The 133554-nt window shown below is 45.5% G+C and overlaps 1 protein-coding gene across 1 annotated transcript; it reads right to left on the bottom strand.

Annotated features, from left to right (window-relative positions):
- Nucleotides 1-40621: 40621 nt before the first annotated feature.
- On the bottom strand, nt 40622-76936 carry LOC138649503 (vomeronasal type-2 receptor 26-like). Its single transcript, XM_069739977.1, has 7 exons — nt 76920-76936; nt 75886-76036; nt 75530-75682; nt 59600-60391; nt 41927-42148; nt 41714-41837; nt 40622-41620 (listed from the first exon to the last, which is right to left on the bottom strand). The coding sequence occupies exons 1-7, from the start codon at nt 76934-76936 to the stop codon at nt 40716-40718; spliced, it is 2364 nt and encodes a 787-aa protein (XP_069596078.1). The 3' UTR covers nt 40622-40715.
- Nucleotides 76937-133554: the final 56618 nt, after the last annotated feature.

The following is a 133554-nucleotide window of genomic DNA, read 5'->3' on the forward strand; positions in this document are numbered from 1 at the left end:
GCCCTCAGGTAATTAGTGTGAGGAGCCCTCAGGTAATTAGTGGTGACACAGTGTGAGAGGAGCCCTCAGGTAATTAGTGGTGACACAGTGTGAGAGGAGCCCTCAGGTAATTAGTGGTGACACAGTGTGAGAGGAGCCCTCAGGTAATTAGTGGTGACACAGTGTGAGAGGAGCCCTCAGGTAATTAGTGGTGACACAGTGTGAGAGGAGCCCTCAGGTAATTAGTGGTGACACAGTGTGAGAGGAGCCCTCAGGTAATTAGTGGTGACACAGTGTGAGAGGAGCCCTCAGGTAATTAGTGGTGACACAGTGTGAGAGGAGCCCTCAGGTAATTAGTGGTGACACAGTGTGAGAGGAGCCCTCAGGTAATTAGTGGTGACACAGTGTGAGAGGAGCCCTCAGGTAATTAGTGGTGACACAGTGTGAGAGGAGCCCTCAGGTAATTAGTGGTGACACAGTGTGAGAGGAGCCCTCAGGTAATTAGTGGTGACAGTGTGAGAGGAGCCCTCAGGTAATTAGTGGTGACACAGTGTGAGAGGAGCCCTCAGGTAATTAGTGGTGACAGTGTGAGAGGAGCCCTCAGGTAATTAGTGGTGACACAGTGTGAGAGGGGCCCTCAGGTAATTAGTGGTGACACAGTGTGAGAGGAGCCCTCAGGTAATTAGTGGTGACACAGTGTGAGAGGAGCCCTCAGGTAATTAGTGGTGACACAGTGTGAGAGGAGCCCTCAGGTAATTAGTGGTGACAGTGTGAGAGGAGCCCTCAGGTAATTAGTGGTGACACAGTGTGAGAGGAGCCCTCAAGTAATTAGTGGTGACACAGTGTGAGAGGGGCCCTCAGGTAATTAGTGGTGACACAGTGTGAGAGGAGCCCTCAGGTAATTAGTGGTGACACAGTGTGAGAGGAGCCCTCAGGTAATTAGTGGTGACATAGTGTGAGAGGGGCTCTCAGGTAATTAGTGGTGACACAGTGTGAGAGGAGCCCTCAGGTAATTAGTGGTGACACAGTGTGAGAGGAGCCCTCAGGTAATTAGTGGTGACACAGTGTGAGAGGAGCCCTCAGGTAATTAGTGGTGACACAGTGTGAGAGGAGCCCTCAGGTAATTAGTGGTGACACAGTGTGAGAGGGGCTCTCAGGTAATTAGTGGTGACAGTGTGAGAGGAGCCCTCAGGTAATTAGTGGTGACACAGTGTGAGAGGAGCCCTCAAGTAATTAGTGGTGACACAGTGTGAGAGGAGCCCTCAGGTAATTAGTGGTGACACAGTGTGAGAGGGGCCCTCAGGTAATTAGTGGTGACACAGTGTGAGAGGAGCCCTCAGGTAATTAGTGGTGACACAGTGTGAGAGGGGCCCTCAGGTAATTAGTGGTGACACAGTGTGAGAGGAGCCCTCAGGTAATTAGTGGTGACACAGTGTGAGAGGAGCCCTCAGGTAATTAGTGGTGACACAGTGTGAGAGGAGCCCTCAGGTAATTAGTGGTGACACAGTGTGAGAGGAGCCCTCAGGTAATTAGTGGTGACACAGTGTGAGAGGAGCCCACAGGTAATTAGTGGTGACAGTGTGAGAGGGGCCCTCAGGTAATTAGTGGTGACACAGTGTGAGAGGGGCCCTCAGGTAATTAGTGGTGACACAGTGTGAGAGGAGCCCTCAGGTAATTAGTGGTGACACAGTGTGAGAGGAGCCCTCAGGTAATTAGTGGTGACAGTGTGAGAGGAGCCCTCAGGTAATTAGTGGTGACACAGTGTGAGAGGGGCCCTCAGGTAATTAGTGGTGACACAGTGTGAGAGGAGCCCTCAGGTAATTAGTGGTGACACAGTGTGAGAGGAGCCCTCAGGTAATTAGTGGTGACACAGTGTGAGAGGGGCCCTCAGGTAATTAGTGGTGACACAGTGTGAGAGGAGCCCTCAGGTAATTAGTGGTGACACAGTGTGAGAGGAGCCCTCAGGTAATTAGTGGTGACAGTGTGAGAGGAGCCCTCAGGTAATTAGTGGTGACACAGTGTGAGAGGGGCCCTCAGGTAATTAGTGGTGACAGTGTGAGAGGAGCCCTCAGGTAATTAGTGGTGACACAGTGTGAGAGGAGCCCTCAGGTAATTAGTGGTGACACAGTGTGAGAGGAGCCCTCAGGTAATTAGAGGTGACACAGTGTGAGAGGAGCCCTCAGGTAATTAGTGGTGACAGTGTGAGAGGAGCCCTCAGGTAATTAGTGGTGACAGTGTGAGAGGGGCCCTCAGGTAATTAGTGGTGACACAGTGTGAGAGGAGCCCTCAGGTAATTAGTGGTGACACAGTGTGAGAGGGGCCCTCAGGTAATTAGTGGTGACACAGTGTGAGAGGAGCCCTCAGGTAATTAGTGGTGACACAGTGTGAGAGGAGCCCTCAGGTAATTAGTGGTGACAGTGTGAGAGGAGCCCTCAGGTAATTAGTGGTGACAGTGTGAGAGGGGCCCTCAGGTAATTAGTGGTGACACAGTGTGAGAGGAGCCCTCAGGTAATTAGTGGTGACACAGTGTGAGAGGGGCCCTCAGGTAATTAGTGGTGACACAGTGTGAGAGGAGCCCTCAGGTAATTAGTGGTGACACAGTGTGAGAGGAGCCCTCAGGTAATTAGTGGTGACACAGTGTGAGAGGGGCCCTCAGGTAATTAGTGGTGACACAGTGTGAGAGGAGCCCTCAGGTAATTAGTGGTGACACAGTGTGAGAGGAGCCCTCAGGTAATTAGTGGTGACACAGTGTGAGAGGGGCCCTCAGGTAATTAGTGGTGACACAGTGTGAGAGGGGCTCTCAGGTAATTAGTGGTGACACAGTGTGAGAGGGGCTCTCAGGTAATTAGTGGTGACACAGTGTGAGAGGGGCCCTCAGGTAATTAGTGGTTACACAGTGTGAGAGGGGCCCTCAGGTAATTAGTGGTGACACAGTGTGAGAGGGGCCCTCAGGTAATTAGTGGTGACACAGTGTGAGAGGAGCCCTCAGGTAATTAGTGGTGACACAGTGTGAGAGGGGCCCTCAGGTAATTAGTGGTGACAGTGTGAGAGGAGCCCTCAGGTAATTAGTGGTGACAGTGTGAGAGGAGCCCTCAGGTAATTAGTGGTGACACAGTGTGAGAGGAGCTCTCAGGTAATTAGTGGTGACACAGTGTGAGAGGAGCCCTCAGGTAATTAGTGGTGACACAGTGTGAGAGGAGCCCTCAGGTAATTAGTGGTGACACAGTGTGAGAGGAGCCCTCAGGTAATTAGTGGTGACACAGTGTGAGAGGAGCCCTCAGGTAATTAGTGGTGACACAGTGTGAGAGGGGCCCTCAGGTAATTAGTGGCGACACAGTGTGAGAGGGGCTCTCAGGTAATTAGTGGTGACACAGTGTGAGAGGAGCCCTCAGGTAATTAGTGGTGACACAGTGTGAGAGGAGCTCTCAGGTAATTAGTGGCGACACAGTGTGAGAGGAGCTCTCAGGTAATTAGTGGTGACACAGTGTGAGAGGAGCTCTCAGGTAATTAGTGGTGACACAGTGTGAGAGGAGCCCTCAGGTAATTAGTGGTGACACAGTGTGAGAGGGGCTCTCAGGTAATTAGTGGTGACACAGTGTGAGAGGGGCCCTCAGGTAATTAGTGGTGACACAGTGTGAGAGGAGCTCTCAGGTAATTAGTGGCGACACAGTGTGAGAGGGGCCCTCAGGTAATTAGTGGTGACACAGTGTGAGAGGAGCCCTCAGGTAATTAGTGGTGACACAGTGTGAGAGGGGCTCTCAGGTAATTAGTGGTGACAGTGTGAGAGGGGCCCTCAGGTAATTAGTGGTGACACAGTGTGAGAGGGGCTCTCAGGTAATTAGTGGTGACACAGTGTGAGAGGGGCTCTCAGGTAATTAGTGGTGACAGTGTGAGAGGGGCCCTCAGGTAATTAGAGGTGACACAGTGTGAGAGGAGCTCTCAGGTAATTAGTGGCGACACAGTGTGAGAGGGGCCCTCAGGTAATTAGTGGTGACACAGTGTGAGAGGAGCCCTCAGGTAATTAGTGGTGACACAGTGTGAGAGGAGCCCTCAGGTAATTAGTGGTGACACAGTGTGAGAGGAGCCCTCAGGTAATTAGTGGTGACACAGTGTGAGAGGAGCCCTCAGGTAATTAGTGGTGACACAGTGTGAGAGGAGCCCTCAGGTAATTAGTGGTGACACAGTGTGAGAGGAGCTCTCAGGTAATTAGTGGTGACACAGTGTGAGAGGGGCCCTCAGGTAATTAGTGGTGACACAGTGTGAGAGGAGCCCTCAGGTAATTAGTGGTGACACAGTGTGAGAGGAGCCCTCAGGTAATTAGTGGTGACACAGTGTGAGAGGGGCCCTCAGGTAATTAGTGGTGACACAGTGTGAGAGGAGCCCTCAGGTAATTAGTGGTGACACAGTGTGAGAGGGGCCCTCAGGTAATTAGTGGTGACACAGTGTGAGAGGAGCTCTCAGGTAATTAGTGGTGACACAGTGTGAGAGGGGCCCTCAGGTAATTAGTGGTGACACAGTGTGAGAGGAGCCCTCAGGTAATTAGTGGTGACACAGTGTGAGAGGGGCCCTCAGGTAATTAGTGGTGACACAGTGTGAGAGGAGCCCTCAGGTAATTAGTGGTGACACAGTGTGAGAGGGGCCCTCGGGTAATTAGTGGTGACACAGTGTGAGAGGAGCCCTCAGGTAATTAGTGGTGACACAGTGAGAGAGGAGCCCTCAGTTAATTAGTGGTGACACAGTGTGAGAGGAGCCCTCAGGTAATTAGTGGTGACACAGTGTGAGAGGAGCTCTCAGGTAATTAGTGGTGACACAGTGTGAGAGGGGCCCTCAGGTAATTAGTGGTGACACAGTGTGAGAGGGGCCCTCAGGTAATTAGTGGTGACACAGTGTGAGAGGGGCCCTCAGGTAATTAGTGGTGACACAGTGTGAGAGGGGCCCTCAGGTAATTAGTGGTGACACAGTGTGAGAGGAGCCCTCAGGTAATTAGTGGTGACACAGTGTGAGAGGAGCCCTCAGGTAATTAGTGGTGACAGTGTGAGAGGAGCCCTCAGGTAATTAGTGGTGACACAGTGTGAGAGGGGCCCTCAGGTAATTAGTGGTGACAGTGTGAGAGGGGCCCTCAGGTAATTAGTGGTGACACAGTGTGAGAGGAGCCCTCAGGTAATTAGTGGTGACACAGTGTGAGAGGAGCCCTCAGGTAATTAGTGGTGACAGTGTGAGAGGAGCCCTCAGGTAATTAGTGGTGACACAGTGTGAGAGGAGCCCTCAGGTAATTAGTGGTGACAGTGTGAGAGGAGCCCTCAGGTAATTAGTGGTGACACAGTGTGAGAGGAGCCCTCAGGTAATTAGTGGTGACACAGTGTGAGAGGAGCCCTCAGGTAATTAGTGGTGACAGTGTGAGAGGAGCCCTCAGGTAATTAGTGGTGACACAGTGTGAGAGGAGCTCTCAGGTAATTAGTGGTGACACAGTGTGAGAGGGGCTCTCAGGTAATTAGTGGTGACACAGTGTGAGAGGGGCCCTCAGGTAATTAGTGGTGACACAGTGTGAGAGGAGCTCTCAGGTAATTAGTGGCGACACAGTGTGAGAGGGGCTCTCAGGTAATTAGTGGTGACAGTGTGAGAGGGGCCCTCAGGTAATTAGAGGTGACACAGTGTGAGAGGAGCTCTCAGGTAATTAGTGGCGACACAGTGTGAGAGGAGCCCTCAGGTAATTAGTGGTGACACAGTGTGAGAGGAGCCCTCAGGTAATTAGTGGTGACACAGTGTGAGAGGAGCCCTCAGGTAATTAGTGGTGACACAGTGTGAGAGGGGCCCTCAGGTAATTAGTGGTGACACAGTGTGAGAGGGGCCCTCAGGTAATTAGTGGTGACACAGTGTGAGAGGAGCTCTCAGGTAATTAGTGGTGACACAGTGTGAGAGGAGCCCTCAGGTAATTAGTGGTGACACAGTGTGAGAGGAGCCCTCAGGTAATTAGTGGTGACACAGTGTGAGAGGGGCCCTCAGGTAATTAGTGGTGACACAGTGTGAGAGGAGCCCTCAGGTAATTAGTGGTGACACAGTGTGAGAGGGGCCCTCGGGTAATTAGTGGTGACACAGTGTGAGAGGAGCCCTCAGGTAATTAGTGGTGACACAGTGAGAGAGGAGCCCTCAGTTAATTAGTGGTGACACAGTGTGAGAGGAGCCCTCAGGTAATTAGTGGTGACACAGTGTGAGAGGAGCTCTCAGGTAATTAGTGGTGACACAGTGTGAGAGGGGCCCTCAGGTAATTAGTGGTGACACAGTGAGAGAGGAGCCCTCAGTTAATTAGTGGTGACACAGTGTGAGAGGAGCCCTCAGGTAATTAGTGGTGACACAGTGTGAGAGGAGCCCTCAGGTAATTAGTGGTGACACAGTGTGAGAGGAGCCCTCAGGTAATTAGTGGTGACACAGTGTGAGAGGAGCTCTCAGGTAATTAGTGGTGACACAGTGTGAGAGGGGCCCTCAGGTAATTACATAGTAACATAGTAACATAGTTAGTAAGGCCGAAAAAAGACATTTGTCCATCCAGTTCAGCCTATATTCCATCATAATAAATCCCCAGATCTACGTCCTTCTACAGAACCTAATAATTGTATGATACAATATTGTTCTGCTCCAGGAAGACATCCAGGCCTCTCTTGAACCCCTCGACTGAGTTCGCCATCACCACCTCCTCAGGCAAGCAATTCCTGATTCTCACTGCCCTAACAGTAAAGAATCCTCTTCTATGTTGGTGGAAAAACCTTCTCTCCTCCAGACGCAAAGAATGCCCCCTTGTGCCCGTCACCTTCCTTGGTATAAACAGATCCTCAGCGAGATATTTGTATTGTCCCCTTATATACTTATACATGGTTATTAGATCGCCCCTCAGTCGTCTTTTTTCTAGACTAAATAATCCTAATTTCGCTAATCTATCTGGGTATTGTAGTTCTCCCATCCCCTTTATTAATTTTGTTGCCCTCCTTTGTACTCTCTCTAGTTCCATTATATCCTTCCTGAGCACCGGTGCCCAAAACTGGACACAGTACTCCATGTGCGGTCTAACTAGGGATTTGTACAGAGGCAGTATAATGCTCTCATCATGTGTATCCAGACCTCTTTTAATGCACCCCATGATCCTGTTTGCCTTGGCAACTGCTGCCTGGCACTGGCTGCTCCAGGTAAGTTTATCATTAACTAGGATCCCCAAGTCCTTCTCCCTGTCAGATTTACCCAGTGGTTTCCCGTTCAGTGTGTAATGGTGATATTGATTCCTTCTTCCCATGTGTATAACCTTACATTTATCATTGTTAAACCTCATCTGCCACCTTTCAGCCCAAGTTTCCAACTTATCCAGATCCATCTGTAGCAGAATACTATCTTCTCTTGTATTAACTGCTTTACATAGTTTTGTATCATCTGCAAATATCGATATTTTACTGTGTAAACCTTCTACCAGATCATTAATGAATATGTTGAAGAGAACAGGTCCCAATACTGACCCCTGCGGTACCCCACTGGTCACAGCGACCCAGTTAGAGACTATACCATTTATAACCACCCTCTGCTTTCTATCACTAAGCCAGTTACTAACCCATTTACACACATTTTCCCCCAGACCAAGCATTCTCATTTTGTGTACCAACCTCTTGTGCGGCACGGTATCAAACGCTTTGGAAAAATCGAGATATACCACGTCCAATGACTCACCGTGGTCCAGCCTATAGCTTACCTCTTCATAAAAACTGATTAGATTGGTTTGACAGGAGCGATTTCTCATAAACCCATGCTGATATGGAGTTAAACAGTTATTCTCATTGAGATAATCCAGAATAACATCCCTCAGAAACCCTTCAAATATTTTACCAACAATAGAGGTTAGACTTACTGGCCTATAATTTCCAGGTTCACTTTTAGAGCCCTTTTTGAATATTGGCACTACATTTGCTATGCGCCAGTCCTGCGGAACAGATCCTGTCGCTATAGAGTCCCTAAAAATAAGAAATAATGGTTTATCTATTACATTACTTAGTTCTCTTAGTACTCGTGGGTGTATGCCATCCGGACCCGGAGATTTATCTATTTTAATCTTATTTAGCCGGTTTCGCACCTCTTCTTGGGTTAGATTGGTGACCCTTAATATAGGGTTTTCATTGTTTCTTGGGAATTCACCTAGCATTTCATTTTCCACCGTGAATAACGTGGAGAAGAAGGTGTTTAATATGTTAGCTTTTTCCTCGTCATCTACAACCATTCTTTCCTCACTATTTTTTAAGGGGCCTACATTTTCAGTTTTTATTCTTTTACTATTGATATAGTTGAAGAACAGTTTGGGATTAGTTTTACTCTCCTTAGCAATGTGCTTCTCTGTTTCCTTTTTGGCAGCTTTAATTAGTTTTTTAGATAAAGTATTTTTCTCCCTATAGTTTTTTAGAGCTTCAATGGTGCCATCCTGCTTTAGTAGTGCAAATGCTTTCTTTTTACTGTTAATTGCCTGTCTTACTTCTTTGTTTAGCCACATTGGGTTTTTCCTATTTCTAGTCCTTTTATTCCCACAAGGTATAAACCGCTTACACTGCCTATTTAGGATGTTCTTAAACATTTCCCATTTATTATCTGTATTCTTATTTCTGAGGATATTGTCCCAGTCTACCAGATTAAGGGCATCTCTAAGCTGGTCAAACTTTGCCTTCCTAAAGTTCAGTGTTTTTGTGACTCCCTGACAAGTGCCCCTAGTGAAAGACAGGTGAAACTGTACAATATTGTGGTCGCTATTTCCTAGATGCCCAACCACCTGCAGATTTGTTATTCTGTCAGGTCTATTAGATAGTATTAGGTCTAAAAGTGCTGCTCCTCTGGTTGGATTCTGCACCAATTGTGAAAGATAATTTTTCTTGGTTATTAGCAGAAACCTGTTGCCTTTATGGGTTTCACAGGTTTCTGTTTCCCAGTTAATATCCGGGTAGTTAAAGTCCCCCATAACCAGGACCTCATTATGGGTTGCAGCTTCATCTATCTGCTTTAGAAGTAGACTTTCCATGGTTTCTGTTATATTTGGGGGTTTGTAACAGACCCCAATGAGAATTTTGTTACCATTTTTCCCTCCATGAATTTCGACCCATATGGACTCGACATCCTCATTTCCTTCGCTAATATCCTCCCTTAAAGTGGACTTTAGACAAGACTTTACATAGAGACAAACCCCTCCTCCTCTCCGATTTCTACGATCCTTTCTAAACAGACTGTAACCCTGTAAGTTAACTGCCCAGTCATAGCTTTCATCTAACCATGTCTCGGTTATTCCCACTATGTCAAAGTTACCTGTAGATATTTCTGCTTCTAGTTCTTCCATCTTGTTTGTCAGGCTTCTGGCGTTTGCGAGCATGCAGTTTAGAGGATTTTGTTTTGTTCCAATCTCCTCGCTGTGGATTGCTTTAGAAATGTTCTTACCTCCCATCTGAGTATGTTTTCCTGGGTCTTCTTTGTTCAAGTCTAATGTTTTTCTTCCCGTCCCCTCTTCTTCTAGTTTAACGCCCTCCTGATAAGTGTAGCGAGTCTTCTGGCGAATGTGTGTTTCCCAGGTTTGTTGAGGTGTAGTCCATCTCTGGCGAGGAGTCCATCGTACCAGTAATTCACACCGTGGTCCAGGAATCCGAATCCTTGTTGTCTGCACCATCGTCTTAGCCAGTTGTTTGCATCAAGGATCCTGTTCCATCAATTAGTGGTGACACAGTGTGAGAGGAGCCCTCAGGTAATTAGTGGTGACACAGTGTGAGAGGGGCCCTCAGGTAATTAGTGGTGACACAGTGTGAGAGGAGCCCTCAGGTAATTAGTGGTGACACAGTGTGAGAGGGGCCCTCAGGTAATTAGTGGTGACACAGTGTGAGAGGGGCCCTCAGGTAATTAGTGGTGACACAGTGTGAGAGGAGCCCTCAGGTAATTAGTGGTGACACAGTGTGAGAGGAGCCCTCAGGTAATTAGTGGTGACACAGTGTGAGAGGAGCTCTCAGGTAATTAGTGGTGACACAGTGTGAGAGGGGCTCTCAGGTAATTAGTGGTGACACAGTGTGAGAGGAGCCCTCAGGTAATTAGTGGTGACACAGTGTGAGAGGGGCCCTCAGGTAATTAGTGGTGACACAGTGTGAGAGGGGCCCTCAGGTAATTAGTGGTGACAGTGTGAGAGGGGCCCTGTGAAGGATTACCCCTTCCTCCCACGTCACCAATCCGTGACGTCACTACACAGGTCCAGCTCTCCGGCGCCCCCTTTGTCTCTCAGGTCAGTAAAGGGACTGCACCTAGAGCAAATGGCCGCCGGGGAGACTGCCCTGTTACCCACCCTGGGTATTCTAAGATTCGCAATCAGAGTAAAAGGATCAGCCCAAAATTAATTTATGATTTAATTGCCTTAAGGGCGCACTAGATAATTACAAGAAATATACAATCACAATATATCAAGAGTTACAGTCAGAGTACAATATAACAACAATAATACAAGGCTTAAAGGTATAAAGCTGGAGGTCAATTTACCAGGTCGAAGGTCGCTTGTGGAAGCCGGGGGGCATAGCATTCCGCAGGTCCAAAAACTTAGTTGCCGGGCAGCCCCCAGAAAACATGTGCTTGCTCCCCTCTGGCTGGCATACCCTGTTCCTTAAGATGTCATCATCATCATCTTCTTCTGTGGAGTGAGACCCTCCCAGTGACCTCAGCTTCTTCTTATACCTGGCTGAGCCCCCCTGCCTGCAGCTGGGGGGCTTAGCAATCTCCACCCCCTCTGTCTCCCTGCAAGATTTATTCCAATATCTAATAAATGGGATAACTTCTCTCAGGATGATCGGATCAGCACACGGGCAGTACCAGCGCCTGTGGTTTGTTCTGCCGGTCGTACTGGGATCAAACCTGGACCCATTCGGTCCCTGTGGGAGGCTGATCCCTATATCTCGGGTTTCAGACCTTCCACCGTCACGGGAGTCACACTGTTGGATGCACAATTTCTTTAGGGTAAGGAGAATATTTTTTATGAGCCTGTACCTCGGACGATGCGTCCATAATTCACAATTCCATGTTGGAGACGGTTTGGCTGGGCTGCCATAATAGATGTGTATCCAGTGGCCACTTGGCATGCGTGTTTTAATTAAGCCCCCAAGCATTTCCAAGCCCCCTGGTGGCGTGGTTTCCTCATGGGGCTTTGAACTACCATCTACAGTTTACACTGAGCTCAGCCCGTTAGCATACTAATAGGAACTCTATTCATTAGCAAAGGTGGGGGCCAGGAGCACTCCTGTGTCCAGGAGACAAAATGGAGTCACGCCAATCTGATAGCATGCCTGTTCCAAGATGGCGGCTGTTCCCTCATCACACCTCCCTGCTTTAGAGGGTGCTAGGGGGCATCACATTCCTGTGTTCCCCCATGCGCCCTTCCACACCTTCTCCGTGCCGGGGCAACCCATCAGCATTACTAGGGTCTCGGCCTCTCTCTCCCTGAGCCTGTCCCTGCCTCCTCCTCTCTGAGGCTGACTCTGTCCCTCCTCTCTCTCTCTCTGAGGCTGTCTCTGCCTCTCCCCTCTTTCTGAGGCTGTCTCTGCCTCCTTCCCTGTCTCTCTCTGAGGCTGTCTCTGCCCCCTCCTCTCTCTGAGGCTGACTCTGTCTCCCCCCCTGTCTCTCTCTGAGGCTGTCTCGGCCTCCTCTCTCTCTCTGAGGCTGTCCCTGCCTCCCCTCTGTCTCTCTCCGAGGCTGTCTCCGCCCCCTCCTCTCTCTCTCTGAGGCTGTCTCTGCCCCCTCCTCCTTCTTTCTCTGAGGCTGTCTCTGCCCCCTCCTCTCTCTCTCTGAGGCTGTCTCTGCCCCCTCCTCCTTCTCTCTCTGAGGCTGTCCCTGCCTCCTCCTTTCTCTCTCTGAGGCTGTCTCTGCCCCCTCCTCCGTCTTTCTCTGAGGCTGTCTCTGCCCCCTCCTCTCTCTCTCTGAGGCTGCCTCCGCCTCCTCCGCTGTCTCTCTCTGAGGCTGTCTCGGCCTCCTCCTCTCTCTCTCTGAGGCTGTCTCTGCCCCCTCCTCCTTCTTTCTCTGAGGCTGTCTCTGCCCCCTCCTCTCTCTCTCTGAGGCTGCCTCCGCCTCCTCCGCTGTCTCTCTCTGAGGCTGTCTCGGCCTCCACCTCTCTCTCTCTGAGGCTGTTCCTGCCTCCCCCTCTGTCTCTCTCCGAGGCTGTCTCCGCCCCCTCCTCTCTCTCTCTGAGGCTGTCTCTGCCCCCTCCTCCTTCTTTCTCTGAGGCTGTCTCTGCCCCCTCCTCTCTCTCTCTGAGGCTGTCTCTGCCCCCTCCTCCTTCTCTCTCTGAGGCTGTCCCTGCCTCCTCCTTTCTCTCTCTGAGGCTGTCTCCTCCCCTGTCTCTCTCTGAGGCTGGCTCTGCCTCCTCCCCTCTCTTCCTGAGGCTGTCTCCGCCTCCTCCTCTCTCTCTCTCTGAGGCTGTCTCTGCTTCATCCTTTCTCTCTCTGAGGCTGTCTCTGCCCCCTCCTCCTTCTCTCTCTGAGGCTGTCCCTGCCTCCTCCTTTCTCTCTCTGAGGCTGTCTCCTCCCCTGTCTCTCTCTGAGGCTGTCTCTGCCTCATCCTTTCTCTCTCTGAGGCTGTCTCTGCCCCCTCCTCCTCTCTCTGAGGCTGTCTCTGCCTCCTCCTCTCTCTCTCTGAGGCTGTCTCTGCCCCCTCCTCCTCTTCCTGAGGCTGTCTCTGCCTCCTCCCCTCTCTTCCTGAGGCTGTCTCCTCCTCCTCCTCTGTCTCTCTCTGAGGCTGTCTCCGCCCCCTCCTCTCTCTCTCTGAGGCTGTCTCTGCCCCCTCCTCCTTCTTTCTCTGAGGCTGTTTCTGCCCCTCCTCTCTCTCTCTGAGGCTGTCTCTGCCTCCTCCTCCCTCTCTCTCTGAGGCTGTCTCTGCCCCCTCCCCTCTCTCTCTGAGGCTGCCTCTGCCCCCTCCTCCTTCTCTCTCTCTCTCAGAGGCTGCCTCTAACTGTCGGTCCCTGGGCCACGCCTCCGGTGAACCCTGCTGGACCGTTACCCGGTACAGCCGTCCCTGGTCCCAGACCACCTGCTCGCGGTCTGACTCCCCGGGAGGCTGTGCCGCCTGCTCCTTAAGAGCTTTCAGGCTAGCGTCAGCTTCCAGCGCTTCCTGACATCCCTGACTCGATGTGGCGAGAATGGACAACACCGCCACATCCACCGTCAGCTCCCCGGGATCTGTCTCCTGGCCGCTGTCTGACTCGGCAGCCACTTGGTCAGAGAGGGGGAAGCCGTCGGACCTCTGCAAGGCTCCTTGGGCTCCGGCGCTCCCATTCCTGGTGACAGCGGCCACGACCACTGTGTCCATGGGTAGCGCCTGCTTCCCCCCGGCTCCTGACCAAGTCGCCGGGTCAGGCAGACTTCCCGGCCCTCCTGACATCCCGGGTGTGGGGAACTCCCGCCCTGGGGTCTTACCTGGTGGCTCCTCTCCCGGGACGCCTCCTCTCCCCATGGCCTGTTCCTCTTCCTGCAGGGGCCCTAGACTCAGCAGGCTGGATTCACCTAGGGGCCCAACACTGCCCATAGCAGCCCCTCCCTCCACCTCTGAGCTCTCCCCTACAGTCTCCTCACCTGTCCTCCCCGTGAGCCCCGTGTGTGTGGTGTCAGTGCATGGAGTACCCTCAGGTTTCACTCCCTCCCCCACTGTTGGAGGCACATTCAACACATCAACATTCACAGTAGAGACATGACATTCTTGGGGAGCCGAACTTGGGGGTTCAGTGGCCACATACTGAGACACTAGCCTCCCCAAATCGGTCCCAAGTAATACATTAGCAGGAATATTCGACGTTACTCCCACCTCCCGCATTCCCCTCCCGGCACCCCAGTCCAAAACCACCTTTGCGACAGGCAGCGCCGGTTCCACGCCTCCAATTCCGGAGACGGAAAGGGTTTTCCCCGGTACCAAGTCTTGAGGGGACACCACCTCAGGACGTACCAGGGTTCGTTCAGCACCTGTGTCCCGCAGTCCCATGACCGTGGAGCGGCCGATAGTGACGGGTTGGTAATTGTCCAGGGACCTCCCACCACCCCCTCCCACACATAAAACAGTGGACGGTTTCGGGGACATGGATGGGGCCTTAAGACGCTGGGGACATGCTGTCTTGAAGTGCCCCAGCTGGTTGCAGTGATGACAACGTCTGGGTTCTGCGCCTGGCCTGGAGAGGGCAGCAGGGGGGTACACCCCTTGCACTCTGGGGGCTGGGGAAACAGGGGCAGGATTGGGCTTACCCCCTCTCCAGGTGCTGCTGGCAGGCTTCTTCGGCTCAGGCGCCCTGTTATTGGCATACTCATCTGCCAGGGCTGCTGTAGCAGAAGCCCCCTTCGGTTTCCGGTCACGGAGGAACTGCTGGAGGTCCTCTGGGCAGTTCCACAAGAACTGCTCCATGACGAACAGTTCCTGGACCTCCTGGCGGGTGGTGAGCGCTAGACCCGAGGTCCAGTGCTCTGCAGCTCTCAGCAACGCCCGCATGTGGTCGGTCCAGGTGTCCTTTGGGCCCCGCTGCAGGCTCCGGAACTTCTTGCGGTAGGACTCTGGGGTGAGGTTGTAGTGCTGGATCAGCGCCCGCTTGATGCTGCTGTAGTCCTGCTCCGCCCCGGCAGGTAAGTCCCCCAAAACTTCCAGGGACTTACCCCTCAAACGGGGGGTCAGGTATCTTGCCCACTGATCCGGGGCCAGATGGTGTTGAAGGCAGGTCCTTTCAAAGGCCAGCAAGAAGGAATCCAGGTCTCCATCCTTCTCAAGCAGAGGGAAGTCCTCGGCCCGGACTTTGGAAACCCTGGACTCTGGCGGTGCTGGGGCGTCCAGCGGGAGCCCGCGTTGAGCCATCTCCAGTCGGTGCTGGCGCTCCGCTGCTCTCTCTGCCGCTGCTTGCTCCGCTGCCCGCTCAGCAGCTCTCTCTGCCAGCTCCGCTGCCTCACGGCGTTCTGCACGCTCGGCCTCCGCTGCTTTCTCTGCAGCTGCCATGAGTCTCATATAGGCGTCTTCATTACCCGCCTCGAGACGTGCTACTGCCGCTGCAACAAGGGCCTCTGAGGTGGACAGGCTGGGGCGGGTAGGTGGTGGGTAGTCCCTTGCCGGACTAAGCACGGGTGGCTGGCTCCTTGGGGAGTCTGGGCTGAGCTCCCCCTCGCCTGGAACAGTACCGTCCACCACCACCTCCTCATAGGCCATAGCACTGGCCTGCGCCCTCACTGCACTCCTGGTGCCCTCCGCCATCTTTGGAACCTCTGGTTACTGACACAGCTGTACCCCTGACCTTGCACACAACTTATTATATCTACACTCTGACCGTCTAGTGCTGGGCTGACCTTAAGACCCCAGCAGTGAAAGTTACCACTGGTAGTCTTTAGTGTCTGGGAGTAGGGGTCCCACGCACACTATTACTCTGATCCCACGTACGCTGCTACCACTGTGAAGGATTACCCCTTCCTCCCACGTCACCAATCCGTGACGTCACTACACAGGTCCAGCTCTCCGGCGCCCCCTTTGTCTCTCAGGTCAGTAAAGGGACTGCACCTAGAGCAAATGGCCGCCGGGGAGACTGCCCTGTTACCCACCCTGGGTATTCTAAGATTCGCAATCAGAGTAAAAGGATCAGCCCAAAATTAATTTATGATTTAATTGCCTTAAGGGCGCACTAGATAATTACAAGAAATATACAATCACAATATATCAAGAGTTACAGTCAGAGTACAATATAACAACAATAATACAAGGCTTAAAGGTATAAAGCTGGAGGTCAATTTACCAGGTCGAAGGTCGCTTGTGGAAGCCGGGGGGCATAGCATTCCGCAGGTCCAAAAACTTAGTTGCCGGGCAGCCCCCAGAAAGCATGTGCTTGCTCCCCTCTGGCTGGCATACCCTGTTCCTTAAGATGTCATCATCATCATCTTCTTCTGTGGAGTGAGACCCTCCCAGTGACCTCAGCTTCTTCTTATACCTGGCTGAGCCCCCCTGCCTGCAGCTGGGTGGGCTTAGCAATCTCCACCCCCTCTGTCTCCCTGCAAGATTTATTCCAATATCTAATAAATGGGATAACTTCTCTCAGGATGATCGGATCAGCACACGGGCAGTACCAGCGCCTGTGGTTTGTTCTGCCGGTCGTACTGGGATCAAACCTGGACCCATTCGGTCCCTGTGGGAGGCTGATCCCTATATCTCGGGTTTCAGACCTTCCACCGTCACGGGAGTCACACTGTTGGATGCACAATTTCTTTAGGGTAAGGAGAATATTTTTTATGAGCCTGTACCTCGGACGATGCGTCCATAATTCACAATTCCATGTTGGAGACGATTTGGCTGGGCTGCCATAATAGATGTGTATCCAGTGGCCACTTGGCATGCGTGTTTTAATTAAGCCCCCAAGCATTTCCAAGCCCCCTGGTGGCGTGGTTTCCTCATGGGGCTTTGAACTACCATCTACAGTTTACACTGAGCTCAGCCCGTTAGCATACTAATAGGAACTCTATTCATTAGCAAAGGTGGGGGCCAGGAGCACTCCTGTGTCCAGGAGACAAAATGGAGTCACGCCAATCTGATAGCATGCCTGTTCCAAGATGGCGGCTGTTCCCTCATCACAGGCCCTCAGGTAATTAGTGGTGACACAGTGTGAGAGGAGCCCTCAGGTAATTAGTGGTGACACAGTGTGAGAGGGGCCCTCAGGTAATTAGTGGTGACACAGTGTGAGAGGGGCTCTCAGGTAATTAGTGGTGACACAGTGTGAGAGGGGCCCTCAGGTAATTAGTGGTGACAGTGTGAGAGGAGCCCTCAGGTAATTAGTGGTGACACAGTGTGAGAGGAGCCCTCAGGTAATTAGTGGTGACACAGTGTGAGAGGGGCTCTCAGGTAATTAGTGGTGACACAGTGTGAGAGGGGCCCTCAGGTAATTAGTGGTGACACAGTGTGAGAGAAGCCCTCAGGTAATTAGTGGTGACACAGTGTGAGAGGAGCCCTCAGGTAATTAGTGGTGACACAGTGTGAGAGGAGCCCTCAGGTAATTAGTTGTGACACAGTGTGAGAGGAGCCCTCAGGTAATTAGTGGTGACACAGTGTGAGAGGGGCTCTCAGGTAATTAGTGGTGACACAGTGTGAGAGGAGCCCTCAGGTAATTAGTGGTGACACAGTGTGAGAGGGGCCCTCAGGTAATTAGTGGTGACACAGTGTGAGAGGGGCCCTCAGGTAATTAGTGGTGACACAGTGTGAGAGGAGCCCTCAGGTAATTAGTAGTGACACAGTGTGAGAGGGGCCCTCAGGTAATTAGTGGTGACACAGTGTGAGAGGAGCCCTCAGGTAATTAGTGGTGACACAGTGTGAGAGGAGCCCTCAGGTAATTAGTGGTGACACAGTGTGAGAGGAGCCCTCAGGTAATTAGTGGTGACACAGTGTGAGAGGAGCCCTCAGGTAATTAGTGGTGACACAGTGTGAGAGGGGCCCTCAGGTAATTAGTGGTGACACAGTGTGAGAGGGGCTCTCAGGTAATTAGTGGTGACACAGTGTGAGAGGGGCCCTCAGGTAATTAGTGGTGACACAGTGTGAGAGGAGCCCTCAGGTAATTAGTGGTGACACAGTGTGAGAGGGGCCCTCAGGTAATTAGTGGTGACTCAGTGTGAGAGGGGCCCTCAGGTAATTAGTGGTGACACAGTGTGAGAGGGGCCCTCAGGTAATTAGAGGTGACACAGTGTGAGAGGGGCCCTCAGGTAATTAGTGGTGACACAGTGTGAGAGGGGCCCTCAGGTAATTAGTGGTGACACAGTGTGAGAGGGGCCCTCAGGTAATTAGAGGTGACACAGTGTGAGAGGGGCCCTCAGGTAATTAGTGGTGACACAGTGTGAGAGGAGCCCTCAGGTAATTAGAGGTGACACAGTGTGAGAGGGGCCCTCAGGTAATTAGAGGTGACACAGTGTGAGAGGGGCCCTCAGGTAATTAGTGGTGACACAGTGTGAGAGGAGCCCTCAGGTAATTAGAGGTGACACAGTGTGAGAGGAGCTCTCAGGTAATTAGTGGTGACACAGTGTGAGAGGAGCCCTCAGGTAATTAGTGGTGATACAGTGTGAGAGGAGCCCTCAGGTAATTAGTGGTGACACAGTGTGAGAGGGGCCCTCAGGTAATTAGAGGTGACACAGTGTGAGAGGAGCTCTCAGGTAATTAGTGGTGACACAGTGTGAGAGGAGCCCTCAGGTAATTAGTGGTGACACAGTGTGAGAGGGGCCCTCAGGTAATTAGTGGTGACACAGTGTGAGAGGAGCCCTCAGGTAATTAGTGGTGACACAGTGTGAGAGGGGCCCTCAGGTAATTAGTGGTGACACAGTGTGAGAGGAGCCCTCAGGTAATTAGTGGTGACACAGTGTGAGAGGGGCCCTCAGGTAATTAGTGGTGACACAGTGTGAGAGGAGCCCTCAGGTAATTAGTGGTGACACAGTGTGAGAGGAGCTCTCAGGTAATTAGTGGTGACACAGTGTGAGAGGAGCCCTCAGGTAATTAGTGGTGACACAGTGTGAGAGGAGCCCTCAGGTAATTAGAGGTGACACAGTGTGAGAGGAGCCCTCAGGTAATTAGTGGTGACACAGTGTGAGAGGAGCTCTCAGGTAATTAGTGGTGACACAGTGTGAGAGGGGCCCTCAGGTAATTAGTGGTGACACAGTGTGAGAGGAGCCCTCAGGTAATTAGTGGTGACACAGTGTGAGAGGAGCCCTCAGGTAATTAGTGGTGACACAGTGTGAGAGGAGCCCTCAGGTAATTAGTGGTGACACAGTGTGAGAGGAGCCCTCAGGTAATTAGAGGTGACACAGTGTGAGAGGAGCCCTCAGGTAATTAGTGGTGACACAGTGTGAGAGGAGCCCTCAGGTAATTAGTGGTGACACAGTGTGAGAGGAGCCCTCAGGTAATTAGTGGTGACACAGTGTGAGAGGGGCCCTCAGGTAATTAGTGGTGACACAGTGTGAGAGGAGCCCTCAGGTAATTAGTGGTGACACAGTGTGAGAGGAGCCCTCAGGTAATTAGTGGTGACACAGTGTGAGAGGAGCCCTCAGGTAATTAGTGGTGACACAGTGTGAGAGGAGCCCTCAGGTAATTAGAGGTGACACAGTGTGAGAGGAGCCCTCAGGTAATTAGTGGTGACACAGTGTGAGAGGAGCCCTCAGGTAATTAGTGGTGACACAGTGTGAGAGGAGCCCTCAGGTAATTAGTGGTGACACAGTGTGAGAGGGGCCCTCAGGTAATTAGTGGTGACACAGTGTGAGAGGAGCCCTCAGGTAATTAGTGGTGACACAGTGTGAGAGGGGCCCTCAGGTAATTAGTGGTGACACAGTGTGAGAGGAGCCCTCAGGTAATTAGTGGTGACACAGTGTGAGAGGAGCTCTCAGGTAATTAGTGGTGACACAGTGTGAGAGGAGCCCTCAGGTAATTAGTGGTGACACAGTGTGAGAGGGGCCCTCAGGTAATTAGTGGTGACACAGTGTGAGAGGGGCCCTCAGGTAATTAGTGGTGACACAGTGTGAGAGGAGCCCTCAGGTAATTAGTGGTGACAGTGTGAGAGGAGCCCTCAGGTAATTAGTGGTGACACAGTGTGAGAGGAGCCCTCAGGTAATTAGTGGTGACACAGTGTGAGAGGGGCCCTCAGGTAATTAGTGGTGACACAGTGTGAGAGGAGCCCTCAGGTAATTAGTGGTGACACAGTGTGAGAGGAGCCCTCAGGTAATTAGAGGTGACACAGTGTGAGAGGAGCCCTCAGGTAATTAGTGGTGACAGTGTGAGAGGGGCCCTCAGGTAATTAGTGGTGACACAGTGTGAGAGGAGCCCTCAGGTAATTAGTGGTAACACAGTGTGAGAGGGGCTCTCAGGTAATTAGTGGTGACACAGTGTGAGAGGGGCCCTCAGGTAATTAGAGGTGACACAGTGTGAGAGGAGCCCTCAGGTAATTAGTGGTGACAGTGTGAGAGGGGCCCTCAGGTAATTAGTGGTGACACAGTGTGAGAGGAGCCCTCAGGTAATTAGTGGTAACACAGTGTGAGAGGGGCCCTCAGGTGATTAGTGGTGACACAGTGTGAGAGGGGCCCTCAGGTAATTAGAGGTGACACAGTGTGAGAGGAGCCCTCAGGTAATTAGTGGTGACACAGTGTGAGAGGAGCCCTCAGGTAATTAGTGGTGACACAGTGTGAGAGGGGCCCTCAGGTGATTAGTGGTGACACAGTGTGAGAGGAGCCCTCAGGTAATTAGTGGTGACACAGTGTGAGAGGAGCCCTCAGGTAATTAGTGGCGACACAGTGTGAGAGGAGCCCTCAGGTAATTAGTGGTGACACAGTGTGAGAGGAGCCCTCAGGTAATTAGTGGTGACACAGTGTGAGAGGAGCCCTCAGGTAATTAGTGGTGACAGTGTGAGAGGAGCCCTCAGGTAATTAGTGGTGACACAGTGTGAGAGGAGCCCTCAGGTAATTAGTGGTGACACAGTGTGAGAGGAGCCCTCAGGTAATTAGTGGTGACACAGTGTGAGAGGGGCCCTCAGGTGATTAGTGGTGACACAGTGTGAGAGGAGCCCTCAGGTGATTAGTGGTGACACAGTGTGAGAGGAGCCCTCAGGTAATTAGTGGTGACACAGTGTGAGAGGGGCTCTCAGGTAATTAGTGGTGACAGTGTGAGAGGGGCCCTCAGGTAATTAGTGGCGACACAGTGTGAGAGGAGCCCTCAGGTAATTAGTGGTGACACAGTGTGAGAGGAGCCCTCAGGTAATTAGTGGTGACACAGTGTGAGAGGGGCCCTCAGGTAATTAGTGGTGACACAGTGTGAGAGGAGCCCTCAGGTAATTAGTGGTGACAGTGTGAGAGGAGCCCTCAGGTAATTATTGGTGACAGTGTGAGAGGAGCCCTCAGGTAATTAGTGGTGACAGTGTGAGAGGAGCCCTCAGGTAATTAGTGGTGACACAGTGTGAGAGGGGCTCTCAGGTAATTAGTGGTGACACAGTGTGAGAGGAGCCCTCAGGTAATTAGTGGTGACAGTGTGAGAGGAGCCCTCAGGTAATTAGAGGTGACACAGTGTGAGAGGAGCCCTCAGGTAATTAGTGGTGACACAGTGTGAGAGGAGCCCTCAGGTAATTAGTGGTGACACAGTGTGAGAGGGGCCCTCAGGTAATTAGTGGTGACACAGTGTGAGAGGAGCCCTCAGGTAATTAGTGGTGACAGTGTGAGAGGGGCCCTCAGGTAATTAGTGGTGACACAGTGTGAGAGGAGCCCTCAGGTAATTAGTGGTGACACAGTGTGAGAGGGGCCCTCAGGTAATTAGTGGTGACACAGTGTGAGAGGAGCCCTCAGGTAATTAGTGGTGACACAGTGTGAGAGGGGCCCTCAGGTAATTAGTGGTGACAGTGTGAGAGGGGCCCTCAGGTAATTAGTGGTGACAGTGTGAGAGGAGCTCTCAGGTAATTAGTGGTGACACAGTGTGAGAGGAGCCCTCAGGTAATTAGTGGTGACACAGTGTGAGAGGGGCCCTCAGGTAATTAGTGGTGACACAGTGTGAGAGGAGCCCTCAGGTAATTAGAGGTGACACAGTGTGAGAGGAGCCCTCAGGTAATTAGTGGTGACAGTGTGAGAGGAGCCCTCAGGTAATTAGAGGTGACACAGTGTGAGAGGAGCCCTCAGGTAATTAGTGGTGACAGTGTGAGAGGAGCCCTCAGGTAATTAGAGGTGACACAGTGTGAGAGGAGCCCTCAGGTAATTAGTGGTGACACAGTGTGAGAGGAGCTCTCAGGTAATTAGTGGTGACAGTGTGAGAGGGGCCCTCAGGTAATTAGAGGTGACACATTGTGAGAGGAGCCCTCAGGTAATTAGTGGTGACACAGTGTGAGAGGAGCCCTCAGGTAATTAGTGGTGACACAGTGTGAGAGGGGCCCTCAGGTAATTAGTGGTGACACAGTGTGAGAGGAGCCCTCAGGTAATTAGTGGTGACACAGTGTGAGAGGAGCCCTCAGGTAATTAGAGGTGACACAGTGTGAGAGGAGCCCTCAGGTAATTAGTGGTGACACAGTGTGAGAGGGGCCCTCAGGTAATTAGTGGTGACACAGTGTGAGAGGAGCCCTCAGGTAATTAGTGGTGACACAGTGTGAGAGGAGCCCTCAGGTAATTAGAGGTGACAGTGTGAGAGGAGCCCTCAGGTAATTAGTGGTGACAGTGTGAGAGGAGCCCTCAGGTAATTAGTGGTGACACAGTGTGAGAGGAGCCCTCAGGTAATTAGTGGTGACACAGTGTGAGAGGGGCCCTCAGGTAATTAGTGGTGACACAGTGTGAGAGGGGCCCTCAGGTAATTAGTGGTGACACAGTGTGAGAGGAGCCCTCAGGTAATTAGTGGTGACACAGTGTGAGAGGAGCCCTCAGGTAATTAGAGGTGACACAGTGTGAGAGGAGCCCTCAGGTAATTAGTGGTGACACAGTGTGAGAGGAGCCCTCAGGTAATTAGTGGTGACAGTGTGAGAGGAGCCCTCAGGTAATTAGTGGTGACACAGTGTGAGAGGAGCCCTCAGGTAATTAGTGGTGACACAGTGTGAGAGGAGCTCTCAGGTAATTAGTGGTGACACAGTGTGAGAGGGGCCCTCAGGTAATTAGTCGTGACACAGTGTGAGAGGAGCTCTCAGGTAATTAGTGGTGACACAGTGTGAGAGGGGCCCTCAGGTAATTAGTGGTGACACAGTGTGAGAGGAGCCCTCAGGTAATTAGTGGTGACAGTGTGAGAGGAGCTCTCAGGTGATTAGTGGTGACACAGTGTGAGAGGAGCCCTCAGGTAATTAGTGGTGACACAGTGTGAGAGGAGCCCTCAGGTAATTAGTGGTGACACAGTGTGAGAGGAGCCCTCAGGTAATTAGTGGTGACAGTGTGAGAGGAGCCCTCAGGTGATTAGTGGTGACAGTGTGAGAGGAGCCCTCAGGTAATTAGTGGTGACACAGTGTGAGAGGAGCCCTCAGGTAATTAGTGGTGACACAGTGTGAGAGGAGCCCTCAGGTAATTAGTGGTGACACAGTGTGAGAGGAGCCCTCAGGTAATTAGTGGTGACACAGTGTGAGAGGAGCCCTCAGGTAATTAGTGGTGACACAGTGTGAGAGGAGCCCTCAGGTAATTAGTGGTGACACAGTGTGAGAGGGGCCCTCAGGTAATTAGTGGTGACACAGTGTGAGAGGAGCCCTCAGGTAATTAGTGGTGACACAGTGTGAGAGGGGCCCTCAGGTAATTAGTGGTGACACAGTGTGAGAGGAGCCCTCAGGTAATTAGTGGTGACACAGTGTGAGAGGAGCCCTCAGGTAATTAGTGGTGACACAGTGTGAGAGGAGCCCTCAGGTAATTAGTGGTGACACAGTGTGAGAGGAGCCCTCAGGTAATTAGTGGTGACACAGTGTGAGAGGAGCCCTCAGGTAATTAGTGGTGACACAGTGTGAGAGGAGCCCTCAGGTAATTAGTGGTGACACAGTGTGAGAGGGGCCCTCAGGTAATTAGTGGTGACACAGTGTGAGAGGGGCCCTCAGGTAATTAGTGGTGACACAGTGTGAGAGGAGCCCTCAGGTAATTAGTGGTGACACAGTGTGAGAGGAGCCCTCAGGTAATTAGTGGTGACACAGTGTGAGAGGAGCCCTCAGGTAATTAGTGGTGACACAGTGTGAGAGGAGCCCTCAGGTAATTAGTGGTGACACAGTGTGAGAGGAGCCCTCAGGTAATTAGTGGTGACACAGTGTGAGAGGAGCCCTCAGGTAATTAGTGGTGACAGTGTGAGAGGAGCCCTCAGGTGATTAGTGGTGACAGTGTGAGAGGAGCCCTCAGGTAATTAGTGGTGACACAGTGTGAGAGGAGCCCTCAGGTAATTAGTGGTGACACAGTGTGAGAGGAGCCCTCAGGTAATTAGTGGTGACACAGTGTGAGAGGAGCCCTCAGGTAATTAGTGGTGACACAGTGTGAGAGGAGCCCTCAGGTAATTAGTGGTGACACAGTGTGAGAGGAGCCCTCAGGTAATTAGTGGTGACACAGTGTGAGAGGAGCCCTCAGGTAATTAGTGGTGACACAGTGTGAGAGGGGCCCTCAGGTAATTAGAGGTGACACAGTGTGAGAGGAGCCCACAGGTAATTAGTGGTGACACAGTGTGAGAGGAGCCCTCAGGTAATTAGTGGTGACACAGTGTGAGAGGAGCCCTCAGGTAATTAGTGGTGACACAGTGTGAGAGGAGCCCTCAGGTAATTAGTGGTGACAGTGTGAGAGGAGCCCTCAGGTAATTAGTGGTGACACAGTGTGAGAGGAGCCCTCAGGTAATTAGTGGTGACACAGTGTGAGAGGGGCCCTCAGGTAATTAGAGGTGACACAGTGTGAGAGGAGCTCTCAGGTAATTAGAGGTGACACAGTGTGAGAGGAGCCCTCAGGTAATTAGTGGTGACACAGGGTGAGAGGAGCCCTCAGGTAATTAGTGGTGACAGTGTGAGAGGAGCACTCAGGTAATTAGAGGTGACACAGTGTGAGAGGAGCCCTCAGGTAATTAGTGGTGACACAGTGTGAGAGGGGCCCTCAGGTAATTAGTGGTGACACAGTGTGAGAGGAGCCCACAGGTAATTAGTGGTGACAGTGTGAGAGGAGCCCTCAGGTAATTAGTGGTGACACAGTGTGAGAGGGGCCCTCAGGTAATTAGTGGTGACACAGTGTGAGAGGAGCCCTCAGGTAATTAGAGGTGACACAGTGTGAGAGGGGCCCTCAGGTAATTAGTGGTGACACAGTGTGAGAGGGGCTCTCAGGTAATTAGTGGTGACACAGTGTGAGAGGGGCCCTCAGGTAATTAGTGGTGACACAGTGTGAGAGGAGCCCTCAGGTAATTAGTGGTGACAGTGTGAGAGGAGCCCTCAGGTAATTAGTGGTGACACAGTGTGAGAGGAGCCCTCAGGTAATTAGTGGTGACACAGTGTGAGAGGAGCCCTCAGGTAATTAGTGGTGACACAGTGTGAGAGGGGCCCTCGGGTAATTAGTGGTGACACATTGTGAGAGGAGCCCTCAGGTAATTAGTGGTGACAGTGTGAGAGGGGCCCTCAGGTAATTAGAGGTGACACATTGTGAGAGGAGCCCTCAGGTAATTAGTGGTGACACAGTGTGAGAGGAGCCCTCAGGTAATTAGAGGTGACACAGGGTGAGAGGAGCCCTCAGGTAATTAGTGGTGACACAGTGTGAGAGGAGCCCTCAGGTAATTAGTGGTGACACAGTGTGAGAGGAGCCCTCAGGTAATTAGTGGTGACACAGTGTGAGAGGAGCCCTCAGGTAATTAGAGGTGACACAGTGTGAGAGGAGCCCTCAGGTAATTAGTGGTGACACAGTGTGAGAGGAGCCCTCAGGTAATTAGAGGTGACACAGTGTGAGAGGAGCCCTCAGGTAATTAGTGGTGACACAGTGTGAGAGGAGCCCTCAGGTAATTAGTGGTGACACAGTGTGAGAGGGGCCCTCAGGTAATTAGTGGTGACACAGTGTGAGAGGAGCCCTCAGGTAATTAGAGGTGACACATTGTGAGAGGAGCCCTCAGGTAATTAGTGGTGACACAGTGTGAGAGGGGCCCTCAGGTAATTAGTGGTGACAGTGTGAGAGGAGCTCTCAGGTAATTAGTGGTGACACAGTGTGAGAGGGGCCCTCAGGTAATTAGTGGTGACACAGTGTGAGAGGGGCCCTCAGGTAATTAGTGGTGACACAGTGTGAGAGGAGCCCTCAGGTAATTAGAGGTGACACAGTGTGAGAGGAGCCCTCAGGTAATTAGTGGTGACACAGTGTGAGAGGAGCCCTCAGGTAATTAGAGGTGACACAGTGTGAGAGGAGCCCTCAGGTAATTAGTGGTGACACAGTGTGAGAGGAGCCCTCAGGTAATTAGTGGTGACACAGTGTGAGAGGGGCCCTCAGGTAATTAGTGGTGACACAGTGTGAGAGGAGCCCTCAGGTAATTAGAGGTGACACATTGTGAGAGGGGCCCTCAGGTAATTAGTGGTGACAGTGTGAGAGGGGCCCTCAGGTAATTAGTGGTGACACAGTGTGAGAGGGGCCCTCAGGTAATTAGAGGTGACACAGTGTGAGAGGAGCCCTCAGGTAATTAGTGGTGACACAGTGTGAGAGGAGCCCTCAGGTAATTAGTGGTGACACAGTGTGAGAGGAGCCCTCAGGTAATTAGTGGTGACAGTGTGAGAGGGGCCCTCAGGTAATTAGTGGTGACACAGTGTGAGAGGGGCCCTCAGGTAATTAGAGGTGACACAGTGTGAGAGGGGCCCTCAGGTAATTAGTGGTGACACAGTGTGAGAGGAGCCCTCAGGTAATTAGTGGTGACACAGTGTGAGAGGAGCCCTCAGGTAATTAGTAGTGACACAGTGTGAGAGGGGCCCTCAGGTAATTAGTGGTGACACAGTGTGAGAGGAGCCCTCAGGTAATTAGTGGTGACACAGTGTGAGAGGAGCCCTCAGGTAATTAGTGGTGACACAGTGTGAGAGGAGCCCTCAGGTAATTAGTGGTGACACAGTGTGAGAGGAGCCCTCAGGTAATTAGTGGTGACACATTGTGAGAGGAGCCCTCAGGTAATTAGTGGTGACACAGTGTGAGAGGAGCCCTCAGGTAATTAGTAGTGACACAGTGTGAGAGGGGCCCTCAGGTAATTAGTGGTGACACAGTGTGAGAGGAGCCCTCAGGTAATTAGTGGTGACACAGTGTGAGAGGAGTTCTCAGGTAATTAGTGGTGACACAGTGTGAGAGGAGCCCTCAGGTAATTAGTGGTGACACAGTGTGAGAGGAGCCCTCAGGTAATTAGTGGTGACACAGTGTGAGAGGAGCTCTCAGGTAATTAGTGGTGACACAGTGTGAGAGGAGCCCTCAGGTAATTAGTGGTGACACAGTGTGAGAGGAGCTCTCAGGTAATTAGTGGTGACACAGTGTGAGAGGAGCCCTCAGGTAATTAGTGGTGACACAGTGTGACAGCGGCTCTCAGGTAATTAGTGGTGACACAGTGTGAGAGGAGCCCTCAGGTAATTAGTGGTGACACAGTGTGAGAGGAGCCCTCAGGTAATTAGAGGTGACACAGTGTGAGAGGAGCTCTCAGGTAATTAGTGGTGACACAGTGTGAGAGGAGCCCTCAGGTAATTAGTGGTGACACAGTGTGAGAGGAGCCCTCAGGTAATTAGTGGTGACAGTGTGAGAGGAGCCCTCAGGTAATTAGTGGTGACAGTGTGAGAGGAGCCCTCAGGTAATTAGTGGTGACACAGTGTGAGAGGGGCCCTCAGGTAATTAGTGGTGACACAGTGTGAGAGGGGCCCTCAGGTAATTAGTGGTGACACAGTGTGAGAGGGGCCCTCAGGTAATTAGTGGTGACACAGTGTGAGAGGGGCCCTCAGGTAATTAGTGGTGACACAGTGTGAGAGGGGCCCTCAGGTAATTAATGGTGACACAGGGTGAGAGGGGCCCTCAGGTAATTAGTGGTGACACAGTGTGAGAGGGGCCCTCAGGTAATTAATGGTGACACAGGGTGAGAGGGGCCCTCAGGTAATTAGTGGTGACACAGTGTGAGAGGAGCCCTCAGGTAATTAATGGTGACACAGGGTGAGAGGGGCCCTCAGGTAATTAGTGGTGACACAGTGTGAGAGGAGCCCTCAGGTAATTAACCCCTTAGTGACAGAGCCAATTTGGTACTTAATGACCGAGCCAATTTTTGCAATTCTGACCACTGTCACTTTATGAGGTTATAACTCTGGAATGCTTCAACGGATCCCGCTGATTCTGAGATTTTTTTTTCGTGACATATTGTACTTCATGTTAGTGGTAACATTTCTTCGATATTACTTGCGATTATTTATGAAAAAAACGGAAATATGGCGAAAATTTTTAAAATTTTGCAATTTTCAAACTTTGTATTTTTATGCCCTTAAATCAGAGAGATATGTCACGAAAAATAGTTAATAAATAACATTTCCCACATGTCTACTTTACATCAGCACAATTTTGGAAACAAAATTTTTTTTTGTTAGGGACTTATAAGGGTTAAAAGTTGACCAGCAATTTCTCATTTTTACAACACCATTTTTTTTTAGGGACCACATCACATTTGAAGTCATTTTGAGGGGTCTATATGATAGAAAATAATGAAGTGTGACACCATTCTAAAAACTACACCCCTCAAGGTGCTCAAAACCACATTCAAGAAGTTTATTAACCCTTTACGTGCTTCACAGGAACTGAAACAATGTGGAAGGAAAAAATGAACATTTAACTTTTTTTTGCAAACATCTTAATTCAGAACCATTTTTTTTATTTTCACAAGTGTAAAAACAGAAATGTAACCATAAATTTTGTTATGCAATTTCTCCTGAATACGCCAATACCCCATATGTGGGGGTAAACCACTGTTAGGGCGCACCGCAGAACTTAGAAGTGAAGGAGCGCCGTTTGACTTTTTCAATGCAGAATTGGCTGGAATTGAGATCGGACGCCATGTCACGTTTAGAGAGCCCCTGATGTGCCTAAACAGTGGAAACCCCCCACAAGTGACACCATTTTGGAAACTAGACCCCTTAAGGAACTTATCTAGATGTGTGGCGAGCACTTTGAACCCCCAAGTGCTTCACAGAAGTTTATAACGTAGAGCCGTGAAAATAAAAAAATCGCTTTTGTTTACACAAAAATGATCTTTTTGCCCACAAATTCTTATTTTCACAAGGGTAACAGAAGAAATTAGACCACAAAAGTTGTTGTGCGATTTCTCCTGAATACGTCGATACCCCATATGTGGGGGTAAACCACTGTTTGGGCGCACCGCAGAGCTTGGAAGTGAAGGAGCGCCGTTTTACTTTTTCAATGTAGAATTGGCTGGAATTGAGATTGGACGCCATGTCGCGTTTGGAGAGCCCCTGATGTGCCTAAACAGTGGAAACCCCCCACAAGTGACACCATTTTGGAAACTAGACCCCTTAAGGAACTTATCTAGATGTGTGGCGAGCACTTTGAACCCCCATGTGCTTCACAGAAGTTTATAACGTAGAGCCGTGAAAAAAAAAAAATCGCATTTTTTCTACAAAAATGATCTTTTTGCCCACAAATTTTTATTTTCACAAGGGTAACAGGAGAAATTAGACCACAAAAGTTGTTGTGCAATTTCTCCTGAGTACGCTGATACCCAATATGTGGGGGTAAACCACTGCTAGGGCGCACCGCAGAGCTTGGAAGAGAAGGAGTGCCGTTTTACTTTTTCAATGTAGAATTGGCTGGAATTGAGATCGGACGCCATGTCGCGTTTGGAGAGCCCCTGATGTGCCTAAACAGTAGAAATCCCCCACAAGTGACCCCATTTTGGAAACTAGACCCCCCATGGAACTTATCTAGATGTGTGATGAGAACCTTGAATGCCCAAGTGCTTCACAGAAGTTTATAATGCAGAGCCGTGAAAATAAAAAATATTTTTTTTTTCCACAAAAAAGATATTGTAGCCCCCAAGTTTTTATTTTTACAAGGGTAACAAGAGAAATTGGACCCCAAAAGTTGTTGTCCAATTTGTCTTGAGTATGCTGGTACCCCATATGTGGGGGTAAACCACTGTTTGGGTGCACGGCAGAGCTCGGAAGGAAGGAGCGCCGTTTTGGAATGCAGACTTTGATAGAATGGTCTGCGGGTATTATGTTGCATTTGCAGAGCCCCTGATGTACCTAACCAGTAGAAACCCTCCACAAGTGACCCCATTTTGGAAACTAGACCCCCCAAGGAACTTATCTAGATGTGTGGTGAGAACTTTGAATGCCCAAGTGCTTCACAGAAGTTTAGAATGCAGAGTCGTGAAAATAAAAAATATTTTTTTTTTCACAAAAAAGATTTTGTAGCCCCCAAGTTTTTATTTTCACAAGGGTAACAGGAGAAATTGGACTGCAATAGTTGTTGTCCAATTTATCCCGAGTACGCTGATGTGCCATATGTGGGGGTAAACCACTGTTTGGGCGCACGGCAGAGCTCGGAAGGGAAGGAGCGCCTTTTTGGAATGCAGACTTTGATAGAATGGTCTGTGGGCATTATGTTGCGATTGCAGAGCCCCTGATATACCTAAACTGTAGTAACCCCCCACAAGTGAACCCATTTTGGAAACTAGACCCCCCAAGGAACTTATCTAGATGTGTGGTGAGAACTTTGAATGCCCAAGTGCTTCACAGAAGTTTAGAATGCAGAGTCGTGAAAATAAAAAATATTTTTTTTTTTCACAAAAAAGATTTTGTAGCCCCCAAGTTTTTATTTTCACAAGGGTAACAAGAGAAATTGGACCCCAGAAGTTGTTGTCCAATTTATCCCGAGTACGCTGATGCCCCATATGTGGGGGTAACCCACTGTTTGGGCGCACGGCAGAGCTCAGAAGGGAGGGAGCACCATTTGACTTTTTGAGCGCAAAATTGGCTGTCGTGTTTGGAGACCCCCTGATGTACCTAAACAGTGGAAACCCCCCAATTCTAGCTCCAACCCCTAACCCTAATCCCAACCTGATCCATAATCCTAATCACTAACCCTAACCATAATCACAACCCTTACCCCAAAACAACCCTAATGTCAACCCTAACCATAACCCTAATCAAAACCCTAAATCCAACACACCCCTAATCCTAATCTCAACCCTAACCCTAATCCCAATACACCCCTAATCACAACCCTAACCTTAACCCTAATCCCAAACCTAACCCTAATCCCAAGCGTAACCCTAATGCCAACCCTAACCCTAATACCAACCCTAATCCAAACCCTAAACCTAATCCCAGCTCTAACCCTAACTTTAGCCCCAACCCTAGCCCTAACTTTAGCCCCAACCCTAACCCTAGCCCTAAGGCTACTTTCACACTTGCGTTGTTTGGCATTCCGTCGCAATCCGTCGTTTTGGACAAGAAACGGATCCTGCAAATGTGCCCGCAGGATGCGTTTTTTGCCCATAGTATTGCCGACGGATCGTGACGGATGGCCACACGTCGCGTCTGTCGTGCACTGGATCAGTTGTGTTTTGGCGGAGCGTCGGCACAAAAAAACGTTCAATGAAACGTTTTTTTGTACGTCGCATCCGCCATTTCTGACCGCGCATGCGTGGCCGTAACTCCGCCCCCTCCTCCCCAGGACATAGATTGGGCAGCGGATGCGTTGAAAAACTACAGCTGCTGCCCACGTTGTGCACAATTTTCACAACGTGCGTCGGTATGTCGGGCCGACGCATTGCGACGGCCCCGTACCGACGTAAGTGTGAAAGAAGCCTAACCCTAAATTTAGCCCCAACCCTAACCCTAAATTTAGCCCCAACCCTAACCCTAAATTTAGCCCCAACCCTACCCCTAACCTAACCCTACCCCTAACCCTACCCCTAACCTAACCCTAGCCGTAACCCTACCCCTAACCCTAACCTAACCCTACCCCTAACCTAACCCTAGCCGTAACTCTACCCCTAACCTAACCCTAGCCCTAACCCTACCCCTACCCTAACCCTACCCCTACCCCTAACCCTACCCCTAACCCTACCCCTAACCTAACCCTAACCCTACCCCTAACCCTACCCCTAACCCTAACCCTAACCCTACCCCTAACCCTACCTCTAACCTAACCCTAACCCTAACCCTACCCCTAACCCTACCCCTAACCCTACCCCTAACCCTAACCCTAATTTTAGCCCTAACTGCTGTTCTCCTGCCGGCCGGCAGATGGAGACAGATGGCGGGCGCACTGGGCATGCGTCCGCCATGTTCTTCTGCCGGCGGCCAGGAGGAGCAGCAAGAGGATCCTGGGACCTAGGTGAGTATGCTAGGGTCCCCGAATCCCCCTATTTCTCTGTCCTCTGATGTGCGATCACATCAGAGGACAGAGAATTACACTTTACTTTTTTTTTTTTTTTTTTTGCGGTCGCCGGTAAACAGTTAATTACCGGCGATCGCAAAACAGGGGTCGCTAAAACCGACCCCCGATCATGCTCTTTGGGGTCTCGGCTACCCCAGGCAGCCGAGACCCCAAAGATTCTCCCGGTGCCGGCCGGCGGGCGCATGCGCATGCGCCCGCCATTTTGAAGATGGCGGCGCCCACCGGGAGACACGAGGAGCATCGGGGGAGCTAGGTGAGTATTGGGGGGCCACCTGGGACCCCTTTTCTCTGTCCTCCGATGTGCGATCACATCGGAGGACAGAGAAATTAAAAAGAGATCGCTTTTTTTTTTTTTTGCGATCACCGGTAAACGGTTAATTACCGGCGATCGCAAATGCGGGGAGGGTTAAAAACCCCCCGAATCATGTTCTCTGGGGTCTCGGCTACCCTCGGCAGCCGAGACCCCGGAGAAAATCGGCCTGTGGGGGGCGCTATACACTTTTTCCACAGCGCCGTTAATTAACGGCGCTGTGGTTTAAGTACCCTTAGCGGCCGCCGTTAAAAGGCGTATCGGCGGTCGCTAAGGGGTTAATGGTGACACAGGGTGAGAGGGGCCCTCAGGTAATTAGTGGTGACACAGTGTGAGAGGGGCCCTCAGGTAATTAGTGGTGACAGTGTGAGAGGAGCCCTCAATTAATGGTGACACAGTGTGAGAGGAGCCCTCAGGTAATTAGTGGTGACACAGTGTGAGAGGAGCCCTCAGGTAATTAGTGGTGACACAGTGTGAGAGGAGCCCTCAGGTAATTAGTGGTGACACAGTGTGAGAGGGGCCCTCAGGTAATTAGTGGTGACACAGTGTGAGAGGAGCCCTCAGGTAATTAGTGGTGACACAGTGTGAGAGGGGCTCTCAGGTAATTAGTGGTGACACAGTGTGAGAGGGGCCCTCAGGTAATTAGTGGTGACACAGTGTGAGAGGAGCCCTCAGGTAATTAGTGGTGACACAGTGTGAGAGGAGCCCTCAGGTAATTAGTGGTGACAGTGTGAGAGGGGCCCTCAGGTAATTAGAGGTGACACAGTGTGAGAGGAGCCCTCAGGTAATTAGTGGTGACACAGTGTGAGAGGGGCCCTCAGGTAATTAGTGGTGACACAGTGTGAGAGGAGCCCTCAGGTAATTAGTGGTGACACAGTGTGAGAGGAGCCCTCAGGTAATTAGTGGTGACACAGTGTGAGAGGGGCTCTCAGGTAATTAGTGGTGACACAGTGTGAGAGGGGCCCTCAGGTAATTAGTGGTGACACAGTGTGAGAGGAGCCCTCAGGTAATTAGTGGTGACACAGTGTGAGAGGAGCCCTCAGGTAATTAGTGGTGACAGTGTGAGAGGGGCCCTCAGGTAATTAGAGGTGACACAGTGTGAGAGGAGCCCTCAGGTAATTAGTGGTGACACAGTGTGAGAGGGGCCCTCAGGTAATTAGTGGTGACACAGTGTGAGAGGAGCCCTCAGGTAATTAGTGGTGACACAGTGTGAGAGGAGCCCTCAGGTAATTAGTGGTGACACAGTGTGAGAGGGGCCCTCAGGTAATTAGTGGTGACACAGTGTGAGAGGGGCCCTCAGGTAATTAGTGGTGACACAGTGTGAGAGGAGCCCTCAGGTAATTAGTGGTGACACAGTGTGAGAGGAGCTCTCAGGTAATTAGTGGTGACACAGTGTGAGAGGAGCCCTCAGGTAATTAGTGGTGACACAGTGTGAGAGGAGCCCTCAGGTAATTAGTGGTGACACAGTGTGAGAGGAGCTCTCAGGTAATTAGTGGTGACAGTGTGAGAGGAGCCCTCAGGTAATTAGTGGTGACACAGTGTGAGAGGGGCCCTCAGGTAATTAGTGGTGACACAGTGTGAGAGGAGCCCTCAGGTAATTAGTGGTGACACAGTGTGAGAGGAGCCCTCAGGTAATTAGTGGTGACACAGTGTGAGAGGGGCCCTCAGGTAATTAGTGGTGACACAGTGTGAGAGGAGCCCTCAGGTAATTAGTGGTGACACAGTGTGAGAGGAGCCCTCAGGTAATTAGTGGTGACACAGTGTGAGAGGAGCCCTCAGGTAATTAGTGGTGACAGTGTGAGAGGAGCCCTCAGGTAATTAGTGGTGACACAGTGTGAGAGGAGCCCTCAGGTAATTAGTGGTGACACAGTGTGAGAGGAGCCCTCAGGTAATTAGTGGTGACACAGTGTGAGAGGAGCCCTCAGGTAATTAGTGGTGACACAGTGTGAGAGGGGCCCTCAGGTAATTAGTGGTGACACAGTGTGAGAGGGGCCCTCAGGTAATTAGTGGTGACACAGTGTGAGAGGAGCCCTCCGGTAATTAGTGGTGACACAGTGTGAGAGGAGCTCTCAGGTAATTAGAGGTGACACAGTGTGAGAGGAGCCCTCAGGTAATTAGTGGTGACACAGTGTGAGAGGAGCCCTCAGGTAATTAGTGGTGACACAGTGTGAGAGGGGCCCTCAGGTAATTAGTGGTGACACAGTGTGAGAGGAGCCCTCAGGTAATTAGTGGTGACACAGTGTGAGAGGGTCCCTCAGGTAATTAGTGGTGACACAGTGTGAGAGGAGCTCTCAGGTAATTAGTGGTGACACAGTGTGAGAGGAGCCCTCAGGTAATTAGTGGTGACACAGTGTGAGAGGAGCCCTCAGGTAATTAGTGGTGACACAGTGTGAGAGGGGCCCTCAGGTAATTAGTGGTGACACAGTGTGAGAGGAGCCCTCAGGTAATTAGTGGTGACACAGTGTGAGAGGAGCCCTCAGGTAATTAGTGGTGACACAGTGTGAGAGGGGCCCTCAGGTAATTAGTGGTGACACAGTGTGAGAGGAGCCCTCAGGTAATTAGTGGTGACACAGTGTGAGAGGAGCCCTCAGGTAATTAGTGGTGACACAGTGTGAGAGGAGCTCTCAGGTAATTAGAGGTGACACAGTGTGAGAGGAGCCCTCAGGTAATTAGTGGTGACACAGTGTGAGAGGAGCCCTCAGGTAATTAGTGGTGACACAGTGTGAGAGGGGCCCTCAGGTAATTAGTGGTGACACAGTGTGAGAGGAGCCCTCAGGTAATTAGTGGTGACACAGTGTGAGAGGAGCCCTCAGGTAATTAGTGGTGACAGTGTGAGAGGAGCCCTCAGGTAATTAGTGGTGACACAGTGTGAGAGGAGCTCTCAGGTAATTAGTGGTGACACAGTGTGAGAGGAGCCCTCAGGTAATTAGTGGTGACACAGTGTGAGAGGAGCCCTCAGGTAATTAGTGGTGACACAGTGTGAGAGGGGCCCTCAGGTAATTAGTGGTGACACAGTGTGAGAGGGGCCCTCAGGTAATTAGTGGTGACAGTGTGAGAGGAGCCCTCAGGTAATTAGTGGTGACACAGTGTGAGAGGGGCCCTCAGGTAATTAGTGGTGACACAGTGTGAGAGGGGCCCTCAGGTAATTAGTGGTGACACAGGGTGAGAGGAGCCCTCAGGTAATTAGTGGTGACACAGTGTGAGAGGAGCCCTCAGGTAATTAGTGGTGACACAGTGTGAGAGGAACTCTCAGGTAATTAGTGGTGACAGTGTGAGAGGGGCCCTCAGGTAATTAGTGGTGACACAGTGTGAGAGGAGCCCTCAGGTAATTAGTGGTGACACAGTGTGAGAGGAGCCCTCAGGTAATTAGTGGTGACACAGTGTCAGAGGAGCCCTCAGGTAATTAGTGGTGACACAGTGTGAGAGGGGCCCTCAGGTAATTAGTGGTGACACAGTGTGAGAGGAGCCCTCAGGTAATTAGTGGTGACACAGTGTGAGAGGAGCTCTCAGGTAATTAGTGGTGACACAGTGTGAGAGGAGCCCTCAGGTAATTAGTGGTGACACAGTGTGAGAGGGGCCCTCAGTTAATTAGTGGTGACAGTGTGAGAGGGGCCCTCAGGTAATTAGTGGTGACACAGTGTGAGGAGGGCCCTCAGGTAATTAGTGGTGACACAGTGTGAGAGGGGCCCTCAGGTAATTAGTGGTGACACAGTGTGAGAGGAGCCCTCAGGTAATTAGTGGTGACACAGTGTGAGGAGGGCCCTCAGGTAATTAGTGGTGACACAGTGTTAGGCTGCTGTCACACTATCAGTATTTGTTCAGTATTTTACATCAGTATTTGTAGCCAAAACCAGGAGTGGAACAAATAGAGGAGAAGTATAATAGAAACATCTGCACCACTTCTGTATTTATCACCCATTCCTGGTTTTGGCTACAAATACTGATGTAAAATACTGACCAAATACTGAGCGTCTGACGGCAGCCTGAGAGGGTAATTAGGGGTCATTTCCGCTCACAGATGTCTTTTAATTTAATTTTCGCTGTAAACCTCTGACAGTGGCATATAAATGGCGTGATCCTCATTGCATGCGTGACGGTTGCACTTTCTCCCATCAAGCTCCCATGACATGATCACAGACAACGGATGGGTTATCATGGAAGCTGGGGGTCTGTTGTAGACCCCTGTGCCCATCATTATGAAGCTGTTTTGAATCTCCTGCTGTATGAAGCAATACTGCGGTATTATAGAATATAGCATGAGAGGATCGCAGCTTCAGCTCCCCAGGGGGGGACTAATTAATATAGTGAAAATTTAAAAAAATTGTTTTAAAAATACACTAAACGTAACACTTCAAATCATCTCCCCATTAAAAATGAAGATGTAAAAATATTCACGTGTTTTTACCGAGTTCAGAAAAGTCCAATCTTTGAAAATATATCATAGTTAACACTATTCGTAAACACCGTAAGCAGAAAAAAATTCAAAAACGCCCAAATTATGTTTTTTGATTGTTGCAATTAAAAATAAAATTTTGTATGATCACAATATCTTATCTGTCCCAAATCGGTATCAATAATAATGTCGTCTTGCCCCACAGAAATAAATCATCATGTGGCTCCAATTATATTTACCTAAAAAAGAAAATGTTAAGGGTCTCGGAAAATGACAGCACAACCTAAAAATTGTGTTTTTTTCAGACTTTTAATTTTTTTTCAGTACTAAAATAATTTAAAAAAGCTGCTCATGTTTAGCATCCTCGTAATTGTAGTGATGGGTAGAATCATATTGTGAGATCAAGTTCACCACAAAATACACACTGTAAAAACAATTCCCAAAAAACAAAGTCAGAATTGTGTTTTTTTTCCTGTTTTCCAGTACATTATGTAGTAATATAAATGGAGTCATTCAAAAGTACAACTCCTACTGCAAAATGGCAAACTGTCATACGTCTATGTTGTCAGAAAAATAAAGGAATTTTATGGCTCTGGGAAGAAGAGGAGGACAAAAAGGTGAGCTCAGAGCTGGAAAATGTCCCCACCATGGAAGATTTAATTTACACAAATTAACTTTTTCTTATTCTTAATTGACCCTGTACAGACATATTATGAGATCCGTGACTATGACGTAAGACTATGGACGCCATGCAAATCTATAGGAATCTTCTGTCATTCTCTTATTTTGTTTTTTTCCTTGCAATAGGGAGCAAACACCAGACAATCCGAAGAGCGACTTTATTGTGAGGCCTCAGAAGCAGAAATGTGAGCAGTTTCCTGATTTCATTATTACTAAAGTTATTTCATGTTTATTATATAAGGGACACCGTTGTGTTTTGCAACTAAACTAAACAAAATATATAAAATGAAATTGCCGACAATTGTAACATATTATATTACATCATCAATTTATATCACATCATATATATTAGATATAATCTTGCTCTTTTTATTTGTCAATGACTACTCCCTATTTTATTAAGTGGTGATATACAGGTACTTGTCGCCTGATGTCATACGAAGTGGATGTGCAGCGCCCCAGGGTCCTGGTCATTGCAGTAATATCATTCTCCTCTAGGGGGGAGTGATGTTACGTTTGGAGGCAATAAAGGAGTTCTCTTTACCAGGTACCACAAACATACAACACATTTCATACTCCAGTCCACCAGAGGGAGCTATGCTCCTATTTATTAGGGCACTCTTCACACTTAGGTAAAACTGGTGGCCTGAAGAGGAAGTTAGGCAGTTGCTGGCTGAGCTCCGCTCAGGTAGTTGGTCCCTGACAGGGGTGGGATCCTGTCAGAGGCCTAGACAGAAGGTCACAGAGCTGCGCCAGCCCCTCGTGCGGCAGTTCCTAAGAAAGGACACGAACAGAGAACTGTATTGTAGAGAGTGAGAAGAAGTCATAGCAAAAGGAATGGAAACCAGAAGGAGTTCTGCCATGCACAGGCTGTCTCCTTCTGATGCGCAGGATCCGGTAGCCGGAACACCGAGGGAGCAACAGTCCTTTATGCCTTGCTCCAGAGACCGGCAGGACAGCTAATTTCACGTTACTGATCCACCCCATACCCAGGAGGCAAGGTGGCACCCACAAGAGGCCGGGGCGTGCTAGAGTCCCTGTAAAATGCCTCAGGCCACCGGTCATACGGGTTTGTCCTATCCATCAGGGTGACAGAGAAAGAGACATAACATCTAGAACATCTACAACAGTTGTGAGGACCTTATGGGAGGCTCAGCAATAAGGTACTACAACACCCAGGCGCTAGAGGAAGACTACTGATTTCCACCTGGATAAGGGGACTCTGGATTTGCCTCCAAACCGGCCACACTCTGCCTGCCCTGTGATCTGGTGCTCTGGACTGTGGATGCTGAAGCCTTCAGTAAAGGTAAAGAGACTGCAACCTTGTGTCCTCGTTCTTCACTGCGCCTCACACCATCCACCATCTACACACTGGGAAGCCCTGGGGACATATTTCACCTGTGGGAAGGTATACCATCTAGCTGCCATAACATCACCCCAGCGGGACCCCTAAGCAGCGTCGACCACCCTGACCGAATACCACAGGTGGCATCACAAACATATCCCTTTAAAGGCCTTTTCCCCCTTTTAGAACGGACCTCCCGAGGGCCGTGGACAGGGTCAGCCACCATGACATTCCCCTTGCGAGAGATTTGAGAGGTCATGTGCAGCCTGAACAACTTTTGTTCGCCCAAAGCAAGTTGGCTAAGGCTACTTTCACACTTCCGTTTTCTGGTGTCCGTCGTGCTGCAGCAAAATGATGTATCGACGGACATCATGAAAATAGGGAAAAACGTGTGCGACGGATCCAGTGTAATGACGAATCCGTTGTACACAAATTCTGGGAATTAAATGTCTGGGGACGATAGAGAGAGAGAGAGGGAAAGAGAGAGAGAGAGACAGAGAGAGAGACTTTTTCCTGTACTTGAAAATCCTTCTGTGCATGCTCAGAAGGGAAAAACTGGAGTCGTCGCTGGATTCCAGTGTGGGACGGTCAGCGACGGATCCTGCATCCATACATAGTAACATAGTAACATATACATAGTAACATAGTAACATAGTTAGTAAGGCCGAAAAAAGACATTTGTCCATCCAGTTCAGCCTATATTCCATCATAATAAATACCCAGATCTACGTCCTTCTACAGAACCTAATAATTGTATGATACAATATTGTTCTGCTCCAGGAAGACATCCAGGCCTCTCTTGAACCCCTCGACTGAGTTCGCCATCACCACCTCCTCAGGCAAGCAATTCCAGATTCTCACTGCCCTAACAGTAAAGAATCCTCTTCTATGTTGGTGGAAAAACCTTCTCTCCTCCAGACGCAAAGAATGCCCCCTTGTGCCCGTCACCTTCCTTGGTATAAACAGATCCTCAGCGAGATATTTGTATTGTCCCCTTATATACTTATACATGGTTATTAGATCGCCCCTCAGTCGTCTTTTTTCTAGACTAAATAATCCTGCGTCCATAGGCTTCCATTGTAGCCAACGCTGGGCAGCGCAGGATGCTGATTCTCCGACGTGCACAAAAATGTTACAATGAACGTTTTCTCTGCACGACGGATCGCTATTTTACGACGGATCCAGTGCACGACGGATAAAACGGACGGCCATCCATCACAATCCGTCGCTAATACAAGTCTATGGGAAAATGCAGGATCCTGCATTCTCAAAAATCGACGGATTGTGACAGCTCTGAAAAGACGGAAGTGTGAAAGAGGCCTAAGGCTACTTTCACACTTCCATCGGTACGGGGCCGTCGCAAACCGTCGGCCCGATGTAGAGACGGACGTTGTGCTAAATTTATCACAACGTGGGCAGCGGATGCAGTTTTACAACGCATCCGCTGTCCATTGTGATGAGCGGGGAGGAGGGGGCGGAGTTTCAGCCACACATGCGCGGTCGAAAATGGCAAACACGTTGCACAAAAAAAACATTACATTCAACTTTTTTTGTGCCGATGGTCCGCCAAAAGACGACGCATCCGTCGCACGAAGGATGCGACGTGTGGCCATACGTCGCAATGCGTCGCTAATGCAAGTCTATGGAGAAAAAACACATCCTGCGGGCAACTTTGCAGGATGCGTTTTTTCTCCAAAACGATGCATTGTGACGTCCGTCAGAAGACGCAAGTGTGAATGGTCTTGAAGCTGCTGTTTCTTTGGGAATCAGAGATTGGTTCTCAGAATCACTAAGAACACCCAGTGATCAATAAGCCATTCCCTTTCTTCAGGAGAAAACCCCTTTGTCTTAAAGCTTCCCTGTACAATATTTTACCTTATCCTGCATTTTAATATCACTGCCTGATCTGCAGCTATTGCCTGAAACTGCTCCTTACAGACGTCTTGCTCTGCCCCTGCGTAATATCTACATCACGATAATACTCTTCCTACAAAGGTCGGCTGTCATAAATATTTCACTCAGTAATTAACAATGTGATTAGATTAGATCTTATTTAGATTTTACTTCAATAATCTACATCTACATTTAATGAAATATATGCATTGTAATAAAATGAGACATAAATCTACAAGGATCGAATAATGTCCAGTCTCACGCAGTCCGGCTCATTATATAGGACTTTGTATTTTGCTCAGGTCTGCAGAGAATTATGTAACATTTAGGGAAAAATATACAGCCTAAAAGTCCAGCGTTAGAGGTCAGGATGGCAAATATCTCCACCGCCACCGTGTATTTGCCTCTAGTGCTGAGATAAGCTGGGATCATGGCTATCCAGACACTGCAGAACACCAACATGCTGAAGGTGATGTACTTGGCCTCATTAAAACTGTCCGGTAATGTCCGGGCTAAGAAAGCTGTAATAAAACTAACAGCAGCCAGAATCCCCATATATCCCAGGACAGAGTAGAACCAAAGATCGGAGCCTTCATTACATTGAACTATGATCTTCTCTGTATAAGAGTGTGTGTCCAGCTCCTGGAAGGGGGGACAGAGGGTCACCCAACTCATACAGATGACCACCTGGACAGAGGTGCAGATCAGGAGCACGCAATTCGGGAGTTTTACTCCAGTCCATGTTCTCCACACACTTCCAGGCTTGGTGGCTTCAAACGCCATGTAAACCATTATGGTCTTTGCCAACAATGAAGAGATGGATACTGAGAGTAGTAGTCCAGTACAGATCTGACGTAATATGCAGGTACTATCCACTGGACGACCCAGGAACAAGAAGACACAGAGGAAGCTGAGCATGATGGAGATGAGGAGAACAAAGCTCATGTTTTTGTTATTTGCTCTCACAATCGGTGTACCTTGATATCTAATAAAAATCCCCAGTATTACTGCTGTCACTGTAAGAAGTGAAATGGATCCCAATAGAGCAATCAGTGATATCACATGATCAGAGTATGAGAGAAATTCTAGCAATTTGGGGACACATTGAGTCTTGTTGTCATTGGGCCTCTCGTGGTCAGGACATCTCCTGCAGTTTTCATTGTCTATAGGAAATAAAAAAACAATAATTATCACATAATATGGCTAAATTTGTGACCAAGGCTTGGATGTAGGTGAAGTCTAGAGTGAGTACCTACCAGAGGTGTTTGATATTTCTCCTTCAGAACAAGGAATACACCCATAACAACAAAAGTAGATTGTATTTCCTGGGACTTTTCTACTTCCTGGTAGACAACTTTTTGTACATTGGGACTTTGGTTTCTAAATTCAAGACACAAAGTTTTTCTTAATTAGAAAATGTATCAAATATAAAGCCTGAACCCCAAAGTATCTCCAGGGTAAAGCATTACCTCATTGTTAATGGTTTTCCACTGAATTAAACTGTCGTTGATGAAGAAGACTGGCAGATTGAGGTTATCTAAAATTTCAGGTGAAATGTGACCAACAACATTCGAGTGCCATCTTTGATTGACTATAAAGTGATTATTAATTTGGTAATCCTCTAAGAGATCTCCAAACATCGAGAAAACCCTTTTACCAGAAAGGCTCAAATATTTCAAATTAAGCAATGCCTATGGATTAAAATAAAAAATTATATAACCACACGTTGAGAAATATAACCACCAGCAGCCACGGAAAGCCTAAAAAGCGACCTACCTACACATAAATAGATATGTCCTTCCTCTTAGCTCATCATTTCCCAAGATTAACGGCAGAAGACGAGCAGCTTTGAACAAAACATGATTTTGTGATACTATCAGGAGATATTTAAAAGCTCTGTGTGTCAATATGTGGGTTTCAGAAAGGCAATGGTTTTGTCCCAATGATGAATTGAATGTGTGTCATGAGAAATGAAAGTCCTTAAGAAAAGTTTGCAGGAAATTGAGGAAGGACACGTCTAAATGGTGAATTGCGATTGTCACAAAGTCTGCCATGGCCAGTTTATAGATAGAATATGTGGGCATGTTCTTTAATGCTATAGCAAAAAAAAGGGAATCTTTAAAACCTAACTTTTAATATGCTGGTTAAAGGATTAAAAAGAAGACACACACAACATCTAACATAAACGTCCTTGGTCCAGTAACACACACTAGTCGCCACTACATGACAATGAGAGGAAAGGACCTATAATAGTATCCCTCACCTTCTGATTTCACGTGATCTATGAAATATGAGGTATAGTGAGAATATATGTACCACTTCCCTTCGCCAAGTATTACCACAGTCAGAGGTCTCTCAGCCCCTGCTATGCTGTAATTACAGCTCAAAAAGGAAACTTACTGGATTTTTCCCCAACAACGTGTATTGGAGACCCAGAAATTCACATACCGGTAAGTGGTATATGACTAATAATTAAGCATAGATGAGTATTACATTATTCAAAAAAGACACAGATCAATCTCACCCATGTTTTGACTGAAGTCCTGTTTCAAAATATACCAGCCCTTATTAACAGCCCATCAGGGTGCAAACGCCCGCAAATATCCATTCTTATGCATTAATTCTTAAGGGCAGTATAGGGGTAAATTCTTTTTAGCAGGACGAGCGACCACCTCCCAACACGTTTCTTCCAATTTAAGGATTCATCAGTGGATTTTGTAGCCTCATGGAGGGGTTCATACCCTCACTTCGAGGGTATGTTCGTCTTCAACTTGTAATTCTCGGTTTGTCCTGACAGCAGAGGTGGTGCTAGAGAGCAGGACTGAGAGAATTTGTTTTTGTAGACAGTGGAGATGGAGTCAGTGTGGTGGATGCTGAGTTTGCTAGAACTCATAGTTACATAGTTACATAGTTATTAAGGTTGAAGGAAGACTATAAGTCCATCTAGTTCAACCCATAGCCTAACCTAACATGCCCTAACATGTTGATCCAGAGGAAGGCAAAAAAAACCCATGTGGCAAAGAGTAAGCTCCACATTGGGGAAAAAAATTCCTTCCCGACTCCACATACGGCAATCAGACTAGTTCCCTGGATCAACGCCCTATCAAGGAATCTAGTGTATATACCCTGTAACATTATACTTTTCCAGAAAGGTATCCAGTCCCCTCTTAAATTTAAGTAATGAATCACTCATTACAACATCATACGGCAGAGAGTTCCATAGTCTCACTGCTCTTACAGTAAAGAATCCGCGTCTGTTATTATGCTTAAACCTTTTTTCCTCCAAACGCAGAGGATGCCCCTTTGTCCCGGTTTCAGGTCTATGATTAAAAAGATCATCAGAAAGGTCTTTGTACTATTCTGCCACCGATATACGTGGATGATGTATCTGAGGGATGTGATCACAAATCGCTATATAAACAATGGCAGGTAGCGTTGCTCGCCAACCTGTGCCACCAGTCTCTATCAGCTATGCGTGGTGATCCGGAAGGATGATGCAGTGATACATTCAACAGGTTTTATTTACAGTACCTTGGTGAGAGTGAGGACTGTAGGTTAGAGCTGTTACAGAATCACCAGATAGAGATAATAGAAGCTTCAGGTTAGAGGTAACAAGAGAATCCTTTCTCCAGCTCTGCAGCACATGTGTATTCCAACATGGCACGGAGTACAAAAACAGGAAGAGAAGGAAAAAGATAGGAGGAGCTAAAGACAGAAAGGTGTTGTGGGAAAATTCCATAACAAATATTACAGTGATATAGCAACGGCCAGTAGATGGCAGCAAAGTATAACAAATGCAACAAATTATAGAACCAGACATATTAGCACTACATAAATGTCCATGTATGACTGAAAGTCTATCAGAATAAACTGAACAGCACACTCCCCGTCTGAAATCCTCGGATTTCACTATACCATAAGTCTCGAATTGGAAGTATTACCTGAAGTACATGGAGGGATACCTCAACCTGTAAGATAAAAACAACGCATGCAATGCAACAATAACATATTGAATAACAAGATAGACGAATGTCTATAACGAGTTCCTGAAGTAATCCAACGGATAACCCATCTTCGGATTGGAGAAGCCGCGCTAGGCCAAACTGTCTCCAACCCATTTGTAATCCAAAGGTTGAAGTTCCTTGAAAGAGTTCCTACTGATTGGATGGATAATCAATCCTCAACCGGTATGAGTAAAATAATCTCTGATATAGGCCTAATGAAAGATTTGGGGTCACCTTGTTTAGTAACTGTCACTTCTACCTTGCGTACCTTGCCATCGTCACTTGGAAAGGTTTTAGATATAAGTCCCATAGGCCATGTGCTTCTTTCCTCCTTCTGGTCTTTCATGAGGATAATATCTCCTACTTGTAAATTTGGCTTTACTTGTTGCCATTTTCTTCGTTTTTGGAGAAGTGTCATGTACTCCCTCTTCCATCTATTCCAGAAACAATTAGCCAGATGTTGCACATATTTCCACCGTCTCTGATATTTGTTACCGGACACAGAGTCTTCAGGCGGGTTAGGAACAGTTCCAAGTTTCTGGGTGAGGAGAATTGCTGGAGTGAGAATTGTAGGAGATTCTGGATCCACGGCATTCTTTAAGCGGGTGAGGCCTTTTGTGGATAGGGCACATACGGTTACTGTCCATGACTTTAGGAGCAACATTATTTGTCTTAGTGAAGGCAGGTTTAGTAAGTGGAACGTCAGTCTTTCTCACAGATACTGTGTTCCTTGAATCTCTACGTTTGGCAATGTTATCATACCTTGTAGATGATGATGATGCTGGTGGAGTAGGCTCAGTGAAGTCGAAGCTGGGATCATTCTTCTTCCGAGCTTGGTCACAGATGAACCTGGAAAAATATGAAAAGGGGGGAAAGGACACATCATGCTGCCTTTTATACCGTGAGCCGTGGTCTGCCCATTTATCCTGCATGCCGTGTGGCAACTTGGACACTATTGGATTAACGCCATGAGCAGTATCTAGGTAGCTCAGTCCTGAGAGACGTGGGTCTAATTTTGCCAATTCTATTTCCTTTAGCAGGTCGCTCAGATCTTGAAGTTTTCTATTGTCCTTGTTAGTTATCTTTGGGAAGGTTTGCAGTCTTTTAAATAAGGCACATTCTATAGCTTCTGAGCTGCCGTAGGTTTGTTCCAGTCTCTCCAAGGCTGCAATAAGACCTGCATCTGAATAGTCCACATGAACTGCCCTTATTGTCTTTATGCGCTCTGCTGATTCAGTGCCTAACCAGTTAACAAGCAAATCCAGTTGTTCCTTGCCGGTGAGATTAAGGTCTTGGATCACTGCTTGAAAGGTGGATTTCCAGGCTCTATAATTCTCAGCACGATCATCAAACTTTGAGAGACTAATGTTTATTAACTCCCGGCGAATCATGTATCTGGCAAAGTCAGACATGTCTGATCTCCCGGTCATTGTTGCAGGATGAACTTGTGGTATCCGTAGGGAATGTAAGTTCTCTGGCTTATATGACTGCGACAAATCAGGACGAAATGATGCGGCATAAGGGTTAAACTGCGGTTTAGTCTCTATAGGGTCCGCTGGCTGTGGCCTAAATTGTGAGTTAGTGCTGGAAGTTACCTTGTCGGCAGTAGGTGGCGACATTTCTTGACTTGCGGGCGCATCCGTGTTAGAAACTGGAGGTGGTGCTGGTGCAGATGTTAGATGTCTTAGCACGTAGTCAGAGGTGCGATCAGCTGAGTCCTCCATTTCTTCTGGAATAAGACAGTCCGAGTTGTCTTCTTGTCCCAATGCTTGTTCAAGGACCTTCAGTTTAGCAAGGGCTGTTGCTTCTTCCTTTTCTGCTTGGAGTATTTTTAATTTCCTTTGAGCTTCCATTTTGTTTCTTTGAGCCTCCATCTCATTTCTTTGAGCTTCCATTTGGGCTTCTACTTCGACTTCAGCCTCCTTCTTAGCAAAGGAGCTTTTTACTCTAGCTTCCTCTGCAGCGGCATGGTTACCAGCGTTAAAGTTAAAAAAACAAACACTACATACTTACCTTCCGATGTCTGTCCTCCGGCGCTGTGCTTCTCTGCTCTGGCTGTGAGCACAGCGGCCGCTCTGCTTTCCGGCTGCACGGCGCTCACAGCCAGAGCAGAGAAGCACAGCGCCGGAGGACAGACATCGGAAGGTAAGTATGTAGTGTTTGTTTTTTTAACTTTAACGCTGGTAACCAGGGTAAACATCGGGTTACTAAGCGCGGCCCTGCTCTTAGTAACCCGATGTTTACCCTGGTTACCAGCGAAGACATCGCTGAATCGGCGTCACACACGCCGATTCAGCGATGTCAGCCAGCGACCAAATAAAGTTCTGGCCTTCTAGCCCCGACCAGTGACATCACAGCAGGATCCTGATCGCTGCTGCGTGTCACACTGAACGATATCGCTAGCCAGGACGCTGCAACGTCACGGATCGCTAGCGATATCGTTTAGTGTGAAGGTACCTTAACTGTCACCCAGCTTTCTACTTCCTTGTTATGTCCTGGAAGGTCTCCCCACTCCAATTGTTCTGGGTTTGCCCTGGTTGGTGAAACATAATCTGATTGTGAATTTGCAATCCAGAGAAATTGTGGAGTGGGGAGATTACTGCCATGATAACTGCCTAAACATTTGCCTTTCTGCAGTATCTACGAGGATCTTACCTGCGTTTTTGTCTGGCCTTGAGGATGTACTGTATGTTTTGAGAAGGGGTGTCAGGATTCCCCCCCCCCCCATCGTGTATATGACTGTCCTATTGACCTGACTCCAAGAGCTAAACTACCAAAGTCCAGACTGTCCAATCTCTCCGGTCCTGAGAAAAAAGCTGTAGTGAAATATGTATAGGTATTGTGTGACTAACTGTAATTTAACATCTGTCCTGAAGGCTGCAGGTCTCACCAAGGTGATAATATGTGTTATCCAGAGAAAAGGCAGTTTTCCTGTTCTCAGACCACAGGGGAGCCTTCCTGGAAAGACAGAATTGGAAACATTTAACACCTCTATGAGGCCTCAACGGCAGATGCCAAATAGAACCCAGTACAGCCTGACAATTTGTATTTATTATCTATCTGAGAACTTACACAAGAATGTTCAGAGGAAAATAATATATTCATTGGTGGAGTGGCCATGGGCCAGTCAAAAGCAAGCAATTATAATATCAACCTGAGAGGCTGGTCTAGAAATCTGACCTCCAGGATGACTCTATAAATTTAGGCATACACACAAAAGAACAGGGTTCACAGACTGAGGGACAGCCAAGCTGATGTGATCCAGTCCATATTCATCCCCCCTCAGGGAGCAGAAAGCAGACTACAAAGTTAGATATTTCTGTAAGTTTTCTCCCTTTTATTTTTATAACGGTTTTGCATATTTGTATGTCACTTTTATTACCATTTTTTTTATAACCTTTTTATTGTAAGCACTGTACCTTTTCTATTAAAGCATAAAACTTTAATAAGCTGAACCTTGCATGTTATAAAGAATCCATAGCCTTAAAGTGTTTGAGCCTTATGATTGGCAGACAGTAGTAGTAATATTTCCGGGACTCATCACTCGTGTGTTTGGTGAGTGGTGGCAGCGTGTATGAACGGGTGTGTGGCCTGGATCGGTGTGTGATTTATGCTCTCATTACAGCATAAGACAGAGATTGAATGCTGGACTGAGAGAGGGGAGATAGATTAACCCTTGCAGGCGCAACCCCAAGTCGCGTGCTGTGAAGTGGGTACGTGACACAAGCCATGAAAGATTTTATTACTGAGAGACTTGAGAAGGGACATATCAGACCTTCATCTTCGCCTGTGGTGGCAGAGTTTTTTTTCATGAAAAAGAAAGATGGCGGTCTCCATCCGTCTAGATATCCGAGAAGTGAATCTAATTAATATCGGAGATCCAGTAATTCCAAAGCCAGATAAACCAGTTGAGGAGTGTGGTTCTTATCACCCCATATCCATACTTAATACGGATCACAAAACACTTACGAAGGGGGGCGTGGATGGCGAAGGACAGGAGCAGACGTGTTTTTACGTAGGTCCTAATATTCCCCTATTTCAGCTACCTAACGCATATTAAATTGTGGAATACCTGGTTATAAAACCTACTAAAACATGCCTGGACTGGGTTATAAGAAGAAAAAAGAACTTTCAACCAAGAAAATCCCTTTATTAAAAGGAGGGACACCTGGAGAAGATCTAATGAAAGCCTGCTCTCATCTGAGGTAAAGGTGACAAAGCCTTTGCCTCACAAAATGGATCCCTGCAAAAAACCAAAGTCACAGCTTCACAACAGTCATATGGCCTGTAAGACATCTATTATAAAACATCCTGCACTCTCCGAGACATCAGCTGATGCTGTCCTGCAAAGAAACCGGAGGAGCGCGGGAGATTCTGAGGCAATGAAGAAGCAGCAGAGAGGAGAAAATGGCGACGCGGCAACAACTCCCGCCCTTTCCGGAGCTCCAGCTGACAGATATCCAAAGATGCGCCGAGGGATCGCGATGGCTGCCGGAGCTGTGACACAGCGGAAGGAGGAAGCAGGAGAGGACGTGGAGACGATGGAGATCTAATGCAAGCTGCCAGACATAAGAAGAGGAGCGGGGGAGCCGTGGAGTTCTCACAAGGTATGACGCAGCAAAGAGAAAAGGATGGTGATTCACCATCTTCAGCGTTGCGCAGACATGGAGACTTCTTCTGTCCAAAGAAGTAATCACAGACATGACGCTGCGACGATGCAGAGGAGAATCACCGGCATTAACACCACACGGTGGGGGGATCTCTTCAGCTCCCATCGATCAAAGAAGTAATTAGAGACATGATGCACCGGCGCTGAGGGAGGCAGAACATATAATGTGACAAAGGAAAAGGAAGGAAGCGTTATACAACTGCGGGGCTTGTCAGAAACACCCCATGTTGGCTGGTCAGAGACAAAACCCTTTTCTATAAAAAAAGAAAGAAAAAATCAAAGAGGCGGCATTATCAGACATTCATATGGAGCAGTTAGAAAAATACTGATATTAAAAAATAAAAATCATCAACCATCACTTAATGTAAAGAATGGTGCCACTTCTACTTCTTTACATAATAGCCATAAAACACAGAGTATTTAAAGGGGAACCCTACACATACAAAACAATTGTATAACCAGGTAATCACAGGAGACGGATCTTTCAAAGAATCATCTAATCTAAAGACAGATGAGGCCAACATTTTTTATCTGATGATGGGGGTGTTGATCTGCATCTGATTTCTCTACCTGAAAAAAATCCCCTTCTAAATCCTCATACAATACTAGAGATTACAATTTAGGGAAAATTAAAGGGAAGTTTCCTAATATAGCTCCTAATTCTGCTAAATCTGTTAAAGAAACAGCAAATATCTCCAACACAGACAAATTTGTTTCCTACCAATCAGATGAATCCATTAACTCATCAGGACAGATGGAAAATGGTCATTTTGGGGAGTTTTTTAGCGATGTAGATTCATCTGATTATAGAGGTGACTTTTTTCAGATGATATGGCCCTTGATGACATCTATTCTTCAGAGTCATATTCCTCCTGAGAATACAAATCTAGTAGTAAAAACTCTGAATTTAAAAAAAAAATGTAAGCAAAAAAACTAAACCAAATCAAATTAAACCAAATCAGAAAAAATTACAAGAGCATTCTAACAACAACAACAACTCATTGATAAACGATATCCAAGCAACAGATGATAATCCAACAGAAAAATATATTATTAGCATATGTAAAGCCCTCCTAGTTTCAGGGAAAAATACTACTAGTGATGATGACTCAAAAATATCTGAAACCGATTTGGAATCTGAAGACTCTATACACTTAAACAATACCAAAGCGTCCGAGAGTTTCATTAAAGAGCTCTTTAAAGATATGTTATCATACATAGCTGTTAACACACACTCAAATTCTTATGGAGTTTCTGAAAACTCCTTCTATAACTCAAAAAAAAATCTCTTCAGTCAAAAATCAAAGGTCCTCATATCCGAATGAGGACCAAAATCTTGCTACACTCTCTGATTCATAGAAAAATATCCAACATGATATCAACTCTGTTAGAAAAAATCTAAACAATCTTGAAGACTTTAAAAAGAAAAATAATGTAAAAATTAGAGTGATTCCAAAGTCGGTCCAGAACTCCCAACTAAAAGATTACATCTCTTCATTAATATCTTATCTACTTCCTAACACCAAAGAAGAAAATGTAATTGAAAAGGCCTTTAGAGTACGCAAACCATCTGCTCTTCCACCTGATGTCGAAACAGATGTCATTGTCTCCTTCTACCCCAATTGGGTTAGAAATGCTTTACTAAATATAACAAAGGAGCCGAAATTCCTTTCTTCTCCATATAACCACTTGGTCTTTTTCAAAGACCTATCTAAAGAAACATTACAAAAGCGAAAATTATTTCAGTCCACTACCTGTGAACACTGAAAAGCTGGAATACCTTACAATTGGTCTCAGATCTCAACACTAAAAATTAATTTTGCATCCAAATTGATCGATATTTCATCTCCGGCGGAGGGAGCTGACTTCCTGATAGGTGCAGGCATAATATCCTCCATGGACTCCCACGGATTCCTCTCCAAGTCCAAATCTGATCTTCGTCCCAAATGAAGAAATACTACAAACAAACAACACCTTATTGAACATAGTGACTCTATTATTTGAACACCCAGAAAGACTTTTCTTCATTTATTCCTCAATTGTAGCCTGTTTTTGAACCGTACTTTGCCCCCACAAGGTCATAGGTACACCTAAAGGTGACTCCAGACACCCCAGGACGTATTTATTTTTCCTTTTGAACCATATTTGACTTTTGAGTAAGCGACAGTTGTCCTGGTTCTATTTGAGTAAGCTACAGTATGTTAAAGTATGGAAGTCCTGTATTTTCTTTCCCCTTTCTTTCCCTATTATCCCATGTATCCTATTTTTCCCGCACCCTTTACCCTTACCTTTGTTAAATTTGTAAAACCAATAAAAATTTGTTGGAAAACAAAACACTTACAAAACTTATAGCTAACAGGTTGAAAACAGTAATATTGAATATTATACATGAGGATCAATCTGGCTTCATGCCAGGAAGGTCCACATCATATAATATTAGAAGAGTTCAGGTGCTAACAAAGATAGGTCACAAGTATGGGGAGCCTTGGGCTATAGCTTCTTTAGACACGGCAAACGCTTTTGATTCCTAGAAGTGGCGATTATTGCAATATGCCCTCATTCCTCCTGGTATCTGTTTTGAACTGTGATCTCTGTTATGCTGTAATGTCTATTGTCTGTACAAGTCCCCTCTATAAGTTGTAAAGCGCTGCGGAATATGTTGGCGCTATATAAATAAAAATTATTATTATTATTATGTGGTTCTGAAATTTGGTTTCTATGACAAATTTCGTAATTAGATTAAGTTACTTTACTGTATGCCAAGAGCTAATATCCTTGTAAATGGAATACTGTTGGAATACTTTGACCTAGGTAGCGGAACCAGACAAGGCTGCCCTCTGTCCCCGATGCTCTTCGCTCTAGGGATAGAACCTATTGCTCTTAAGATCAGACAGGACCCTTTGGTGGAGGGCATCAGTATAAATTCCAGAATAGATAAGGTGGGGTTATATGTGAATGACCTGGTACTCTGCCTAAATAAAGTGGAGCAATCTCTCCCGAGAGCAATTGACCTCGTTAACTATTTTGGGGAATTGTCGGGTCTCAAAATTAATTGGAGCAAATCTGTGGTCATGCCACTTGTGGAAAATATGGCTGAACCTGTGATGTTTGGATTGCAAGTAGTACAAAAGTTCAAATACTTAGGCATTATAATTAATCATAACCCAATTAAGGACGTATACTCCTTTTATGATATGATGAAGAAAAGGTTCGAGTGCTGGTCTCAGCTTTCCCTCTCTGTGGCAGGCAGAATTGGCTTAAGGTACCTTCACACATAACGAATTCGTTAACGATATCGTTGCAACGTCACGCTTTTTGTGACTTAGCAATGATCCCGCTAACGATATCTTTATGTGTGACAGCGACCAACGATCAGGCCCCTGCTGGGAGATCGTTGGTCGTGGGGAATGAATCAGGACCTTTTTTTGGCCGCTGACCACCCCGCTGTCATCGCTAGATCGGCATGTGTGACGCCGATCTAGCGATGTGTTCACCTGTAACCAGGGTAAATATTGGGTTACTAAGCGCAGGGCCGCGCTTAGTAACCCGATATTTACCCTGGTTACCATTGTAAAAGTAAAAAAAAAACAAACTACATACTCACATTCTGATGTCTGTCACGTCCCCCGGCGTCAGCTTCCTTTCACTGTGTCAGCGCCGGCCGTAAAGCAGAGCACAGCGGTGACATCACCGCTCTGCTTTACGGCCGGCGCTTACACAGTGCAGGGAAGCTGACGGCGGGGGACGTGACAGACATCAGAATGTGAGTATGTAGTGTTTTTTTTTTTTTTACTTTTACAATGGTAACCAAGGTAAATATCGGGTTACAAAGCGCGGCCCTGCGCTTAGTAACCCGATGTTTACCCTGGTTACCCGGGGACTTCGGCATCTTTGAAGACAGTTTCAACGATGCCGAAGTTGTTCCCCTGATCGTTGGTCACTGGAGAGAGCTGTCTGTGTGACAGCTCCCCAGCGACCACACAACGACTTACCAACGATCATGGCCAGGTCATATCGCTGGTCGTGATCGTTTGTAAATCGTTTAGTGTAATGGTACCTTTAATCCAAATGATAATTCTAAAAAAATGTTTGTACGTGTTGGGACATTCATCAACTAAATCCCCCAAAGGGTTTTTTAGGAAAATGCATGGCATGATGGCGACATTGATATGGAGATCATCAAGGTCCAAATTAAGTATTGGATGTCTGCAGAGAACCAAAAACCAGGGTGGATACGCAGTACCTGACCTACTTTTGTGTTATCTGGCCGGTCAGATACGTTACTTGAAGCAGTGGATAGTTGGGGGCAGACTTGTTAATGCAGAAGCTCAGCTTATACACTTCTTAGATTGGAATACCTCACTGGCAATATTAGAAGGATCATATAGACGCCACAAGGTTTATTATTTGCACACAGCTTGGCAATACAGGTGTGGCAAGAAAGTAAGCGTAACATGAAATTCAGTGACCAAATGGGAGAGACTCAGATATGGGATAATCCCGAGTTTTCACACCTCAAAAACTTACAGGACCCAATTTTCTGGAAACAATATGGAATAACAGCACTTAATCAGTTTTTTTAAAATGAAATTTTATTATCATTTGAAAAAATTCATATAAAGTTTGGGATTCCTCATAGGGATTTTTATAAATATTTGCAAATGGGACATGCCATAACGCACCAGTTTCCATTTCCTAGGATGCAAATATCCAGATAGCCATTGATAGGAGTGCTGACAACTCAAGGGGCCACGGGCGTAATATCCTCCGTATATACCTTTCTACTAAACTCCAGGATTGCTTCTACTCAACTTGCTGTGGAGAGTAAATGGCCGCAATTTATCTCTTCTGTCACTGATGATCAGTGGAATGATGCTCTAGAGGCTCATACGATGGTGTCGCCAGACGCAAATATTAAGTTAATTCACTATATATCCTACATCAATCTTACCCGACCCCGAGTAGACTACATAGATTCTGCAGACTGGTAACTGATGAATGTCATAGGTGTGGGGGATCGGGAGCGCACTTCTGGCATCTTATTGGGAGTTGTGGGATAATACAAAGATACTGGAGCGAAGTGATAACTACATTAGAACGGATGCTTGGGATACCAATCGAATATGGTCCAGAGTTATGTATCTTGGGTATTGTGGATGAAGAACTGTGGTTGCACTATGATAAAATATTTCTCCGGAGGTTTTATTTATTGCTAGGAAAGCAAAGCACTAAGGTGGATGGGGGGAAGCCTCCTACTATTAATCAGTGGGAAAAACAGTGAATGATATAATACCATATGAGAAGATATTATACAGAAATAGAAGATGCCCTCAGAAATTCCTTAAGATACGGGAGAGATGGTGTGATTCACCCTTAACACATCTATCCCCTAATGCCATGACTTCATCTAGCTCACAATATGAACACTGATGTTGTTCCTGTCAACATATGGAAGGTGATGATGTGTGTAAACTGCAAGAGTGTACTTTTATTATCACCCAAATTGGTACGTGATCTGAATTTTGATAGAGAACCTGTTAAGTCAATTGAGTGTGCAATGCTTCACAATGGAAATTATCCTAATATGCTATGTTCTATAATGTTTGCTCATTTTTTGTTATTTGTTTACTCTATTATTGAGAGTGTAATGTTACCTACATGTTATTGTAAAGAGTGACTGTTTGATCATTCTGACCATATACTGTGATATTATATGTTTGTAACTTTATCCTGTGGAATCTTTTAATAAAAAGTTTTTTTTTAAAATATCCGAAATCCAGATCCTTTTCCTGGTATTCCAGATTTATTCAACCATCTGGTGGGAGCCAATGTTTTCTCCAAGTTGGATTTAAGGGGGGGCCTATAACCTGGCTACAATCAGACAAGGGGATGAATGGAAAACGGCATTCAGTACCCCTGAGAGACATTTTGAGAGTCCGATTATGCCTTTCAGTCTAACCAATGCACTAGTGGTGTTCCAGCATTTCATAAATGATATTCTCCATCATTAGGTGGGCAGGTTTGTGGTGGTCTATCTGGATGACATTTTGGTTTATTCACCTGATTTGGAGACACATCATGGGCATGTGAGACAGGTGCTTCAGATATTAAAGTGAACCTGTCACCAGTTTTGTGAAATAGCAGCTAAAAATATCACCTTACTCAGCATCTGCACTGATTCCCTAAATCCTTATATAACCCCCTGACTCCGCTTGTAAACTCCCCAAAACTTTTTTAAATTTCTCCCGCGCTGTATGGTAATTGTCTCCGTCCAGTCCAATGTAATTAGGGAACATCATAACTCTGTACTTGCTGGTCATTCAGGGGGTAAGTCAACCGTGGACCTTCTTTCTCGTCGTTTTTGGTTGCCAGGGTTGTATCTGAATGTGGTTGTACAGGTGTCTGCTTGAGGTGTTAGCATACATTCTAAAGGATCGCATACCTGTCCGTCAGTCCTTCCACTACCCATTCCTAGCAGACCATGGACACATTTGTCCATGAATTTTATTACCGACCTACTGGTATCGGCAGGCAAGACTGTGGTTCTATTGGTTATGGATAGGGTCAGTAAAATGGTGCATTTCATCGCTTTACCGATACTTCCAAATGCCAAGACTCTTGCGCAGGTTTTTGTTAATGACATTGTGAAGCTTCACGGGGTTCCCTCCGACGTGGCGTCAGATCAGGGGACCCAACTTGTTTCTAAGTTCTAGAAAGCATTATGTACTCGACTGGAGGTGCATCTGTCCCTTTCCTTTGCTTTCCATCCTCAGTTGAATGGACAGACTGAGTGCACTTATCAGAATTTCGAGACTTACCTCAGGTGTTTTGTCTCCAAAAATCAGGAGGATTGGGCATCTTACCGTTGGCCTAGTTTGCTATTAATAATCATCGCCAAGAGTCTAACGGCAGGACACCGTTCTTTGTTGCATACGATTTCCATCCACCGTTTGGTACTTTTAGTGGGGGAGAAGCTTCAGGAGTTCCTGAGGAGGAACATTTTGCTTCGTCCCTCTCTTCTGTGTGGCTGGGGGTTCAGAATAATTTGAAGATCATGGGAGACAGGTACAAACGTATGGCTGACAGGAAACGCTCGCCAGGTCGGACCTAAGTGTTATTGACTTTATGTAGAACGTAAGTCCGCAAGGACAGGGTCCTCTCCCCACTGTAAAAGTCTGTCATTGTAAATATGTTTACTGTTAACGATATCTATAATCCTGTATGTAACAACTTTTCTCATGTACAGCACCATGGAATTAATGGTGCTATATAAATAAATAATAATAATAATGTGGTTGTTTGCCAGGAATATCAAGTTGAGGATCCCTTACTGGAAACCGGGACCTAGGTTTATTGACCCTTATAAAATAACCGCGGTCATTAACCCTGCAGCTTTTCGTCTTGAGTTACCCCAGGCTCTTAAAATTCACAATGTGTTCCACAGGTCTCTGCTCAAGAATAGTGATGAGCGAGTATACTCTTGCTCGGGTGGTCTCCGAGTATTTGTGAGTGCTCGGAGATTTAAGGTACCTTCACACTGAACGATATCGCTAGCGATCCGTGACGTTGCAGCGTCCTGGCTAGCGATATCGTTCAGTTTGACAGGCAGCAGCGATCAGGATCCTGCTGTGACATCGTGGTCGCTGCAGAAAGTCCAGAACTTTATTTTGTCACTGGACTCCCTGCAAACATCGCTGAATCGGCGTGTGTTACGACGATTCAGCGATGTCTTCACTGGTAACCAGGGTAAACATCGGGTTACTAAGCGCAGGGCCGCGCTTAGTAACCCGATGTTTACCCTGGTTAACAGCGTAAAAGTAAAAAAAACCAAACACTACATACTTACCTTCCGCTGTCTGTCCTCCGGCGCTGTGCTTCTCTGCACTGTGTAAGCACAGCGGCCGGAAAGCAGAGCGGTGACGTCACCGCTGTAATCTGCTTTCCGGCTGGCCGGCGCTCACAGTGCAGAGAAGCACAGCGCCGGAGGACAGACAGCGGAAGGTAAGTATGTAGTGTTTTTTTTTTTTTACTTTTAGGCTGGTAACCAGGGTAAACATCGGGTTACTAAGCGCGGCCCAGCGCTTAGTAACCCGATGTTTACCCTGGTTACCAGGGAACCGGCATCGTTGGTCGCTGGAGAGCTGTCTGTGTGACAGCTCTCCAGCGACCAAACAGCGACGCTGCAGCGATCGGGATCGTTGTCTGGATCGCTGCAGCGTCGCTAAATGTGAAGGTACCTTTAGTTTTTGTCGATGTAGCTGCATGATTTACAGCTGCTAGCCAGCATGAGTACATGTGGGGGTTGCCTGGTTGCTAGGCAATTCAAGCATCATGCAGCTGCGCCTACAAAAACTAAATCTCCAAGCACTCACAAATATTCAGAGACCACCCGAGCAACGAGTATACTCACTCATCACTACTCAAGAAGTATGTTGAACCTCTTGAGTCCTCCCCCTGCCACCACCCCCAATCATTGTTGATGGTAATTTGGAGTTCCAGATTTTGAGGATTGTTGATTCTCATCTTCAGCATCGTTCCCTGCAGTCCTTGGTGCACTGGAGGGGTTATGGTCCAGAAGAGAGGATGTAGTTTTCAGCATCAGAGGTTAATGCCCTTAGACTAGTTAGTTTGTTCCATGCCTCCCATCCTGATAAACTGGGTCCTGAGTGTCCTGAGGCCACTAGTACAAGGGGGTACTGTCACGGGTATGTCTGGTGTGACAGATAGTCATCCTGGATCAGACTGTAGAAGGTCTTTGCGATTAGCGCCACAAGCACCTGCTTGATTTTTGCATCTTTGTTAAGGAGTGATCCTTCTCCATCTTGGACCCAACAGTTACCTCCACTTTCTGCTGTTAATTAACTCACCTCTTGTTGAAGGTTTAAATACATTCAGCTTCCTCAGCAGGGTGCAGGCGTTAGCTCAATTTTCCTCTGTTTGGTTGAAGTACTAGCAGTTGGCTAGTGTCTTCTTGGAGTACCAATGGAGGATTGCTGGCATGATATATTGGTGGTGTTCTCAAGCTAAGTGTATCACCTTGTTCGTCCACCCTCTCTGTCTTTAGTTGCAGTGGGGGCTGACTAGTGCATACCCCATTCCCTCCCTATCCATGGCCTATCGCTAGGGTCAGGCAGGGATTGGGTTCCTGCTTGGCGATAGGGGCGGAACCTATTTAGGGACATTTAGGGCAGACAGGGTGTTGTTAGATTTGCCTAGGGGGTCTCGACTCCCCCCTTCCCTAGTGTTTGGGCTTCCTTCTCCCTTTCCCCATTGTTGTGCACCTTATTTCTCCCTTACCCAGCATGACACAATCTGTAAGCTACACCTTCATCTATTGAGTGTTACTCACACCTGACTCTGTGAAAACAAGTTCTACTGTTTCCATGTGATTCCTCACTCCTAGCTCTGCTGCATCTGGTGCTTCCGGCTCCTGTATACACCCGGTCCTGGTCCTCGCTAATCCTCATACCCGACCTCAAGCCCTGCTTTGCAGCGCCATCGTCTCTGTTCCGTCCTGCTAACCCTGACCTGCAACGTAAATAGTAATTGTCATTTTAATTTTATATTATAAATCAATAAATAGCACATGGAAAATAAGCAATTTTGCAATATATCTTAGCACAAGAATCAGCTTCTTTCTCCTCCTGGATGAATCATTTGTTTTCATAATTCTCAATTCACGGGTAAAATCTGTATTCAGTGAAGACAAATTATTACATTACTGAGATTGGAGATGGCAGTGGTTACTGATAAGATTCTTTATAGACGTGGTGAGAAAAGGCGGGATGAGTGCTGCCTCTAGCTCCTCCTCCACCCTCTCATCTACATAGAATGTGATCAGTAACCACTGCCATCTCCGCTATCAGTAATGGAACCATCTTTCTTCACTGAATACAGATTTTACCTGTGAATTGAGAAATATCAATGATCTATCCAGAAGGAGAAAGAAGCAGATTTATCTGATAAGATATATTACCAATCTGCTTATTTTCATATGTACTATTGAGTCGCCCTCCAGGGCCGTGGGGTACTCAATACCGGGTCCGGTCATCATTAAAGGGGATGTCACGGTGGCTGCGACCCAGTCCGTGGCCCTGGGCACCCAAGTAAAAGGTAAAAGTCGATCAGCAGCTAATGTTTGGCAGCAGTGGTCCTGTGACACCTCCTCCATTAGAGGCTATCTGGGAACACAATACATAGCTCTGCTGCAGGAGGGGGTATAGGTGTCTGATTTATTATATCACCTTGAGCCCATCAGGGATAGCTATTAAGTGGAAAACCCCTTAATCAGTCAGTAGCAACAGCTATGAGCGCCCCCACATGATGGGTGCTGGTAATAACAGGATGTCCTTCACCCAAAGAAAAGATATAGATATATATATGTATACCCAGTCAAGGCAAAGTCAGATAAGGGAACCCCTGTTCTCCTATATGAGTAAAGCTGGATAAGGTGGACTTCTTCCATTTACCTGGAATCGATAGGATGCGTCTGTTCTTGACCAGTTGTTTTTGGAATAATGTACTAGACGTAGGACATTGGCCATAATGCTCACCGCATGAGATACTGGATCATAAACGTCATCCTGCAAGTAATTCCAGGAATCCTTTAGACGTTCCCGTCCTGTGCAATTCCGAAAGGAAATTTCATAAGTCTTTTCATACAATTGATCCTTCTCTTTTTTCCCTGATGCACAACGGCATAATATCATCCATAAATCCTCAAGTAACATGTCTTCTGGATAATTTGCAGGACAGAAGCCATCAATGAAATGCTTCAGTTCTGCATTACGTTTTGAGTCTGGATCCAGGGACAAGCTTCCATTGAAAATCTCTGGATACTTCTCAATGAGAACGATGTTCGGTCCCCAGGAAGGTGTTAAGATTATTGTCACATTATTGAGCCATTTAGAGGCAGAGGATTCCAAGATCAGATCATGATAGCTGCCACAAAGTATAACAACCCTCACAGCAAAATTTTTCGCAATTTCATGATTTGTTCTTGTAGAATCATCTATTCTCACTGAATTTCTGAATATAAATGCGACACAAACGTGAAAGTGCGTTAGAAATCGATAGAGTAAATTGGACTCTTGTTCTCCACTGTCATCATTGGACGTGATAATTCCAACCCAAGTCCATCCGAAGTGTTTGATAAGTTTTGCTAAATTGTAACTTATGTAATATTCAGTTTGGATTGTCCGGAAAAAGTGTGGGAAATGTAGTCTATCGCCCAAGAGATTGTCAACAGCTCCATAACTGATCTATGACATCAAAAAGAGTGGACAAGTATTAAAAGAAGAAGAATCAGTTGAAGTATAAGGGTACGGGAACATAGGGTTTTTGAGGAGCCTTTAAGCATATTTTTAAGTGTAACAGTCATTTTAATTCTTAGTCCATACATCAAGAATACAGAGGTGTATCTAGGTTTTCTGGCACCCGGGGCAAGAATTCAGTTTGGCGCCCGCCGCTCCCTAATGCTCTCAATGTTCAGTGAAAACTGAGAGAAGCAGAAGAGAAGCTCGTTGTCACAGGACCACAAGTATGAAAATCGCATGTGAGTGAAGTGTCCATGTATGACTACTACATTGCAGGCTTCTGAATTCTCACAACTTGGTGAGATTGGAGAACGTTTTGTGAACAATTTCGCTCATCTCTAGTTAGCTGTTATAAATTAGTCAATAATGCCAAGGATCTAAGGGTTAATGTTTCTCCTTGTGGAGAGCCATCAAATAAAGGGATATTTGTGGGTGGCTTCCGCACTACTAGATGAGCTTCAGACATACTGCATACTCCGGTATAATAACTGAAAAGGTAGTGGTTTATTCGACGCGTTTCGAAGTACAAAATTACTTCTTCCTCAGCATTGAACGCATGTATACAGAGAATGCAGAGGTAATGTTTAAATAGGTTAGTTTTTTTTAATGTGGGCACCAACTGAACCACATGACAGAAGTGTCAGAGCTCAGTCTGGTGCCACATGATACAGCACATGACATATATAAATGAAAAAAACATAAACTAAATGTGATAAGATAATTATTGGTTACTAGATGGTGGCCCGATTCTAACGCATCGGGTATTCTACAATATGCATGTCCTCGTAGTATATTGCCCATCCATGTAGTATATTGCCCAGCCACATAGTATATTGCCCAGCGACGTAGTATATTGCCCAGTCACGTAGTATACTGCCCAGCGACGTAGTATACAGCGCAGAGCATATTGCCCAGCCACGTAGTATATTGCCCAGTTACGTAGTATATTGCCCAGCGACGTAATATATTGCCCAGCGACGTAGTATACAGCACAGAGCCACGTGGTATATTACCCAATCACGTAGTATATTGCCCAGTCACGTAGTATATTGCACAGCCCACGTAGTATATTGCCCAGTCACGTACTATATTGTACAGCCACATAGTATATTGCCCAGCGACGTAGTATACAGCACAGAGCATATTGCCCAGCCACGTAGTATATTGCCCAGTTACGTAGTATATTGCCCAGTTACGTAGTATATTGCCCAGTGACGTCACGGTCACATGACTGTAACGTCATGGAAGGTCCTTGTCGCATACCATCCTTAGCACCGGAACCTGCCGCTTGCATGGAGCGGTCACCGGAGCGTCCCGAGGAGCGGGAAAGGCACTGGAGGGTGTGTATATGATGATTTTTTATTTTTTTAAATTATTTTTAACATTAGGACTTTTTACTATTGACGCTGCATAGGCAGCATCAATAGTAAAAATTTGGTCACACAGGGTTAATAGCAGCGGTAACGGAGTGAGTTACCCACGGCATAACGCGGTCCGTTACCACTGGCATTAACCCTGTGTGAGCGGTGACTGCGGGGAGTATGGAGCGGGCACCGGGCACTGACTTCAGGGGAGGGACTAATCGGACTGTGTCCGTCGCTGATTGGTCGCGGCAGCCATGACAGGCAGCTAACGAGACCAATCAGCAACTTGGATTCCATGACAGACAGAGGCCGCGACCAATGAATATCTGTGACAGACAGGCAGACAGACAGAAAGACAGACAGACGGAAGTGACCCTTAGACAATTATATAGTAGATTGCAATAGGATTCTGCATGGGAAAACATTAAGGACATTTAAAGGAAAAAAGAAAATGTGAAAAAGTAAGAAAAAAAGAACCGACGTGCCTGCTAGCGGAGCAAGCATGAGAACCTGTGCGAAAAAAAGCATCTAAGATCAAGATGTAAGTGTCAAGATGTCCTTCGACCTGATGAGCTACTTCATCTGAAGGATTGATAGTGAGAAAAATGTGAATAAATTATTACTAACCCCTTTCTGACATCAGACGTACTATCCCGTTCATGTGCCCTGGGCCCGTCTGACCATGGACAGGATAGTATGTCGTAGCCGGTCGGCCGCGTACATGGGTGGTGTTCGGCTGCTCCCGGCACTTTAACCCATTGCAGTGTTCCGGAGCGGCACAGGGGCTGACAGCCCATCTGCTTTTGGATCGGAGACCCCGCCGCACGCCGTGGGGTCCCGATCGCTGCCATGGAGACCCGATGTCATCATGATGACATCCGGGTCTCCAGAGCTGAGAGACTTCCTGTCATGCGCAGTGATGACCAGGAAGTCTCTCAGGTCAGTGTACTAGAAGCTGCAGCGCTGACAGCTTCTATAGCATGCAGATGTGCATGCTACGGAAGCGATCAGCCTGCAAAAAATGATTGTCCCATAGAGGGACACAGTGTAGCAGTAAGAATGAAATAATAAAAAAATAATAATTGTAAAAATATTTAAAATATAATAAAAAATAATAATAAAAAAATCAATATTTATTCTATCAATCTACTATATAATTGTCTAAGGGTCACTTCTGTCTGTCTGTCCTTCTGTCTGTCACGGATATTGATTCGCTGATTGGTCTCGCCAGCTGCCTGTCATGGCTGCCGCGACCAATCAGCGACGGGCACAGTCTGGAAGAAAATGGCCGCTCCTTCCTCCCCGCAGTCAGTGCCCGGCGCCTGCATACTCCCCTCCCGTCATCGCTAACACAGGGTTAATGCCGACGGTAACGGACCGTTATGCCGCGGGTAACGCACTCTGTTACCGCCGCTATTAACCCTGTGTGTCCCCAACATTTTACTATTGACGCTGCCTATGCGGCATCAGTAGTAAAAAATGTAATGTTAAAAATAATAATAATAAAAAAAACCTGCTATACTCACCCTCCGTAGTCCGCTGAGCCGCTCGCGCCGGCCGCCATCTTCCGTTGCAGGTTCCGGTGGCAATGATGGTATGGGAGAAGGACCTGCCATGATGTCACGGTCATGTGACAGCGACGTCATCACAGGTCCTGCGCTCATACAACCCTAGGACCGGAAGCTGCCGTGGACTACAAGGGGTCCTCTGAAAGGTGAGTATATGTTTATTTTTTATTTTCTAACCTGTGACAAACGTGGTTGGGCAATATACTACGTAGCTGGGCAATATACTACGTGACTGGCCAACTTTACTACGTGGCTCTGTGATGTATACTATGTGGCTCTGTGCTGTATACTACGTAACTGGGCAATATACTACGTAACTGGGCAATATACTACGTGGCTGGGCAATATACTACGTGGCTGGGCAATATACTATGTAACTGGGCAATGTACTACGTGTCTGGGCAATGTACTACGTGACTGGGCAATATACTACGTCACTGGGAAATATACTACATGTCTGGGCAATATACTACGTGGCTGGACAATATACTACGTGGTTGCAATATACTATGTCACTGGACAATATAATACGTGGCTGTGCAATATACTACGTGGCTGGGCAATATACTACGTAACTGGGCAATATACTATGTGGCTGCGCAATATACTACGTCACTGGGCAATATACTACGTAACTGGGCAATATACTACGTAACTGGGCAATATACTACGTGGCTGGGCAATATACTACGTCACTGGGCAATATACTACGTCACTGGGCAATATACTACGTGTCTGGGCAATATACTACTTGGCTGGACAATATACTACGTGTTTGGGCAATATACTACGTCACTGGACAATATACTACGTAACTGGGCAATATACTACGTGACTGGGCAATATACTACGTGGCTGTGCAATATACTACGTGGCTGGGCAATATACTACGTAACTGGGCAATATACTATGTGGCTGGGCAATATACTACGTCACTGGGCAATATACTACATGGCTGGGCAATATACTACGTAACTGGGCAATATACTATGTGGCTGGGCAATATACTACGTCACTGGGCAATATACTACGTCACTGGGCAATATACTACGTGGCTGGGCAATATACAACGTGGCTGGGCAATATACTACGTAACTGGGCAATATACTACATGGCTGGGCAATATACTAAGTCACTGGGCAATATACTACGTAACTGGGCAATATACTACGTGTCTGGGCAATATACTACGTGGCTGGACAATATACTACGTGTTTGGGCAATATACTACGTCACTGGACAATATACTACGTGGCTGTGCAATATACTACGTGGCTGGGCAATATACTACGTGACTGTGCAATATACTACGTGACTGTGCAATATACTACGTGACTGGGCAATATACTACGTGGGCTGTGCGTGGACATGCATATTCTAGAATACCCAATGCGTTAGAATCGGACCACCATCTAGTAAATAAATATTTAAATGAAAAAAAAAAATCTAAACAATAAAAGTACACATATTTGGTATTGACCCGGCCTATAAAACTGTCCCACTAGATAACTTCTTGAGTGAACACCATAAGAAAACAAGGCAAAAAGCAATGCTTTATTATCATACCACCGAAGAAAAAGTGTAATAATACGCGATCAAAAAGACGAATATAAATAAACATGGTACCGCTGAAAACATCATCTTGTCCTGCAAAAAAGAGCCCCCATACAGCTCCATCAGTGGAAAAATAAAAATGTTATAGCTCTTAGAATAAAGTCATGCAAAAATAATTATTTTTTTATATAAAATAGTTTTTATTGTATAAAGGCGCCACAACATAAAAAAAATTACATAAATGAGGTATTGCTGTAATCGTACTGACCCGAAGAATAAAACTGCTTTATCAATTTTACCACACGCAGAATGGTATAAGCGCCGAAACGAATAAAAAGCAATCAAAAAATGTCATGTGCCCGAAAATGGAACCAATAAAAACGTCAACTCGTCCCTCAAAAAACAAGACCTCACATGACTCTGTGGGACAAAATATGGAAAAATTATAGCTCTCAAAATGTGGTGATGCAAAAACTATTTTTTGAAATAAAAAGCATCTTTTAGCTTGTGATAGCTGCCAAACATAAAAACCCGCTATAAAGACCCGCTATAACGCCTCTTTCACACGTCCTGATATTTGCGGTACCGGAGATGTCAGTGTCCTTGTGTGTAATACTTACGGCACACGTGTGGCATCCGTGTGCCGCATCAGTACCACAAGGACGGGTGTCAGGGAAGAAGCGTTACAGTAAGCGCTGTTCCCCGGCGCCGGGTGCTGAACATGGCTCTCATCATTCTCCCCTGCTCTGCCGGTGAATGGCACAAGCAGAGTAGAATGACGGCAGAGAACCACTGAGAAATGAGCTGCTGTGAGCTCAGCATCAGTGATCACTGATGACTCATCAAGGTTACTGCTGGTCACTGAGGCTGTGTTCCCAGCTACGCCCCTGAACTGCAGTGACCTCTAATCAGATCACCGCTAGCACAGTGAGAAAAAGTCTAATAGATGCACCTTTTCTGGGAGACTGCGGGCTGCTATTTTTAGGCTGGGGGTCAATATCCATGGCTCCTTACCAGAATGAGAACACCAGACCCCAGCTGTGTGCTTTAGCTTGGCTGGTTGTCAAAAATGCCAATTTTAATTATTTAAATAATTTAAAAAAAAAAACGCGTAGGGACCCCTCTATTCTTGATAACCTGCCTTGCTAAAGCTGACAGCTGAGGGTTGCAGCCCGCAGCTATCGGTTTTGCTTGGCTGGTTATCAAAAATACAGGGGAACCCACGCTGTTTTTATTTTAAATTATTTATTTAGAACCCAAGCACAGGCTGATGAATACTCCCATCAGCCTACCTTTGCTGTTATTATTGGCATCAGGCTTAGGCTGATGAGAGCAGTAGTCCCATCAACTGACGCCAGTGACCAGAGCTAAACTTTTTTACCTCTGATCACAGCTGCTGTCTCTCACAGTCATTGACAGCTGGGAACCTCAGCTGTCTGACTAGCGATAATGATTTTACTGCCAATCAGAGGCAGTGTTTGCTGCAGTGTCATGCACATGACAGCGTGGCAAACACTGGATGATCGGTCTCCCCATTCAAGTGAATGGGGTTCGGGTACAGGTTCAGGTACTGCTCTGGAAATTAAGTTCCTTATAATTTTTGAAGTAGATACATTTTTACTCTATCCTACACTAGTTTTTGCCTGCTCTTATAGCATTGCAGAGGTTGTTGCATTGAGGTTATTATCCTCACTTTTAAGCTATATCATCTATAACTATATATAGTCTCCTTTGCACACTATTCTGCTAAATAAAAATGGAGAAGGGTACCAATAAATAATAATAATAATCTTTATTTATATAGCGCCAACATATTCCGCAGAGCTTTACAGTTTAACAGCTTCAAACACAACAGTCATAAGTAACAACGTTAACAATACAATAATTAAAGCAACACAAGCCGCCCCTGCTGGTGAGAGCTTACAATCTACAATGAGGTGGGGGAGATACAAAGTACAGGTGTGTATTTACAGTGATGTATTTACAATGAGGGTCCAGCCATCTTCAGGGAGTGGGGGATAGATGGAAGTAGTGAATGGGCTACACACAAACAAAATAACTGATTAGGGAACATAATAGGCCTCTCTGATCAAATGTGTTTTGAGCGAGCGCCTAAAACTATGCAAATTGTGGATGGTCCTAATTTCTTGAGGTAGAGCATTCCAGAGGACTGGCGCAGCATGGGAAAAGTCTTGTAGTCGGGAGTGGGAGGTACGGATTAGTGCAGAGGTTAGTCGAAAGTCATTTGCAGAGTGCAGAGGTCGGTTAGGCCGATAGACAGAAATGAGGGAGGAAATGTAAGGGGGCTGCGCTGTGAAGAGCTTTGTCGGTGAGAACAAGTACTTTGAATTGTATCCTGTAATGAATGGGCAGCCGGTGTAATGACTGGCGAAGAGCAGACGCGTCCGAGTAATGATTAGCCAGATAGACGACCCTGGCTGCTGCATTAAGGATGGACAGGAGAGGGGAAAGTCGAGTGAGGGGGAGGCCAATTAGTAGAGCGTTGCAGTAGTCCAGGCAGGAGTGGATCTGGGCGACAGTGAGGGCTTTTGTTATTTCTATGGTGAGAAAAGGGCGGATTCTAGAGATGTTCTTTATGTGTAAGCGGCATGAGCGGGCAAGAGATTGTATATGGGATGTGAAGGAGAGATCAGAGTCAGACATAACACCCAGACAGCGCGCCTGCTGCCGGGGTGTTATTATGGTGCCACCCACGGAGAGGGAAACGTCAGGTTTAGTGAGGTTAGTAGATGGTGGGAGCAGAAGAAGTTCAGTTTTGGAGAGGTTGAGTTTCAGATAGAGAGCGGACATGATGTTGGAGACTGCGGACAGACAGTCAGTGGCGTTCTGTAGTATAGCGGGAGTAAGGCCAGTGGATGACGTATATAGTTGTGTGTCGTCGGCATAAAGATGGTACTGAAAGCCAAATCTGCTGATGGTCTGTCCAATTGGGGCCGTGTAGAGAGAGAAGAAAAGTGGGCCAAAGACTGAGCCCTGAGGTACCCCGACAGTGAGAGGAAGAGGAGATGAAGTGGAGCCAGAGAACAGAACACTGAAGGAGCGGTCGGAAAGATAGGAGGAGAACCAGGAGAGAGCAGTGCCCTTAATGCCAAGTGACTGGAGCCTAGAGAGTAGGAGAGGGTGGTCAACAGTGTCGAAAGCTGCAGAAAGATCGAGAAGAATGAGCAGAGAGTGGTCACCATTACATTTTGCTGTCAGGAGGTCGTTGGTCAATAGTCAATAAATCTAAACCCACAGTCTCACAACCCAACAAACCTCTAGCTTCGGGGATTAAAGCGAAACATCAGAGAGAAAAATATGGCCAATCTTCTCCCTCTCAATTTTCTATAATTAATCCTAATGACTCAATTAAATGTATTAGCTCTCCCAAATCCCCTGTGGACAAGGGGGACAGGAAAGCGGTAGAGTCTGAACTGAAATTTCCAACTTCTTACAGCGGTATTGTGAAAAAAGCCATCTTCTCTACAGCAACAACTGGTGAACCAACTACTGCCTCCATTACCCCTACTACAGTCCTTAATAAAAAAAAATCCATTCTAATACAAATCATGTAGAAGATATGGATACATACCGTATATACTTGAGTATAAGCCGAGATTTTCAGCCCCAAATTTTGGGCTGAAAGTGCCCCTCTCGGCTTATACTCGAGTCACGGTAGCGGTGGGGTCGGCAGGTGAGGGGGTGAGGGCGCTGAGGGATACTTACCTAGTCCCGGCGATCCTGGCGCTCCCCCCTGCCGTCCCATGGTCTTCGGTGCTGCAGCTCTTCCCCTCTTCAGCGGTCACGTGGGACCGCTCATTAGAAAAATGAATATGCGGCTCCACCTCCCATAGGGGTGGAGCCGCATATTCATTTCTCTAATCAACGGTGTCGGTGACCGCTGATAGAGGAAGAGGCTGCGGCACCGAAGACCGTGTGATGGCAGGGGGAGCGGGACGCCGGGAGCAGGTAAGTATGTCATATTTACCTGTCCCCGTTCCACACGCCGGGCGCCGCTCTGTCTTCGCATCCTCTTGCTCTGACTGTTCAGGTCAGAAGGCGCGATGACACATATAGTGTGCGCGCCGCCCTCTGCCTGATCAGTCAGTGCGGAGAGACGCCGGGACCGGACGCCGGGAGCTGCAAGCAAGAGAGGTGAGTATGGCTTTTTTTTTTTATTGCAGCAGCAATGGCACAGCTTTATATGGCACAGCTATGGGGCAATAATGAACAGTGCAGAGCACTATATGGCAGCTATGGGGCAATAATGAACGGCGCAGAGCATTATATGGCAGCTATGGGGCAATAATGAACGGCGCAGAGCACTATATGGCAGCTATGGGGCAATAATGAACGGCGCAGAGCACTATATGGCACAGCTATGGGGCAGGAATGAACGGTGCAGAGCACTATATGGCAGCTATGAGGCAATAATAAATGGTGCAGAGCACTATATGGCAGCTATGGGGCAATAATGAACGGTGCAGAGCACTATATGGCAGCTATGAGGCAATAATAAATGGTGCAGAGCACTATATGGCAGCTATGGGGCAATAATGAACGGTGCAGAGCACTATATGGCAGCTATGAGGCAATAATAAATGGTGCAGAGCACTATATGGCAGCTATGGGGCAATAATGAACGGCGCAGAGCACTATATGGCAGCTATGGGGCAATAATGAACGGCGCAGAGCACTATATGGCACAGCTATGGGGCAATAATGAATGGCGCAGAGCACTATATGGCACATCTATGGGGCAATAATGAACGGCGCAGAGCACTATATGGCACAGCTATGGGGCAATAATGAATGGTGCAGAGCACTATATGGCACAGCTATGGGGCAATAATGAACGGCGCAGAGCATTATATGGCAGCTATGGGGCAATAATGAACGGCGCAGAGCACTATATGGCAGCTATGGGGCAATAATGAACGGCGCAGAGCACTATATGGCAGCTATGGGGCAATAATGAATGGCGCAGAGCACTATATGGCAGCTATGGGGCAATAATGAACGGCGCAGAGCACTATATGGCACAGCTATGGGGCAGGAATGAACGGTGCAGAGCACTATATGGCAGCTATGAGGCAATAATAAATGGTGCAGAGCACTATATGGCAGCTATGGGGCAATAATGAACGGTGCAGAGCACTATATGGCAGCTATGAGGCAATAATAAATGGTGCAGAGCACTATATGGCAGCTATGGGGCAATAATGAACGGTGCAGAGCACTATATGGCAGCTATGAGGCAATAATAAATGGTGCAGAGCACTATATGGCAGCTATGGGGCAATAATGAACGGCGCAGAGCACTATATGGCAGCTATGGGGCAATAATGAACGGCGCAGAGCACTATATGGCACAGCTATGGGGCAATAATGAATGGCGCAGAGCACTATATGGCACATCTATGGGGCAATAATGAACGGCGCAGAGCACTATATGGCACAGCTATGGGGCAATAATGAATGGTGCAGAGCACTATATGGCACAGCTATGGGGCAAGAATGAACGGTGCAGAGCACTATATGGCACAGCTATGGGGCAATAATGAACAATATGGAGCATTATATATGGCACAGCTTTATACAGAGCATCTATGGGGCAATAATGAACGGTATGCAGCATTATATGTGGCACAGCTTTATATGGAGCATCTTATGGGGCAATAATGAACGGTATGGAGCATCTATTTTTATTTTTGAAATTCACCGGTAGCTGCTGCATTTTCCACCCTAGGCTTATACTCGAGTCAATAAGTTTTCCCAGTTTTTTGTGGCAAAATTAGGGGGGTCGGCTTATACTCGGGTCGGCTTATACTCGAGTATATACGGTATATTTCTTTTAAAAGGAAGGAACCTGGTACATGGGAGGCAAGAGAAATAACTCATTCAGCTAATTTTGAAGAGAATTCTGATGATTCTTTCTCTAATTCAAGTTCGGAAAAACATAAACCAAGGTTAGATAAACAAAACATCTCATTTATGGGTCCTGATGTAAGACCAAAAATCTTTACTTGTATTGAACGTATTCAAACGTCTGACAAAACTGCTTCAGAGAACTTAATGAGAGACTTAACAACTACATTAAAAGGTTATATGTTAACTGCTTGTGATAGACAAGCAAGATTACTTGAATCCGGTATCAGTGCTTTTTTCCCAAAAATGGAAATAAGCAACAAAAAGATGGACACAGTAGATAAAAAAGATGATGTTCGATTTATTGAAAACAAACTATTAAAAGAAGAGATTCATCATCTGCCTTCTAAAATGGCCAATCTTGAAGACCGGAACAGACGCAACAATACATACTGTAAGTAAGAAGTGTACATGAAAGTGTAACACAAAGTAATTAATTACGCAAAGACTTTAATTAAAAAATCTGTTCCTGGGCTGTCGGATATTATATGTACCATCGATAGGATACACTGCCTTCCAGGACCATCTTCGATTTCTCCTTATTTCCCAAGGTACACAATTATGAGGATACACTTCTCCAACACCAAAGAAACCCTACTAAATTATCTTAAAGAAAAGAAACATCTTCCAGAAATCTACAGTCAACTACATTTTTTTATTGATCTCTCTAAAGAGACTATTTCAGCTAGAAGATCTTTCAATGAGCTCACGTCATCTTTATGCCATCTGGGAATTTTATACAGATGGGGTTTCCCGACTAAATTGTTGATTCATTAGAAGGGTAAAATTATTCCCATTTTTTCTCCTGAAGAGAGTAAGAACTTCCTATCTACAATTCAGGGTGGAACCAATTCCTGATCATAGACCCTTTTTACATATTTTCTTTATTGTCCCTTTTGTGGAAAAGGGTTAATACCCAGGGGCTGACTGGCAAATTTTAGCCTGGGGGGCAAGCACACAGCAGTGGCCCATGAGTAGCGGCTCATCCTTAAAGGGGTTGTCGGATCTTATGCTACATGTCTACAGACACTATGTGTGAATCCTCATATCATGCGCTATGAAGATTCTCTGGTGCCGGCAACAGGTGGTCTTGTGACTGCAAGCATGCGATATATATATTCCCAGCCACATTTCGACTAGACTGTTTTGGGCCTTGTTCAATACAGTTGCATTAGGCCATGCAAGTCTGGTCGGCATGTGACCGCATGTATGCAAATCACAAACTTACAGCCACACACCCGCCAAATGACCACAGCACTGCCAGCAATGTGAGAAGCACAAGTCTGCAGTCCAAAGAATGACAGAGTGAATGCACCAATGGCACACACACACACACGCACAGCCCCACTGTATAATGACAGACACATGCACAGCCCCACTGTATAATGACACACACACACACACGCACAGCCCCACTGTATAATGACAGACACATGCACAGCCCCACTGTATAATGACACACACACAGCCCCACTGTATAATGACACACAGCCCCACTGTATAATGACACACACAGCCCCACTGTATAATGACACACAGCCCCACTGTATAATGACACACACACACAGCTACACTGTATAATGACACTCACACACAGCCACTGTATAATGACACAGCCCCACTGTATAATGACACACACACAGCTACACTGTATAATGACACACAGCCCCACTGTATAATGACACACAGCCACACTGTATAAAGAAACACACATAGCCCCACTGTATGACACACACAGCCCCACTGTATAATGACACCCACACAGCCCCACTGTATGACACACACAGCCCCACTGTATAATGACACACACACACACGCACAGCCCCACTGTATGACACACACAGCCCCACTGTATGACACACACACACGCACAGCCCCACTGTATAATGACACACACACACACGCACAGCCCCACTGTATGACACACACAGCCCCACTGTATGACACACACAGCCCCACTGTATGACACACACACACGCACAGCCCCACTGTATAATGACACACACACACACGCACAGCCCCACTGTATGACACACACAGCCCCACTGTATGACACACACACACGCACAGCCCCACTGTATAATGACACATGCACAGCCCCACTGTATGACAGGCACACGCACAGCCCCACTGTATAATGACAAACACACACCCACAGCCCCACTGTATAATGACACACACGCACAACCCCACTATATAATGACAGGCACACGCACAGCCCTACTGTATGACACGCACAGCCCCACTCTATAATGACACACACACGCACAGCCCCACTGTATAATGACACACACACACGCACAGCCCGACTGTATAATGACACACACACACGCACACACGCAACAGCACCACTCTATAATGACAGGCACACGCACGGCCCCACTGTATGACAGGCACACGCACGGCCCCACTGTATAATGACAGGCAAACGCACGGCCCCACTGTATAATGACAGGCACACGCACGGCCCCACTGTATAATGACACACATGCACAGCCCCACTGTATAATGACAAACACACACAGCCCCACTGTATAATGACAGGCACACGCACGGCCCCACTGTATAATGACAGGCACACGCACGGCCCCACTGTATAATGACACACACACACACACAGCCCCACTGTATAATGACAGGCACACGCACGGCCCCACTGTATAATGACACACACACGCACGGCCCCACTGTATAATGACACACACACTCACACACAGCCCCCCTCTGTATAATGACAGGCACACGCACAGCCCCACTATATAATGACAGGCACGCGCACGGCCCCACTGTATAATGACACGCACACGCATGGCCCCACTGTATAATGACAGGCACATGCACGGCCCCACTGTATAATGACACACACACACACACCCATTGTATAATGACAGGCACACGCACGGCCCCACTGTATAATGACACGCACACGCACGGCCCCACTGTATAATGACACACATGCAGCTCACAGATGCACGCAGCACACACACGCACGCAGCTCACACACACGCACGCAGCTCACACACACGCACGCATGCAGCTCACACGCACGCAGCTCACACACGCACGCAGCTCACACACACGCACGCAGCTCACACACACACATGCACGCAGCTCACACGCACACATCTCACACACACACACGCACGCAGCTCACACACACACACGCACGCACGCACGCAGCTCACACACACACGCACGCACGCAGCTCACACACACACTCTCCTCATACACACACACACTCTCTCCTCATACACACACACACAGACACTCTCCTCTGTGGTGCAGGGGCGGCTGATGTCCATGTGCAGCTCTTCAGTTTCTCCTGCTCACAGCTCTGCACTGCCCCGGCACCTCCCCCATCTCTCCTTCTCTGCCGGGATAGCAGATAAGAGCAGGAGAAGCCGGAGCTCCGTGCACACACAGGCGGGTATGCCGGTATGCTGACCTTTCATCTTGGCTGCTGGCTCTCTCCCTCAGAGTGGCAGTGGCGCATAGGAGCCTGCTCATCACATACCCCTGCAGCTTGCATGTTAGGGCTGCTGGCGGGATGACACCATCGCGCACTACAGGTGCGCTATGTATTAGTCACTGCCAGTCCTCCAGCGGCCCTGTGCAGCTGCTTAGACACCGGCCCGGGGGGCATATGCATTTCTGCCACCTGGGCCAGCCCGCGCCTGTTAATACCTTATAGTTGTGTGTTTTCAATCTATAGTATGTTAAGGTTACATTAATTTTTTTGTAATACTATTGTAGGAACTTGAGGATTCTGGTAGCGTGGGGTATTGAACAGACAGAGATGGGTTTATTTTGTGCAAATAGTGTATTTATACAACAGCTATAACACCCAAAACAATATACTGATAACCCGCAATAAAGCAAGTCCTTGAAACATATACAGCAAATCAGCAGAGTTCTTAAGGCAGAGTCCTCGGCAAGGTGATCAAAAGGTGAGTGTGACAGGTGACGTGGTGCAGATCCAAAACACTGTCGGTGCAGAAAGAGTCAAATCCAGGTATGTAGTAAACACAGGGGAGTCCAGAACAAGTTCACAGGTTAATCCCGGGTGTGGCATGAACACAGGTAAGTCCAGAAACAAGTTCACAGGTAAATCCCAGGTGTGGCATGAACACGGGTAAGTCCAGAAACAAGTTCACATTAAAGTATTATACTGGTGTTGTTTCCAACAGCACCCACCGGGGGGAGTAAATGAAGGATTCAGTAGCAAATCTCAGTCCAGCAACATAGTTCAAAAACACAGTTCAGAAACAGAGTTCTTACCAGGAGGAGTGAACCAAGGGTTAAGTTCCAAAGTCTTACAGACTAAAGATAACTTAGAGAGCTTAGCTTACATACGCAGAGAATGTCCAGAGTTACGGGTAGAAGCACAGTAGAACAAGCAGCTGAGCTGAAGGGGAACGGAAGTAGAATACTCCAGCAAGGAAGCTGACACCTGAGCTGTGTTTTAAACAAACAAACAGGAAATAGGGCAGACAAAAACAGCAAACTCCATCTTAACAAAGGACAAGATCATTCACAAGTTAACTTGGAAAACCCGGAATACTGACATTACTGCCCCCCTAGAAACGGCCTCAGGAAGATCCTGGACCAGGCTTGTCTGGGTATCTACGATGAAACTGAGCAATCTTCAGGGGAGCATTGATGTTACTTACTGGTTCCCAAGAATCGTTTTCAGGAGAGTAACCCTGCCATCTAACTAGATACTGAAGCCGTTTCCTATGAAGTCTTGAATAAATAATGTCGTCTACCACAAATTGTTCTTCGCCATCAACCAACACTGGTGGAGGAGGAGGTACGATACGTCCCTGAAATGTGTTAAGAGAAACTGGTTTTAATAAAGAAGCATGAAATACTCAGTGTACCTTTAGAGTTCGTGGTACTTCATCCGACAAGCAACAGAGCTCACAATCCCGGTGATCTTGAATGGTCCGATGAACATCTGTCCCAGTTTCTGTGAAGGAACACCCAATCTTAGATTCTTGGTGGACTACCAAACCGAGTCTCCTACCTTATACAAAGGTGCCGGTTTCTGCAATCTGTCGGCCGACCTCTTGTAACGCTCCTGTGCTACGGTCAGGGAGTCTTTCAAAACTTCAAGATTACGTTGCAACACCGCCACTCTGTCTTGAACTGCCGGTACCAAAGTAGCAATCGGAGACCTAGGCAAAATATTTGGATGATATCCCAGATTGGCAAAAAAAGGCGTTACCTTCGTGGAACTGCTCTGTGAGTTGTTATACGAAAATTCTGCTAACGGAAGTAGCTTCTGCCAATCATCCTGCAAATGACTGACGTAACAGCGTAGATATTGCTCCAAGGTTTGATTGGTCCGTTCGGTCTGTACGTTGGTCTGAGGATGGTATCCCAGATTGTGATGGGCACAAGGGGGCATTCTTTGTGTCTGGAGGATAGAAGGTTTTTTCACCAACATAGAAGAGGATTCTTTACTGTTAGGGCGGTGAGATTCTGGAATTGCTTGCCTGAGGAGGTGGTAATGGCAAACTCAGTTGAGGGGTTCAAGAGAGGCCTGCATGTCTTCCTGAAGCAGAACAATATTGTATCATACAATTATTAGGTTCTGTAGAAGGACGTAGATCTGGGGATTTATTATGATGGAATATAGGCTGAACTGGATGGACAAATGTCTTTTTTCGGCCTTACTAACTATGTTACTATGTTACTATGTTATGCAGAAAACAAGCAAACATTAATGTGGAACGCAGAACAAAATCCCTTCCAAAACCTAGAGGTAAATTGTATTCCCCGGTCAGAAATGATCTCATCTGGTACCCCATGCAGCCAGAAAACATTCTGGATAACCAGATCCACTGTCTCTGTAGCTGAGGGAAGAGCGGTACAGGGAATAAAATGAGCAGCCTTTGTTAAACGGTCCACTACCACCAAAATAGTTTTTTTACCGCCAGAGGTGGGTAACTCCACAATAAAGTCCATTGAAATAGACCCCCAAGGGCAAGATGGTACGGGTAGCGGCTTAAGAAGGCCAGTAGGTGAAACACAAGAAACTTTGTACTGGGCACAAACCTCACAAGAGCGGACATAGTCATTCACATCTTTCAAGCAGGTAGGCCACCAGAAAAACGACTTAAAAATTCCTGCGTCTTCCGTACCGCCCGATGACCAGCCAATACAAAGTCATGGACCAATTTGAGAATTCAAAGTCTCACAGCCTCAGGGACATAAATACATCGATCTCTAAGCCATACAACATTCTGAAAGACAAGATTCACATTGTCAGGTGGGACAGCAAGAAATACGTCACTATCATAGGCCAGCTAGATCTCCTCCCACAAGTCCTGGTCCTGAAGCACCCCTATGAAATTGGCATCAGACAAGATGGTCTTAGACGGGGTCCCAGGCACGGAGTCCATCGTGTGGATTCGGGATAATGCATCGACTTTCCCATTACGTGAACCTGGGCGGTACAAGATAATAAAATCAAACTGGTTCAAGAACAAACTCCATCTAGCTTGTCGAGGAGAGAGACATCTGGCGAACTTAAGGAATTCCAAATTTCAGTGATCTGTGAGCACTACTACCTGTTGAGTTGCTCCCTGCAAATGGTGTCTCCATTCCTTAAAGGCGGAAATGATTGCCAAAAGTTCCTTATCTGCAATATCATAGTTCAGTTCAGCAGATGATAACCTGCGAGAAAAGAAGGCACACGGGTGCAGCAAACCTTTGTCTCCGGTTCGTTGTGAGAGGATTGCTCCCAGTGCACAGTCAGAAGTGTCCACTTCCGCGACAAAAGGCAGTGCAGGATCCGGGTGCATCAATATCGGAGCCGTGGTAAAACAAACCTTGAGGCGGTCAAAGGCTCTCTGGGCTTGTGAAGACCATACAAACTTCTTCCCCTTCTTAGTGAGGAGAGTGATGGGACGGACAATTTCCGAAAAATTCTGGATAAAGCGTCTATAAAAGTTAGCAAAACCAATGAATCGTTGTACCTCTTTAATGTTTCCTGCTACCGGCCAATCTATGATCGCCTGGATCTTGCTGGACTCCATATTCAATCCCTGGGGAGATATAACATAGCCTAAAAATTGAATTTTAGAGCAATGAAATTCACACTTTTCGAGTTTGCTGTACAAATGATTATCTCTCAAATGTCTGAGCACGGTCTTGACATGTTCCTGATGTTCCTGTAGGGAATCAGAGAAAATTAAGATGTCATCCAGGTAAATTACTACATAATGATCCAGTAAATGCCTGAAAATATCGTTGGCTAAGTGTTGGAAAGCAGCAGGAGCGTTACAGAGTCCGAATGGCATCACTAAATATTCTAAATGTCCATACCGACATCTGAAAGCTGTCTTCAATTCGTCTCCGGAACGTATACGGAGTAAATTATATGCCCCGCGAAGATCTAATTTGGTAAATATTTTAGCTTGATGAACTCTCTCCAATAATTCAGGAATTAGCGGCAATGGGTACCTGTTACGAACGGTTACCTTATTTAGCTCTCGGTAGTCAATGCAAGGTCTTAGAGTCCCATCTTTCTTCTTTACAAAGAATATGGGGGCTCCCACTGGTGAAGAAGATGGTCTGATAAATCCCTAAGCTAGATTCTCATCTATATATTCTCGTAATGTCTTTAATTCAGGAGCTGCCAACGGGTAAACATGGCCGAAAGGAATCGCTGCTCCAGGAAGCAGTTCTATGGGGCAGTCATATGGTCTATGTGGAGGGAGTTGGTCTGTCTTCCTCTTGTCACAAATGTCCAAGAATTCCTGGTAAATCAGAGGGAGAGTAGATACCTGTATTGTTTCTTCCAAATTCTGGGTAACTGGAGCCATTACCGTTAGACTGATGGTAGGGCTACCCTTCGGGAGGAAGGATATCTCCTTTTTTCCCAATTGATGTTTGGATTTGTGACCGTAACCAGGGAATTCCTAAAATTACAGTAAAATGAGGAGAACATATTAACATAAATGAAAGGGTTTCCTGATGGTCTGGTTCCATTTTACACTTCAGAAGCACCGTCTCCCGGTCTACTGGTCCGGAAACTAACGGAGAACCATCCTCCGTTTCCATGGTGATTGGTAAGGCTCTTATTTGTGTCTTAATACCATGTTCCCTGGCAAAAGAAGAATCCATGAAATTCCCGCCTGCTCCAGAGTCTATCATAGCAGAACTTGATATCCACTGTCCTTCCCACTGAATCTGAATAGGAAGAGAACAATGTGAATATTTCTCCCCTTGATCTTTAGGGGAAGGCGACATCCCTGTAGGGGAACCACAGCATCTAGATGTAGACTGGTCTCCGAAACCTCTGACTCAGTGTCCGTATTGTCATAATCCCCTATTGCCGCCAGCACCTTATTAGGTTGCATGGGACATTTAGGACAATTAATGAGGAAATGATCCGATTGACCACAATAAAAACATAAGTGCTCACGAAAACGATATTCACGGCGTTCATTACTCTCACGTTTTTGTAGTGAGCCCACTTGCATAGGCACCTCCTCAGCCTCCCACGGGTTCTTGCTGGTAGTTTCCCTAGACGGAAGAGCAAAATTAGTGATGCGATTTAAAGCTACCCATTTCTCTCGTCTGCGTTCAGTTAGGTGGATATCAATACACACACAGTGTTGTAAAAATAATTCAAGCTCCTGTGGAGACTCTGAGCGAGCTAGCTCATCCCTGATTGTACTAGACAACCCTTTCTTAAAAATTGGAAATATGGCATTGTTATCCCAGTTGGTATCCACTACTAACCTCTTAAATTCAGTAATAAATTCTATGACTGAATGTTTCCCCTGTCGTAAGGAAAGTGAAGTAGTTTCAGCAGAGTCACGGCGGTTGGGATCATCAAACAATTGCGCCAGAAAATCATTTAAATTATTTAGACGCGACTTTCAACCATATTGTACAGCCTCCACCTCCTGCTGCAAGGAGTTAATCATAGCAAACAGTTTGTCTACCCGTGTCTCAGTCATTGCCCCAGCAGAATCCTCTATGGGCTGGAGTATCCTGTAATACTATTGTAGGAACTCGAGGATTCTGGTAGCGTGGGGCAATGAACAGACAGAGACGGTTTCCTTTAGTGCAAATAGTGTATTTGTACAACAACAATAACACCCCAAACAATATACTGATAACCCGCAATAAAGCAAGTCCTTGAAACATATACAGCAAATCGGCAGAGTTCTTAAGGCAGAGTCCTTGCACAAGGTGATCAAAAGGTGAGTGTGACAGGTGACGTGGTGCAGATCCAAAACACTGTCAGTGCAGAAAAAGTCAAATCCAGGTATGTAGTAAACACAGGCGAGTCCAGAACAAGTTCACAGGTTAATCCCAGGTGTGGCATGAACACGGGTAAGTCCAGAAACAAGTTCACATTAAAGTATTATACTTGTGTTGTTTCCAAAAGCTCCCTCCCGAGGGAGTAAATGAAGGATTCAGTAGCAAAACTCAGTCCAGCAACATAATTCAAAAACACAGTTCAGAAACAGAGTTCTTACCAGGAGGAGTGAACCAAGGGTTAAGTTCCAAAGTCTAACAGACTAAAGATAACTTAGAGAGCTTAGCTTACATACGCAGAGAATGTCCAGAGTCATGGGTAGAAGCACAGTAGAACAAGCAGCTGAGCTGAAGGGGAACGGAAGTAGAATACTCCAGCAAGGAAGCTGACACCTGAGCCGGGTTTTAAACAAACAGGAAATAGGGCAGACAAAAACAGCAAACTCCATCTTAACAAAGGACAAGATCATTCACAAGGTAACTTGGAAAACCCGGAATACTGACATTTTTGTGTTCATGGTAGGGGGCCCTTGCTTATTCTAATTTAATTTCTGCACATCCAGAGGACTTACTTATTTGGTTGAAGAAATGTCTTTATTATTTTCATATACCGTAATTTTTTTTTAGATTACTTTTTTTTTTAACTGTTTAAACTTGGTTTCCTCACAATACAGAACCATAATGCATTTTGGTGAAAATGTATTTTTTAATTTTTCTCCTGAGGACTTACTTCTGGATTAATATTCTCTTTTAATGCTTAGAAGTATTTTCGGATCGCCTTTCACGAACATTTTCCCCAATAGGAAGCAAACTCTCTGGATTAGTAGGGTTCCCTCAGGAGGACTTTGTATAGTATGAAAAACAAAGATACTATTTTTTTCATTGTTTATTTAATTGTTATTTGTACTTGAGGTTTGATTTATATTTACTACACTGTGTTCCAAATTATTATGCAAATTGGATTTAAGTGTCATAAAGATTTAATTATTTTGTTTTTCAAGTAAACTCGTGGATTTTATTGTGTTTCAGGGCTCAATGGATCACTGAAATCAATCTTAAACACATGTGATAATTAGTTTTCCAGGTGATTCTAATTAAAGGAAAACTACTTAAAAATGATGTTCCACATTATTAAGCAGACCACAGGTTTCAAGCAATATGGGGAATAAAAAGGATCTCTGCTGCTGAAAAGTGTTAAGTAGTGCAATGACTTGGACATGGTATGAAAACATTAGAAATTTCACGAAAACTTAAGAGTGATCATTGTACTGTGAAGAGATTTGTGACTAAAACAGAGCGAAGACAGAGTTCATGCAGATAAAGGCATAATGAGGAAGGTTTCTGCCTGACAAACTCGTTGGATTAAGATAGCAGCTGCCAAATAATATTACAAAGCAGCAAACAGATATTTGAAGCTGCTGGTGCCTCTGGAGTCCCTCGAACCTCAAGGTGTAGGATCCTTCAAAGGCTTGCTGTGGTGCATAAACCTACTATTCGGCCACCCCTAAACAGTATTCACAAGCAGAAATGGTTGCAGTGAGCCCAGACATACATGAAGACTAATTTTCAAACAGTCTTGTTTACTGATCAGTGTGAGCAACCCTGGATGGTCCAGATGGATGGAGTAGTGGATGGGTGGTGGAAGGCCACCATGTCCCAACAAGGCTGCGACATCAGCAAGGAGGTGGAGGAGTCATGTTTTGGGCCAGAATCATGGGGAAACAGCTGGTAGGGCCCTTTAAGGTTCCTGCAGGTATGAAAATGACCTCTGTAAAGTATATAGATTTTCTGACTGACAACTTTCTTCCATGGCATAAAAAGCAGAAACGTGCCTTCAGGAGCAAAATCATCTTCATGTATGACAATGCCCCATCTCATGCTGCAGATAATACCTCTGAGTCATTAGCTGCTATGGGCATAAAAGGAGATAAACTCATGGTGTGGCCACCATCTTCCTCTGACCTCAACCCTATAGAGAACCTTTGGAGTATCATGAAGCGAAAGATCTATGAGGGTGGGAGGCTGTTCACATCAAACCAGCAGCTCTGGGAGGCAAAGAGATACAAGCAGAAACTCTCCAAAAACTCACAAGTTCAATGGAGGCAAGAATTGTGAAGGTGACATCAAAGAAAGGTCCTATGTTAACATGTGACTTGGCCTGTTAGGAGGTTTTGGAGAGAAATAGCTTTTTTGTTCAGTCAATGTGACCTCCTAATGCGGCAAATTCCACAAATGAACATTTTCAGTTCTTTAAAACATATCAAATGGTTAGGAATTCTACTGTGCCTAATAATTTGGAACAGTGTATTTTGAGTTTTTATTCATTTTGGAGATTATACTGTTATCATTGGGAGGTTTCTTCAGTAAAATTTGATGCATACTCTAACGGGTGATGACTTTTATTAGACTGACTGTCATTTGCACCGACCATTTAGGAAAAGCTGAGAAAAATGTCATTTGCATAATAATTTTGAACACGGTGTATATTATGAAAACAAAGATTTTGACATTTAATGTTAGGGGTCTTAACTGTCCTGGGAAATGCACCTTACATGGAAGGAAATAAAAACCACAAATGCAGATGTAATATGTGTACAAGAAATAAAATTGGCTAAACAAAATCACCCTAAATTATTGCATAAAAATGACCCCCACATTTTTATGTCTGTTAATAGATAGAAAAAAGCAGGAGTAGTTACAATAATAAAAGATTAAATTCCCTTTAAATTTATTCAAGAATTTCATGATGAAGGAAGATTCCATATTTTATTTTGCAATTTCAACAATCAACTTTGTTCCATCATAAATATATATGCTCCTAATAAAAAACAAAGAAGATTCCTTGACCCACTCAAACAAAAAAAATCAGGAAGTTAAGAAAGGAGAAAATTTAATTTTAGGAGACTTTTATATGGTTCCTGATTGCTTTATTGACTCTACTTCTCTCTCTTGGGCACCTTCATCGGTGCTTAAAAATTGGATAAAATTTTTTTATGTTTTTAGATCTATTAACATGACCTCAAGAGAATTTACTCATTTCTGTGAAGCCCGTAAAATCTCATCAGGCATTGACCTTATCTTATTTTTGTTATTTCTAAATTTATTAAAGTCTCAATTAATCCTTAATCCCCGGTTGTGCCTCCTTGGTAACTATGCCTTGTTTATTCCAATACAGCTCTGTATATCTAAGTATATGTTGGTGGTTACTATTAGACATTGCCGTTTGATTTCTCTTCGCTCTTCTTGTGCAAACATGGATACAGCTTTAGCTTAGATCTATCTTTACTTATCGATATCAATCTTTATAATCACTAGATTTTTATTTACTTATACACAATTATTGTACCCCTGATATCCTGGTTCGCATATTGAAGGCAAATTGGTTTATGTATTTTTTGTAATAATGCTACCATATTTGACACTTCATTTGTCATTGTATTTTATGATACACTTTGTATATAATTTTTTTGGGGGGCGTCTTCATGGCTGTCCCACCATTCTTTCTAATGTATTTGTGGTAATTGCCCTGTTTTTAATGGCTATATACATTTAATAAAGACATCGTTTTTATATATTTTGGCCATATATGAAGGGTTTTCGTTCGGTTTTCATTTATGTGTTGTCTCTTCATGGCCCTATAGGGGATATAATTAGGTGTTTTAATATGCTTTGGAAAGTTAACTCTTTTTTTTCTGCATATGCCTGACCATAAGAAGGAAGTTCTTAGCTATTAAAAATGATCTCTCAGACAATGCTTCAGATTCGATATGTCCATTTACTGTACTATTTGGAACACTAACAAAGCTGTTTTGAGGGGTTTTCTGATGCAGAGAGATGATCTCTGAAGAGAGATGATCCATAAGTTACAACAAGAATTAAAAAGAAAAAAAGGACCTTCTTTTAAAAACTTCTCCCATTCCATCTTTGTAATTAGAAATTCTTAAGATAATGCAAGAGTTAAAAAAATATATATATTTTCTGAACTTGATTCTTACTTTAAATAATCAAAAATAAATCTTTAAACTTTTTTTTAACAAACCAAATAGTTAAATGGCTGAATGTTTAATACAGGAAAGACTAAAAAACAGAATCAATAAAATTGTAACATCCAATGGTAATATTAAACTCCACCCAAAGACTTTGTAAATTCCTTTTTCTTAATATTATCAAAAACTCGATTCTTCGTGTCCTCAACCCACAGAAGATAATAGTAATTAATTTCTTAGTGAAATTATTGTTCCAGAAGTGCCACAGGATAATGTAAAAAAAAAATAATGGATACTTTAGGAAGGAGGAAATAATTGACACAATCAAAAATCTTAAAACTAAAAAAATCACCTTGCCCTGATGGCTTCTCTAACGAATATTTTACACTTTTCCTGGCCTCTTAGCCACTCATTATAAGCTTTTCATTTTAGTAAATTCCTGGCAGAAATGCTACAAGCAGCAATAATTCTTATACCAAAACACAAAAGGAAACCTGGAGCTTGTTAAAAAGTATAGGCCTATTTCACTCATCAACATGAACATCAAACTTTATTCGTAAATCATCGCCAATATTATTGCCAAAAATTATTAACAATGACCAGTTAGGCTTTATTGAGAGTGGCCAAGTATTGCATGGCAGCGGAAGGGCTCTAAACATCTTCAACATCATGAGCTCTTCGAAAGTTCCTTCTCTGATCATCACTCTTGATGCAGAGAATGCCTTTGACTGAATTAATTGGGATTATCTGAAGGCAACTTTACTGAAATTCGATTTTAATAATTTTAATAACTAAATTAAATCTACAATAATGACCTTATAATTTGAACCTATTGCCAAGATTTATGCCAACAATTATTTGTCTGCATCTGTTCCTATATCCAATGGCACCAGCCAAGGATTAGCTCAAAAAATCAGAGATAAACCCCGACATCAAAGGTATTCAAGTTCCAAATTGTCATTTAAAAATTGGTCTGTACGCAGATGACATCTTGCTGTCTTTGAAAGATCCATTTGTCTCTATTAATGAACCTCAAATTTTGCTGGGTTCCTTCCCTAGAGCCTCGTACTTTAAAATCAAAGCAGAAAAATCTAATATATTACACTTCAACGTGGATATTTCATTGATAAACAACATAAAAGAGATTTCTTCTTATAATTGGGTTGATGATGACTCTTTCCTATTTGGGGATTTTCCACACAAATCTTAATACAACTGTGACACTTCATATGAACATGATTATTGATACTACCCTTAAAGATTTGAACAATTTAAGCAAATCTGAGCTGACCAGGTTCGGGAAAGTAATCACATTTAAAATGTTCACCCTGTAATTTTTTTTCTGTCTTTACAACCATATCCTTTTTAGTCGCCCTTACATTTATCACGAAATTGCAATTTATGGTTAATAACTATATTTGAAATAGCAAAAAGGCAAGTTAGCAAGGGGTATCCTATGGAAAAACAAATCTAGAGGTGGTCTGGGTCTTCCAAATTTATTCTGTTATATCTTCTCCAATCTTATTAATCAAAGTAAGACCTGGTTAGTAGATGATTCATCGAATGCTTGGTTGGTAATGGAAATATTTAATAATAAAAATCTTCCTCGTAAAGAACTACTCATTAAACATGGAATCGGAACATCTTAATCCCATCATTAGAGCCATTATCCCAGCATGGAAAAAATAGCAAAAACTACTAAAAGAATATCTAAGTTTGATCAAGTAAAACTATTTCCTCTCACTTTTATCAACTATTTGGGTAAAGGAGAAATTCCCGAAGGTTGGATCCTGGTAGGCATTAATAGATTAACTATATATATGTTGGTGCCAGTTTCCATCCTGTTAAAGATCTTAAATTAGAATATAATTTAGATTCAAGCTCCTTTAAATAGCAAAGCTCCTATTTCTGAGATCATAGGGCTGTTATTAAGGAAAACAAGCAACAAATTATTTTTAAATACTAATCGTTTATACAATCATCTCAACACAGATTGTCACTTTGAAAAAAACTCTCATATGATTAAATCGGTAGAGAACTTAAAAAAATCCTATCACCAGATCAATGGGAGTAGAGTATAAAACTGTCTTTAGCATCCAATATCTGTACGTCCCTCCACTAATCGTATTATAAGATTCTAACCAGATTGTGTTATACACTATTTAGACTTTAATAATACTAAAACCAGGCAACATATTAGATACAGAGTGGAGATTTAGAGCACTAAATAGTGCAAAGCAACCCCTCACCAAAAGAGAGAACCAACGCCATAAGAACCATGAAAAAAGGAGTACACTAGGAGCATATAGGTAATCAAATAGTAATAATACTTTATTAAATTACATATAATTTACATATTAATTTTAAAGTGCAGACAATATACAAAATATACTATTAAGTACAGTGCTCAAGGATGATTAAAAGTAAGTGGGTGTCTGTTGTGAATTCTGCTCTTGGGTTCACTCCAGTGGTTGTTGGTGGGAATGCAGTTGTCTCTGACTCGCAGTCCTGGCCAGGTGTATCGGATAATTACAATTCTGACTGGGATATTTAGGTGTGCAGGATCCTTTAGCCCTTGCCAGTTGTCAATGTTTCTTTGGAAGTATTGGATCTCTGCCTGGCCTCTCCTGCTTATCTGCCAGTTCAGCAAAGATAAGTGTCTGTTTCTTTTCCTGTGGCACACATGCAGTGTGCTTATTTTCAGTACTGTTCGTTTGTTTGTCTTTTGTCCAGATTAGACTGTGTCTGTGTTTTCTCAGTCTGGTTGGTTTCACTGGAGTTGCAGATATATGCTCCTACATCTTTAGTTAGATGTAGGAAGTTTTTTGTATATTCTGCTGTGGATTTTTGAAGGGTTTTATACTGACCACATAGAACTCTGTCCTATCCTGTCCTAGCCAGCTAGAGTGGCCTCCTGTGCTAAATCCTGTTTTTTCTGCCTGTGTATGTTTTTTCCTCTCCGACTCACCACCAATATTTGTAGGGGGCTGTCTATCCTTTGGGGATTTTCTCTGAGGCAAGACAGTATTCCGATTTCCATCTTTAGGGGTATTTAGTCCTCCGGCTGTGACGAGGTGTCTAGGTGTGTTAGGTACACTCCACGGCTACTTCTAGTTGTGATGTTAAGTTCAGGTTTGCGGTCAGTATAGTGGCCACTTTCTTCAGTGAAAGTTCTCATGCAGCTCCAAGGTCACCGGATCATAACAGGTGTCCCCCGGTGTGCACTGTCTAAGAGGCCAACATGCATACCAATAATAGAAAAGGCGTGCTGCTATGAGTCCATGTCAAGCTATGCGTACAAAATGCCATGCGGCGTGAAGTGACAAGTTTGTAAAGCAGCTCTTACCAATGCGAGGCACCAGGACAGGGCACACCGGATGGGATCCACAGGCACAACCCCACAGGATGATGAACCTCTCACTCAGATGGAGAGATACAGGAACCTTCCCCTGATGAATATAAGGACACGAAACGCGTAGGGAAGTATACCTTTTTCGTATCTACTTTTTTGGGGGTCTAGTATAGATACTGGTGATATTTAGCAATGGGGGATTAGTATGGACAGGTATGTGCCATCTCCCCAATTATAACACCAGATGAAAAAAACGGTTATTATCTTACCCATTGTGACAACAGGGTGAGTTTGTGCAGTTCTCTGTTTTTCTTTCACGCAGCATCCAAGTGGTCATTTTTTACCTAAGCCAGCAATATTTGTTTACCTATAGGACATATGTGGTTTACTCTATTTGACTATTTGGCTAAATGACTTTTGAGGTGAAAGTTGATATTTTCCCGTACTGCTAAGAGGTCTAGGACCGTACATCTTGAGGCCTGCGGCAGGTCCGTTTACAGGAATCTCATGATTGGGAGGTCTGTAGCAGTTCGGTTTATTGGTATTTTTGTATTTTGGCTTTTCTCTTCCTGAAAGGTGATATACTGCTTGTCCTATATGTGTGTTTGTCTAAAAAAAAAATTGTTGGCATCCTATTTTAAATGAGTTTATTAAAAGTTAATTTTTAACTAAATAATCACACTCTTTAAGTTTGAAGCATGATAAGTGGGAAAAGGTTGAACTGTTCCAGGGCGCTGAAAACTTTCGCAAGGCACTGCATACAGTATATAGTTGTATCACAGAATATAGAACATGTGATCAAACGATTGTAGGTTAAAATCCCATAAGGAGACTAATATATACAGTATATACATATACAATGCCTACAAGTAGTATTCAACCCCCTGCAGATTTAGCAGGTGTAATAAGATGCAAATAAGTTAGAGCCTTCAAACTTCAAACAAGAGCAGGATTTATTAACAGATGCATAAATCTTACAAACCAAAAAGTTTTGTTGCTCAGTTAAATTTTTATAAATTTTAAACATAAAAGTGTGGGTCAATTATTATTCAATCCCTAGGTGTAATATTTTGTAGAATAACCTTTGTTTGCAATTACAGCTAATAATCGTCTTCTATAAGACCTGATCAGGCCGGCACAGGTCTCTGGAGTTATCTTGGCCCACTCCTCCATGCAGATCTTCTCCAAGTTATCTAGGTTCTTTCGGTGTCTCATGTGGACTTTAATCTTGAGCTCCTTCCACAAGTTTTCAATTGGGTTAAGGTCAGGAGACTGACTAGGCCACTGCAACACCTTGATTTTTTGCCTCTTGAACCAGGCCTTGGTTTTCTTGGCTGTGTGCTTTGGGTCGTTGTCTTGTTGGAAGATGAAATGACGACCCATCTTGAGATCCTTGATGGAGGAGCGGAGGTTCTTGGCCAAAATGTCCAGGTAGGCCGTGCTATCCATCTTCCCATGGATGCGGACCAGATGGCCAGGCCCCTTGGCTGAGAAACAGCCCCACAGCATGATGCTGCCACCACCATGCTTGACTGTAGGGATGGTATTCTTGGGGTCGTATGCAGTGCCATCCAGTCTCCAAACGTCACGTGTGTAGTTGGCACCAAAGATCTCGATCTTGGTCTCATCAGACCAGAGAACCTTGAACCAGTCAGTCTCAGAGTTCTCCAAGTGATCATGAGCAAACTGTAGACGAGCATTGACATGACGCTTTGAAAGTAAAGGTACCTTACGGGCTCGTCTGGAACGGAGACCATTGCGGTGGAGTACGTTACTTATGGTATTGACTGAAACCAATGTCCCCACTGCCATGAGATCTTCCCGGAACTCCTTCCTTGTTGTCCTTGGGTTAGCCTTGACTCTTCGGACAAGCCTGGCCTCGGCACGGGAGGAAACTTTCAAAGGCTGTCCAGGCCGTGGAAGGCTAACAGTAGTTCCATAAGCCTTCCACTTCTGGTTGATGCTCCCAACAGTGGAGACAGGTAGGCCCAACTCCTTGGAAAGGGTTTTGTACCCCTTGCCAGCCTTGTGACCCTCCACGATCTTGTCTCTGATGGCCTTGGAATGCTCCTTTGTCTTTCCCATGTTGACCATGTATGAGTGCTGTTCACAAGTTTGGGGAGGGTCTTAAATAGTCAGAAAAGGCTGGAAAAAGAGATAATTAATCCAAACATGTGAAGCTCATTGTTCTTTGTGCCTGAACTACTTCTTAATACTTTAGGGGAACCAAACAGAATTCTGGTGGGTTGAGGGGTTGAATAATAAATGACCCTCTGAAAATACTTGTCACAATTTGAAAAAAAAATAAATAAACAAAGAAATAACATTCTTTTTTGCTGCAGTGCATTTCACACTTCCAGGCTGATCTACAGTCCAAATGTCACAGTGCCAAGTTAATTCCAAATGTGTAAACCTGCTAAATCTGCAGGGGGTTGAATACTACTTGTAGGCACTGTATATATATATATATATATATATTTTTTTTTTTTTTTTTTTGAATCACCATCCTTTTCTCCCTTCAATAATAGAAAAGTAAAAATAAATTATAATATTTGGAATCATGGCATTTGGTAAACTCTGATCTTTCAAAATCTTAAATTAATTTACCTGTACCGTGAACACTGTTAAGAGAAAAAATGTGAAACCTTAGAATTATATTTTTTTTAGTCAACACACCTTCCTAAAAAATGATACAAAAGTGATTAAAACATAGTATGTACACACTAAAAAATAAGCACTCACACAGTCCTATTGGCAAAAAATAAAAAAGTTACAGGTCTTAAAAAATGACAACATAAACCACATTTTTTAATTTCAGATTTTTTTTAGTATTTACAAACAAAGAAATGAAAAAAACCCATGTTTATTATCTTGTCGTACTGACATGGGGAATGATGCTGCCTGGTCTTTCCAGTTTTACTGCACAATGAATATAGTAAAAATGAAACCTCAAAAAAAAAAAAATGGAGCTGCATTTTTTTTCATCATTTCAGATCACTTAGATTTTCCCTGTTTTCCAGCAGATTGTATGTTAAAATAAATTAAAATGAGTTAAAAAATGATATTTATACTTTTCAAATAATGAGCAAATCTCATATTAACCTCAAGCAAAGATGGAGACAAAGTTTAACTTTTTGCCTCAGTTGCTTGAATATTCTTTTAATTTAACCACTTAATGACCGCCGATACACCTTTAAAAGTCAGCAGTTAAGGGGCTTATTCCTCAGCTACAATTTTTAACAGCCCTGAGAAACAAGAGTATAGCGCCCCTCCAGTGTTGGAAAATCTCTGTGGTCTTGCCATCCCCTAGACCCTCCTGATTCCTTACACGGCCCTCCGTGTCATCTTCCTGGAAAACTATGGCGGGCACATGCGCCGTGTTCCCCTCGAGACAAGATCTGCCAGCCGGTCCCCAGCAACAATAAGAAATTTTTCCTATTGGTTCCTCTTGATCACTGTGATAGACCCCATCACAGTGATCAAAATAAAAAAATAGTAAATCAAATCTCCCTTTGTCACCTTAGTTAGATACAAATTATAAAATATATATTTTTTTCCCTTTACTGCAATTAGGGTTAGGGGTTAGAGTTGGGGTTAGGGTTGTGCTAGGGTTGGGGTTGGGTTAGGGTTGGAGTTAGATTTGTTTTTTTCAAAAGTAAAAAAAAAGATGACGATATGATGGCTATTGTTGAGCACAAGTGCTTGCTACTCGAGTTTGTATCGAGTGCAAGGGTATGCATAGAGTATCGCAGATTTCCACATTTTTTTGGGTGTCTAACAGTCTCAAAACTTGCGGGGTAGGACTCAAGCCTGTCACTATTCGGTGCATACCGAGCACCCGATGCAAACTGGAGTATCAAGCATTTGCGCTCAACACTAATGACAACATATTCAATATGACAACCTAATGTTATCAAATTCTGTTTCGTACCTGTGGGTGCAAAATGCACACTGGATAAAAATCTTGACACGTGTAATTACCAAAATGGGGACACATGTAGGGGATTTCTACTTCCACTGCTTAGGCACATCAAGGGGTCTCCAATGCAACATGGTGTCCGCTCTCGATTCCAGCCAATTTTGAGTTCAAAAAGCTCCCTCCCTTCTGAGCCCTGCCATGCGCTCAAACAGTGGATCTCCTCCACATATGGGGTACCGTCGTACTCAGGAGAAATTGCACAACACATTTTGTGATCCATTTTCTCATGTTACACTTGTGAAAATAAAAAAATTGAGTCTAAAGTAAATTTTTTGTGAAAAAGTTAAATGTTCATTTTTTCCTTCTAAATTGCTTCAGTTTTCGTGAAGCAATTGAAGGGTTAATAAACTTATTTAATGTTCTTTTGAACACATTGAGAGGTGCTCATTATAAAATGGTGTCACTTTTGGGTATTTCCTGCCATACGGCCCATCAAAGTCACTTCAAACATGAGGTGGTCCCTAAAAAAATGTAAATTTTGTTGCAAAAATGAGACTTTTATCCCTTCAACCCCAAAAGAATATGTTTCCAGAATTGTGCTGATGTCAAGTAGACATGTGGGAAATGTTATTTATGAACTATTTTGAACTATTTTGTGTGACATGACTCTCTGATTTTAGGGCAAAAAAAATAAACTTTTGAAAATTTCAACGTTTTTGTAAAAAAAATGTTTTGCATAAATAAGCAAGTCATATCGAACAAATTTTAGCACTAGCATGAATAACAATATGTCACGTAAAGTAATCTCAGAATCAGTGCTATCCAATTAAGTGTTCCATAGTTATTACCTCATAAAGTGACAGTGGTCAGAATTGAAAAATTTGGCTTGGTCATTAAGATCAAAATTGGCTCGGTCACTAAGGGATTAAAACACTCCGTAATCAATAATGTCAGATGTTAACAGCTTCTCTTGTGGAAACTGAAATTGGGTCCAAGAAATACTTTTCTTCCTGTTTAAAGCTAAAATCATGAACATTACAAGATTATTCTGCCAAATGATGATATTTTCTATTTGTAGGATAGGGGACTACTAGCTGATAGCTGGGGGTCTGACTGCTGAGACCCCCAAGGAACCCAAGAGAGGAACTCTGGAATGCCGGAGAAGAGGACTCTGAAGTCCTGTCCTGTATCACACGGAGGTGACAGAGAAAGCCGAGTGCTGCACTCCGCAGTTCTGTAGGCAATGAATGGAGTGAAGGTTAAGCGTGCACATGGGGATGGGCGGCAGAATCTCATTCTAGATCTCTGGATGGCTGAGGATTGCAGCAGTGAGGACTCCGAGCAATCAGCAAATTATGCCCTTTTCTGTAGATAGAAGTTAATTTAACTAATTCAGGAATAACCCTTAACCCCTTAACATTCAATAATGGATATATTTGACATTGGATGCCCCTTCTTGTTTGGTGCTGGCTCCGGCGATCAGTGCCACTAACAGCCGCAGTTGGAATAGCAATCCACCCGTGGCTGTTAACATGTTAAATTCCGCTGTCAAACTCTGACAGAGGCATTTATCATGCACGAGCAGGAAGCGCGTCATTAACGCTGACCATTGATGCGTGTGTCACATGACCGTGGGTCACCGATGGGTGGCACGACAACCCAGGGTCTGCAGCAGACCCCTGTGGTTGTCATAGCCGGATCGCTATGAGTGCCGCCGAGCAGTCAGCGCTCATAGCAAGTGAGCATTTCTGCTACATAGAGCAGGGCTGCAGCACTTCTCTATGTAGCACAAGCGATTGGATGATCGCAGCTTCTAGTCTCCTATGGAGGCTATTGAAGCAAGTAAAAAAAAATGTTTTTAAAAAATCTTAAAACTATAAAAAATATAAAAGTTCAAATCACCCTCCTTTTGCCCCATTCAAAATAAAACAATAAAAAAATCAAATATACACATATTTGGTATCGCCGAGTTCAGAATCGCCCGATCTATCAATATGTACAAAGAATTAATACAATCGGTAAATGGTGTAGCGAGAAAAAAAATCAAAACACCAGAATTACATTTTTTTGGTCGCTGCAACATTGCAATAAAATGTAATAACGGGCAATCAAAAGATCATATACACATTATAATTGTTAGAATCTGTTTTGCTTTTGACCAACCGCCATCTTGTGGTTTTCTGGCTGCTGGTCTTTTTCCCCTGGTGCTGGGTTGTCATAGGTCAGGTGATTGTATCACCCTCTATTACCCAGCACCTGCCTCCCAGTCCTTACTGGACAACAGTGTTAATCCGCTAGAGGTCTGGCTAGGTGCTTTTATAGCTTTCTGTGTTTGATATTGTGCAGTTCTGGGATCTCTGGTTCTGATATCCTTAGTTTCTGTTTTCGTTTGGTTTCTGCAGCCTTCTCTGTATTTTCTATTAGGAGGTGACCTGTTTTTATACCCAGTCCTTAGATCTTTTAGGGACCTCCTTTAGGGACCCTCGTCAGTGGGTCTATTTGCAAGGAATGGGTCGCCCACTCCATCGTAGGGTATCAGCCTAGTCTCAGTGCAGGGTCAGTTTTTCCCCCTTGTATTCTAGTTCTGGGTTGCAGTTCCATAATAATAATGGAATCAATAAAAATGTCAGATCGGCGCGCAAAAAAATAAGCCCTCACCTGGTCCCAGATCACGAAAAATGGAGACGTTAACAGTCTTGGAAAATGGCAACTTTTTTTTTTTTTTACAAACGTTCGATTTTTTTTTCACCGCTTAAATAAAAAAGAACCTAGACATGTTTGGTGTCTGTGAACTCGTAATGACCTGGAGAATCATATTGGCAGGTTAGTTTTAGCATTTAGTGAACATGATACAAAAAATCCCCCTAAAAATTGTGGAATTGCACTTTTTTGCAATTTCACCGCATTTTTTCCCATTTTACAGTACACAATATGGCAAAATCAATGAAACCATTCAAAAGTACAACTCATCCCGCAAAAAACAAGCCCTCACATGGATATATTGACGAGAAAAATAAAAAAGTTATGGCGCCAAAAATGGAAACGCAAAAACGGTCCTTAAATCGCGGATATATAAAGATTTTGCCTTTATTTTTCATGGTTACTATTGATTGTTTAATCACAGAGGAGGCAGTGTGATGTCACTGATTGATGAGGTCGGGTTATCCGTAACATTATGTGGTGCGGTGACACCCCCAAATACCTAAACCTGCCCTTTACCAAGAGTGTCAGCCATGGGAATTTGTGCAGCTGCTCCCTCTGACATGATCCGTGTTACATGTAAGCTTAGGGTTCGTTACTCACCACCGGATACATATACGTCGCCAGTAGTCGGGCTACAGGTAAAGTTGTGACAGAACTCTGATCCCCAATAAGCCCGGCCAATCTCCAGTTCTTCCGACAGGAATAATTCGGGACGGTCACCCCGGGTCCCGAGATCAACTGCAATACATTTTTAATTGCCTTTTGAGGATTTGAACATGAATCAAAAAAGTGATATCCCAGAGTCACGTTTGGTAAACCTGTTACATGCTTGTTCAGAAGATTAATGGCATAAAGAAAAATTTGGATATTCCTGTAGAATTGAGGAAGCGGCCTGTGGAGAGAATAGACCAGATGTAATTGATGTCTTTATTACTATGTTACATGCGGATTGTACTTTTGCAGTTGATCTTGTTTTGTTACTTTATTGGCCACCAGTGATGATAACAAATATAATATAGTACAATGTAGAATCGGTATCAGCGCCCCCAAATACCAGCTGCCATTAATAATCATGATGTGTTTGGCTCCGGCAGAGGGAATATTGGGCTCCGCAGGCACCATGCCCCGAGTGTGACTACTACCTCCAGACTCCTTACAGCTTTGAGAAAAAAGTTGCAAGGGAGCAGAATAATCTACAGTATATGTACATAAGCACGTACCGCTATGAGGATACGTGATATGTAGATAAAAGTAATATGTACAGGTCCTTCTCAAAAAATTAGCATATAGTGTTAAATTTCATTATTTACCATAATGTAATGATTACAATTAAACTTTCATATGTTAAAGATTCATTATCCACCAACTGAAATTTGTCAGGTCTTTTATTGTTTAAATACTGATGATTTTAGCATACAACTCCTGATAACCCAAAAAACCTGTCTCAATAAATTAGCATATTTCACCCATCCAATCAAATAAAAGTGTTTTTTAATAACAAACAAAAAAACCAACAAATAATAATGTTCAGTTATGCACTCAATACTTGGTCGGGAATCCTTTGGCAGAAATGACTGCTTCAATGCGGCGTGGCATGGAGGCAATAAGCCTGTGACACTGCTGAGATGTTATGGAGGCCCAGGATGCTTCAATAGCGGCCTTAAGCTCATCCAGAGTGTTGGGTCTTGCGTCTCTCAACTTTCTCTTCACAATATCCCACAGATTCTCTATGGGGTTCAGGTCAGGAGAGTTGGCAGGCCAATTGAGCACAGTAATACCATGGTCAGTAAACCATTTACCAGTGGTTTTGGCACTGTGAGCAGGTGCCAGGTCGTGCTGAAAAATGAAATCTTCATCTCCATAAAGCATTTCAGCCGATGGAAGCATGAAGTGCTCCAAAATCTCCTGATAGCTAGCTGCATTGACCCTGCCCTTGATGAAACACAGTGGACCAACACCAGCAGCTGACATGGCACCCCACACCATCACTGACTGTGGGTACTTGACACTGGACTTCAGGCATTTTGTCATTTCCTTCTCCCCAGTCTTCCTCCAGACTCTGGCACCTTGATTTCCGAATGACATGCAAAATTTGCTTTCATCAGAAAAAAGTACTTGGGACCACTTAGCAACAGTCCAGTGCTGCTTCTCTGTAGCCCAGGTCAGGCGCCTCTGCCGCTGTTTATGGTTCAAAAGTGGCTTTACCTGGGGAATGCGGCACCTGTAGCCCATTTCCTGCACACGCCTGTGCACGGTGGCTCTGGATGTTTCCACACCAGACTCAGTCCACTGCTTCCTCAGGTTCCCCAAGGTCTGGAATCGGTCCTTCTCCACAATCTTCCTCAGGGTCCGGTCTCCTCTTCTCGTTGTACAGCGTTTTCGGCCACATTGTTTCCTTCCAACAGACTTACCATTGAGGTGCCTTGATACAGCACTCTGGGAACAGCCTATTTGTTGAGAAATTTCTTTCTGGGTCTTACCCTCTTGCTTGAGGGTGTCAATGATGGCCTTCTTGACATCTGTCAGGTCGCTAGTCTTACCCATGATGGGGGTTTTGAGTAATGAACCAGGCAGGGAGTTTATAAAAGCCTCAGGTATCTTTTGCATGTGTTTAGAGTTAATTAGTTGATTCAGAAGATTAGGGTAATAGGTCGTTTAGAGAACCTTTTCTTGATATGCTAATTTATTGAGACAGGTTTTTTGGGTTATCAGGAGTTGTATGCCAAAATCATCAGTATTAAAACAATAAAAGACCTGACAAATTTCAGTTGGTGGATAATGAATCTATAATATATGAAAGTTTAATTGTAATCATTACATTATGGTAAATAATGAAATTTAACACTATATGCTAATTTTTTGAGAAGGACCTGTACATATATCTTGGATTGAAATGCCAAAAGACTAATCGGTAACAACTTAGATATGCGACACTCCAGAATAGAAAATTATACTAAAGTCAATGGGACAAGTCATCATACTACAATAAAAAATGAATTTTATGGATCATTTTAAAAAAGAGGTTAAGGGCACATATCATAAATATGAATGATAAAATGACATAGGTCAAAGTTCTAAAGGGAGACATACTGCTTACTAAAACCACCTGTGTATGCTCAATATCATCATCATAAGGATTAGTGCATAGACGATGTATGTATAACTAGCACTAGAACACTGAGATTCAATGTAAATATACAGTTGTGTGAAAAAGTGTTTGAGCCCTTCCCGATTTCCCATTCTTTTGCATGCTTGTCACACTTCAGTGTTTCAGATTACTAAACAAATCTAAATATTAGACAAAATAAGACAAGTAATCACAACATGCAGTTTTTAAATGAAGGTCTTTATTAAGGAAAAAAGAAATCCATGCCTACAGGGTCCTGTGTGAAAAAGTTAATTTTTTTCCTCTTCCTTAAAACATAAAAGAACTGTGGTTTATCACTAGTGTTGAGCGATACCGTCCGATACTTGAAAGTATCGGTATCGGATAGTATTGGCCGATACCCGAAAAATATCGGATATCGCCGATACCGATATCCGATACCAATACAAGTCAATGGGACATCAAGTATCGGAAGGTATTCTCATGGTTCCCAGGGTCTGAAGGAGAGGAAACTCTCCTTCAGGCCCTGGGATCCATAGGGATGTGTAAAATAAAGAATTAAAATAAAAAATATTGATATATTTACCTCTCCGGCGGCCCCTGAACTCAGCGCGGGTAACCGGCAGGCTTCGTTGTTCAAAATCAGCGCTTTTAGGACCTGAGAATCACGTCCCGGCTTCTGATTGGTCGCGGGCCGCCCATGTGACCGCCACGCGACCAATCACAAGCCGCGACGTCACCGCAAGCTATTAATGCGCTCATTTTTAAAAATGAGCGCGTTAATGACTTTCAAAGACGTAGCGGCTTGTGATTGGTCGCGTGGCCGCGACCAATCACAAGCCGCTACGTCTTTGAAAGCCATTAACGCGCTCATTTTTAAAAATGAGCGCGTTAATACTGTGCGGTGACGTCGCGGCTTGTGATTGGTCGCGTGGCCGCGACCAATCACAAGCCGCTATGTCTTTGAAAGCCATTAACGCGCTCATTTTTAAAAATGAGCGCGTTAATAGCTTGCGGTGACGTCGCAGCTTGTGATTGGTCGCGTGGCGGTCACATGGGCGGCCCGCGACCAATCAGAAGCCGGGACGTGATTCTCAGGTCCTAAAAGCGCTGATTTTTAACAACGAAGCCTGCCGGTTACCCGCGCTGAGTCCAGGGGCCGCCGGAGAGGTAAATATATCAATATTTTTTATTTTAATTCTTTATTTTACACATCTCTATGTATCCGATACCGATACCCGATACCACAAAAGTATCGGATCTCGGTATCGGAATTCCGATACCGCAAGTATCGGCCGATACCCGATACTTGCGGTATCGGAATGCTCAACACTATTTATCACATATTTGTGCAGCTGATTTCAAATTCCATGGCTACACGCACGCCTGATTACTGTCACACCTTTCCTCAATCAATAAACCACTTAAATAGGACCTGCCTGGATAAGTGAAGTAGACCAAAAGATCCTCAAAAGCTAGACATCATGCCTTGATCCAAAGAAATTCTGGAACAAATAAAAAACAAAGTAATTGAGATCTATCAGTCTGGAAAAGGTTATGAAGCCATTTCTAAAGCTTTGGGACTTCAGCGAACCACAGTGAGAGTTATTATCCACAAATGTGAAAACATTGAACAGTGGTGAACCTTCCCAGGAGTGGCTGGCCAACCACAAATACCCCATGAGTGCAGTGGTGACTCATCCAAGAGGTCACAAAAGACCCCACAACAGCATCCAAAACACTGCAGGCCTCACTTGCCTCAGTTAAGGTCAGTGTTCATGCCTCCATCGTAAGAAAGAGACTAGGTAAAAATGGCCTGCATTGTAGAGTTCCAAGACAAAAAACACTGCAGACCAATAAGAACATAAAGGCTCTTCTCATTTTTGCCAGATAACTTTGTGATAATCCCAAAGACTTTTGGGAGGATACTCTGTGGACTTACGAGACAAAAGTTGAGCTTTTTGGAAAGTGTATGTCTCATTACATCTGGGGCAGAAGTAACAGCATTTTAGGAAGGGAACATCATACCCACAATAAAATATGGTGGTGGTAGTGTGATGGTCTGGGGCTGTTTTGCTGCTTCAGGAACTTTAACACTTGCTGTGATAAATGGAACCATGAATTTTGCTGACTACCAAAAATTCGTGAAAAAGAATGCCCATCTATCTGTTTGTGACTTTGTGTTATGCAGCAGGACAATGATCCAAAACACACCAGCAAGTCCACCTCTGAATGGATTAAGACAAGCAAAATTCAGACATTGGAGTGGCATAATCAAAGTCCTGACCTTAATCTGATTGAGATGCCGTGGCATGACCTTAAAAAGCAAGATCATGCTCAGAAACCCTCCAATGTGGCTGGATTACAACAATTCTGCAAAGACACTTGACCAAAATTCTTCCAGAGCATTATAAAAGACTCATTGCCAGTTGTTGCTGCTAAGGGCCAGAATGAAAGAAAGATGAGAGAGGCCTGTAATTGACATCATAGGTAGATCACAACTATGAGAGTGAAAATGAAAAAACTAATCCAGAAAATCACCTTGTCTGATTTGGTAAGATTTATTTTGCAAATTATGGTGGAAAATAAGTATTTGGTCACCTAAAAACATGCAAGATTTCTGGCTCTCACAGACCCTTATTTAAGAGGCTCCTCTATCCTCCACTCATTACCTGTAGTAATGGCTCCTGTTTGACCTTGTTATCAGTATAAAAGATAACTGTCCACAAACTCAAACAGTCACACTCCAAGCTCCACTACAAAGAGCTGTCGAAGGACACCAGAAACAAAATTGTAGCTCTGCACCAGGCTGGGAAGACTGAATCTTTTTTTTGTGATGAAATCAACTGTGGGAGCAATAATAAGAAAATGGAAGACATACAAGACCACTGATAATCTCCTCTCGATCTGGGGCTCCATGCAAGATCTCACCCCATGGGGTCAAAATGATCACAAGAACGGTGAGCAAAAATCCCAGAACCACAAGGGGGGGGGGGGGGGCCTTGAGAATGAACTGGATAGAGCTGGGGCCACTGTAACAAAGGCTACCATCAGTAACACACTACGCCACCATGGACTCAGATCCTGCAGTGCCAGATGTGTCCCCCTACTTAAGCCAGTACATGTCCGGGCCCGTCTGAAGTTTGCTAGAAAGCATTTGGATTATCCAGAAGAGTATTGGGAGAATGTCATATGGTCTGATAAATCCAAAGTAGAACTGTTTGGTAGAAACAAAACTTGTCGTGTTTGAAGGAGACAGAATGCTGAGTTGCATCCAAAGAAAACCGTAACTACTGTGAAGCATGGGGGTGGCAACATCATGCTTTGGGGCTGTTTCTCTGCAAAGGGACCAGGATGACTGATCCAATAAAACATAAAAATTATCAATGTAAATAACAATGAATATCCCATGGAGGTCTGGATTTTGAATGATACTCAAAATTAAAGAGGAAAATCAAATTACAGGCAAATCCAACTTCAGTGGAAATGTCTCAAGACAAGGAGATGATGCTCAGTAGTGTGTGTGGTTTCCACGTTCCTGTATGACCTCCCTACAACACATGGGCATGTTCTTGATGAGAGCAGCAAATGTTCTCCTGAGGGATCTCCATCCAGACCTGGAGTAAAGTATCAGTCAACTCCTGGACAGTCTGTGGTGCAATGTGACGTTGGTGGATGGAATGAGACATGATGTCCCAGATGTGCTCGATTGGATTTAGGTCTTGGAAATGAGCGGGCCAGTCCATAGTATCAATGCTTTTATCATGAAGGAACTGCTGACACACTCCAGCCACATGAGGTCTGGCATTGTCCTGCATTAGGAGGAACCCAGGGCCGGTGCACCTGCATATGGTCTCACAATGGGTCTGAAGATCTCATATCAGCACCTAATGGCAATCAGGGTATCTCTGGCTAGCACATGGAGGGCTGTGCAGCCTTTTAAAGAAATGCCACCCTACACCATTACTGACCCATTGCCAAACCGGTCATAGCGGAGGATGTTGCAGGCAGTAGAATGTTCTCCATGGCGTTTCCACACTCTGTTACATCTGTCACATGTGCTCAGTGTGAACCTGTTCTCATCACAGGGTGTACCAGAACTGTGGAAGACCACCTGCCTGGTGCCGGCTGCGAAGACCTCTTTTCCAACTTCCCTACAAGACTATCATCCAATGGCCTTAACATCACATTCTATGTGTAAGTCCTTGGAGAGAACAATACTAGCCTACTTGTGCCCGAGGGTGAGGGCTTTTACTGACCTCCTACAGTTTGTGAACCAGCAGAGATTGGGGGTGGATGATGCTGTAGCGTCTCTGCTACATACAGTACATTTATTCTTGGACAATGATGGAACTGCAGTGCGCGCCATGTTTTTTGACTTCTCAAGTGCTCTCGATACCTTACCGCCGCTCTTACTAGGTAACAAGCTGATTGATATGGCGGTAGATGAGGGGATGGTGAACTGGATAAGCAACTACCTGACAGACAGGCCGCAGTTTGTAAGGATGGGGGAGGTCGTATCTGGCAGTGTTGGAGCCCCTCAGGGTAGAGTGCTGTCGCCCTTCCTCTTCACATTGTATATGCAGCGCCCCAGAGTCCTGGTCGTTGCAGTAATGTTGTTCTTCCACCAGGGGGAATGATGTTACGTCTGAAGGCAATGAAGGAGATCTTCTGTCCAGGTATCCCAACCACATACATACACTTCACACTCCAGTCTGCCAGGGGGAGCTAAGCTTCTATCTACTAGGCCAATCCTCACACTTGGGTAAAACTGGTGGGTTGGTTAGGAAGTTAGACAGTGAGTCCCGACCGAGTTTGGCAGAGGCTAGTTGGAGTGAGTTCCAGCCAGCTCCAGGCTGCGCCCTGCGGAAGGCGAAGGTACATGGAGCTGCGCCTGCATCCCATGCGGCAGCATCCCAAGAAGGAGACATTGAAAGGAAGTGTGTTGCAGTGAGTGAGCAACGAAGTCATAGCAACAAGAGAAGAGAATCAGAGGGAGACCAGCTAGAAGCAGGCTGCCTCCTTCTGAAGCGCAGTACCGGTAGCCAGAACACCGAGGGAGTAAGGATCTCTATGCTTTACTTCAGAGACTGGCAGGACAGTTAATTCCACGTTGGCTGCCCGACCATCTACCCAGGAGGCACAGTGGCAAATTGTGGGGGCTGGGGTGTCTCTTGGGTCCCTATAAAAAGCCTCAGGCCACCAGTCATATGGGTTTGTCCTATCCGTCAGGGGGACAGAGAGCAAGAGACTTAACATCTACAACAGTTGTGAAGACCTCACCGAGTTGCTCAGCAGGGGGGAACTACAACACTCAGGCGCTAGAGGAAGGCTTTTGATTTCCACCTGGATAAGGGGACTCTGGATTTGCCTTCAGACCGGCCGGACTCTGCCTGCCCTGTGGTCCCTACCCTGGACTGTGGATGCTGAAGACTTCAGTAACATAGTAACATAGTAACATAGTTAGTAAGGCCGAAAAAAGACATTTGTCCATCCAGTTCAGCCTATATTCCATCATAATAAATCCCCAGATCTACGTCCTTCTACAGAACCTATTAATTGTATGATACAATATTGTTCTGCTCCAGGAAGACATCCAGGCCTCTCTTGAACCCCTCGACTGAGTTCGCCATCACCACCTCCTCAGGCAAGCAATTCCAGATTCTCACTGCCCTAACAGTAAAGAATCCTCTTCTATGTTGGTGGAAAAACCTTCTCTCCTCCAGACGCAAAGAATGCCCCCTTGTGCCCGTCACCTTCCTTGGTATAAACAGATCCTCAGCGAGATATTTGTATTGTCCCCTTATATACTTATACATGGTTATTAGATCGCCCCTCAGTCGTCTTTTTTCTAGACTAAATAATCCTAATTTCGCTAATCTATCTGGGTATTGTAGTTCTCCCATCCCCTTTATTAATTTTGTTGCCCTCCTTTGTACTCTCTCTAGTTCCATTATATCCTTCATGAGCACCGGTGCCCAAAACTGGACACAGTACTCCATGTGCGGTCTAACTAGGGATTTGTACAGAGGCAGTATAATGCTCTCATCATGTGTATCCAGACCTCTTTTAATGCACCCCATGATCCTGTTTGCCTTGGCAGCTGCTGCCTGGCACTGGCTGCTCCAGGTAAGTTTATCATTAACTAGGATCCCCAAGTCCTTCTCCCTGTCAGATTTACCCAGTGGTTTCCCGTTCAGTGTGTAATGGTGATATTGATTCCTTCTTCCCATGTGTATAACCTTACATTTATCATTGTTAAACCTCATCTGCCACCTTTCAGCCCAGTAAAGGTAAAGAGACTGCAACCTTGTTCCCTCGTTATTCACTGCGCCTCACACCATCCATCATCTACACTCTGGGAAGCCCTGGGGACACACTTCACCTGTGGGAAGGTATACCATCTAGCTGCCATAACATCACCCCAGCGGACCCCTAAGCAGCGTTGGTCACCCTGACCGAATACCACAGGTGGCGTCACAAACATTATCCAAAAGCATTCGTCCTTTTATTGGATGCCCTTCAAAGGGCCACGGACTGGGTCCAGCCACCATGACATCCCTACTGAGAACAGAAGAAGGGCCCTGTACTGAGTACCCCATTGCCCTGACGTGGGGGCGCTCCATATACAGCTGACTTTCAGTATAAATCAGATTTTTGTCACCTCCAAAAATTCTCATATGACTCAGTGATTGTAGGGGGCATTGTGGGGGGTCGTGGGAAGGAGGAATATAGAATGGTGGTTTCTGACTTTGTGGATTGGTGCTGGACTGTCTAGAACTAAATGTAGAGAAAACGAAGGAGTTGGTGGTGAGTTACAGAAGGAAAAAGGAGGATTACTTACCGATCAATATTGCTGGCCAGGAGGTGGAGATAGTTGAGAGTTACAAATATTTGGAGGTTCACCTTGATAGTAAACTTATATACCTGAACTACCCACATTTATTTGTTATGTAATGTTGGTATCCTTGTGCAAGATTTGTGTCCTAATATTTTATGTACTGCTGTTTGTATTGCTGGTGTAATACCATAATTTCCCCCGGAATCAAAAAAGTGTATCATATCGTATCGTATTCGTGAAGAGCACAGGGCGCCAATGTCGAATCGGCCAATCTTGATGCCAATTGCTCTGTATGATGTTGGGCTGTAAGCACAACCCCCACATGTTGACGTCGGGCCCTCATACCACCCTCATGGAGTCTGTTTCTTACAGTTTGAGCAGACACATGGCTGTTAGTGGCATGCTGGAGGTAATTTTTCAGGGTTCTGGCACTGCTCCTTCTGTTCCTCCTTGCACAAAGGAGGGGTTGTTGCTGAGTGGTTGCCCTCCTATGGCCCCATCCACCTCTCCTAGTGTATTGGCCTGTCATCTGGTATCTGCTCCATGCTCTGGACCATGTACTGGCATGAGCTGCATCATTTGAGCAACTTTTGTGGGTTGTAGACGCTGCCTCATGCTACTGTACCTCTAGGGGGAGCGAGCAATGACAAAATGCAAAAGTGACCAAAACAACAGCCAAAAAGGATGAGAACAGGGAAATGGTCTGTGATCACCCCCTGCAGAACCACTCCTTTATAGGGATTATCTTGTTTATTGCCGATCATTTCTACTTGTTCCATTTGCACATGAGCAGGAGAAATTGATTCACAATCAGTGTTGCTTCATAACTGGACAGGTTGATTTCACAGTTTAAGTGTTCACTTTATTTTTTTAGCAGTATATTTCATCTCTACACTAATCCTAATGATGATTTTATTGAGTACTAGCTATTGAACTTGTTCTACATCCGGGTGGTGAGCATTTTTATTGGTATATTTATCTTGTGTCTTCAATAAAATGGCACCAGGGATGGCGGTATGCGCACGCGCTGACTACTGTGCCATTTTATTGAAGTAATATACTTCAATGTGAAGATAGCAGTGTGCACGCACCGGCCAAAGGCGATGGATGGCTCGTGTACACTGCTATGTTAATGTTGTAGTAGAATTCTTTAATAAAATGGTGCTGTAGTCAAAGACTGATCATCCAGCAATATCTGGCACCATTTTTTTGAAGACACTGTGTCTGCGAATTCACACACACAGTGTCTTCAATAAAATGGCGCCGTAGTGCGGTATACGCATGCGCTGACTCCACCGCTATGCGGATACACTGACTGCACAGGCGCCACCCATCCCGGCTTTGGACAGAAGGACGCATCCACCACTATCCGGTGCCATTTTTATGTGCCTGCGAATTCGCATATACAGTGTCTTCAATAAAATGGCGTCAGAGATCGCGGTATGCACACGTGCTGACTTCTGCGCCATTTTATTGAAGCAATGTACCACAACATCAACATAGTAGTATGCACGTGCCGGTCATAGGAATAATGAGGATGGCCAGCGCTTGCATACTGCTATGTTGACGTTGTAGCACAAGAACTCAATAAAATGGCAAATTCATTCACACAGTGTCTTCAATAAAATGGCGCCGTAGTGTCGTAAGTGCACGCGCTAGCTCCAGCGCCATACTGTACAGGCAACGGTCATCAAGGTTTCAGACAGAGGGACACATCCACCATTATATATAAGATATACTGGTGGTTTTATTAGCAGTGTGTTTCCATTTATACCTTTGCCGTGTGTAATTTTAGCATCCATATTTATGATTTGTGCCCTTCTCCTCTTGTTTGTTTCTCCCCCACACATCTGTTTTTACTTAATGAATAAAATTCATTTTTTATTACATCGTAATCCCTTGTCCAATTGACTTCATTATTGTTTTTCTGGTGTCTCGCATATCCCAAAAGCTATGGCAACTAATGAATGATTTAAAGAGGACCTTTCACCAGTTTTTTAATGTTGAACTGGACACACAATGTAAAAGAAGCTGCAAACAGAATAATATGTTTGTTGTGTAGTATTTTACCTCTCAGTATTAGCAATCAAAATATTTGGCACCTATCATTGGGGAGTATACTTCTCCTTGTATGAGTTGCTATTTGATAATACCCAACTTGACAAAAGTTTATTCCTTAGGGGGCTGTGATGCAGTGACCCATGTTACAGCCAGGGGGCGCTGTGTGTGCGCTTCAGGATGCGCTTGGAGGCATAATTATGATAGTGCGTTAGGGACTGGCATTATTGTAAATTACTGGTATGTGTCGCAGAGGTTCTCTGCGTTGTTAGCCCAAAATTATATGGTTATGCTGGGACTTATAGTTCCACAAGTGTTTGTTGTGTTTACTTATAAGGGGGGCTTATAGGGTTAGCTGGAGAGCTGGGCGGGACTGGCTAACCACACACACCACCCATCTATGGGAGTGTTTACAGCTACATCATGTGACCAGGGTTTGGTCACATGGTTCATAGTGTTTGGATCTGTATGGTCCATGTACAAGGTCCTGGTAAAGCCTATGTGTGGGAGTGCTATCTCCCTGAATAGCACATGGTGGGGCTTTGGCACTGAGTGGCCTGTGTGTTGGATGGTCCCAGCTGAGGACGGACGTCCTATGGAACGCACGGAGAGGCCATGTACCTACAGAGCCTGGAACGGCTTCTGTGTTGGCGAAGCCAGGACTGACAAGGAGTCAGCGTGAGGAGCGGAGCTCCTGGAAGGTAACCCCAGACAAGGGGGGGGGTTGTAATATACGGCAGAGAGGTTTAACTGCTACATGAACAGACTCGTGGTCATGATATGTTCGTGGATGTATATAATGTACTGTTCAGTGTGCTCGGATACTCTATTGAGAATCAAAGGGAGAGCTGAGCATTTTTCTAGCAGACCCTAAAAGGAGGTCTGAGTGGCAGTGAAAAGGTTGAAACTATTGAAAAAAGCACTGAATGGAAGAAAGAACAGCATAGGGAAGACCCCTGGAAGCATCTCTGACTCCCAGGTCGCCGCTGACAACAATGGTGTCATACTTTTACTCCACTTTAGGACTGACAATGAAACATTCAAAATTGAAGAGAAATTTGAGTTTACAGGAAAAATATGTTAAGAAACATTTTTTCCTGTATAATGACTTGTATGTAAGGCAACATTTAAAAAGGATTTTAAAAAATTGTAATTTAAGTAAACCAACATTTATGTTTTTATTTAAAAATTGGACATTTCAGTGTAATTTATGAAGGAAGCAAGAACTGCCAAAATATGGGACTCAGAGAGGCTCAGATACACCCTATATTAGATATACAGGAGGGTCTCATACACAATCTGCTCAAAATGTCATGTAGTGTTACTCCTAGAATTATAAAGGCTATGCACTAAGTGCAAAACCTGCCCAAAATTACAAACAGGGTCATCCATACAGCCTTGAAGGAACCAACTGAAGGGTCTCATTCAAATATTGAGAAGAAAGTGTAGATGTGTTACCTTTTCGCTCATAAAGGCTCTGCACACAGTGCAAAGCCAGACAAAAATTACAAGCAGGATCATCCATAGACAATTGAAGGCAACAACGGGTGGGCCTCAATTAAATTTTGAAGATTAAAAACACTTTATGTGTTGCTGTCATTTGGTGGTGTGTAAAAGTCAGAGCTAATCCAGGCTTTGTTCATTTTTATGAGAGTGAGCCTGTCAGTATTTTCTGCTGACAGGCAAAAGCACCTGTCTGTTATGACAACCCCCCCCCAATGACACTGAAACCCCACTCAGGCAAGACACTAGCGGCAGGGCAGCACAATACCTCCAAGGTATAGAGTGTGTTGTGAATTCTGTGGCTGAATTCACTCCTGTGGTCACAAGTGGTACTGCAGCTTCTGGGCTTCCTCCCTCAGGTGTTCTGGTGAGCTCGTTGGCTGCCTTGTTATTTAACTCCACCTGATTCTGTCTTCCTTGCTCCTTGTCAATGTTCCAGTGTTGGATCTGAGCTTCTGGATCTTTCCTGTGGCCTGATGCTCTGCTTAGATAAGTGCTTCTTTGCTTTTGTTGTTGTTTTTTCTGTCCAGCTTGTCTATTCGTTTTTGCTGGAAGCTCTGAGACGCAAAGGGTGTACCGCCGTGCCGTTAGTTCGGCACGGTGGGTCTTTTTGCCCCCTTTGCGTGGTTTTTTGCTTTAGGGTTTTTTTGTAGACTGCAAAGTTCTCTTTGCTATCCTCGCTCTATCTAGAATATCGGGCCTCACTTTGCTGAATCTATTTCATCCCTACGTTTTGTCTTTTCATCTTGCTAACAGTCATTATATGTGGGGGGCTGCCTTTTCCTTTGGGGTATTTCTCTAAGGCAAGTCAGGCTTGTATTTCTGTATTTCTATCTTCAGGCTAGTCAGTTCCTCAGGCTGTGCCGAGTTGCATAGGTAGTGTCAGGCGCAATCCACAGCTGCCTTTAGTTGTGTGTAGGATAGGTTCAGGTATTGCGGTCTACAGAGATTCCACGTCTCAGAGCTCGTTCTATTGTTTTTGGGTTTTTGTCAGATCACTGTATGTGCTCTGATTACTGGCACACTGTGTTACTGCATTGCCATCATAACAGTACAAGGAGCCAAACTAATGATTCTCAATAGAGGGAAAAAAGAAGTTCTGACATCATTTTTTTTTCTCAGCTCTGTGTTCAGTCTTTTTTTTCCCCTAGACATTAGGGTGCTTCAGGACACAGCTGTGGACATGGATATTCAGGCTCTGTGTTCTTCAATGGATAATCTCGTTATAAATGTACAAAAGATTCAAGATACAATTGATCAGAAATCTATGCTAGAACCAAGAATTCCTATTCCTGATTTGTTTTTTGGTGATAGAACTAAGTTTCTGAGCTTCAAAAATAATTTTAAGCTATTTCTGGCCTTGAAACCTCATTCTTCTGGTAATTCAGTTCAACAGGTTTTGATTATTATTTCTTTTTTGCGCGGCGACCCTCAGGACTGGGCATTTTCTCTTGCGCCAGGAGACCCTGCATTGAGTAATGTAAATGCGTTTTTCCTGGCGCTCGGATTGCTGTACGATGAGCCTAATTCAGTGGATCAGGCTGAGAAAAATTTGATGGCTTTGTGCCAGGGTCAGGATGATATAGAAGTATATTGTCAGAAATTTAGGAAGTGGTCAGTACTCACTCTGTGGAATGAATCTGCGCTGGCAGCTTTGTTCAGAAAGGGTCTCTCTGAGGCTCTTAAGGATGTCATGGTGGGTTTTCCTATGCCTACTGGTTTGAATGAGTCTATATCTTTGGCCATTCAGATCGGTCGACGCTTGCGCGAGCGTAAATCTGTGCACCATTTGGTGGTATTGTCTAAGATTAAACCTGAGCCTATGCAGTGCGATAGGACTATGACCAGAGTTGAACGGCAAGAACACAGACGTCTGAATGGTCTGTGTTTCTACTGTGGTGATTCCACTCATGCTATTTCTGATTGTCCTAAGCGCACTAAGCGGTTCGATAGGTCTGCCGTCATTGGTACTGTACAATCCAAATTCCTTCTGTCCATTACCTTGATATGCTCTTTGTCATCGTATTCTGTCATGGCGTTTGTGGATTCAGGCGCTGCCCTGAATCTGATGGATTTGGATTATGCTAAACGTTGTGGGTTTTTCTTGGAGCCTTTGCGGTGTCCTATTCTGTTGAGAGGAATTGATGCTACACCTTTGGCCAAGAATAAACCTCAGTATTGGGCCCAGCTGACCATGTGCATGGCTCCTGCACATCAGGAAGTTATTCGCTTTCTGGTGCTACATAATCTGCATGATGTGGTCGTGTTGGGGTTGCCATGGCTACAAACCCATAATCCAGTATTGGATTGGAACTCTATGTCGGTATCCAGCTGGGGTTGTCAGGGGGTACATGGTGATGTTCCATATTTGTCTATTTCGTCATCCACTCCTTCTGAGGTCCCAGAGTTCTTGTCTGATTATCAGGATGTATTTGAAGAGCCCAAGTCCGATGCCCTACCTCCGCATAGGGATTGTGATTGTGCTATCAATTTGATTCCTGGTAGTAAATTCCCTAAAGGTCAATTATTTAATTTATCTGTGCCTGAACACTCCGCTATGCGCAGTTATGTGAAGGAATCCCTGGAGAAGGGGCATATTCGCCCATCGTCATCACCACTGGGAGCAGGGTTCTTCTTTGTAGCCAAGAAGGATGGTTCGCTGAGACCTTGTATAGATTACCGCCTTCTTAATAAGATCACTGTTAAGTTTCAGTATCCCTTGCCATTGTTATCTGACTTGTTTACTCGGATTAAGGGGGCTAGTTGGTTCACTAAGATAGATCTTCGTGGTGCGTATAATCTGGTGAGAATCAGGCAAGGAGATGAATGGAAAACGGCATTTAATACGCCCGAGGGTCATTTTGAGTATCTAGTGATGCCGTTCGGACTTGCCAATGCTCCATCTGTTTTTCAGTCTTTTATGCATGACATCTTCCGTGAGTATCTGGATAAATTCCTGATTGTTTACTTGGATGACATTTTGATCTTCTCAGATGATTGGGAGTCTCATGTGAAGCAGGTCAGAATGGTTTTCCAGGTCCTGCGTGCTAGTTCTTTGTTCGTGAAGGGATCAAAGTTTCTCTTCGGTGTGCAGAAAGTTTCATTTTTGGGGTTCATCTTTTCCCCTTCTACTATCGAGATGGATCCGGTTAAGGTCCAAGCCATCCAGGATTGGACTCAGCCGACATCTCTGAAAAGTCTGCAAAAGTTCCTGGGCTTTGCTAATTTTTATCGTCGCTTCATCTGTAATTTTTCTAGCATTGCCAAACCATTGACCGATTTGACCAAGAAGGGTGCTGATTTGGTTAATTGGTCTTCTGCTGCTGTGGAAGCTTTTCAGGAATTGAAGCGTCGTTTTTGTTCTGCCCCTGTGTTGTGTCAACCAGATGTTTCTCTTCCGTTCCAGGTCGAGGTTGATGCTTCTGAGATTGGAGCAGGGGCGGTTTTGTCACAGAGAGGTTCTGGTTGCTCAGTGTTGAAACCATGTGCGTTCTTTTCCAGGAAGTTTTCTGCTGCTGAGCGTAATTATGATATGGGCAACCGAGAGTTGCTGACCATGAAGTGGGCATTCGAGGAGTGGCGTCATTGGCTTGAAGGAGCTAAGCATCGCGTGGTGGTATTGACTGATCATAAGAACCTTACTTATCTCGAGTCTGCCAAGCGCTTGAATCCTAGACAGGCCCGTTGGTCGTTATTTTTTGCTCGCTTCGATTTTGTGATTTCGTACCTGCCGGGCTCTAAAAATGTGAAGGCGGATGCTCTGTCTAGGAGTTTCGTGCCCGACTCTCCGGGTTTATCTGAGCCGGCGAGTATCCTCAAGGAAGGAGTCATTGTGTCTGCCATCTCCCCTGATTTGCGGCGAGTGTTGCAAAAATTTCAGGCTAATAAACCTGATCGTTGTCCGGCCGAGAAACTGTTCGTCCCTGATAGGTGGACTAGTAAAGTTATCTCTGAACTTCATTGTTCGGTGTTGGCTGGTCATCCAGGAATCTTTGGTACCAGAGAGTTAGTGGCTAGATCCTTCTGGTGGCCATCTCTGTCACGGGATGTACGTACTTTTGTGCAGTCCTGTGGGATTTGTGCTAAGGCTAAGCCCTGCTGTTCACGTGCCAGTGGGTTGCTTTTGCCCTTGCCGGTCCCGAAGAGGCCTTGGACACATATTTCGATGGATTTCATTTCTGACCTTCCCGTTTCTCAAAAGATGTCAGTCATTTGGGTGGTCTGTGATCGCTTTTCTAAAATGGTCCATCTGGTGCCCTTGGTTAAATTGCCTTCCTCCTCTGATTTGGTGCCTTTGTTCTTCCAGCATGTGGTTCGTTTGCATGGCATTCCTGAGAATATTGTTTCTGACAGAGGTTCCCAGTTTGTGTCAAGGTTCTGGCGAGCCTTTTGTGGTAGGATGGGCATTGACCTATCTTTTTCCTCGGCTTTCCATCCTCAGACTAATGGCCAGACCGAACGAACCAATCAGACCTTGGAAACATATCTGAGATGTTTTGTTTCTGCAGACCAGGATGATTGGGTGTCCTTTTTGCCGTTGGCTGAGTTCGCCCTTAATAATCGGGCCAGCTCGGCTACCTTGGTCTCTCCATTTTTCTGCAATTCTGGGTTCCATCCTCGTTTCTCTTCAGGACAGGTTGAGTCTTCGGACTGTCCTGGTGTGGATTCTGTGGTGGACAGGTTGCAGCAGATCTGGACTCAGGTAGTGGACAATTTGACCTTGTCCCAGGAGAAGGCTCAACTTTTCGCTAATCGCAGACGCCGTGTGGGTCCCCGACTTCGTGTTGGGGATCTGGTTTGGTTATCTTCTCGTCATATTCCTATGAAGGTTTCCTCTCCTAAATTTAAACCTCGTTTTATTGGTCCATATAGGATTTCTGAGATTCTCAATCCTGTGTCCTTTCGTCTGACCCTCCCGGACTCCTTTTCCATACATAATGTATTCCATAGGTCGTTGTTGCGGAGATACATGGCACCTATGGTTCCATCTGTTGAGCCTCCTGCCCCTGTTTTGGTGGAGGGGGAATTGGAGTATATTGTGGAGAAAATTTTGGATTCTCGTGTCTCTAGACGGAAACTCCAGTATCTGGTTAAATGGAAGGGTTATGCTCAGGAAGATAATTCCTGGGTTTTTGCCTCTGATGTCCATGCTCCAGATCTTGTTCGTGCCTTTCATGTGGCTCATCCTGGTCGGCCTGGGGGCTCTGGTGAGGGTTCGGTGACCCCTCCTCAAGGGGGGGGTACTGTTGTGAATTCTGTGGCTGAATTCACTCCTGTGGTCACAAGTGGTACTGCAGCTTCTGGGCTTCCTCCCTCAGGTGTTCTGGTGAGCTCGTTGGCTGCCTTGTTATTTAACTCCACCTGATTCTGTCTTCCTTGCTCCTTGTCAATGTTCCAGTGTTGGATCTGAGCTTCTGGATCTTTCCTGTGGCCTGCTGCTCTGCTTAGATAAGTGCTTCTTTGCTTTTGTTGTTGTTTTTTCTGTCCAGCTTGTCTATTCGTTTTTGCTGGAAGCTCTGAGACGCAAAGGGTGTACCGCCGTGCCGTTAGTTCGGCACGGTGGGTCTTTTTGCCCCCTTTGCGTGGTTTTTTGCTTTAGGGTTTTTTTGTAGACTGCAAAGTTCTCTTTGCTATCTGTTGTGAATTCTGTGGCTGAGTTCACTTCTGTGGTCACAAGTGGTATTGCAGTCTCTGGGCTTCCTCCCTCAGGTGTTTTGGTGAGCTCGTTGGCTGCCTTGCTATTTAGCTCCTCCTGAGTCTGTCTTCCTTGCTCCTTGTCAATGTTCCAGTGTTGGATCTGAGCTACTGCATCTTTCCCTGGGCCTGCTGCTCTGCTAGATAAGTGCTTCTAGTTTGTTTTCTGTTTTTTCTGTCCAGCTTGCTATTAACTTTTGCTGGAAGCTCTGAGAAGCAAAGGGGTGCACCGCCGTGCTGTTAGTTCGGCACGGTGGGTCTTTTTGCCCCTTTGCGTGGTTTTCGTTTTAGGGTTTTTTGTAGACTGCATAGTTCTCTTTGCTATCCTCGCTCTGTCTAGAATATCGGGCCTCACTTTGCTGAATCTATTTCATTCCTACGTTTGTCTTTTCATCTTGCTAACAGTCATTATATGTGGGGGGCTGCCTATTCCTTTGGGGTATTTCTCTGAGGTAAGTCAGGCTTGTATTTCTATCTTCAGGCTAGTCAGCTCCTCAGGCAGTGCCGAGTTGCATAGGTAGTGATAGGCGCAATCCACTGCTGCTTATAGTTGTGTGAGGATAGATCAGGTACTGCAGTCTACAGAGATTCCACGTCTCAGAGCTCGTCCTATTGTTTTTGGTTATTGCCAGATCTCTGTATGTGCGCTGATTACTGCACGCTGTGTTGCCTGATTGCCAGCCATAACAGTACAAGGAGCCACCCAATGATTCCCAATAGAGGGAAAAAAGAAATCCTGACATCATTTTTTTTTCTTAGCTCTGTCTTCAGTCTTTTTTTTCCCCTAGACATTAGAGTGCTTCAGGACACAGCTGTGGACATGGATATTCAGGCTCTGTGCTCCTCAATGGATAATCTCGTTGTAAATGTACAAAAGATTCAAGATACTATTGATCAGAAATCGATGCTAGAACCAAGAATTCCGATTCCTGATTTGTTTTTTGGTGACAGAACTAAGTTCCTGAGCTTCAGAAATAATTGTAAGCTATTTTTGGCCTTGAAACCTCATTCTTCTGGTAATCCTATTCAACAGGTTTTGATTATTATTTCTTTTTTGCGCGGCGACCCACAGGACTGGGCGTTTTCTCTTGCACCAGGAGATTCTGCATTGAGTAATGTTGATGCATTTTTCCAGGCGCTGGGATTGCTTTACGATGAGCCTAATTCAGTGGATCAGGCTGAGAAAAATCTGCTGGCTTTATGCCAGGGTCAGGATGATGTAGAAGTATATTGTCAGAAATTTAGGAAGTGGTCAGTACTCACTCTGTGGAATGAATCTGCACTAGCGGCTTTGTTCAGAAAGGGTCTCTCTGAAGCTCTTAAGGATGTAATGGTGGGATTTCCTATGCCTGCTGGTTTGAATGAGTCTATGTCCTTGGCCATTCAGATCGGTCGTCGCTTGCGCGAGCGTAAATCTGTGCACCATCTGGCGGTATTGTCTGAGAGTAAACCTGAGCCTATGCAGTGCGACAGGACTATGACTAAAGTAGAACGGCAAGAACACAGACGTCTGAACAGACTGCGTTTCTATTGTGGTGATTCTACTCATGCTATTTCTAATTGTCCTAAACGCACTAGGCGGTTCGATAGCTCTGCCGTTATTGGTACTGTACAGTCCAAATTCCTTTTGTCCATTACCTTAATGTGCTCTTTGTCATCGTGTTCTGTCATGGCGTTTGTGGATTCAGGCGCTGCCCTGAATCTGATGGATTTGGATTATGCTAAACGTCGTGGATTTTTCTTGGAGCCTTTGCGGTGTCCTATTCCGTTGAGAGGAATTGATGCTACACCTTTGGCCAAGAATAAGCCTCAGTACTGGGCCCAGCTGACCATGTGCATGGCTCCTGCACATCAGGAAGTTATTCGCTTTCTGGTACTGCATAATTTGCATGATGTGGTCGTGTTGGGGTTGCCATGGCTACAAACCCATAATCCAGTATTGGATTGGAACTCTATGTCGGTAACCAGCTGGGGTTGTCAGGGAGTACATGGTGATGTTCCATTTTTGTCTATTTCGTCATCCATTCCTTCTGACATCCCAGAGTTCTTGTCGGACTTTCAGGATGTATTTGAAGAGTCCAAGTCTGATGCCCTACCTCCGCATAGGAATTGTGATTGTGCTATCGATTTGATTCCTGGTAGTAAATTCCCTAAGGGTCGTTTATTTAATTTGTCCGTACCTGAACACACCGCTATGCGCAGTTATTTGAAGGAGTCCCTGGAGAAGGGACATATTCGCCCATCGTCGTCACCATTGGGAGCAGGGTTCTTTTTTGTAGCCAAGAAGGATGGTTCGCTAAGACCGTGTATTGATTACCGCCTTCTTAATAAGATCACTGTTAAGTTTCAGTATCCCTTGCCATTGATTTCTGACTTGTTTGCTCGGATTAAGGGGGCTAGTTGGTTTACTAAGATTGATCTTCGTGGTGCGTATAATCTGGTGAGAATCAGGCAGGGAGATGAATGGAAAACGGCATTTAATACGCCCGAGGGTCATTTTGAGTATCTAGTGATGCCGTTCGGACTTGCCATTGCTCCATCTGTTTTTCAGTCTTTTATGCATGACATTTTCCGTGAGTATCTGGATAAATTCTTGATTGTTTACTTGGATGACATTTTGATCTTCTCAGATGATTGGGAGTCTCATGTGAAGCAAGTCAGAATGGTTTTCCAGGTACTGCGTGCTAATTCCTTGTTCGTGAAGGGATCAAAGTGTCTCTTCGGTGTGCAGAAAGTTTCATTTTTGGGGTTCATCTTTTCCCCTTCTACTATCGAGATGGATCCGGTTAAGGTTCAGGCCATCCAGGATTGGACTCAGCCGACATCTCTAAAGAGTCTGCAGAAATTCCTGGGCTTTGCTAATTTTTATCGTCGCTTCATCTGTAATTTTTCTAGCATTGCCAGACCATTGACCGATTTGACCAAGAAGGGTGCTGATTTGGTTAATTGGTCTTCTGCTGCCGTGGAAGCTTTTCAGGAGTTGAAGCGTCGTTTTTGCTGTGCCCCTGTGTTGTGTCAACCTGATGTTTCTCTTCCGTTCCAGGTCGAGGTTGATGCTTCTGAGATTGGTGCAGGGGCGGTTTTGTCACAGAGAGGTTCTGGTTGCTCAGTGTTCAAACCATGTGCTTTCTTTTCCAGGAAATTTTCTGCTGCTGAGCGTAATTATGATGTGGGCAACCGAGAGTTGCTGGCCATGAAATGGGCATTCGAGGAGTGGCGTCATTGGCTTGAGGGTGCTAAGCATCGCGTGGTGGTTTTGACTGATCATAAGAACCTTACTTATCTTGAGTCTTCCAAGCGCTTGAATCCTAGACAGGCCCGTTGGTCGTTATTTTTTGCTCGTTTTGATTTTGTGATTTCATACCTTCCGGGCTCTAAAAATGTGAAGGCGGATGCTCTGTCTAGGAGTTTTGTGCCCGACTCTCCGGGGTTATCTGAGCCGGCGAGTATCCTCAAGGAAGGAGTCATTGTGTCTGCCATCTCCCCTGATTTGCGGAGAGTGTTGCAGAAATTTCAGGCTAATAAACCTGATCGTTGTCCGGCCGAGAAACTGTTCGTCCCTGATAGGTGGACTAGTAAAGTTATCTCTGAACTTCATTGTTCGGTGCTGGCCGGTCATCCAGGAATCTTTGGTACCAGGGAGTTGGTTGCTAGATCCTTCTGGTGGCCATCTCTGTCACGGGATGTGCGTGCTTTTGTGCAGTCCTGTGGAATTTGTGCTAGGGCTAAGCCCTGCTGTTCACGTGCCAGTGGGTTGCTTTTGCCCTTGCCGGTCCCGAAGAGGCCTTGGACACATATTTCGATGGATTTCATTTCTGACCTTCCCGTTTCTCAAAAAATGTCGGTCATTTGGGTGGTCTGTGATCGCTTTTCTAAAATGGTCCATCTGGTGCCCTTGGTTAAATTGCCTTCCTCCTCTGATTTGGTGCCTTTGTTCTTCCAGCATGTGGTTCGTTTACATGGCATTCCTGAGAATATTGTTTCTGACAGAGGTTCCCAGTTTGTCTCGAGGTTCTGGCGAGCCTTTTGTGGTAGGATGGGCATTGACCTATCTTTCTCCTCGGCCTTCCATCCTCAGACTAATGGCCAGACCGAACGAACCAATCAGACCTTGGAAACATATCTGAGATGTTTTGTTTCCGCTGACCAGGATGATTGGGTGTCATTTTTGCCGTTGGCTGAGTTCGCCCTTAATATTCGGGCCAGCTCGGCTACCTTGGTCTCTCCATTTTTCTGCAATTCTGGGTTCCATCCTCGTTTCTCTTCAGGACAGGTTGAGTCTTCGGACTGTCCTGGTGTGGATTCTGTGGTGGACAGGTTGCAGCAGATCTGGACTCAGGTAGTGGACAATTTGACCTTGTCCCAGGAGAAGGCTCAGCTTTTCGCTAATCGCAGACGCCGTGTGGGACCCCGACTTCGTGTTGGGGATCTGGTTTGGTTATCTTCTCGTCATATTCCTATGAAGGTTTCCTCTCCTAAATTTAAACCTCGTTTTATTGGTCCGTATAGGATTTCTGAGATTCTCAATCCGGTGTCTTTTCGTCTGACCCTCCCAGACTCCTTTTCCATACATAATGTATTCCATAGGTCGTTGTTGAGGAGATACGTGGCACCTATGGTTCCATCTGTGGAGCCTCCTGCCCCTGTTTTGGTGGAGGGGGAATTGGAGTATATTGTGGAGAAGATTTTGGATTCTCGTGTCTCTAGACGGAAACTCCAGTATCTGGTCAAATGGAAGGGTTATGCTCAGGAAGATAATTCCTGGGTTTTTGCCTCTGATGTCCATGCCCCAGATCTTGTTCGTGCCTTTCATGTGGCTCATCCTGGTCGGCCTGGGGGTTCTGGTGAGGGTTCGGTGACCCCTCCTCAAGGGGGGGGTACTGTTGTGAATTCTGTGGCTGAGTTCACTTCTGTGGTCACAAGTGGTATTGCAGTCTCTGGGCTTCCTCCCTCAGGTGTTTTGGTGAGCTCGTTGGCTGCCTTGCTATTTAGCTCCACCTGAGTCTGTCTTCCTTGCTCCTTGTCAATGTTCCAGTGTTGGATCTGAGCTACTGCATCTTTCCCTGGGCCTGCTGCTCTGCTAGATAAGTGCTTCTAGTTTGTTTTCTGTTTTTTCTGTCCAGCTTGCTATTAACTTTTGCTGGAAGCTCTGAGAAGCAAAGGGGTGCACCGCCGTGCTGTTAGTTCGGCACGGTGGGTCTTTTTGCCCCTTTGCGTGGTTTTCGTTTTAGGGTTTTTTGTAGACTGCATAGTTCTCTTTGCTATCCTCGCTCTGTCTAGAATATCGGGCCTCACTTTGCTGAATCTATTTCATTCCTACGTTTGTCTTTTCATCTTGCTAACAGTCATTATATGTGGGGGGCTGCCTATTCCTTTGGGGTATTTCTCTGAGGTAAGTCAGGCTTGTATTTCTATCTTCAGGCTAGTCAGCTCCTCAGGCAGTGCCGAGTTGCATAGGTAGTGATAGGCGCAATCCACTGCTGCTTATAGTTGTGTGAGGATAGATCAGGTACTGCAGTCTACAGAGATTCCACGTCTCAGAGCTCGTCCTATTGTTTTTGGTTATTGCCAGATCTCTGTATGTGCGCTGATTACTGCACGCTGTGTTGCCTGATTGCCAGCCATAACAGCTATCCTCGCTCTATCTAGAATATCGGGCCTCACTTTGCTGAATCTATTTCATCCCTACGTTTTGTCTTTTCATCTTGCTAACAGTCATTATATGTGGGGGGCTGCCTTTTCCTTTGGGGTATTTCTCTGAGGCAAGTCAGGCTTGTATTTCTATCTTCAGGCTAGTCAGTTCCTCAGGCTGTGCTGAGTTGCATAGGTAGTGTCAGGCGCAATCCACAGCTGCCTTTAGTTGTGTGTAGGATAGGTTCAGGTATTGCGGTCTACAGAGATTCCACGTCTCAGAGCTCGTTCTATTGTTTTTGGGTTTTTGTCAGATCACTGTATGTGCTCTGATTACTGGCACACTGTGTTACTGGATTGCCATCATAACAAGAGTGACAGCTCATGCCAGTTGTCCAGCTTTGAGACCCAATAGTTGAAGGTTGCAGAGAAATTAGGGGGTATGCTGGTTTGGTCAGGCAGGTATTGCCTGACCATAATTCAATACTTTTCCCTCATTGTCAAAACTACTCAGTCATCTGGGCCTGGACCCTGGGTAGGTGTCATGAAATTGGCCCAGGCTTTTGACAGTGTACCCTTGACTCTGCTGTACCTGGTGTGTGTTTCCCTCACCTCTCCTCCTTTGTTGGAACTGGCGGAAATGAGGGCTCACACAGTGTACCTTAAGAAGTAGATCTGGTAAATCTGGATAGGTTTTCAAAAACCACTAAACCCCTAAGTTGACAATGTAGGCCAAGCATGGTATGTGTGTGAGCTTGCCAAGCTTCACAGCCGCCACCAGATTACGGGCATTATCACACACAACCTTGCCTTGTCGTAGGTTCAGCAGTGAGAACCACAGATATGTCTGGACTGTTATTCCTTTCAACAACTCTCCGGCAGTTTATTTGTCTCCTAGATAAATTAGCTTCCACAGAGCCTGTTGCCGCTTCACTGAGGCAGTGCTGCAGAACTTCCAGCTTCGGAGTGATATGGGTGACGTGCTTGGAGAGGAAAAATTGGAGATAGAAGATGAGGAAGAGCAGGAGGGTGTACAGGAACTGGTGTAGGAGGGGGAGGAAACCCTGACAGAACTAGGCCAGCAATCCTTGGCGTCGGTAGCACATGTGCCATGCCAGGGTGGGACAAGGTTCACCCAGTGTGCCATAAGGGAAATGTAGCATCCCTGGCTACAAGCAATTGACACACATGTTGGTCGTTAAGTGGAGTATCCCAGTAACTGCATTGTTATGGTCCAAGGTTACATTCCTGGACACATGCTGGTACAAGGTGGGGACACCACACAGGAGAAATAGTGGGGGCTGGGGGCTGAGTACCGAGGGGCGGCTGCCACCAGGAGTCGGCTGAAATCCTACATGTCTACAAGCCTAAACGGCAACATTTCCATGGCAAGCAGCCTGGAAATGTGCCCATTTAATGTTTGGGCCTGTGGGTGGGTAGCTGGAAACTTTATTTTTCATTCCAAGGCCTGGAGTAAGGACAGCTGAAAGCTGTGCTGGGACAAGGATTTGGAAGTACCTGATAATGGTGCCTCAGAATGTGCAAGGATAGGTGCAGGGCAGGAGACATCTGAGCCAATGTCATGGACAGAGAATTGGCAAGCACCTAGCGCAGGGGAAGATGCAGTGGTGTCACCCAATGGCACCAATTATGGACTAAGGCATTCGGCCCACTGAGTCCAGTGTTTAGATGATATGTGCCTTAGTGATCAGGCCCCTGTTGATCTTGACATGGCATGAGTTGCAAATGACCATTTTCTTTGTCTCACAACTCTTTTAAAAAAAGTCCCAGGATGGGAAACACCTAACTCTGTGATGGAGAAATTCATGAGTATTGGTGCCCTGTGGCACAGTTGCCCACCTTCTCATTCTGGTCATCCCACTGCCTCGTCCTGCCTGTTTCGGTGCTGCTGATCCCTCCCACCCAGCACTGCTGTCCTCACTCTACATGCCAGCTTTCCAGGTTTGTTCAGTGACTTTATCATCCACCATCTCCTCTTCCACCGCCACACCCTGGTCCTCCTACCTTGGTGACTTAGCAACATGACTTATTGGCAACTGTGCCTCGTCACCATCTACTGTACCTCCTTTGACAAAATTTGTTGTTCCCCACCATTTTCTTCTTGTGTCCATGGCTGCTCCAAGTTTTGTGCATTAGTAAACAGCATGTCCTTCTGTCCAGGCTTGAACTGGCCCACAGGAGAACAGGAGAATCCTCCGGTGGGCCCCTGTGCAGGAGTGGCCACCACCCTCTTATTTGAGTAGCACTTTGCACAATATGCTTGAATCACGATTTACAGACAAAGGTTACATCTTATTCATTTACCAATCTACCCAGTTCATTGTTATATACATTTGTGATTGAGGATAATGTCACATTTACATGTAGCTGAAAAGTGGGGCCCTGGAGTTGGTTACTGGGGGACCCTCGGACCACAGTCTGACACTTCTTCTGTCCCTCTTGGAATATGCATGGCAAGAGGCCACAATCAAGAAATTATGTTTTAAAGAGCTCCTCAGAGTGTCCGAATGTCCTAGTGTGGATCACTGGTCTCCTGCGACTCAACATGTTGGGAGGAAGGGGAATCAGGATGAGGATTAAGAGATCCAGACTGTAGGCTGCCGAGACTGGATCGTGTGGAACACTGTGTGGTGCTGGCAATAATGCTGGAAGCAATATCTGCTATGTAACCAACCACCTGTTTGCAACAGTCTGGCTTCAGAAGTGTTGTCGCGTGCTTCCCTCAAAAAGTGGAACAGGAAGCGATGTGTTGAGGATGAGTGTGTTGCCCCTACCCCACGTCCTTGGCATCCACGTGCACCATCATCAGCATTTCCACTTCCCCATCCCTTAGGCCGGCGTCACACACAATGTATAAAAATACAGTCCATTTTTTACGGTCGTAATACACAGAAATGTTCCCTGAACAGTGATCCGTATGTCATCCGTTGGCAAGGTGTGGCTGCATATTTTGTGATTGATAGGCTGCTGTGCACACACACAGCAGCCCTGCCCCGCCTCAGGCTCAAGTTAATTGTGCACCTGTGTCTCAGCCTGTCTCACCCTTCATCTTTGGTGCGGGTTTGGCAGTGTGGAAGCCAGATCTGATATGTCCGCACTGGACCTGATCGGCCTTTACCTGCGCTTGCCTTTCCTGGCACCAAGGGAGTGATTCTGAATATGCTCCAGGTACAGTTCGCATTTAATGTGGTCTTTTTTTTTTTTTTTTTTTATACATTCAGGAAGCCATAATGGCACAACGTAAATAAAATACGAAGATTAGGACTGCCCCATTATGAGATTGCCGTGAAGTGGCGGGGTAGCTCAAAGAATTGATCAATTGTTTGCTAAATGTCTCATATTTGAAATACAGTTAGAATTTATGTGCAATTGCACTTCAGTTATTGCGTTCTGACCATAAGCAGTGCTGGCTTCTTCCCTTTTTTTTTGCATATTTTGCACATGTAAATCTCCGTATGCCATCCATATGGCATCCATATAGCGTTTTTTTTTCTCGCAACCTTGCAAAATGGTCATTTAATGGTTTTGAGGCCTGAATTTAATTTAAATCATCATCAGCAACCCTATTTATTACCTCTATAACAGGTGGCAGCCTCTAATCTTGCCATTTTGTTGTTGTGCTTGTGTTGGTGTATTGGTGGTTTGTTGGCAACATGTCAGACAGACTTAGGTTCACCCCAACTGAGCGTGTTCTCTACAACTGGGTGTTGTCACGCTGCTTTGGGCAGCCATACCCAGTGATAGTGGATCCGAGGAGGAGGAGACATATGTGGGTCCATCCGTTTTTGAGGCAACGCCTCAATAAAGGCCATTTCCACCGTCTCTATGCACCTCTGTGGACACATCCAGACAAGTTTTATCAATATTGTCTCATGAGCCTTGCCACCTTTGATCTTTTGTTGGAGACAGTGCGCCCTGGGATAACCTTTCAGGACACCAGGATGCATAAATGTATATCTGCAGAGGAGCAGCTTCTCCTTACGCTACGGTATGTATTCCTCCTCCTCACATACTCTATGTTGATGATGTGTCAATAAATGTCTTAGCTAGTTTTGTTTACCAGTTTCTGTTTTTTATTCTTAATGTATAGCAAATCTCTACTTTTAGTAATAAGAATAAGAATATGTTATTAATGTGAATTTCACATAGCCAGTGTTATTTTTTTAAGGTTGTGATAGCCTGGCTTGTTAGTTCCACACAGTACAGTGTTCTATATGAATTGTTTAAAACCTTGAACCAGTTTTAATGGTTTTTTTTGTAAAAATTTATTTTCTTTTAGCTTCCTTACAACTGGTCTATCCTATGCAGCACTCCATCATGAATTTTTGATTGGGAGATCTACAATCTCAGGCATAGTCCGGTCTACCTGTTTAGTAATCTGGTCCCGACTTCATCAAGTGGTCATGCCTGAGCCCAAGATGGAAGATTGATTGCGGATTGCCTGGGGATTTGAGGCGCACTGACAATTTCTCAATTGTATTGGAGCCCTTGATGGGAAGCAAATCCTTGTGCGTAAGCTACCAAACTCAGTATCCCAATTCTATAATTATAGACAATATTTTTCTGTAGTGTTGGCTCTAGTTGACAGTCACTACAGGTTTATAATTGTAGACATTGGGGCCTACGGGAGAAATGGAGACTCTAGAGTCTTCAACTCTTCCATTATTGGTCAGCGGCTGCGCAATAACCAGTTGGACCTACCACCACCTCGTCAGCTTCCAGGTTCCAATCAAGATTCTGTGCCTTATGTCCTTGTTGCAGATGAGGCCTTCCAATTATCCAGGCATGTAATGAGGCCATATCCCTGTCTAAACCTCAACCATCGGCGTAGGATCTTTAACTTGCGCCTATCACACGCAGGGCAACTGGTGGAGTGCGCCTTTAGCATTCTTCGTGCCAAATGGTGGGTCCTCCAGTCAGCCATTCAGCTGAGTGAAGCCAACGTAAATGAGGTCAACAAAGCATGTGTGGTCCTACATAACTTCACCCGACTTCATGAATGCTCCTCATCTGATGGTGCTGAAGGTGTGTTGGGCAATGTGGGTAGGCCTAGACCACATGTGATCCCTCAGCGTCGTCCGCTTTTCGGACTGAAAGTACGTGATATTTTCACTAATTATTTTGTGACACGTCAGGGTGCTATTCCCTAAGCAAGAGCATGCTGTATCTATGTTGTAAGTTTAAAATGTTTGGGTATATAAATATACTTTTTTCCTTTAAGCTGTTGTGTGTGTTCATGTTCTTTATGTTATAGATTTTTTTCATTTTGTATCTTGTATTAATCCCATATGATGCACTATCCCGTCGAGGTGACCTGGGACTTAATCCCCAGTGACGGGATAGTACGTCATGTGCGATTGGCCGCGCTCACGGGGGAAGCGCGGCCGATCGCGATCGGGTGTCAGCTGACTATCGCAGCTGACAACTGGCACTATGTGCTAGGAGCAGTCACAGACCACCCCTGGCCCATTAGCCCGCGGCACACTGCGATCAAACATGATCACAGTCTTCCGGCGGCATAGGAAAGCATCGCGCAGGGAGGGGGCTCCCTGCGTGCTTCCCTGAGACCCTCGGAGCAACGCGATGTGATCGCGTTGCTCCGAGGGTCTTCTATCTTCTTCTCCCTGCAGGCCCCAGATCCAAAATGGCCGCGGGGCTGCATCCGGGTCCTGCAGGGAAGTGGCTTACCAGCGCATGCTCAGAGCAAACACTGGTAAGCCTGCAGCACTGCATGTCAGATCGCTGATGAAGTAACTTTATCTTGTTGTTCACAAGTCTGTTATTCAACTAGGCTATTGTTTATGTTCTGCTACAAGGCCAGAGTGTTCTAACTTGAACCAGATAATGGACTCGGGGGTGAATCAGTATACAAGACTCTGAGGCACCTGTTATGCTTTTTCTATGCCAAGAAGACACGACCATATGTTAAGGACTGGCGGAACGCACCAAGTATAGAAGATATGAAACTAGGTGCGTTCGCAGTCCGAGGTCCACCGTGCAGGTAAAAACCCTGCTGCTAGTAAGACGGACTATATATATGGAGTGAAGGACCACGGTACCGCACATAGAACGCGAGCAAGAAGTCAGCGAACACAACCCCAACACAGGATTGAAGTCCGATTAGACCACTTGCTGGCACAACACCGCAACTGGGTGTGTAAGGAAACTATAAAAATAGTATATAAAGGCACGAGAGTGCATGCAGTGCCGCACTGACGGACGCCACTAACCACCCAGGCTTGGGTAAGGAAAGCGCAGAGGAAGCGCACGGCGCCGTACAGGCGGTCACAGCAACTAGACGCTGTTATGTGTGTAATGTGCTGTTGGATAAGTCGGGCGCTAGATAGCAAACATACACCTTCCGCGAACAGTCATCCAATAGGGAGGGTATTTTAAAGAGCGACTTTCACTCACAACACACACACATATTATCAAGACAATACTAGCGCATGGCCGTGCGGTCATGCGCAGTTTATATAGTTGCAGCACAGGAAACAGCTACAGAAGTTTTGCCCTTTCAGGACCTGCCAAAAGGACCAATGGGATGTGCTGCAGTACCTGAGCATGTGACCCTCGATCTCCAACGGGAGATCTTGCCCTGGGCATGCTCAGTGTGTGCAAATAAGGACTTAGTCCCAGGGAAGCCCGCTCGCCGCAGATCAGTGCAGGGTACAACAGGAGAGCCGGAAAAGGCAGCAGTAACCCTTTGCACAGAATCAGTCCCAGCGAGACGCTGGGAGCGACGCCTCTGCTGAGCAGAGCCCACTGCGGCCGAAGCAGAATGGGAGGCCGCAGCAGACATGGATCGAGATTCCCCCTGTGCAGCAGAGGAAACTCGACTCCTAACACCATATATGTAGTTTCCAGTTTTTCTGTATCCTCATAGGTTAAGTTTTTCCTGCATTCTTATAGGTTAAGTGCTGAAAGTGTGCTCTTATGCTGATTGGTTGAAGAATAACTTCTATGATTATGAAAAGTGATAAACAATAAACGGGGGCCAGAGATCTGCTCGATCCTCCCAAACAGAGACACACGTCTCCGTCTGGTCATTTTCAGTTGCCGGCAACGCCCTGTAGATTATTTTGTAAATCACCGAGTCAACCGTGAAGGATCACTTTAGATCCTCCCTCAACACGCCAAAACATAAAAAATGATATAAATGAGGTATCGCTGTAATCGTACTGACCCAAACAATAAAACTGCTTTATCAATTTTACCAAACGTGGAATGGTATAAACGCCCCCCCAAAAAGAAATTCATGAATAGCTGTTTTTTGGCCACTCTGCCTCACAAAAATTGGAAAAGCGATCAAAAAATGTCACTTGCCCGAAAATGTTGCCAATAAAAACGTCAACTTGTCCCACAAAAAACAATACCTCACATGAATCTGTGGACCAAAATATGGAAAAATTATAGTTCTCAAAATGTGGAGGCGCAAAAACTATTTTTTGCAATACAAAGCATCTTTTAGTCTGCGACGGCTGCCAATCATAAAAATCCGCTAAAAAACCCGCTATAAAAGTAAATCAACCCCCTTCATCACCCCCTTAGTTAGGGAAAAATAATAAAATAAAAAAAATGTATTTATTTCCTTTTTCCCATTAGGATTAGGGCTAGGGTTAAGGTTAGGGCTAGGGATAGTGCTAGTGCTAGGGTTAGGTTTAGGGGTAGGGTTAGGGGTAGGGTTAAGGCTAGGGTTAGGGCTAGGGTTAGGGTTAGGGCTAGGGTTAGGGTTAGGGCTAGGGTTAGGGTTGGGGCTAGGGTTAGGGTTTCAGTTAGAATTGGGGGTTTCCACTGTTTAGGCACATCAGGGGCTCTCCAAACGCAACATGGCGTCCGATCTCAATTCCAGCCAATTCTGCGTTGAAAAAGTAAAACCGTGCTCCTTCCCTTTCGAGCTCTCCCTTGCGCCCAAACAGGGGTTCACCCCAACATATGGGGTATCAGCGTACTCAGGACAAATTGGACAACAACTTTTGGGGTCCAATTTCTCTTGTTACCCTTGGGAAAATAAAAATTTGGCTAAAAAAACATTTTTGTGGGAAAAAAATGATTTTTTATTTTCACGGCTCTGTGTTATAAACTGTAGTGAAACACTTGGGGGTTCAAAGTTCTCACAACACATCTAGATAAGTTCCTTGGGGGATCTAGTTTCCAATATGTGGTCATTTGTGGGGGTTTCCCCTGTTTAGTTACATCAGGGGCTCTGCAAATGCAACATGATGCCTGCAGACCAATTCATCTAAGTCTGCATTCCAAATGGCGCTCCTTCCCTTCCGAGCTCTGCCATGTGTCCAAACGGTGGTTCCCCCACATATAGAGTATCAGCGTACGCAGGACAAATTGGACAACAACTTTTGGGGTCCAATTTCTCCTGTTACCCGTGGAAAAATACAAAACCGGGGGCTAAAAAATAATTTTTGTGGAAAAAAATGATTTTTAATTTTCACGGCTCTGCGTTATAAACTGTAGTGAAACACTTGGGGGTTCAAAGTTCTCACAACACATCTAGATAAGTTCCTTGGGGGGTCTAGTTTCTAATATGGGATCACTTGTGGGGGGTTTCTACTGTTTAAATACATTAGGGGCTCTGCAAACGCAATGTGATGCCTGCAGACCAATTCATCTAAGTCTGCATTCCAAATGGCGCTCCTTCCCTTCCGAGCTCTGCGATGCACCCAAACGGTGGTTCCCCCCACATATGGGGTATCAGCATACTAAGGACAAATTTGACAACAACTTTTGGGGTCCAATTTCTCCTGTTACCCTTGGAAAAATACAAAACCGGGGGCTAAAAAATAAGTTTTTGTGGAAAAAAATTATTTTTAATTTTCACAGCTCTGCGTTATAAACTGTAGTGAAACACTTGGGGGTTCAAAGTTCTCGCAACACATCTAGAAAAGTTACTTAGGGGGTCTACTTTCCAAAATGTTGTCACTTTTGGGGCGTTTCAATGTTTAGGCACATCACTGGCTCTCCAAACGCAACTTGGCGTCCCATCTCAATTCCAGTCAATTTTGCATTGGAAAGTCAAACAGCGCTCCTTCCCTTCCGAGCTCTGCCATGCACCCAAACAGTGGTTTACCCCCACATATGGGGTATCAGAGTACTCACGACAAATTGCACAAGAACTTTTGGGGTCCAATTTCTTCTCTTACCCTTGAGAAAATAAAACATTGGGGGCAAAAAGATAACATAGTAACATAGTAACATAGTTAGTAAGGCCGAAAAAAGACATTTGTCCATCCAGTTCAGCCTATATTCCATCATAATAAATCCCCAGATCTACGTCCTTCTACAGAACCTAATAATTGTATGATACAATATTGTTCTGCTCCAGGAAGACATCCAGGCCTCTCTTGAACCCCTCGACTGAGTTCGCCATCACCACCTCCTCAGGCAAGCAATTCCAGATTCTCACTGCCCTAACAGTAAAGAATCCTCTTCTATGTTGGTGGAAAAACCTTCTCTCCTCCAGACGCAAAGAATTTTTTTTTAAAAATATGATTTTTTATTTTTAGGGTTCTGCATTATAAACTTCTTCTGTGAAGCACATGGTGGGTCAAAGTGCTCACCACACATCTAGATAAGTTTCTCAGGGGGTCTACTTTCCAAAATGGTATCACTTGTGGTGGGTTTCAATGTTTAGGCACATCAAGGGCTCTTCAAACGCAACATGGCGTCACATCTCAATTCCAGTCAATTTTGCATTGATAAGTCAAATAGCGCTCCTTCCCTTCCGAGCTCTCCCATGCGCCCAAACAGTGGTTTACCCCAACATATGGCATATCAGAGTACTCAGGACAAATTGCACAACAACTTTGGGGTCCATTTTCTCCTGTTACCCTTGGTAAAATAAATCAAATTGGAGCTGAAGTAAATTTTGTGTGAAAAAAAGTTAAATGTTCATTTTTATTTAAATATTTCAAAAATTCCCGTGAAACACCTGAAGGGTTAATAAACTTCTTGAATGTGGTTTTGAGCACTTTGAGGGGTGCAGTTTTTAGAATGGTGTCACACTTGGTTATTTTCTATCATATAGACCCCTCAAAATGACTTCAAATGAGATGTGGTCCCTAAAAAAATGGTGTTGTAAAAATGAGAAATTGCGGGTCAAATTTTAACCCTTATAAGTCCCTAACAAAAAAAAAATTGGTTCCAAAATTGTGCTGATGTAAAGTAAACATGTGGGAAATGTTACTTATTAAGTATTTTGTGTGATATATCTCTGTGATTTAAGGGCATAAAAATTCAAAGCTGGAAAATTGCGAAATTTTCGCCAAATTTTCATTTTTTCACAAATAAATGCAAGTCTTATTGAAGAAATTTTACCACAATCATGAAGTACAATATGTCTTGAGAAAACAATGTCTGAATCATCAGGATCCATTGAAGCGTTCCAGAGTTATAACCTCATAAAGGGACAGTGGTCAGAATTGTAAAAATTGGCCCGGTCATTAACGTGCAAATCACCCTAGGGGCTTATGGGGATAAGAAAAGACAAAACTTGGCATTTTAAAATTGTTTATAAAGCCAAAAGATAACTTTTTTAATTAAAACCATATTTTAGTCATATGGCTTTTGTGGCCAGATAAATTTGGCCATACCCTTTTTTTTCAAATGTTGTAAAACATAACAATGAAACATAAACATTAATTTGCTATAGCAAAATCAGATACCAAAATACATTATACATTTTGGAACATTGGTGGAGGTGATGGGGGGAGTCCAGCCTCTCTTTCTTGCTGGCTTTGGTGTCCATCTTGGCCTTCACCCTGTGGGGGTGCATAATCTTGGCCATGATGTATGTTGTGGGCAGGATCAGATTGGTGAGTGGCAAAGTGTCCATAGGGATAATTTACATTATACTCCTGGGGATTCTGGAAGCCACGTGACTCATACCCCCCAATATGGCCATGTCGTCCAAAGCCAGGTTGGGACCAGCCTCCAACACTGGGTCTGTACAAGTAGCCATATTGGGCAGGTGGGTTATAGGATGCCATTTGGGCCTGTTGTTGCCAAGGTTGACTTTGGGGGGAATGGGTTGAGGTGTTGCCACCCGTGGAGGAGGTGCGTCAGATCCAGATTGCCCATGCACTTCTGCGTTGGGGTTCACTCGGAGCAAGTTACGGGGTGACAGCTGCCACCTCTCCAAGAACTCAAATACCTCATATGGGGTATTGGGGGGTGCATGCATCAATGAGAATCTGAATTGATCCTCGCACATGTAGCCTCACCTCACAGGGTAGGGGACGGAGGTACCGGGCCAGTCTGTGGGAATATGCCTTCTCACCCTCATCCTGGGCAGCCGTGGACAGGTAATTCAGCACCCCCATGTCAACTTGCCTCCTTGTATCAGAGGTAGGGATCTCTCACCTTCAGGGCCGCGCTTAGTAACCCGATGTTTACCCTGGTTACCAGTGTAAATGTAAAAAAAAAAAAACACTACATACTTACATTCCAGTGTCTGTCCCCCGGCGCTGTGCTTTCCTGCACTGTGAGCGCCGGCTGGCTGTAAAGCACAGCGGTGACGTCACCGCTGTAATATGCTTTACGGCTGGCCGGCGCTCACAGCCAGTGCAGAGAAGCACAGCGCCGGGGGACAGACACTGGAATGTAAGTATGTAGTGTTTGTTTTTTTTTACATTTACACTGGTAACCAGGGTAAACATCGGGTTACTAAGCGCAGGGCCGCACTTAGTAACCCGATGTTTACCCTGGTTACAAATGTAAATGTAAAAAAAAAAAACACTACATACTTACATTCCGATGTCTGTTCCCCGGCGCTGTGCTTTCCTGCACTGACTGTGAGCGCCGGCTGGCCATAAAGCACAGCGGTGACGTCACCGCTGTAATATGCTTTACGGCCGGCTGGCGCTGACAGTGCAGGAAAGCACAGCGCCGGGGGACAGACACCGGAATGTAAGTATGTAGTTTTTTTTTTTTTTACATTTACACTGGTAACCAGGGTAAAAATCGGGTTACTAAGCGCGGCCCTGCGCTTAGTATTCCGATGTTTACCCTGGTTACCAGTGAAGACATCGCCGATTCAACGATGTCAGCAGGTGATCCAGCGACGAAATAAAGTTCTGGACTTTCTGCTCCGACTAACGATGGCACAGCAGGATCCTGATCGCTGCTGCGTGTCAAACTCAACGATATCGCTAGCCAGGACGCTGCAACGTCACGGATCGCTAGCGATATCGTCGAGTGTGACGGTACCTTTACACTATGGCCGGTCCAAACAATGAAAGCAATTATTACCATCCACCTCTTGTGTCTCCCCTTTTCCTATAGATTGTAGCTTGCGAGCAGCGGGGCCCTCACTCCTCTTGGTATCTGTTTTGATCTGTGGTTATTGTTATGCTGCAATGTCTATTGTCTGTACAAGTCCTCTCTATAAGGCTGCCGTCACACTATCAGTATTAGGTCAGTATTTTACATCAGTATTTGTAGCCAAAACCAGGAGTGGAACAATTAGAGGAAAAGTATAATAGAAACATATGCACCACTTCTGCATTTATCACCCACTCCTGATTTTGGCTACAAATACTGATGTAAAATACTGACCAAATACTGCTAGTGTGACGGCAGCCTGATTGTAAAGCGCTGTGGAATATGTTGGCGCTATATAAATAAAATTATTATTATTATTATCCAGTCAATTTTTCCACACACAAAAAAATGTTTGGTCCCCTTCAGCAGGTAAAGTGTTTTGGTAAGTTTAAAGCCACCGTAATTGAACAGAAAGCAGGTTAAACTATATGTATGACAATACAGTTTAACAAAAAAAATGTGGTCACCTGCAGCGGCTATCTATTTAGCAACGAGCTGCAAAGCCCTAAGCCCTGACTAAAGGCTGTAATCAGCCACTCTCCCTGCTTCAGCAGCTGTCTCTAGGCTAAATGCAGAATGTATGGCATAGAAACAGTAAAGCACAAGATTAGCCCTTAGCTGGACTTTAAGTATGGTGGTTCAGGAACAGCATCACCATTAGAGAACTCTGATTCCTGAAACTGTGCATACACACAGGCCTGGAAATCTACTCTCTCCCTCTAATCAGAACTGTGCCTGAGCTGTGTATTGGCGTCAGTGTACCAAGGGTGGCGGTGCCGGTCCCTTTTTAACCTCTGATACCAAAAGGGCTACGGCATGACAGTGACTGGAAAGCAATCCCTGCATGTTTATTGGACATGTAAGGCTACTTTCACACTAGCGTCGGAATCTCCCCGTCGCAGTGCGTCGGGCAGAGATTCCGACGCTAGCGTTTAACGCACTGCACAACAGAGGCAGCGGATGCATTTCTCCGGCGCATCCGCTGCCCCATTGTGAGGTGCGGGGAGGTGGGGTGGAGTTCCGGACGCGCATGCGCGGTCGGAAAAAGCGGTCCGTCAGGAGCAAAAAAAGGTTACATGTAGCGTTTTTTGCTCCCGACGGTCCGCCAAAGCACGACGCATCCGTCGCACGACGGATGCGACGTGTGGCAATCCGTCGCAATGCGTCGTCAATACAAGTCTATGGGGAAAAAACGCATCCTGCAAGCACTTTTGCAGGATGCGTTTTTTCTGCAAAACGATGCATTGTGACGGGTTGCAGTTAACGCTAGTGTGAAAGTAGCCTTACAGGCACCAAATAATTTGATTTGAGCATTACATCCAAGCACCAGACAATGCTCGTTGATTGCTGCACGCATCCAAGCACCCAGATACTCGCGTGATATCCGAATATCACCAAGCACGTTCACTCATTCCTATTTATGATTGCATAGTTTTACTTACTTGGTGCAAAACATGGAGCTGATAACTGGGTTTCCGGGTATCGATTTTTGTTCCATCAAGCAGTGAACAGAGAACATTCCTCCGATGATGATGTCTCCATCCTGCACATATTCATAATCCTCATAGGTTGGGGCAATGTGCAGATTACAAGCCGATGACGGATCTTTGATTCCAGAACCACAAGGTGTCAAATACAACAATAACAACAGCAGCAACAACACAAATAAGAGCATTTCCAAATGTGGAGATTGTGTCAGTAGAGGAGAAGAATCAGCGGCTCTGGAGAATCCGAGGTGTCTGTAGGTGTAAGGAGCTGGAATATGTAGAGTCAGACGTCTTATATGGAGCTCAGAAGAGCAGAGACCTGATTTTTAGAGCGTTCTTTGCTCACTGCTGGGATTATTCTTATTACATGTAATGTCTGGAGAGAAAACTCTAAAATACATTTTTTCTTTCCTTTTCATTTCATTATTATTATAATTTTTTTAAATCTAAGATAATGATAAAATAGACGATGTACAAGGTCTGTGCAGCCTTAATGCAAGAGCGTTGAGCGCTGTGTGAAATAATGGTGGTCATCACTAGCACTCCTAATGGTCAGAGCTGGTATTGCAAGTAAAACTTCGAGTTGATAGGTGGAACATTTTTGACATTCAAAATGTAGCTGGCCAGTGACCTGTAGGCTCCTCGAGAGCTTCAGTGATGGCTCCTTCTTCTTCACTAAACTCATTCAAAGGTGGAAGATCCATGTCACCTCAATTAAATATCTGTTTAGTTCTGCATCTAATTGTTCTTCCATCAGTTTGGCGGTTTGCAGTAACTGG

Source organism: Ranitomeya imitator, chromosome 9 (genome assembly GCF_032444005.1).
Source record: "Ranitomeya imitator isolate aRanImi1 chromosome 9, aRanImi1.pri, whole genome shotgun sequence".
In the NCBI taxonomy this organism is placed as follows: Eukaryota; Metazoa; Chordata; class Amphibia; order Anura; family Dendrobatidae; genus Ranitomeya; species Ranitomeya imitator.

What these genes read in the sequence shown, in the direction of transcription:
- LOC138649503 (XM_069739977.1), bottom strand. An exon ending in AAAACGATTCTTGGGAACCA is followed by an intron (nt 60,392 to 75,529) that starts GTAAGTAACATC and finishes TTGATGTCATAG; the next exon opens with ATCAGTTATGGAGCTGTTGA. An exon ending in AGAAATATCAAACACCTCTG is followed by an intron (nt 41,621 to 41,713) that starts GTAGGTACTCAC and finishes TATTTCCTATAG; the next exon opens with ACAATGAAAACTGCAGGAGA.